The 117,843-nt window shown below is 40.7% G+C and overlaps 1 protein-coding gene and 1 pseudogene across 3 annotated transcripts; both read right to left on the reverse strand.

Annotated features, from left to right (window-relative positions):
* Positions 1-9,437: 9,437 nt before the first annotated feature.
* Rnf130 (ring finger protein 130) lies at positions 9,438-117,419 on the reverse strand. Of its 3 annotated transcripts, XM_051180823.1 has the most exons (9): positions 117,130-117,418; positions 88,061-88,255; positions 70,077-70,327; positions 55,837-55,908; positions 53,772-53,854; positions 39,943-40,039; positions 38,197-38,401; positions 34,807-34,900; positions 28,019-28,216 (listed from the first exon to the last, which is right to left on the reverse strand). In XM_051180823.1, exons 1-9 carry the CDS (start codon positions 117,374-117,376, stop codon positions 28,201-28,203), a joined length of 1,260 nt encoding a protein of 419 aa, XP_051036780.1. In that variant the 5' UTR covers positions 117,377-117,418; the 3' UTR covers positions 28,019-28,200. The 3 variants fall into 3 exon arrangements, with proteins under 3 accessions (XP_051036781.1, XP_051036780.1, XP_051036782.1); XM_051180824.1 differs by lacking the exons at positions 28,019-28,216; positions 34,807-34,900 and adding an exon at positions 9,438-9,989 and having other exon boundaries at positions 117,130-117,419; XM_051180825.1 differs by lacking the exon at positions 34,807-34,900 and having other exon boundaries at positions 117,130-117,419.
* LOC127219358 (60S ribosomal protein L23a-like) lies at positions 18,954-19,322 on the reverse strand (annotated as a pseudogene).
* Positions 117,420-117,843: the final 424 nt, after the last annotated feature.

Genomic DNA, 117,843 nt, shown 5'->3' on the forward strand with positions numbered 1-117,843 from the left:
GCCTCCGCCTGGACAACAGGTGTGAACCATATTTATTTTGGTAAAGGCTGTACGAGGTGTCTCATGTCACCTGGATGTGGCAGGAGGGTGAGAAGGAAGGTAGATCCATTTTGGGAGGGTTTAGCTAGTATTAAACGGGTTTCTTCGAAACAGGGTGTCTAATATTTCTATATTTCAGGCTAACCTCAAACTGTATGTGTAGCTGTGGATAACCACAGCCTCAGTCACTGTCATTGCTATGATTACAGGCATACACCACCAGGCTTGGCTTATGTAGTGCTGGGGATGTAACTTGAGAACTTCATACACGCTTGGCAAGCAGGCTGAACTGCATCCACAGCCCCTTGAATTGGATTCTGTCACTGGCATTCAGGGTCTTGGGTGTGGCAGATGTTAATGGGTGACAGGCAGAATGAATGAAATGTAGCTCGTGACTCTGAGCTTTCAAGATATGGAGACTGGTTTTCCTTAAGACTTTGCAGCACAATACACTCAGGTTTATCCTGACAGAGTACAGAGCGGTCACTCAGACTGGCTGTCCATCATATCACTGCAGGGGGGGGGGAGGGTGCATGGTATCCACGTGTGAAAACATAACGAAATTCATCATCTTGCACATATACTAGATTTGTAGTCTGTCGTATCAATGTGCTCTAAAACAGGAAAGAGGATCTGGGGAAGCATAAACTGATGACACTGTACTCTCTGGAGAATTCTACACTCAAGAATTTGGAAGTAAGCCGGGCATGATGGCAAACACCTTTACCCTGGGACTTGGGAGGCAGAGGCAGGTGACTTTCTGTGAATTTGAGGTAAGCCTGCTCTACACAGCAAGCTCCAGGATATCCAGGGCTGCATAGAGAAACCCTGTCCCAAAAGAATAAAAAACAAGAATAGAAGAGAAATTGGAAGTAGGGGATTGGAGAGATGGCTCAGGAAAAGACAGGAGTCCAGCTACAGGGGATCTGATACTCTCTTCCAGCTGCTGCCAGCAACAGCAACAACAGCAACACACACTTTGAGCACTTTTTGCTTGCACACACACACACACACACACACACTCACAGAGAAATCTGTAACAGATTTAATAATAAAGAAAGTGAAGTATTTGAGGACCAATGAGTGCCTGAGTTTGATCCCAGAACCCACATAGTAGGAGAGAAACAGCTCTTGCAAGTTGTCTCTGACTTTCACATAAACAGATAAATGTAATTTAAAAATAATGTGGAAGTACTTGTTACCACCCTGCAGTGCAGTAAAGGGTTATCTGTCTTTATTTCAGAGATTGTCAAGTTTGAGTATATTTTAGTATACCTAAGACCCAAAAGAATGAAATGTCCATCCACTGATGGATAAACAAATTGTGGCATATCCCTACTATGTAATTTTCAGCCATAAAAAATGTCACTGGCACACTATGACATGGATGGATCTTGGACATGAGGCTGACTGTTGGTACCACCTTTCTCTGCAATCTAACATGCTCCTGGGTGCTACTGCTGACCCAGAGACCAATCTGTAAGGACAGTCCTTTTTTGTTACACAGGGTTTCTCTGTGTAACAGTTCTGGCTGTCCTGGAACTCACTCTGTAGATCAGGCTGGCCTCAAACTCAGAGATCCACCTGCCTCTGCTTCCCAAGTGCTGGGATTAAACACATATACCATTACTGCCTGGCCCAGGATTATTCTTTATAAGGAAAATAATTCTTATTGAGCACTTACTATATGCTAAGAAATACATGAAAAAAGCCTATGTTTTTTCTCTTTATTTTCTGTGATTTTATATTCTACAAAATTTACCTTATTAATAAATATGCAAAATTCAGGTTTTGATAGTTACAAGATTTAGCAGTCAGCAACATTACTTAATTCCAGAACTTTTCATCATTCTGAATGGGAGTCCTGTACTTATGATAGTCAGTTACTTCTCATCTTTGTCTTCCTCAGCCCCTAGTAACCACTAATCTGCTTTTGTCTTTATGATTTTCTTATTCTGGGTATTTAATGTAAATGGAATAATCTGTCCCATTATGTTTGGATTCTTCATTTACCATCACATGTCCAAAATCCATCCATGTTGTAGCATGTCAGTGACATTTTTTATGGCAGGGATATGCCAGATATGCCACGCTTTGTTTATCCATCAGTTGATGGATGTTTCAGTCTTTTGGATCTTAGAATTATTATCATAAGCACTGTGTACATCTTTTAATGCTTTTTACTTCTCTGTGTGTGTGTCTGAGTACATGGCATAATTTGTGTACAGGTGCATGGCCATGCACATATGTGTGTGGATGCCAGCAGAGGGCGCTGGGTCTTTTCCTCTAGTCTCTCTACCTAGTTCTTTGAGGGAGGGGTTTTTCCTCGAATCTAAGGCTTCTGTTTTCCTAGGTAGGCTGGAAGTCAGAAGTCCCATTGTTCCTCTTGCCTCTGACCCCTCAGGCTGGGGGTACAGTGTGCTCAGTGTGCCTGTCTTTTTACACGCGATCTGTAATCCAATCCTCATGAGCAGCAAATGCTCTTACTGTTGAACCATCTCTCCAGCCCCTGTGTACAAGTTTTGGGTGAAAGTGTTTTTAATTCTTTTGGTTAAGATGAAAACCAATAGGGCAATAATATTCAGAGCTATACTCTTCCTTCCTTTCATCGTTCTCTCTCTCTATCCCTTTCTCTCTCTCTCCCTCTCTCTTGAGATAGCATCTTTGTAGCCCTGGCTATCCTGGAACTCCTTATGTAGACTAGGCTGGTCTTGAATTCCCATAGATCCACCTGTCTCTGCTTGCTGAGCACTGGAATGAAAGGTGTGTACCACCACACCCACCCTTGACTTTTTATATTTAAAAAGTTTAGATTTTACCTTTTTTTTTTAAATGTGTATGGGTGTTTTGCTTGTATGCATATCTGTACTCCATGTGTGCACCTAGTATCTTTGGAGGCCAGATGAGGTAGTTGGAATCCCTGAAGCTGGAGTTACAGATGGCTGGAAGCCATACAGGTGCTGGAAACTGAACCCAGTTCTCTGGGAGAGAAGCCTGCACTCTTAACCACTGAGCTGTGTCTCTAGCCCCTGAGCCACCACTGAACTGTTTTCAAAGCAGCTGCAGTATTTGGTGTTCTTACAATGTGTCAGAGTCCATGCACTGTGGTTCTACACCAGTCTAGCCATTTCTAGAGTAAGGTCATTGTTTGGATTTTTATTCCTACCATGTCCTTTAGCCAGTCTGTGTTTTGTGTCACCTGCAACCACTGAGAGTATTCCATGTAACACAAACAGCTTTTTCAATAGGTTTTTATTGAAACGGTTATATTAGCAAATTCCACACATACAAGTGTACACTACTGGCATAGAGGTACATGCCAGACAATTTCACTACTTAGTTATACTTACATCAACCATGTGGACCTAGGGATTGTGCTGCCCATTTCCAGGGGTTGACAGAGCTGATCGTCACAAATTCAGCTCACATTGTACTTTCAGGTGTCTGTTCTTGACAGGGTAACCCCTTACAGTGAGTCCTGAATTAAGCTAAGGAGCAATTTTGCTTCTCGGATGTGTGTTCTTTCTGGCACAAGCTATCTACTGGTGAAAGAAATTCAAGTGTATACTTTCACTCTTATCCTTCAAGGTGCTCCACCTTGCCATCTGCCTTAGGTGTATTCCGAGCTTCCTCATCCCAAGTTACCTGTGCATAGGTTAGAAAAATAGTTTTGTATACCATCCTCTGAGATGTTGTGCATAGTCAGCAGGAACCCAGAATGAGTGGGGCTCTTTGAATAACCCAAATTTGAAAGGGCGACTTCAGTGTTTTCTGCGAGTGTAAAAGCTACTGAGAGTCAAGAACAGCTGTGACACATGTGTCCTAGGATTTAAACTGGCGCCTCTCCTTATACAGGTGCAGCATATGACTATGATACAAGGACTTTCTCCACCCCACACCCACATCACCTTCCAGCTCGGACTCTTTTTTCCTTGGAAGAGGTATGGTCTCTCAAAAGTCCCTCTCACCTCCCATGGTGGGCGGGAGATACCAGATTCTACCCCAAGCACTAGCTAAGACAGCTGTCTTCTAGCCGGGTCAGCAAGCCAGCTGGGGCTGCCAGGAAAGTGGCATGTGTCCTTGTGGCTGCCCCCATGAAGTCTAGGTGTGGAAGAGGGCTATCCCTGCATGGGTGACAGTTGGCAGATGTACCTTGCTTACCTGAAGGGAAAAATGTGGTTTGGGATGTCACATTTAACCCAATCCTCCTACTTTTTTAGAACAAACATTTTGGTTCAATGCCTTTCAGTCATTAGAAAAGTCCTTTAATATCATAATGCAAATACATTAGACTTAATTGTGGATGAAAGGTAACTCCAAAGCAGGTTAGAATTCATGTTATGTGGGGATTAATTTGTAAAAATGTATGTAGCTTAGTACAATGTTAAATGTTGGTAGTGGCTGGAAAGAGGTGTGCAGAATCAGGTGAGGGTCGCTGATGGGAGGGAGGGAGGTCTTGCGGGTGGCCAACCTGTCCCTTCCCCATGCTCTTGACTAGCAAGTGGAGGTGAGGGGACTGGAGAGAAAGGAGTCACACCAGTATCAAATGTTTCAGGGACACTGGCAGGGGAGGGGATGGAGGGTCTACTACAGGGGGAGATGGGCAGCTCGGCAACTCCACCTTTTCTCATGAGGACAATGAGTGCAGCTAATGGCTGTGAGGCCTCCGTCTTCAGCTCCGGCTGTCACCAATGCTGCTGAGAAAGGTCACTCTTTTAGGCTGTGAAGTAGGGTTTGGGCCCCCTCAGTCCTGTCATAAAGAAGCAATAGGAGACAGAGGGATTCTGGGGCAGAGGCTCCTGCTACTCTGGTAGCAATGAATCCTCCTGAAATTCAACACTTGGGTTGCACGAAGTTCAAAGGCTATTCTGCCTTTTGCCATGTTTCTTCTTTCCCAAGTCAGAGTGAAGAAGGTAGAAAAAGACAGGGTAAGCCTAGGAAGGATTTCAGGAGGGCAATCAAGGGATGGGCAGCCTTCACAGGGCCATGTCAAGGCTCTGAGAACCATGTCTGTACTGTAGAAAAGGCACCCTTCTAGCAGCCAAGGCTGACTTTGCTCTCCCTCTACAGTCTCTGTAGGCTGGGGGAGTCACAGCTCTGGAAGATGCAGGCGACTGCTTTTATTCCAGGCCTGCAGGGCCCACCTGGCCTGTCTTCATCAAAGGTCAGTTTCCTGGGATCACTGATAAAGTGGAACCTATCAATCCTGTCAGAGCCCTGAAGGAGTTCCTTGGGTACAAGGTGGCCTCCTGACCACTAACTTCAGACCCTGCCACCCAGGCTCATGAGGCTGGTGTGACTTGTAAATACTGTGATCTGCAGAGGGCCAAGGGCCGGCCAGCCAGTCAGAGGCAAGGGGTCTGCAAGAGCAGCTTCCATCCATCGGCTTTGCTTCTCCTGCTCTTTCTAGACACGCTCAGGCAAACACAGTGCTGTGCTACAGACACAGGCTTCTGAGTCCCCATGCTCCTTCTGGTCCTTTTCTGACATCACAATACTTAGAACCTGCAAGGTATTTTCCCAGTCCTGCAGTGACCTCAACCACATCCAAGCATCTTATGCACTCCCCCCCTTTTCCAGATAGGTTAACTGGGGGCTGTGTCAGAGTTTTGGAATGATGCGCCCTCGGGCCCAAACAAGGCCGAACTCCATGCACTGTTCGCACTGTTTGAAAGCACTGCCCTCATACGGATCTGGGCCGAAAGGCACTTGTTTTAAGCTGTGGGTGTCAGGACAGTTGGCCTATGACAACGATTTCTTATTTTCAACTCCTGTCCCTGGGAGAGGGACCAAGTTTGAGATCAAGTGCACAGACCTCCCATTCTGTACCCTGGAGAACAAGAGCGGGCAGGCCCACCTTTCCTGAATGTGGAAATTATACAATATCATTTTTCTACATTAATGTCTCCGGGAGTTTTCTGTTTGCCATACACACCAGTCAATGTTCCCTAGCCCAGTTTCTCCCTGGCTGACACCATCATCGGAACTGAGAGTCACCTCTGTCAGGGTGAGCACAGTGCTCAGTGCACAGACCTCTGCACAGGGTGCTGGAGGGGCAGATGTGGGGTCTCCCAGGGACTGTGATTGTGTGGAGACACATCAGGGCTGGGCTTTATGGGCTCTTCTGGACCCTACCAACATTTACACAATCACGGAGACTAGAAATCTAGCTTCCAGGGCAGGGCGGGTGGTAGCAGTACATGCCTTTAGTGCCAGCACTTGGGGGTAGAGACTGGTGTATCTATGTGAGTTTGAGGCCAGCCTAGTCTACAGAGCTAGTTCTAAGACAGTCAAGACTACACAAAGAAACCCTGTCTCAGAAAAAAAAAAAAAAAAAAAAAAAAAAGGAGAAAATAAATAAATATGTAAACCTGACTTCCATTTCTATCTCACTATCACCCCCCCCACCCCCACCCCCCCGTTTCCTTACCTGTAGACAGCTCAGTCTGGGGTCCCTTGGTTCTAAGCCAACTGCTAGCATTGTCAGCCCATGCAGGGCCTGCTGCCCCTCCACCCATGCCTGGGGGACTGTCTCCTATGGATTCCCCCTCACTGCTCTCATCTGCACACTGCTGCTGCCAACATGCCAGTTTCCAGGACAGCCAAACGACTCAAGCACGAACTGAGACGCACCCTCGCCCTCCAGGCCTTCACGACTCCTGGTCCGCCTTAACTCCAAGTGCGCCAGTCAGGTACACAATGAGAACTTTAGAAAAACGTCTGTCAGCAGCTTGGGTCTGGTGCCTTTAAACTCAGTACTCAGGAGGCAGAGGCTGGAGGATCTCCGAGTTCAAGTTCAAGGCCATCCTGATCTATAAAGTGAGTTCTAGGATAGCCAGGGCTACACAAAGAAACCCTGTCTCAAAAAACCCAAAAAAGAAAAGACCTAACCTAAAATCAAAAGGGCGGTTGACAAAACTAAGTGCACGGCCCTGCCTCTCCCTTCCAAATGCCACAGTCTTAAATTGGGCAGTTTCCTTTCTTGACGCTGATGAGCAGTGGCCCCTTTGTCAGCAGGACCCTTGATGTGAAATCAGTCTTGTTTGTTGTAGCAGAACATGGTCTCCTACAAAAAAGGTTAACAGCAAAAGCAAGCGTGGATTTCTCCTTAGTTTGGTGTCATTTAGCACATAGTTCAGTGACAGCGTGGAGGTGAGGGTGATAAAACTGGAAGACTTACAAAGCCCATCGGCTGTGCCCGTTACTAAATCCAGTAATCTTTTGCCTGATGCCTCTCTGACCACATCTTGGCATGCATCAGGACAGATGGGAAGCGCAGACTCAGCTTCAGGATGGACTAGTTCAGGGATGTGCCTTATAGATGTTCCCATGAGGGAATGACAAGAGCAGCCAGGAGATGGAGGCTGGCTCAGAACCAAGACTTAGTGGTCTTTGGAAGGACTTTGGAGCTGCTGATGGTAGAGCCTGTTTTCCTAGGAGGGGAGCAAAGGCAGGGCCCTGGACAGTCACACTCATTACTTCCAGAGACCCTCCTGAGACTTCTTCACTCCTGAATATCCAGCCAGTCAGCTCTCCTTCCCAGAGTGGCTCCTCCACAAGGAAGCTGGGTTTCTCAAAGGCTTAGGCCTTTGTATCCGCGCCGCTGCAGTCTAGTCTACTTGCTGCCTGTGGCTGTAGATCCTTCTGGGTGTGTGTTCTGTGGCATATGTTAGTACTGGACCTGGAGACCTGGCTGGTTTCACGGGAGTCCTTTCATCATAGCCGCTGGTAGGAAGCTGTTATCTTCTGTCCTCCCAAAGCAGGGTATCCTCCACAAAGAAGTCAGTTCCCTCCTGATGAGCACAGGGCATTCTGGAGTTGAGTTGAAGGTAGCCCCAGTTTTCAGGAAAACGGGTCAACCTGGTGTCTGGAGCAAATTCCTTCCTAAAAACTGCCTCCTTGGCTGTTCTACAGTGAACATCACATGCCCCAAATTTCCCAGGGATTCAAATTTCATCTCAGTAGATTTTAGAGGACTCAATGAAAAAAATTTTCTCCAAGCATTTCTCCTTTTTTTTTTTTTTTTTTTTAAGAAACTACCTAGAGTGGAATTTAATGATTTAATGTATATGCGTGCCTTATAAGACTGTTGAGACCTGAAGAAAATGACTCATTGGGATCTGAGAAAACAAGGCTAGGCTACAGACAACATTACAGCATCTGCCTCATCTGCCACACCAAACACTTCCATATGATCCTCTGGACCTTGGCAGTCTACTCTCCTGTTGAGAATGCTCTCACTGAGAACCTGCCTTTCAGAACGATAATCTATTGAAACTTTATCAAAAATATTTTTATAGTACAAAGACTATAAAAAAAGAAAGACAAAAGCCCTTGGGAAGCAGCGAATAGTGAAAGCAGTCAAGACCTTAGAGGTTGGCCCTGGTCCAGTTTCAAATTACTCAAGCGCAGTCTGTGGGCTCGCCCTGCCACCATGTTCTTACAGGCTGTCAGCACTAAGGTTCTCTGAGGGTCTGTTCAGGCACAGGGACATGTGAGGGTTCTTGGTGACATGTTATGTGATGCTGTGAAAGGGAAGAAGCCACATGTGTGAAGATGGCACGTATGTGCCTCAAACTTAACGACCCACAGAGCCAATAAAAGTGACAGGGTGGGAATCTTCTCATCTGCCCATGTGACACATGCATGTGTGTACACACACACATACCCTGGACACTGCATCCCTCTGTCCAGGATCTGAACATCTTCACTCTGGCGAGAAGCACCTGACTGTAGCATGAGACCCTGCAGAAAGGAGGTGATTTGCTCATCCTGCCCACACTGTAGAATATGTTTCTCATGTTAACCTGATGTCATTCTGGATGTGTGCGATGGGCACGCATGTCCCCAGTGTCCACCATGCTGGCCACAGCATCCTCTTCTGAAAGTCTGGCTGTCGGCACTCCAGTGTTTCTTCATGTTGATGCTGAGGCTGGCAGGATAGCACTGGATTATACAATCAAGACGGAAAAGGGGTCTACCATTTGGTATTTAATAAGATGTTGGTTTGCATTTCCCAATGAAACATTTAAAACTATTCTGGTGTGGATGACTGTCAGCCTTGTCCATGTGGTCATCGTGCTAGGCTCCTGCTGCCACTTCCCCATATACATCACAGACAGTGGGGACAGAAGCCTTCCATGCCTAGTGTCTATGTAAATACTAGTCATCTTATGTCATGCTCATCACAGATGCTGGAAAACGACAAAGCAGGTGACTGTCTGATCCTGTGAGAGCAGACTCTGGCCCCGTGGCTCTGGAGGACACAGGTGGTCAGAGTCGCAGGGGGGGGGGAAGAAGATGAATCTTCTCTTGAAGGACACTCTATAGGAAGAGGCCCTTTACCAGGAAATACAGTGAGAGACAGGACGAAGTGAAGCAGGTCAAGGAGCCGTGACTCACATTCTGCATTGGTGGGACATTTTATCTGCAGGCTTCCGTGTGTATGTGTGGACCACAAAATGTATTGTACAAAAACCCAGTGTCACCCTGACACAGAACAGCGTGCGACTACTTGGGGACATGGACACATTTGCAACAACCGCATCATTAGCTCCTAGCCCCATCTCTTCTCTGGAAACGGCAAGGCTCATGGGGTGCCCTTGCTTAGTGGTCAGCTCTGGGTGGGTCTTCAGTACCACGAGGCTCACCTGGGCAATAATGCTGTCCTCAAACCTCACCTTGGGGGAGCTCTGCAATTTAACTCTGAACCCCAACTTGCACTCAGAGGTACTGCCATTCTTCCAAAACGGACGATGACAGAAAAATACAAAATAAGAAAGGTGACCATAAATCAAATCTCAAAAGGAGAGACCCCCAACAGCCCATTTTTTAAAAAATTCAGGTTTTGTTCTCATCATACATGTCCAAGGATGGTTCGATTGTGGAGAATTCACTTTCGTATACCAGGCTACGAGGCGACAGGGAGTTCCGGTGAAAGAGGTGCCCACCTGAAGAAGGAACAAGAAAGACATACTTAGTGTGGCCTTTAGCCCGGGTCCCGCAGGACCTTAGAGGAGAATGTTGATCAGCTCTGTAACACTGCATTTCCCCAAGAGTTTCCTTCACTGGGGCCTCAGTGCTGTGGCTGCAAGCTGGGCCTCTCACATGCTGAACGAACCCTGCACCACTGAGCTGCCTCTATGCCTTGTAGGCATGACTGGCTTGTTTTTGTTTTTGTTGTTGTTGGTTTTCTTTGTTTGTTTTGAGACAGGATTTCATGTAGATAAGACTGGCCTTGAACTCACTATGGCTGGAAACGACCTTGAATGTGTGATCCTCCTGACTACATTTTTTTGAGTCCTGGGATTACAAGCATGTATTACACGTTTAGTTCATGAGGCGCAGGGGGAATCAAACCTAGGGCTTTGTACACACCAGGCAAGCTCTCTGCCAACTAAGCCACTTCCTCAGCCCTCTGTAGACATATTTTAAATGTATACAGTTCTGGGGCTAGAGAGATGGTTTAATAGTAAAGAACACTTGCTGCTCTGGCAGAGATTTGGAGTTCAGTTCCTATGACCCATACCAGGACTCATGGCTGTCTGTAACTAATTCTAGGGGATCCGACATCCTTTCTGGCCTCCATGGACATTGCACACATGTCGTAAGTACACATACATATATGCACTCATACACATAAAATAAAAATCAATAAATCCTTTTTAAAAAACCTTCTGATATATGTACATTCTCCTGTTAGGCTCCCAGGAAGGTGTCACTGTAGCTTTTCAGAACAAAAGAAGGATTCCATGACTGATATAAAGGTTTTTTTAAGGACACAATCGTATGAAGAATTATAAATCCTGTCCCTCTCCAAGCCTCTGTCCTAGAATGATCTGCAGGCAGGAGTGCACAGAAATGCTCGGCAGTTGGGAAAACCTGGGAATTGTGGGTGGCAAGTATCAAGGATCCTGATAACACATTTAAAAGTTTGGACTAGAGAGACAATAAAAGCACTTGTTACCAAACTTGATCCCCAGGACCCACATGGTGGAGGCAGAAAACTGATTCCTGAAAGTCTTTTTTTTTTTTTTTTTTTTTTTTTTTTTTTGGTTTTTCGAGCCAGGGTTACTCTGTATTGTTTTTGAATCTGTCCTGGAACTAGCTCTATAGACCAGGCTGGCCTCAAACTCACAGAGCTCCACCTGCCTCTGCCTCCCAAGTGCTGGGATCAAAGGTGTGTGCCACCAATGGCTGGCTTTCTCAGAACTCTTTATGTGTGTTATGGTAAGCATGTGCACAAACACACACACTAAGTCAAATATAATAAAACCATTTTTAAAGTTAAAAGTTTGAATGTGGGGCTCAACAGGTAAATGTGCCCCAGAGCATAAGGACCTGAACTCCATATCTATAATCCCCATAGAAAAGCTGAGTGTAATCCCAGCTCTGGGGAGGCACAGACAAACAGACCCAGAGGCCAGACAGCCTAGATTGAGCTCCAGGTCAAAGGAGAGACCCTGTCTCAAACAAGGCGGATGACAGCTGAGAGACAACACCCACACTGACCTTTGGTCTCCTCACACACACTCTTACACATCTATCCTCATGAATGTGCAACCACCCATACAAATACAAAAGTTTTATTAATATTAAAGCTATACCTTCACATGGTTTGGTTAATTATTACTTAAATCTAAGTAATTTTTTTGGGGGGGCAGTATACCGTTATGTAGCATAGCCATGCTAGCCTGGAACTTTCAATAACCTTTAAAATTTTTAAACGTTAATTTTATTTTACCCATATGAGTGCTTGCCTGAACAATCCCCAGAAACTGGAAGAGTTCAAACAGTTGTGAGGCACCATGTGGATGCTGGGAGCAAAACTGAGATCCTCGGAAAGAGCAGCAAATTCTCTCCAGCCCCTGAACCTCTATTTCCCAAGTGCTGGGGTTCTAGGCCTGGGGTTCCAGCTGCTCTCATGTGGAGCCCTCTCCCCGCCCTGTACCAGGGGTTGAACCTAGAGCTTTATGTGAAGGCTCTACTGCTAGGATTTACCCCAGCCATTCTTCCTTCTTTAGACAGGCCTGGCTAAGTTTCCCAGGGAGGTCTTGAACTTGCACCACTCTGAAGAGCCTTTGCCTCTCCAGCAGCTGAGAGCACAGACTATGCAGCCAGCCGGTACCACATGTTCTGAAGAGTGCAATCTCCAATTTCCCTTTTTCAGAGGGTGCAATTTTAGTGCGATTCTCATGGACTTCATGATTTCAATAACATACTTATTTTTCCTCTTTTAAAAATTTACTTTGTGTGGATGGTGGAAGTGGAGACTGCCCAGGCGGAGGTCGGAGGGCAACTTTCAGGAGTAGAATCATGTGGGTTCCAGGGACTGAAATCCAGGTCATCAGACTTGAAATTGCTAGCTCAAAGGTACCAATTTTGAGCCTCATATTTTTTCAGTTTTAGACTTTATTGAATTTCTACTAGTGAACATTAGGATTTCCCCCCCAATCTCTATTCCTTCCCTTTTCCATAAACATTGTCCCAAGTTGTTGTTATTATTATTATTTTGGTTTTTCAAGACAGGGTTTCTCTGTGTATTGCTCTGGCTGTCCTGGAACTCACAGTGCCTGCCTCTGCCTCCTGAGTGCTGGGATTAAAGGCATGTGCCATCACTACCCTACCCCAAGTAATTATTTTTTTGATAATTTAATACATTCAGGGTTTATACTATTTAACTGTTTGTGCTACTCAAAACCAAGCCATGTTCCTGTTTTCTTTTCTGCATTGTCCTGTTTTGTTGCTGGGACTTTGAGGTAACAGGGAAATAAAGTAAAATGAACATGATTAAAATTTACAACTTCAAGAGTTTTTATAGGAGGCTAGAGGGATGGCTCAGCGATGAAGAGTGTGCAACACAATCATGAGTACCAGAGTTCAAATCCCAGCACCCACGTAACAAGCCAGGCTTTCTATAAACATGTTAGCTCCAGTGCTGAGGGACTGGATGCTCTCATGTGGTCTTTGCATCTGTACAAACATGCACACCAGCACCCATTTGTATATACTCTTTCAAACACAACTAGATAAATCTATAAGAACAGAGGTTTTATGCATATGCCTACTAACCTAGCCAGAGTATAGAACATGAACATGTGCAACACTGTACTCTCAGCTGCTGGAGAGGCAAAGGCTCTTAAGAGTAGTGCAAGTCCAAGGCCTCCCTGGGAAACTTAGCCAGGCCTGTCTAAAGAAGGAAGAATGGCTGGGGTAAATCCTAGCAGTAGAGCCTTCACATAAAGCTCTAGGTTCAACCCCTGGTGCAGGGCGGGGAGAGGGCTCCACATGAGAGCAGCTGGAACCCCAGGCCTAGAACCCCAGCACTTGGGAAACAGAGGTAAGGTGACTAGGGCTGGAGAGATGGCTCAGCAGTTAAGAGAAAATGTCCTAAAATCTTTTGGTATTCTTTTTCTCTCTTATTCCTATCACCATGGAAACAGTTTATCTTGCATCTTTCCAGAATGTTGAGTCATTGAAAGTTGCTATGAACATTTATATACAAGCCATTCAAGAATATGTGACTGCATATCTCTTGGGTTAAGTAACCAGGGGTGGAATGTGTAAGGGGCTCCAGGCTAATTTATGTAAAGTGGCTGTGCTGTTTTACAGCCTTTTGTGAAGTGTGTAAAAACCCCAGTGCCTCTGGGCAATGGTGTCGTCTTTTAAATCTTAGTCCTTTTTGATGCTTTTCTTCTCCCTTCTTTTGTACCTCCATCCCTTCCTTGTAGGCCGAGTCTCACATAGCCCAGATTGGCTTGGTACTTGCTGTGTACCCGAGGAAAACCTCAAACTCCGGATTCTCCTGCTTACATCTCCCAAATGTTGGGATTCCAGGTGTGCACTACCCCACCCAGCTCTTCTCTTAGGTTTTAAGATTCTGTTTTCATTTTATGTGTACGAGTGTTTCGCCTGTATGTATGTGTGCGTGTCATGTATGTGCCTGCTACCCCCAGACATTAGATGAAGTCAGTGGAGTTACAAATGGTCGTGAGCCACCATGTGGGTGCTGGGAACCAAACCTGGGTCCTTCATAAGATCAGTAAATGCTCTTAACTGCTGAGTCATCTTTCTAGCCCTCTCCTTAAAGCTTTAATTTGTCATTTGCTGGTAATTAATGATGCTGGGCATCTTATCAACAACTCTATTTCTTTTTTGGGGGGTAGGAGTTGGGGCTGGAGCCCAGGGTACTGTGCACACTAGACCAGCACTCCACCATGGAGCCACTCCTCAGATCTTCTTCATAAGGTCTCACAATGTAGCCCTGGCTGACCTGGAACTTGTTACATAGACCAGGCTGGCTTCAGACTCATAGAGATCCAAGTGCCTCTGCCTCTGCTGGGATTAAAGGAATGTGCCACCACTGCCCAGGTTTTTTAAAGGCATGAGATCCAAGCTCTTTTTCAAGAATGTTTGAAAATACGTTTTCAAGAGTGGCTTTTCATTTTACTAACATTGATTTTTGAAGGGCAAGCTCCAAATTTTGTTAAAATTCAATTTATTGATTTCTTTCCCTTTCATGTCAGTTTACGGGAATGTTCACCAGTTCCAAGGTTATTGAGATTCTTCTTCTGTGACATCATCTAGAAGTTTAGGGTTTACTTATGAGGTTTGATTGGTAGGCATTAAGGATTGGAGCTCCATTTTATGCACACAGCCATCAGACTGTTGAGATACCTCTGCAGTTAAGAGCATGGTGGCTCATAACCTCCTCAGCTTCAGGAGATCTGGTGCCCTCCTCTGGCCTCTTTGGGCACTACAAGCACAGGGAGCCAAAATAGAAGCAGGATAAATACCCCATACACATAAAATAAATAGAAAAAAGTAGTTATATTGGTAATGGTCAGAAAAAATAAAGGAGTTAGATTCAAGGGTCTCTTTCTGAAGAAAAAGGGGGATACGGCATGAAAATGATGCGATAAAAGGGTGGGTTACTAAGTCTACTTTTAAGCAAACACTAGTCTCAAATAGATTTTTGTATATTGATAAAAATTTAAGATTATTTTTGTTATACTGTATATATGTTTCTATTCTTGTTTAGGGTATTTTACTTATGAAGCTCTTTAACAATGTAATCTAAGTTTATAATTCTTGAAAGTTATGTTCACAGACTATTTAGGATAATAAATGCAGATTGGTACTCACCTGTTAAAATCAAACTTGTGTCATGTTAGGTATATTTTCAAGGTCAAACCAAGATATATTTTAGATAGACGGGGGGGATCTTCAAACACTTCAGAGATCTACAGACTATGGCATTTAAGATATTTTAACAACATAGGGCTTTTTAATGACAATGAGACATCTGTTCCTGGCAGCACCAATTTACTTCAGAAAAGATGATGGGCATCAAATAAACTCCATATGGAGTTTGCTTTCATTGTGGCAAAGCTAGCTAGCTATTTGGCCAAGAAACTGCTCTTGCCTTTCTTGCCTTTCTTGCAAGCTGTCCCAATTGGACAAGAAAGTGACTGCCAAACTTTCATAAGACAAGGTCAGACAGTCCTTCAAAATTCCTGCTTCAAAGTTTGTCAGATATTCTAAGCTTGTAGACTGAAGATGGATGCCCCAACATTGGAGAGGAACCTTGGGTGACAGTCCAGGCAGCCCCAGATGTCTGTCATTTCTATAGTTTTGGAAATTGTTTGTTATATAGTTCCTGATAGTATATCCTTCTGGGGTCTTCGATGGAGTTGAAGACTAGGTAGTTATAGTTACAGTTTTCCTAAGTTATGATAGAAGGTAAATTAGGTAGAGAGCTTTGAACTCATCAAGACAGAATAAATAATGGAGTATTTTTCTCCAAATATGCCAAATGCAAATGGACTGGACATTGTAAATTTAATTCTTATCTCATGATTGTTCTTATTGCTTATAGTTTTATTATGCTAGAGATAAAACCTTTCCTTTTTATTTAGACAAAAAGAGGTAAATGTTGTGGAATAATCTCTTTGTATACTGTGAAGATTTGTCACATGGGTTGGTTTAATAAAAAACTGAATGACCAATAACTAGGCAGAATTTTTAGGGCAGAGAGGATGCTGAAAAGAAGGACAGAGTTGCTAGCCAGACAAAGAGGAAACAGGAAATCAATATGGGCAGAGTAAAGGTAATAAAGGCATGAGGCAGAAGGTAAATTAATAGAAATGGGTCAATTTAAGTTATACGAGCTAGTTATAAACAAGCCTAAGCTATTGGCTGAGCTTCCTTTTTCTTCTCTAAGATTAAAAAAAAAATTATTATGTATACAATGTTCTGTCTGCATGTTTGCCTACAGGCCAGAAGAGGGCACCAGATCTCATTACAGATGGTTGTGAGCCACCACGTGGTTGCTGGGAATTGAACTTAGGACCTCTGGAAGAGCAGCCAGTGCTCTTAACCTTTGAGCCATCTCTCTAGCCCAAGCTTTTCTTTTCTTTCCTTTTTTTTTTTTTTTTTTCTTTTGTTTTTTCAAGACATGGTTTCTCTGTGTGGCAGCTCTGGCTGTCCTGGAACTCACTTTGTAGACCAGGATGGCTTTGAACTCATTGAGATCTGCCTGCCTCTGCCTCCTGAGTGCTGGGATTTAAGATATACACTACCATGTCTGGCTCAGCTGAGCTTTCATAATGAAAACAAACAAAACAAAACAAAACAAAAAAAAAAAAAAAAAAAGAAAGAAAGAAAGAAAGAAAAAAGAAGAAAAACCATCTATAGCTTAAAAACCAGGACAAATTCAAAGATGCTTACTGTCTGTACAAAGTGGTTTCTGAGAGTCAGGTTCCAGATGAAAAATTGGTTGTTTTCTGACTTCTAGTCTTGGGTTCCAGTTCAACCTGTATAGTCTAACAGTACTAAATGGTGTAACATGTTTGTAAGTGGCAAATATAATGCTTTTTGCAGGAAGAACCACCAGAAGTGACTGAGCTAACACATTCTGCTAGGGTCAGCTGACACCTATTAACCTGTTCCCCTCCCTAGCCGGTCAGAACAGGGCTCAGTGGTGGAATGTGAGGACCTGGGTTCCACCCTTGGCACCTAAAAAGCAGAAACTAAGAGTGCCCGAATTCAGCTTGCTAACCTGTACCTGTCAACTGGATTCCTTGAAAAGACACAAACACACACAGGCACACACATGTACACACACAGTACATTTTAGAGACAGGGGTGAGGCTGTTTTTGCCAAGAATGTAGGGTCTTCTTGACCCCTTTCTTGATTTTGTTGCTGTTGTTAGTGGCTACATGATGTTAATGAGAAATGTGCAAATCTTACAAATTTCCACAAAGACAGAACACCCCTGACATCAAAAAACAAAAATGCTACCAGTACCCTGCAAGTCCCTCTAGTGACCCCTCCATCACTAATGCCTCTTTCTTCTCCCTGGAGAAAACCATATCCAGACTTCTTTAAAAGAGGAAACTTTTTCTTTTAGAAGACAGTATTTGCTATGTAGTCCCGACTGGCCTTGAACTCTGAGTGCCGAGATTAGGTTTACCCTACTAGGTCTGAGCAAAGGGTATAACTTTCAGGAATCTTCTCCCAAAACAGTATATTCTGATAGTTTTTAAGTTGTAGTGTGGACCAATTTATCATATCTTGTGGTTGATACTTTTAAATATCTATCTATCTGTCTATCTATCTATCTATCTATCTATCTACCTACCTACCTACCTACCTTCCTACCTACCTATGTACCTATTTATCTATCTATCTATCCATCCACCAATCATCCATTTGGTTTTTCTAGGCAGTGTCTCTTTATTTAGCCTTGGCTGTCCTGGAACTTACTATGTATATGACACTGACCTTGAACTTACCCAAATCTACCTGCCTCTGTCTCCCAAATGCTGGGACTAAAGGCATGGGCCACCAGCTCAGTTTGTGCATTTTAAAAGCCATAATTAACTCTTTGCCAAAACCCAAAGTTTTTGAAGATACTCAATTTTACCTTCCGGAAGCTTCTTTGTTTAGCCTTTCATATTTAGGTTCACGGTTCATTTCATTTAAATTTCAAATATGGTGGGGATTTGGATTCTTTCCCCCCTGTACAGATATCAGCCAACGTGGCACTACCTTGCATAGGCCCTCCTGCTCCCGTGCCACTGTCCCTAGATGCACAGTGCTCAGGAGTTGCACTGGGATTCTCCTGGTCTTTCCTTGCATCAGCACTGCACGATCTCAACTGCTCCTGGTTTATGCAGTCTTTGTAAGTCCTCCTGCTTATCTGCCCCTCCGGATGGTCTTTGCATTCTTGCCCTTTTCATTTCCATACACATTCTAGAATTTAGCAAATTTGTCAAATATGCTGCTCCACACTTGCCTCCTGGAATCTTAGGGAACCTTCAGTGGGTCTGAAGATTAATATGAGGTAGTACTGAGTCTTTTCATTCTCCAACTTATTACTTTCCTTCTGTTGGGTCACCTTGAATGTCTCATTAATACACAACGGCTTTCTGTGTAAAAGTCCTGCATTTTCTCTTAGACATATTCCTTCATATGGTGTCTATTTGATACTCTTGTACACATATCTTTTTGAAAATTTCAATTTTAATTGCTTTTTGTTGGTTATATTATTTTAAAAAGACAGGATCTTGTGGACTGGGTGCAGAACTGCTGGGTCAGATGGCCCTCCTCCCTCAGCCTGGATTGCTGGTTCATGCCATTGGGCCTGGCTTGGTACCGATGTATAACTGATTCTGCTAAATTTGCTTATTCATTTTAAGAGCTAGACTGTAGGCTTCATGGGATTTTCTCAAGTTGTCTGTGAATGGTGGTAGTCTTTTTTTTTTTTTTTTTTTTTTTTTTTTTAACGGTGAAAAAAGTGTATATTTGGAATTAGCCTGCTGGACTCAGTTTAGATGATCCCTATTTTGTTGGCAACATTCAGAGCATCATAATCGGGAGCCAAGTGAACATACTCCTTCTCTCGGAGACGTCAGGCCTTATGAGGGGTGTTGACTTTGGCCACATCAATGTCATAGAGTTTCTTCACAGCCTGTTTGATCTGGTGTCTGTTGGCCTTGACGTCCACAATGAACACAAGTGTGTTGTTGTCTTCTATCTTCTTCATGGCTGAGTCAGTGGTCAGGGGGAATTTGATGATGGCATAGTGGTCAAGCTTGTTTCTCCAGGGCGCGCACTTCCTAGGGTATTTGGGCTGCCTCCCAAGCCAGAAGGTAGGTGACATGTGGATCTGTTTGTGGCTGTGGATGCCTTTCAGCATTGCCTTCTAGGCTTTCAAGGCCTTCACTTTGGCTTCATCTTTGGGAGGGGCAGGAGCTTCCTTCTTTGCTTTCGGTGCCATCTTGGCGAAAAGGCGAATGGTGGTAGTCTTATTTCTTCTTACTCTTTACTTACACCTTTCATCTCTTTTTCTTGCTTTACCAAAATGGCTAATGCTACCAACGGGTAGGGAGAGAGCCACAGCAGGTACATGTACTCAAAGAGTCTGAAGGAGCATGCTGTAAGCACGATTCTTCTAGTCATTTTAAAACACATTACCAGGTTCAGACACTGCTATGAAAGTACTCTGCTCTTTGTCACTAATAGCTCATTTTTTCTCTTTCAAGATCTGGCATGTGTAATAAATGTTGCATTAGTGATTTGCTATGTGCTGTTTACGCATAGGGAGAAGCTGGCTCTGAAGGCAGGGTGGCCACACCCACCCACGTCCAGAATGGGAGGGGTGGGGGCTGCCTTCTGAGAAAGGTAAAGAGAGCAACAGGACAGCCCAAGAGTGAGGATGCCACATCCTAGGGAACAGGATAAATGGTTAGTCTTAGCAAAAACACTGTATTGAACATGTGGGTGGGGGGGGAGGTAAGGAGCAAAGAATTCCTAGGCTGATTCAGCACAAAGCACAAAAGACTCAGTTACTGTATATCCATGATGCAGGAATGCCAGAGAGCTGACTGAAAGTGCCACGGAGGTTGGAGACTCCAGTGGACTGCTTGTTGCTCAGACTTTTCCAGGTAGGTCTGCTGGATGGTGAAGTACCTGATCTAACATCTATGCCCTTCTGATGTTCACTGATTGCTTTTTGACCCCCTGCTTGCTGTGTATTTGACGACTTCATTTGGAACAGAAATCACAGTTTTGTAGGTCATTCTCTATGAAACAGCTTAGAATTTTAGCAATTTCTCCCCTATAACTATTAAGATAAAAAACACAACCTTCCACTTTTTCCCCCATCAATGAATTCAAGCATACTCATCTTCAAAACCAAAGATGGCCAGGTATGTTGGTACATGGTTGTAATCCCAGCACTTGGGAGACAGGGTTGCTGTAGTCAAAGCCAGATGGGATACCAGTAAAATCCTATCTCAAAAGAAACGCGCAGACACACACAGACAGACTAGACACATACACACACACACTGATAAACTCTTAGGTTTTCCTACTTACATGTTGTCAAGATTCTTTCCCCTAATATTTTGTTTAAAACGCCTGAATCTTGGGAGCTGGGATGTCTGCTCTTCCAGAGGACCTCAATTTGACTCCCAGCACCCACATGGGAGGTCCTAACTACCTGGAACTCCAGTTCCAGGGGATCCAATACCTTCTTCTGTCCTCTGGGCACCAGGCATGCAAGTGGTACACAGATGTAAATGTAGGTAACACACACACACACACACACACACACACACACACACACACACACACACACATTAAAAAAACCACTTGCATCTATATTTGCAAAATAAACCTGTTTTCTCTTTGAACTATGGTTAATTTATACTGGTGCTGTGCTGATCACAAAAACACTCGTAAGGTTTCCCTTTTTCTATACTTCCTTAAATGTCACGAAGAATTCTCCAGCGAAATCTTCTAAACCTTAGGATTTTCTTTGAGGAATAATTTTAACTTATGGGTCCAATGGATTACTTGGATGTTGGTGAGTTTAATATCCTAATTCTTATCAATTTTGATATCTGTTCTGAAATGCATTTATCAACATTTGATTTTCAGAATTTATTGACCAATTTCTCATAACTTTTATAATTATGTTTAAGGATTTGTATTTTCTATTAATGTGTTTGTGTTTGTATGAGTGTATGCCATATGCCACATGACTGCAGGTGCCCAAAGAGGCCAAACAGGGTGTCAGATCCCTGGAGCTGGAGTAAGTGGGATGAACATGAAGTGCTGTTAGCTATTGCTACAGCCCCCATCACAACTTAAAATTGTGGCAAAAAGTACTAACAGGTCTGGTGGTGGTGGTGCATACCTTTAATCTCAGCACTTGAGGCAAAGGCAGGCTGATCTCTGTGAGTTCGAGGCCAGCCTGGTCTACAAAGCAAGTTCCAGGACAGCCAAGGCTACATAGACAAACCCTGCTGTCTTGGTCAATAAAAAACATGTCAGTACACATGGAGCACTTTTACACTGTTATGAGTGCAGTCTCTAGGATTGTTTTCAACCTGCAAACCTATTCTCCTGTTTCTTTTAAGTTTTTGATGTGTACATTCTGTAGTGATGTGCTTTTTCATTCCTAGTATTGGGTATTGGTGTCTCCTTGATCAGAACATTAATTTCATGACCATTGTAAACAAATGCCTTTGTGCTTGACTATGCATTTGTCCTCCATTTATTTATAGTCTTTATATTTCATTGAGTTTAGTTTGCTGTTCTTGAGAGAAATGCCTAGAACACTGGCTTCTAGCCTTTCTTGACTCGTGGTCAGGTTTCTAACATAAATAGCTGCATCATACAAGTTTTAAGACATTATTAGTATTTTTAACCATCACTTAAAATTACACATTATTCCTTTTTCTGTTGTCTATTTTTTTTCTGAATTTCCATTTGTAGTAATTTTTTTTATGTATAAAAATGTTTGGTTTTTGATGAGTTCATCTATGTTAGCCAGGATCCTCCTGTCTCAGCTTCCTAAATGCTGGAGTTGCCTGCTGTACTTTGCCCAACTCAGCCTAAGTCATAAATGCTTACACCTTAGAATGTCTAGTGACCTAGTGATAATAGCTTATGGTACAATAAAAATTTAATAATTCATCGGCAGCTTTCCAGGATCTTCAGATGAAGCAGATCCAAGGTTGTTTCCACTTCTTTTGATGAAATTTAAAAAAAAAAATCACAAAGTGAAGGCAGAGTCTTCTGCTCAGTGGTATCCAATAAACGTACTAAATAACTCAAAGACTTAGTAAAGTTCAGTAATTTGTTCAGAAAGGCTAGGGAGTGTATTCAGTTGGCCAGAATGATAACCTAGCATGCATGGGGCCCTGGGTTTGAGTTCTACCACTGGGAGAAAGATGGCAGGAAATTCAGGAGGTCAAGCTCACCCTTAGCTACATATCAAAGTTGAGACCAAAATGGAGTACCTGAGGCTCCAACTCAAACAACAAAAGCAGCTCTAAACGTTTTACTATGGAAGCATACTCTGAAGTTTAACAGTGGCTTACAAATCTAGTGTCCTGGCTCTTGTTTAAAAACCTAGAAAAATTATAATGCTCAAATCTGCTCATTTTAGAAAGGCTCCTGGGGCACTGGTATTGGGCTCCAGGAAGGGGATGCCTACCTGCTAACAGGTTTTATTTCCTTCAATTTTCTCAGCACAATGTCCACCCTAACTACAAGCCCTGCTACCCCCGGTCAAGCTACATGACTAGAGGTGGAAATTTAGTTTGATACTGTGCCTCAGACTTAATGGTCACGACCTGGGTGGAAGCAGCATGACCAGGGGTTCCACAGCTTTCCTCACTAACAGTGGGAGTGGGGAGTGAGCCTTTCTAAGAGTCCAAGTATTGGCTGTAATTCTCCCCGACACAGGGACCTCTTGCTCTTTCCTGGTGCTGAGCACAGCTCGGTCCTCCACACCCACTGTGTGAGCTGGGAGGAAAGGCAGTGGATCCGATGGTCCCAGACATCAAAGACGAGCTGGAACACCTTAGAGGCCCAGGGCCTTTCTTAGGCTGACTATGCCTGGCAAAGCCTCCCCCTTTTCAATACTAGGAAGGTGTAGCAAGTCTTTCTTTGTCTTGCCAGCCAGCTCCCAAATAATGACACAGAAACTTCAATTATGAAGGCTGGGCCTATAGCTTAGGCTCTTATAACTTAAATTAACCCATTTAATCTATGTTCTGTCAAATGGAATTATCTGTCTCTTATCTTGTGCTTCCTGGTTCCTATCCCATGTGCCTAGATTCCTCCTCCTCTTCCTTTCTCTCCCTGGAAATCCTACCTGCCTCACTATTGACCATTCAGCTTTTTATTTACACCAATCCCAGCAATATACCTCCATGCAGGGTACAAATATCCCACGACAGAAAGGCCTTTGTAGGACCAGCTTTCTTTTTATAAAGGGACGAAATGAAGACACTGAGCCACATCATATACCAGGCACCTCCACAGACACCATTTCCCCAGTCTTCCAAGCCCTGTGTACTGCTACAGCAACTTTTACTCACTGGTGAGGAGACTGAGGTTGGAGGAAGTGCAGCAAGTCAGGCAGGGGTTGGGCCAGGACTCATGCTTGTCTGCTACACATTCTGATGCGCAGATTAAATCAACATGAAGTAGACACTGGTTTGCATGTCAGCTTTAGCTTGGGACACAGGTGAAGCACACAGGAGAGACAGCACAGATTCAGTTTACCTTGCTCAAAGCTACACCTGGCTGGACAGGAACCTAATGCCACAGGCTGTCTATCCCTACGTCCAAATGGGAGAGTCCCAGACCAAAGCTGAGCTGAGATGCATTTATACCCACAAGTAAACAGAGTGAAAAAGTGAGTAGATACTAAAAGGTCCTTTTGTTTGTTTGCTTTTGGCTGTTTGTTGCCATTAAATCCTATTCTTAAACTCTTCATAAAGAATTTAGTACAGTATAACCAAACAATTGAAAAGGTTAAAAAGTTAAGGACACTTTGGGATCTTTTCTCTGTATTTAAAACATCTAAATGGAGAACTCTGCTAGCAAAAAGGAAATGAGGCTTGATTTCTCTGGGCTTAATGACTTCAGCTGCCTTTGGCCCAACATAGGACCAGGAGACTCTGCAAAGGCCTCTTTTGACACGTTTACCAACCGAAGCCAGGGAATCTTTGATATAACTTTTTTTTGTTTTTGTTTTTTTGTTTTTTGAGACAGGGTTTCTCTGTGTAGCTCTGGCTGTCCTGGGACTTGCTGGCTGGCCTTGAACATGGAGATCCACCTGCCTCTGCCCTTCAAATTTTGGGATTGAAGACATTCACCACCACCACTGGCAACACAGAGAATTCTTTTCTTTCTTTCTTTCTTTCTTTCTTTCTTTCTTTCTTTCTTTCTTTCTTTCTTTCCTTCCTTCCTTCCTTCCTTCCTTCTTTCTTTCTTTCTTTCCTCTCTTTTTTTTTTGAGACAGGGTTTCTCTACGTAGCTTTGTACACCAGTCTGACCTCAAACTCAGAGATTCACCTGCTTCTGCTTTCTTGAGTGCTGGAATTAAAGGCATGCACCACCACTGCTCGGCGACACAAAGTATTCTTAAGAACGTTTATTTTTTTGGTTAGAAAAACTAAAGCAAAAATGATGAATGTTTTACTCATTACAAAAGTTTCCCCAAGGATTTAGAGCCAGAATAACCGTTCCATCCTAAATATGGTCATTTTCTAAGTTTTAAGATAGTAAGAAATTATTCAAATTTATATATTAACTCTATTCATATTATGTCTACTTAAAAAAAACTTCATTTTGCTAATTCTGTTTTGGGCTCAAAGGAACAAAAACCACATTTTAATGTGGAACACACACACACACACACACTCTCTCTCTCTCTCTCTCTCTGTCTCTCTCTCTCCACTACTTTCTTTGCTACTGAGATCACAATTAGGACATGAAAACCTGATACCAGTCAAATATCAAAGCTACAAATTACCAGGTCCTTACATCAGTTACTGATGACTACTTTGTAGTCTCAACCTTTAAGCTTACTCCTTTTTATCTTCTAGATTTTGCCAAAATTATGCATCCGGATTCAATAGTCCTGATTTTCAAAGAAGCAGTATGTGATGCTACAAACTCAGAATATGTGAGGAGAGAGGAGGTACTTCAAACTAGCAGAGATGGCAACACTGCTGTCTGAGGTCCTCCCTTTCCCAACAACTGCTCTGAAACAGCTAATCACAAACGAGAAATGGGAAAGGTAGAATTAGCTTTGATTTCCATTGGAATGAAATCAGGTGGCAGGGACTATACTATTAATTCACAAAAAAAGCACTCCCAGGAAGAAACCAACTGTACCAGGGAAGATGTCAGCTCAACAAACCCTTCTGTTAGAGAATAAGGTCATCTGGCAGCTGTCAAGAAGGCCCTTTAACCAGTAGGAATGGAATGCGCAAACTGTACGGGTTAAACATTTCTCCAATGACAAAAGAACTCCGAAGTACATGGAGTAAAACCTAACAGGATGGAAGGGAGAAGCTAAGACAACAGCAGCTGAAGACTCAAACCAACCTTTTAAACTGGTAGAACAGACAGAAGAGAAGCAAGCAAAGAGGAGAACTGAACACAACCAACCAGATACTACAGACACCTACAGGGCACTGTGTCTAGTAACAGTGGAATACAGGCCCTCTCAGGTGACACTGAGCAGCCTCTGTGACAGATGTGGTGTGCTATTAAGGAAGCTTTGGAATAGTAAACAGTAAAAATCACAAAAACTCTTCACCTTCTTCAGTCAACCAATGGATCTGGGAGAATTTAAGATGAAGTTGGAAATTTACAACAGATTTGGATAACCTACAAATATGTAGGGTTTAAACAATATAACTGCTAAGTAACCAGTGTCAAAGGAATCACAGAGGAAAGTAGAGATTAGTAAATAAAAACAAATATGGTTAGGCAAAATAGGACTTGGGGGAGATTTCTGGCTACTAGCATCTATATGCTACAAAGAAGCCAAGCATGCACTGGCAATCCCACCTACTCCGAATACTGAGACAGAAGGGTCACTGAGCTCATGAGTTTGGGCCAGCCTGGGAACATATGGAGACATTGTTTCCAGACAAAACAAAACCCCTGAATACTAGAAAGTCCTCAAAGACCAAAATAACTTAAATCTTTCACAGAAAGAAGGAAGAAGGAGGAAGGAGGAAGGAGGAAGGAGGAAGGAGGAAGGAGGAAGGAGGAAGGAGGAAGGAGGAAGAAGAAGAAGAAGAAGAAGAAGAAGAAGAAGAAGAAGAAGAAGAAGAAGAAGAAGAAGAAGAAGAAGAAGCCGCCGCCACTGTCCTGGTGCATGCCTTTAATCCTGGCACTTCAGAGGCAGAGGCAGTACAGAGTGAGATCCAGGACAATGAAGACCATGGCTAGAGGAAGAGAGGGCGAGTGACTGAGTGTGTGAGCACCAGTGAGTATAGGGACACACACCCCTGAGAACACTAGTTAAACTTGAAACTTTCTAGAAAGAATAGCCTGGTCCATATGGGGTCACAGCATCTAAAGAACTACCATCAGTAATTACACACTTCCCAAATACAGAACACACTTGTGAGGCCAGCATTACAACAATACCAAAGCAGAACAAAGATAAAAGAAGAAAACTTTAGAGCAGCATCTCTTATAAAACTGAAGAAACCATCAGCAAAATTCTAGCAAACTGGACCCTTACAGTAAGATTATCCTAGACTATAAGGTTGGTTCAGTATATGGAAAAACAGTGTAACAGTTGGGATTTATAGTAACTGTTGACAGTGTTTGGGAGGATTGTAGTTATGAGGTCATCCTGGGTTGCATAGCCAAATACTGTCTCAAAAAAAAAAAAAAAAGTCAATAACATATGCTATGTTAATATGGGGCAAAATACTGCAAGATCATTGCAACAGACATAGGAAACAACCAATACCCTAAAAAACTGATCAAGTCCTGTGATAAAAATACTCCATAACCTAGGGCTACATTACTTTCTCAACACGATGAAGGGTAAATAATCTAAGAATTCCTATAGGTTACTTAATACACAATGCAGATAAGCTGTAATCTTTCTTCTACTACCAAGATTGTGGAAATCAGTTTATATCCTTTATGTCCAACCACCTGGTAATGTGAAGTCCTACCTAAGGAAGAACAAGCCAGAAAATAGACTGTAAAAGATACATAAAAGACCCCTATGTTCAAATGACATAATCTTGTACATAGAAAATCCTAAAGATTAGTTAAGTTCAGCAAGGTTGCAATAATAGCATACAAAAATAAATCACATTCCTAGAGGAATGAAGTATTGCTACATGATACAACATAGATGACACCCTGAGAGCAAGATATAAAAGACAATGTATTATAAGACTATATTCATATGAAGTGCTCAGAATAGGTACACAGAGAAACATGCAGTAGACTTATAGCTTCTGGGGCTGGCAGGAATGACGTTTTCTTGTGGGTGATAAAATATTCTGGAATTAAGCAACCTGTGATGGCTTCATGGCCTGTGAATACCCACAGAAACACGATTATTTTAGGGATGCTAAGGGGGAAAGACAAGAATTTACCGCTCTGAGAGTTTATAAATACCACCCTTTAAGCATGCAATATGACAAGACAGCTTAACATTTTCTTCAATAAGGCAAAAATATTTCATTACCACATGCTGAAAAGACTCTCAGCTAAGTACATACCAAGTAAAGAAATACCTTGGGTTGGAAGTCCTTACAACTCATTCTCTCACCCCACAAACTTAATTTATTGAGCACTTACTACATGAAAAGCACACTCCCAGACATGGGGATACGATGGGAGCAGCAGCTCAAAGTTCTCAGTGTGGTGCTTAAGTGCTAGTGAAGGGGTATGGACCACAAACAAAGGAAGGAGAAGTTAGCAGCGTGGACAGCATCCTGAAGAAAATAAAACGGAGTAAGTCAGCTGAGCACCGAGGGAGCAGAACCTCACAGGATATCTCTGCTCTGCCCAGGTTAAATACCGGCAGCCACGCTGTCCCTGCTCTCTCATGAAGTCGTGAGCACATTCTATATGTGGTATCAAAATCAGCCTCCGAAACATACATTGGTGAAGGACACTTGCAACACGGTAATTTTATTCTATTATTTATTTATTTTAATACAAAGCTTTGGCATTAGCAATTTTATGAAAAAATAAAATGTACTAAAAATAAACGCTTGTGTGGCATGATTGGTAAATGATGCACAAAAATAGGTTCTTTTTTCCTTCAAGGCAATCAGTCAGAAAGCAGTGTTTTTCATTCTTCAAAACCATTCTACCCTATGGAATAAAAGGGAAAACAGAGATCATTAATTAGTTAAAGGCTGGTTGTCAACATTCTAAAACAACAGAGATGTGATCCTAACTACAGGGTGGGCTGGGGATGTCCCCAGCCCTAGAGTTTGCCTGGGACTAGCAGTTTCTGAGCAGTAGTAATTTCAGAAATGCTTTAATATTCCCAGAATGAATACAGGAGAAGATAGGCTACTGGTGCCTTGTTTTAACACACAGGGGTAGCTGTTGTCCAAGCAGGTTTTGTAGCTGCTGTTTGTATACATGCTGCTCTTTACCACTCTAGACTACCACGCTATTTGAAAGAGCTGAAGAGCACAGACCTCAGGGATGTGCAATGTTCTGTTCCAGGCATCTCTCACATTCTGGATGTAGAGTGTTACCTTAACGTCTCTGTAACAGGTGCTAAAGAGTGCCTACAGTCTTGAAAGGTTTCCTGGTGCCCCCAGGATTCTGCTGTCTTCTTTGCAGCCCCTGGCTCTATAAGACCACTCTAGCTTCCTGGCCCTTTGTACTTGGCTTATTCCCTAAGCAGGGCCTCCCTACCACATGCTGGGTCATTCCCACTACCCTAAATCATGTCATCAGTTTTGATCTTTTCCTCTGTGCTGAGGATTCCTGCTTCAAACCACTTGACCTTTGGCTATCATACAACTCTCCAGTGCCTCTCATTTCCTCCCTACTATGTGATTCCTTCCCTCAATTCTGACTTTTACCTAACTTTCTGCCTCCATTCTCTTCCTTCAAAGAAACAGCTCAGCCACCATGAAAAGCCGCACTATTGTAAGAACAAGGTCTGAATCCTGTGGTCTGCCTGCTCCCAGAACGACTGACTACTTCAGGTGGATGCATCAAACCACACACTCCCGAACCTGCTCTGTGCCCCTCACTTTGTGCCCCTTTCTCTTGTGAGGCTCCTTGGTGCAAAAGCAGCAGCTCTCTCGGGCGTGGCCCAAAGTGCACACCTCCTTTCTGCTTCTTTCCTCACTCCCAAGTCCTGCAGGGAAGGTTAGGTCTCTGAACTCTCATTCTCCTGAGGCTAGTGCCTAGTGAGCATTGAGGCACACATTACAACAATTTTTCTGGAAAAAGATCTGGTGTGAACAAAAAGCACTGTTCATAAGCGCCTCTGCTCATTTCTCACAGTCCCCACTGAAGGTGCCACATCTTCCTTGTAGTACCTCCTCAGAAAAACTGGATATCATGAGATAGAAGGGCTTTTTAGGAACATAGAAACATTAGGTCCTTCTGAGGAAAAGGAAAATGGCCACTGCAGAGACCAAAGGTAACTATTGCTTTGTTTCAGACTGTGGATTCTCGTTACAACTGGAGCCCTCAGTGTTCCGGGGCCGGGGGCAGCCAGGTCAAGCAGTATAGAGAGGTACTGGCCTGCATCCCACCCTCTTTCCTAAGCATTTATCAGGGACCATGCAATCCCTCTGAGCCTCAGGACTCCTCTGTGTCTAAATACTCTACATTGGTTAAAAGAGAATAAACAGGAAAAGAAGGAAGATGACCCATTCCCAGCATACACCTCAGAAAAGAATGTTAAATATTCATGGTAACATAAAAAACGGAGACAGAAGCCAGGCGCTGGTGACGCACGCCTTTGATCCCAGCACTTGGGAGGCAGAGGCAGGAGGATCTCTGTGAGTTGGAGGTCAGCCTGGTCTACACAGCAAGTTCCAGGACAGGCTCCAAAGCAATACAGAGAAACCCTGTCTCAAAAAAACAAAAAAAAAAAAAAAAAAAAAAAAAAAAAAAAAAAAGGCGGATGCTAGTTTGACTAAGAGTATTTGACTGACTGAAAAAGTAAACATGTAGAGTTCTTGATTAGTGTTTCCCAAATTGCTCCTGAAGTTAATTTGGAACTGTACAACGTATATTAACAGGAAAATAAAGTACAGACAGCTTACATCACAGGATGTGGCAAGCAGTAAAGGCCACTTTTGTTTTAGTCATATCTGAGCAAGTGCTAGGTCACAAAGCCAAATAGATCTCACTTCGGGAGATGGGGGAAAAGAAGGCCATGCAAGAGGCAACTAGAAAGCAACCCCAATCCTTGTCACATGGGCTCTGATCCCACCCAGCAGCACTCAAAGGGAGACCTGCCTCTCAGAACCCTAAACTGTACCTCCCGAGTGAATAGCCAGGCAACAGTTGGCAAACTCATTAGCTTACCAGTTATCCATATGGACAACTCTGCCCCATAGAAAGCTGTTTTCTTCCATTAAATCCACCATGCCTCAGGGCTCTAGAACTCTAGTAAGCCTCACACTCTTGCACTGGCTATGCAGTATGAGGCTACTGTGGGCACAGAGGTAGCTCTTCCTTTTTCTAGGAGTCCTTGGGACACCTCTCACCTCCTTTTTCCTCCTTTCTAAGCAAAGACATCTAACGATTCTATTTTCTGACCCTTTAATATCAATACTTTGCTGTCAATGTTCTAAGACAGAAGCCTAACTAGCTGGCTGTGGTGGTGCACTCTACAAAGCAAGAGTTCTGGATAGAATTCAGAAATACTTAGTGCAGAGGAAAACAGAGTCAACAACTGCTTTTATCTGGTTGATAAATGTCTACAACCACACCTGGAAAGCTCACCGGAGCTATCAGGGGGCATGGGACCCATTTACCTGCTGAAGAGTCTAGAAGCCAGGGCTTCTCAGTATTAGGTCCCAGCACAGAAGCATCTTTCTACATACTTGATCACATTAATCTCATCATATGTATTTCCTGCTGCCCAGACCAATGAGAAAACCCTGAGTTGAGTACATATCTGTGACACATAGCTGGGCCCTAAATATATAGTCCAACTTTCTACTCAAAAATCTCTCCTACATCATCTTCTTATATGTACCCCAAATACAAAGAAGAATGAGAATATTTTTCTCACAGTGAGGGAACGATATCCTAAATATAAGTTGGCACATGCTGGGCTTTCATAAGGCTCATCTAAATAACAGCAACGAAGCTCCCTTTGAATGAAGTTCAACAGTCTTGTTGATATAGGTACTGAGAATCACAAGTGTGAGAAAGAAGCTAAAGTCTAAGTACTTTTGCTTTGCATTTCACTTCTTTGACCATCGTCCTGTTTGTATCTGTAGTCTCCAATTTATCCACATTTGTTCGCAGTGTTAAAGCTTTTAAAGCACAATTAGTTACAGAAGAGTACTTAACTAAATAAGTACTCTTTCACTGAACAGAAGGACTCCAAATTACACAGACTTCTGATGTAGTCAATAGCATTGAATCCTTGAAAAACAGTACCTGTAATTAAGGTTGAGTGTTGTGCCCCTGCCTGAGCTGCTGCTCCCTGGTGGTCATCAATGTACTTACAGCAAAGTACATAGGGGGCATGGACCAGCCTGGGTTCTGTAACCTGTCCATACTGCTTGCTCTTGCCTACAGGGTTTTGTGAATGAATAGCACTGCTGAAGGTGTTAGGAAAGAAAACTGCCCTCACAGGTGTATCTGTGCTAGGGTTATTCTCAGTTTCCAGTCACTAAAATAGCACCCTGCAAATGGACAGGTTAACCCAGGATGATTACAATTAGAAAGGACCTCATTTTGGCTATAAATTTATTGGTAGGTAAGGGCAAAATAATTACAGAGATTTAAAAATCCATGAATAAAGAATTTAAAAACCAATAACTTTGTTGTTTTTGTTTTTTGAGACAGTTTTTCAGTGTAACAACCTTGGCTGTCCTGGAATTCTCTTTGTAGACTAGGCTGACCTCAAACTTGCAGAGATAAACCTGCCTCTGCCTCCCGAGTGCTGGGTTTAAAGACATGCACCACCATACCCAGCCTGCTAAAAAACTTTTATCTGGAATAAAATAGTGTAGGAATTTCCACCAACCTTTTAGAGAGACACTGGCATAGAACGACTGATCTTTATCTCCCACAATAAAATGGTCTTAAAAAATAATCAAGTGATTCATGCTTGGAAAAACAACAAAACCCCCAAATCACACAGAAGCTCATAGTGGAGAGGAAAGCATCCTAAAAATATAACCTAAGATACTCACCACTAATATTTTGGTGACTTTCTTTTCATTTACCTTCAGGTGTGTACACACACACATGTGCACATGCACACACACACTCACTCAATTTTCTCTCTAAATGGGATTATGAGTACTGTTCTTTAGGATGGTTTTGAAGGCAAAGAAGTAATAGTCAATGAACAACTGCAAATCAACTATTTACAAAGGCTAATGGGAGAAGGGTTGACTAAGACATGGCTATGAAGACCCATGACTTTGACTCTGAGTAATGCATTCAGGCATGGAACTGAAGCAGTGTGACCCAGGCATTCTCTGAAGTTTCTGAAGAACAGACTGAGCATCTGGGAAGATGCCAAGTGAGTAAGAGGACCATTATGTTGTCTAGTAATTCTATACAAGTGCCCAGAGCATCACTATTTATACTGGTTGTTACTTGTAGTTCAATTTTTAAAAATATTTAATTATATTTACTTATTTTATATGCTGGTGAGTGTGTGTGCATGTGGTGTTTACAGTGGCATGTATGTGGAGGTCAGAGGACAGCTTGTATGAATTATTTTGTTCCACAAGGTAGATTCTGTGACTATACTCGAGTCAGGCTTAGCAGCAAGTACCTTTACCCATTGAACCATCTCACCAGCTCCCTCACTGGTAAAATCTTAAGTACTGGGCTTTGCCGGGCGGTGATGGCACACACCTTTAACCCATGCACTCAGGAGGTAGAGGCAAGTGGGTCTCTGTGAGTTTGAGGCCATCTTGGTGTACAGAGTGAGTTCCAGGACAGCCAGAGCTACAGAGTGAGAACCTGTCTTGAAAACAAAACAAAACAAAACAAAACAAAAACAAAAAACAAAACAAACAAAAAAAAGAACTGGGCTTATTATCTAGCTTGATGGGGATATAGCAAGACTAGTGGCTACAGACCAAACAATGACTTCATTTTGAATGGAAGTGTTTTTGAAATCATGGGCACTCAGAGTTTTTAATTATAATTTATCTATTTCTTTGCCTATGTGCATATGTACATATGTCATGGTGTGTATGTGTGTAGGTCAGAGGACAATTTGTGGAAATTGGATTGAACTCAGGTCATCAGGCTTGGCAGCAAGCATCTTCCCTGCTGAGCCACCCCCCTGGCCCCAGATGGCCCTCTTATTCACAGAACTGAAGCAGAATCTTGGCAGAATTAGTTTGGCTAACATTTATTGAGCACTTATTACGTACTAGGCACTGTGCTAAGTCCATAGCCTTATGATGTGGACTAATTATTACCTGCTTATTTTGATGATTAAAATAATGTTCAGATAATACATTTAAATGCCCAAGTCTCACAACTGGAAAATGGAGGAGTTGGGTGAGAGACAAATCTAGGTGTGACTGACTGTAAATCTGTGTTCTGATGGAAAACTGCATCTACCAGGTTCCATAGAAGTAGCTAGCTTCTGACTAACCTAATGGATAGGTAAAGACTATTCATATAAAGGGTGAAGAATGCCAATGTACCACAGTAGCCTCTCAATATGTACAGAGTCATGGATGCCAAAAGATATTTCCTGCAAGTATTTGTCAACAGATCAGGTGAGAGATAATATGTCAGGAGAAGTAAAAGTTCTGGGTTTACACAGCTGAACAATATTAATTATTCAAGGATATTGTTTACTGCTGGCAATTTAAAACGCTAGGCCATACTCCAATCTGGAGAGCACATGATGTGCACCAGTAGCAATGTAGGCTCAAATTTGGGCACTGGCCCAGGTTGTGTCTATCTAAGTAGTATGAATACTCAGGTAAAAAAAGGAACTAAATAGCAAATAACATTTAAAACAAAAGAAAACAAAACCCTTCCATTATCATATTACTGTGTAATGCTACTTCTAGAAAATCATTACATCACAAGGACCAAGATGTCTACCCTACAGTAGCCCTCATAGTGACACAGCTTCTGCCGGCATTCCTAGCTCTGTGCGTTCCTTGTGGCAGGGCCGTCTCACTATTAAGAAGCCTAACTGGTATGTATTCTTCCTTATGGGAACTGACTTGCCTTTCTATAACCTATACTGGCCTCTTTCTGCCCTTAGAGATTTTATTCTATCATCTCTACCTCCCAACAGTCTTCTGAGAGTAGTAGATTTCCTTCCCACTTCCTTTCTGTCCTTGACCATAGCAAAGAAAGGTCTTAAGTGTTTTCCCAAAGTTGACTATAGCTCCTGGTACATTCCTATGAGCACACAGAGTGGGGCTATTCCTGTCAATGGTCAGGTCATGGGCATTCTTCAAATACTGACTGTTCTGGTGTCCTGGCGTCTGCATGGTGCTGTGGATCCAGCTTGTATGTACTAAAGAGAGCCTCCAGAGCTTTGCTCATGTATGCTGGTCTTACTGAACAAAATAAACTCCCATTCTGTGTGACTAAAAGTAGATGGCTCATGAAAGAAATTATCTTGCTAACTATGATCCCATTGGGATCAGCATGAAACAGGTGGGAAGCAAAGTCTTACCACCTTCGTGAAAATTACATGTTTTCTTGGGATCATCTGGCACATGCAATCCAAAAAACAATTTGTTACTTACTCATTAGCATTCAAGCTAGCTGTGGCTCTGATGATCATGTAGCAGAGTGTGAGAGCACTGAGGAGGCCAAAACTGGCAATAATAAACCATTCTTCTGTTGACAAAGGAAAGGGAGGAAATCACTCTGGGGAGAAGATTTAAGTCAAATCGATGTCAACACTTCCCTCAAATGCAACGAAGCAGACGTCAACGAAGGTGTAAGCCAAGGCTGGCTCAAGGAAGTCAAGCAGGAGGAAGTTTGCCAGAAAGCTACTAACTAGAGAAGGTTAGTGGAAGTACTGGGAAAAGCTGCAAGGAGAAAGGAAAGCATGGCTCAACCGTTTCTTTTAGTTTAGATCCAGAAGTACACGAGGAGTGTGACCACCAAAAGGCACAGGAAAATTATGTAGGAAAACTGTACATGGACATAGCTATTACTGTGAACTTAAATGAGTGCAGAACAACCATGTTTATAATCATTTTCAAATTTCCTTTTTGCTATTTCTGCATGATTCTACTACTCAATCTTAGATAAGGTGTAGGAACATGGAGTGAGGTTCTCAAGTCTTGTGGGTGTGCTCAGCAGAAAGCTGCCCCTCCAAGTCACTCATGTTTGCATTTTCTCTTATCTATCAGTTTACTTAGAGTATCCATGCTAAAAAGGCACATCATAATTGTGCCAATAAAATAGGTTCACGACTCCTGCTGCGAAGTAAAACTGGTCCTTCTGTCTTTGTAGAAAAGTAGGAGGGTCCATGACTGACAAGGTATACAGAAGTCAAAATCAAAGTCATGCATACACGAGGTTAGAGGGAAACTAAACTGGGGCCCGAGAACCAATCTGACTTGCTCCGAAGTCATAACTATATAATGCCAAGTGTAATCTAAATTGGAATAGTTTGATAAAGTAATTCTATAAAATTTCTCTACATCTGTAAGAAGGCATGGCAAATGTTTGCATGCAAAACTGTTCCTAACAGGAACTTTTTTTCATTTTAATATTTTTAAAAAAAGATTTTTATTTATTTATTATGTATACAGTGTTCTGGCTACATGAATATCTGCATTCCAGAAGAGGGCACTAAATCTCATTACAGATGGTTGTGAGCCACCATGTGGTTGCCAGGGATTGAACTCAGGACCTCTGGAAGAGCAGCCAGTGCTCTTAACCTCTGAGGCATCTCTCCAGCCCTCCCATATTAACATTTTTTTAAAGTTAGTGAACAAAATATATCTTTCATGACTTTTATATGTAACATAGTTATTTCTTTTAAAAAGTTTTATTTTTAATTATGTCTATGTATGTACAAGTACATGTGTATGCATATGTGAGCACATGTGCCCATGTAGGCCAGAAGGTTGGGACCCCCAGAGTTGTAGTGAGGTGCCCCATGTGGGTGCTGGGATTTGAACTTGGGTCCTCAGAAAGAGTAGCAAGTGCTCCCAGACTATTTCTTAGTCTGGGTTTCACGAATCCTAAAACTTTGTAAACTGTGTGTGAACAGGCTTTTTTTTTCTAGAAAAGGCTAAAAGAACTTGCTCTCTGGGTTCCCAGGATGCTGAGCTTGTTCTATGAGCTAAATCTTCACTGTTATGTTTTGTTTATATGATTAAAATGTTTAGTGAACTCTTCATATAACACTGCAGCTGCTGCTAAATCTTGGATCACAGATTTCCTCCTCATTAGATTTAAGCTTGTCACTGAAGAGTCCATGTGGAATGCACTGTTGCACCCTATGCATGTTTTTAGCTGGGATGTTTAAAATTCAAGAGATGAATCATTACCAACAGCAAAGAGAGTAACATTCATTTTTTTCCTTTTCTTTTTAGCAATAGATGAGGCTGGTCTTGAACTCCTAATTTTTTTGCTTCTACCTCCTAAATGCTAGGAATGCTGGGATTATAGGCACGTGCCACTGTGTCCTCGCACTGAGTTGCCACCAAGCCCACCTTCTCAAAACCCTTTGATCACAGACTAGCATTTAGAAACTCCAGTCACATCTATATTGCTGAATTATGAACACATGTACCTACTTGTGTCTTTGTATGTGAGGAATACCATCACAGCAGCACCTGGCAGATCCAAGGGTACTCAGCAGCAATCTTCTGAGGCTGAGCCACCCTTATGACCGCCCACACAGTGGGTGCTGTACTTGCTTATGGTAACACAGAGATTTGTAAGGAAATGAGGTACTTAGGGTCTAGAAAATCACGTGAATTTTCTTTAATAGATGGCATGTGTAAATTCTGATAAATATTTTATTTGGTATATGAATTATTTTTATCATCAAAAGATTTTATTATCAAGATTTTGTAGACATTTTCACATAAAAATGACAAGATGTGTGCTTAATGTAGTAGGTGCTCAATAAATGCCTGATCAATGAAGGACTTATAAAAACACAATTTTAAATCACCTCTAATTTCCTTTCATACTGCTAGACCAAGTTTTGAAACTCTAGACCATAGAACCTAAATGCCAAAGTTGGAACACCATGAAATACTGCTAAGACAAGCATTGGGAAATGTGCCACACTATATAGCCACACTATATCAAAGAATAGTTTTACTTATGACGGAATGAAAGTTCTTGGCCTTCAGACAAATGGCAACCTCTGGATGGTTCAAAACCATGCATTTCCATAAAACAGACCACAGAAGCCTTAACATGTGAAGAGCAAGCTATTCCATAAACTGCTTCCCCCATGTTTGTTACTGGCTCCCAGAGGTAAGTGGAGCCTCATCAACTTTAGGCTTGAAGTCCTGGGTAAGCAGCAGCATAATTAGAAAAGGCAGCACCAGGGTGGCGACGAGAAATGGGTGAGAGGTTGTTAGATGGAAACTGCACGTAAAGAATGAAAACAGAAAAGAATTTGCTTGTTACAGGATGAATGCCTTGCCTACAACACCCATACACACACCACCAACCCACTCACACTGTATACAGACGGGCACTGCTCTCACAACAGTACATTTTTGCTTATTAACAATTCAATAATCAAGACATTTCATAACCAGCCCAGGATATTTTTTAGGTTCAAATTCTACATTAGTTTTTCACTAGGTTGTTTATAGTCTGGGAGATCATGAGCAGCAATGCTCAGCATACAACATACCAGCACAGCTGCCTGCTAGTCCACATTGTACTCCAGTGTTTCCCTTTAAAATGTCTATTTGCAATGCAATAATTTCAAAACAAGGTTTATTGAACAGCCATTAAGACAAACCTTTAAATAACCACAAAATCACCAGCATGCACATTCCTTGTTATAAAGTGGATAAATGTATACATTATCTTTTCCTTTATGAAACTGCTGGGCCATACGGCCTCAACTTTCTCCTTGACAGTCACTTCATGCCCAACACAAGCAGCAATGCTGTCTGGTGCCTGGGCAAAGGGTCCCCACTTACTTGTAACTGCAATGTTGATTTCACCCGTTCGAGGAGTGAGCTCCCCATCTTGAGGAAGAGGTGATATGCCTGAAGTTCGCAGTGGCTCAAGGCCAAGGGAACTGTCACTGCCAAGGTCACCGAGGGCTGATCTTCGGTTAACTGCTTGGGTTCTGGTGAGCCTTTCCATATCAAATGCTACATTATCAGTACATGGTAGATTTGGCTGCAAAATATTTCCAGATTAAAAATCATTATAAGAACAAGTTTATAAAATCTTCAATGTTTAACACCCACTCCAAGAACATCTCCATTCTTTTCCACATTACTCTCATATTCCTGCCCATCTATATTTCCTACTGTCATTTAAGAAGTTTTCTTCAAAGAGTCAGCTGATTCTCTCCCAAAAATGGTACAAAGGAAAACCAAAATCCACAGTTCAAAACTATCCACTGTGGCTTGGCAAATAAATGATAACCATTTTTAGTCTCAGTCACAGGCAGAGGGAGACTAATATCATTTATAAAGCTGGAACTTTCAGATTAAAAATTTACTTTATTATCTTAATGTTAAATGCTATTATTAAAGGGCAGCAGCTAACAAAATACCTTGTTTATACTGTAACTTCTCTGAAATTCTCCATTTACTTGGTGTCTTGTTAATAAAACAAAATGACTACCTTTAAAAACAGAGCACACAAGCAAGAGCAAATCAAAGCTCAGGCTGCTTCAAAGCCTAAGCCTCCAGTTACAGCCAGAGGCCCACCCAGAAGAGTAAGAAGCAGCTCCTTCTGTCTGTAGAAGACAGCATATGAAAACAGAGCTCAGAAAAATGGCTGACAAAAGGGCCAAAACCCAGAACCTACTGCTTCTAGGGCAAAATAATTATGTTTAAGCCCCCAAAGTTCTACTAAAAACAAAATTAAAAGCACTGTGTAAGAGATGATGCTTACAGTAACATCACATCTAACAAATCATGATAGCGATCATTTATTCCAGAAGGCTCCATCAAAAATGGACAGAGGACAAGTTACTATTCCCACATTCTGGCCATGTGAGATAGTCTCTGTCAAACTAGTCTTACACAGAGGACAACTTGGCCACCAGAGGACAGTTTGCAATGGTGACTTAATTATTTTCTTTCTATTAAAAGTATATTCTGGATATATACTTTTGCTGACATTTTAATTGTGAGCCTTAACCTTTTACGCTGAGCTATCTCTTCAACTCTATATACCTTTCTTAAGCAAGGAATGCAGAAAGTCTTCAATATTTTCATTTTATTGCACTGGCACCTGACACCCTTAGTGCAGCATACTTGGCTAACATAGCTGTCAAGTTGCTCAAAGTTCTCTAGGGGCTTTTTAGTTACCATCTTCTTTCACTGCTTGCAAGTTACCAACACTCAAAGATATGAAAGGCAAGCTTAAGAGGGCAGAATATGACATCATTTCATATTATACCAAATATAAGAAAATTACTATTAGACCACAGTTTTCTATACCCTATTTCTTTTGTGTCCCCTCAATCAGAAGCACACTCTTCAAAGTAGACTAGTATAATAATTTACATTCTCTTCTCTTGTTCCCCGAGGTAGTCTAGAACTTAGAAGTCATCTGGAAGAAAGGCACTGTTAAAACAAGATCTACATGGCAAAGAAAGCTAGACCATCCTAAAGAGATTTGGTCATGGTTTCTATTATGCCAACTGTATTACATTGCAAGTGGATATGATATTACACGAAAGTAGTGACAAACAGGGAACATACCACAATTCCTAGGGCTTTCAAAATATTAAGTTTGCACATAGGACAGGTACAGTGTTCACTAAGCCAGGGATCCACACATGATTTGTGGAAAACATGCCTAGAAAACAACAGAGAATTATGTCATAAATTTCACTGAAGAACTCCTAGGTCAAAATGGGAAGAATTAGAATTTTAATTTTTTTCCTGTTTTAATGGATCTTCAATGTCCAAGAGATAAGTAGTGGGACATATAAAAACATAACCTACAGAGATTCTCCTGTACCTAATCTCATGTGGTAACAACACTTGTATATTGAGAGTGATGCTTGGATTTGTTTTTGTGCTATGCTGCATATCCAACGCAGGGGCCTGCTGTGCTGCCCAGGAGGGTCCCAAGGTCACAAGTGACAGAAGAGTAGGTGGGACTATGGTGTGCCCAACTTGCCTGTGAATTCCAAAAAAGACTTGAAGAAATCTAGAAAAACGTGTTAAGAATAAAGATAACCAGGCTTTATAAACAAGCTATATTTTAGAAGAATAGCTAATGTGAAAAAATGGAACTTCATACAGATATTAAGTCACAGTTAAATTAGAGTTCTCTGGACAAGTGTTAGTTTTATGGAACTCAACCTAGGTTGAATCTTGGTAAAAGTCACAGGGCATTTAGAACTGTGTTAAGGTGGTGAACTGTTATCTAAGAGTGAGATCATCAGTTGGTGGTTCTCAGCTGAAGTGTTTTAGGGCTGAGGATGGGGGACAATGACATCTCTCCTACTCATGGGAACAGAAAGTCACATCCTCCTAATGGAGTCAGCCACTATGGAAGGGTCTGTATTCTTGGAACAGAACTTGTTTCCATAGGGAGTCTGGAGAGAAGACTTCGAAGGATAGGCAAAGGTCTTGCCCAAGCTCTGGCACCCTGACACAGGAACTTGAAGAAGCTACAACCCAGCATGGGGGTCCTGGAGAGCTGGACTGACACAAGGGGGCATCAACAGTTTTGGAAGAAATGTTGCAATTTGAGTTTGGGATAAAAGACAATTGGAGAGATACCAAATTGTGTCATCACATATCTTTAAAACCTTGCTTAATTTATAATTTAATGTACTGATTACTATTTGAAAATGCAGTTTTGATGTAAAGTCTAAAAAAACTTTTTACTGGGATGACAATTTCATTCAGTAACATACTATACCACAGTTTCCACCTGATGGTATATAGGCTTTATAACCCTTTTCTTTGAAGATCAGAATCAAGATCTTGAAGTCTTGCTTTATCAGCCTAGTCTAAAACTTTCAGATAGGGCATTTGTACTCCTGAGTGCCTTTCTTTAGGGGCTTTATAGGCTGGAAAGCTATCGATCCATAGGGAGACTTACATTTATAGAATACAAGGTGATAAGTCTGTATCTTACTACTTATATGGACATAAGTGAGTGCTCCAGAGAAGGACAAGGGGCTTCTGAGGACTCAGCCTTTACTGAGGGTCATCTGCAGCTACTGTTCAGCAGTGTTCAACTGTGCCAAGGTGGGCTGCAATACAACACAGAACAGAAACAAAGCTGCTGTTGCTGCTTCTTTTAAAAAACATTATTATTTGTGGGTTTGCACACACATGCTCACAATGTGGTAGTAAGAGGAAAACCTTAAGGAGTCAGTTCTCTGCTACAACCATGTGAATTCCAGGGATCAAACTCAGGGCATCAGGCTATCACTCCAGCCCAGAATAATACTTCCTAACCTCTGTGTGCATGCAAAGGTCCCTTCAGATCTCATCTAAATCGTAGTATCTAAACTACAATTACCTAATCTGCATACACAAGGGAGTAGTTGATGGATGTCTGAGGGCTGAGCTACTGCCAGGACAGAGTGGGACAGTTGAGAAGGTGTTCTAACAACAAGATAATGGATTTGGCTGGCTGTCCAAGTAGAAGAGGTCATGTGATCTCTGAAAGGACTGCTTTGATTCAGGAGTGAGAGGTATGACAGTGTGGTAACTGAATCTTAACCAGCAGATGGTAGAAACCCTGGTATAAGAAAGCAGCAGCTGTCTTTGGATAAAGACTTGGCTCTGTCCTGTCTTGGGCAGTGTTTTTGCTTTTCCTATTACTGGTTATAAGAAGAAAATGGCATATCTCCCTTACTTAGTTTATTTTTTCCTTTTTTATTTATTTATTATTATTATTTTTTGGGTGACATGGTCTCATGTATTTCCAGATTAGCCTTAAACTTGAGGATGATCTTCAATTTCTGATCTTACTCTCACCTCCCAAATGATGGGATGACCATAACCATTTTCACAAGTTGTGAAGTTTTAAGGGATTACAACTTGTCTGTTCCTTTGACCTTAAATGAGCCATAAGTGGATTTTTCTAATATTGGGATTCTTAAATTCTTATAGATTGGTAATTTCCACCTGCCTGGTCTCTGACCCCCACCGCCGGTCCTCTACTGGAGTCCGGGCTCCTCCCAGAGATCCACCTATTTCTGCGGGACCACTCTTGAGTTCCTGCCCACAAGATCCTTGACCCCCTCCCCCCCATCCAGAGCCTCTGCTAAAGAGGCCTCAGCTGGAGAGGGCCAGGTCCCAGTGAGATCCACCTATCAGTGCAGAAACATCCTGAGTATCAGCCCAACCTTTGTCCTCTATCACCAGGCCTTGGCTAGAGGTGAGTATGGAACCAATTTGGGTGGCCTCTTCCCTACACCCTCCCCAGGGGAACTCTCTGGGTTGGACCTGGATCCCCCTGCTCCTGTGTCCTGTCCCCATCGAGAGCATTCTTGGAGCTCTGATACAACCCCACCCACCCCCACCGAGAGCCTGCCCTCCCCCTCTCCTGTGCCCTGCCCTGCCTACTATCCCACCACTCTGGTTGAGCACTGGGACAGAGGGTGGAGCCAACAGTCCAGACAACTTCGGGGGAACTTCTGGAAGCGGCTCTGAACATAGGAGACCTTCCTATCCACACGGGACCACCGGTAATTTCTGACCCTCCACCGCCGGTCCTCTACTGGAGTCGCAGGCCCCTCTTAGAGATCCGCCTATCTCTGCGGGGCCACTCAGAGTTCCTGCCAACAGGGCCTCTGCTAAAGAAGCCTCAGCTAGAGAGTACCAGGCCCAGGCTAGATCTGCTTATAGATACAAGAACATCCTGAGTCCCAGCCTTCGGGATTTTTGACCCCCATCGCCAGTCTTCTGCTGGAGCCTGATCGCTGACCCCCATCCCTGGGCCCCTGACTGTGTAGAGACCTTCTAGAGAGCTTGGACCATCTAGAGCTACAGACATCGAACCACTGACCCACCTAAGCCCACTGGGGAAGTACCATAGAGAGAGGGGGAGACCCCACCAACACCTACTGGAAGAAGCTATGGGAAGACGGCAATACAAGAAAACACCTAACAACAGAAAGACAAGCATGACACCACCAGAATCTAGGGAATCTACACCAACTAGAACAGAACACAACAACAAAGCAGAGGAAGCAGAAGGGAACGACTTAAAAATTATCGTGATAAAAATGATAGAGGCCCTCAAAGAAGATGTCAGAAAATCCCTTAAAGAAATGGAAGAAAAAAACAAACAAAAAAGTGGAAGAAATGAACAAATTTCTTAAGGAAAGTAAAGAAAGTACAGAAAGCCAAGAAAAAACAAGTAAGCAGGTGAAGGAAACGGTTCAAGACTTGAAAACTGAAATAGAGAAAATAAAGGCAACACAAACCGAAGGAATGCTGGAAATAGAAAAACTGGGCAAAAGATCGGGAACTACAGACGCAAGTATAACCAACAGAATTCAAGAGATGGAAGAGAGAATCTCAGGCGCGGAAGATAAACTAGAGGAAATAGATTCATCGACCAAAGAAAATAATAAATCCAACAAATCCTTAACACAAAACATCCAGAATATGTGGGACACCGTGAAAAGGCCAAACCAATAATAGGCATAGAGGAAGGTGAGGAAGCCCAGCTCAAAGGTGCCGAAAACATATTCAACAAAATCATCGAGGAAAACTTTCCAAATCTGAAGAAGGACATGCCCATGAAAGTACAAGAAGCATACTGAACACCAAATAGGCTGGACCAAAGAAAAAAGACCCCTCAACATATAATAATCAAAATCCTAACATACAGAATAAAGAAAGAATATTAAGAGCAGCAAAGGAAAAAGGACAGGTAACATATAAAGGCAGACCTATCAAAATTACACCAGACTTCTCCATGGAAACCCTCAAGGCAAGAAGGTCCTGGATAGATGTTCTACAAGTACTACGAGACCACTGATGCCTGCCCAGGCTACTATTCCCAGCAAAACTCTCAATCACTATAGATGGGAAAACAAGATTTTCCCAATACGTATCTACAAATCCAGCCCTACAGAAAGTATTGGAAGGAAAACTCCAGCCCAAGGAAATTAACTATGCCCACAAAGATGTAGGCAACAGATAATCTAACTATACCAGAAACCAAGGGTAAAGCAGGACAAATAAATTCACAATACCACTGCCAACAACAAATCTAAAACAAACAAGCATCAACAATCAATGGTCCTTACTCACCCTCAACATTAATGGTCTTAACTCACCTATAAAAAGTCACAGGCTAACAGAATGGATACGAAGATAGAATCCTTCCCTCTGTTGCATACAAGAAACACATCTAAGTTTCAAAGATAGACATTACCTCAGGGTAAAGGGTTGGGAAAAGATCTTCCAATCAAATGGAACCAAGAAGCAAGCAGGTGTGGCTATCCTAATATCTAACAAGTTAGACTTCAAACCAAAATTAATCAAAAGAGATGAAGACAGTCATTTCATATTCATCGCAGGAGAAATCCATCAACACAACGTCTCAGTTCTGAACATCTATGCCCCAAATACAAAGGCACCCACATTTGTAAAAGAAATGCTACTAAAACTCAAACCTCACATAAAACCTCACACACTTATAGTGGGAGACTTCAACACACCACTCTCACTACTAGACAGGACCACCAATCAGAAACTCAACAAAGAAACAAAAAAACTAACAGAAGTTATGCCTCAACTGGATTTAACAGACATCTATAGAACATTCCATCCAAACACAAAAGAATATACCTTCTTCTCTGTTCCACATGAAACCTCTAAAATCGACCACATACTAGGTGGCATAACAAACTCAACAGATACAAGAGAATTGGAATAGTCCCCTGTATCTTATCAGACCACCATGCTTTAAAGTTGGAATTCAACAACAACACAAATTGCAGAAAACCCACAAACTCATGGAAACTGGACAATGTGCAATTGCACCACACCTGGGTCAAAGAAGAAATAAAGAAAGAAATTAAGGACTTTCTAAAATTCAATGAGAATGAGGACACAACATACCCGAACTTATGGGACACCTTGAAAGCAGTGTTACGAGGGAAGTTCATTGCTCTAAGTGCCCATATGAAGAAAACAGAGGATAGTCACATAAGAGAATTAACAGCACAACTGAAAGCCTTAGAACAAAAAGAAGCAAACTCACCCCGGAGGAGTAGATGCCAGGAAATAATCAACTTGAGGGCTGAAACCAGGAAAACAATACAAAAAAAAAAAAAAAAAAAAAAAAAAAAAAAATCAATGCAACAAAGAGTTGGTTTTTTGAGAAAATCAACAAGATAGACAAACCTTTATACAAACTAACAAAAAAGCAGAGAGAGAACATGCAAATTAACAAAATCAGAAACAAAAAGGGGAACATAACAACGGACACAAAGGAAATCCAGACAATTTTTAGGTCATACTTTGAAAACCTGTATTCCACAAAAATTGAAAATTCAAAGGAAATGGACAAATTTCTGGATAACTATCACTTACCAAAATTAAATCAAGAACAGACAAACAATTTAAATAGACTATAACCTGCAATGAAATAGAAGCAGTCATCGAAAACCTTCCAACCAAAAAAAAAAAAGCCCAGGGCCAGATGGCTTCAGTGCAGAATTCTACCAGACATTCAAGGAAGAACTAATACCAATACTCCTCAAATTGTTCCACAAGATAGAAACAGAAGGTTCATTGCCAAACTCTTTTTACGAGGCCACAATAACCTTGGTACCCAAGCCTCACAAAGACACAACTAAGAAAGAAAACTACACACCAATATCCCTGATGAACATCGATGCAAAAATACTCAATAAAATACTGGCAAACCGAATTCAAGAATACATCAGAGAAATCATCCACCATGACCAAGTAGGCTCCATCCCTGGATTGCAGGGATGGTTTAACATATGAAAATCTATCAACATGATCCACCATATAAACAAACTGAAAAAGAAAAAACCATATGATCATCTCCCTAGATGCTGAAAAAGCCTTCGACAAAATTCAACACCCTTTCATGATAAAGGTCTTGGAGAGGTCAGGGATAACAGGAACATACCTAAACATAATAAGAGCAATATACAGCAAACCAACAGCCAACATCAAACTGAATGGAGAGAAACTTAAGCCAATTCCTCTAAAATCAGGAACAAGACAAGGCTGCCCTCTCTCTCCATATCTCTTCAAAACAGTCCTTGAAGTTCTAGCTAAAGCTATAAGACAACAAAAGGAGATCAAGGGCATCCAAATTGGAAAGGAAGAAGTCAAACTGTCTCTATTTGCAGATGATATGATAGTTTATATAAGCGACCCAATAAACTCTACCAGGGAACTCCTACAGCTGATAAACACCTTCAGCAAACTAGCAGGATACAAGATAAACTCAAAAAAAAAATCAGTAGCCCTACTTTATTCAGAAGACAAAGAGGCTGAGAAAGAAATCAGAGAACCATCACCCTTTACAATAGCCACAAACAACATAAAGTATCTTGGGGTAACACTTACCCAACAAGTGAAAGACCTATATAATAAGAACTTTGTGGCTCTAAAGAAAGAAATTAAAGAAGATACCAGAAAATGGAAAGATCTCCCATGCTCTTGGATAGGCAGGATAAACATAGTAAAAATGGCAATCTTGCCAAAAGCAATCTACAGATTCAATGCAATCCCCATTAAAATTCCACCACAATTCTTCACTGACCTTGAAAGGATAATAATCAACTTTATATGGAAAAACAAAAGACCCAGGATAGCCAAAACAACACTGTACAATAAAAGAACTTCAGGAGGCATCACCATCCCTGACTTTAAGCTCTACTACAGAGCTACAGTTCTGAAAACAGCCTGGTATTGGCACAAAAATAGACAGGTAGACCAATGGAATCGAATTGAAAATCCTGATATTAACCCACACACCTATGAACACCTGATTTTCGACAAAACAGCTAAAAGAATACAATGGGGCGAGGACAGCATCTTCAACAAATGGTGCTGGCACAATTGGAAGATGGTGTGTAGAAGACTGCAGATAGACCCATGTCTGTCGCCATGCATACAACTCAAGTCCAAATGGATCAAAGACCTCAACATCAATCCAGCCACACTGAACCTCTTAGAAGAGAAAGTAGGAGGTACCCTTGAACAAATTGGTATAGGAGACCGCTTCCTGAACATAACTCCAGGAGCACAGACACTGAGAGCAACAATTAATAAATGGGACCTCTTCAAACTTAGAAGCTTCTGTAAGGCAAAGGATACAGTGGACAAGACCAAATGGCAGCCCACAGACTGGGAAAAGATTTTCACCAATCCTATATCCGACAAAGGGCTGACTTCCAAAATATACAAAGAACTCCAGAAACTAGTCAACAAAACACCAAATAATCCTATTAAAAAAATGGGGTACAGAACTGAAGAAAGAATTCTCAATAGAGGAAATCAAAAAGGCTGAAAGACACTTAAGAAAGTGCTCAACATCCTTAGCTATCAGGGAAATGCAAATCAAAACAACTTTGAGATACCATCTTACTCCTGTCAGAATGGCTAAAATTAGAAACACCAATGACAACTTATGCTGGAGAGGATGCGGAGAAAGGGGAACACTCCTCCACTGCTGGTGGGAGTGCAAACTCATACAGCCATTTTGGAGATCAGTATGGCGGTTCCTCAGGAAAATGGGAATTAGTTTACCACAGGACCCGACAATCCCCCTCTTAGGTATATACCTAAATGATCCACATCCATGCAACAAAGACATCTGCTCAACTATGTTCATAGCAGCATTATTTGTAATAGCAAGAACCTGGAAGCAACCTAGATGCCCCTCAACTGAAGAATGGACAAAGAAGATGTGGCACATCTACACAATGGAATACTCCTCTGCAGAAAAAAAAATAATGGAATCTTGAAATTCGTAGGCAAGTGGATGGCACTTGAAGAAACCATCCTGAATGGGGTAACCTAGTCACAAAAAAGAGGAACATGGTATATACTCGCTCATATATGGATTTTAGTCCTAGAGCAAAGGATCACCAGGCTATAATTCACACCACCAGAGGAACTAGAATACAAGGTGTATTCTAAGAGATTCATATAATGTCCCTCACAGAAGGGGGAAGGGACAAGTCCCCCAGAGCACAGGGGAAGTGGGGGGGGGCAGTGAATGGAGAGAGAAGTAGGAGAAAACGAGGGGGAGGAGAGGAAAGCACGTGCGACAAGGAAGGTTGAGTCAGGGTAGGAATAGAAGACAGGAGAGAGAGAGAGAGAGAGGGAGAGAGAGAGAACATAAAAGAGGGAGCCATTATTGGTTTGAAGAGAAAGCTGAACCTAAAGAAAGGTCTAGAGACCTACAAGACTGCCGCCAACTAACAATTTGAGCAACCGTGGAAAGGCTACCATAAATGCCCTTCCTGGATAGTGAGATCAACAACTAACTTATCCATGGAGCCCTCATCTAATACCTGTTGGAAACAGAAGCAAACACCCATACCTAAACACTGAGTCGAACTAGAATCTAGAAGCAGAAAGAAAGGACAAGACCGGGTTGCAGAAACACATAGAGACAGCTGACCTCAATAAGGAGGAGCTAACGGGCCCCCAGACTGATAGCTGGGAATCCAGCACGGGACTGACTCAGGCCCCCCTGAATATGGGTCTCAGCCAGAAGGACTGAGCAGTCTAAGGGACCTCAGACAGTGGAACCAGGATGTATCCCTGGTGCACAAAAGGACCTTGCAGATATATCACCCATGGAGGGATAACTGCCTTAACCTAGAGACAGGAAAGAAGTCCTAGTCCTTACTTCAAATGACCTGACAGATCTACATGACCCCACCTGGATGGCATTGCCCTACATGTGGAATTGGGGTTGGGGGGGTGGGAGGGGAGTATGGTCAGGGTGCATGTGAGGGGGCAGAGAGGGTAAGAGGGAGGGAGACAGGGAGGGAGGGAGGAAAGGAAAGGGAACCGGGATTGACATGTAAAATAATAAATTAAATTAAAAAAATTCTTATAGATTTGTTGATCTAGAAGAAAAACTGTCCCATCCCATTACTGTGTTCCCCTTTGTGTGATTATAGAAGACAATAAAGACTAACTGGCTAGCTCTAGACAAACAAAAATATCTCTTATTTAACTCAAAACCTGAAAGAAATATTTCTTCTCTTTAAAAACAAATGTTCTTTTTAGCTATCACCTGCACCCCAGACAACTACTCCAACCCTCCTTCCAAGACCCAGAGCCAATCTTTTCCGATCTCCACCAATCCAGCCTCTATGCATCTGACCCCAGACCTGCTGTCTTGATAAAACTATGCCCTTGTTCTCTGCATCCAGCAGCCTTGAACAACCCTGCACTCTCCTACCTGGTCACCCTCTTGAACAAATTCTTGGGCTTGCTGCTGTCCCTTCCTCACCTATTTTCTCCACTTCTTCATGATCACTTCCTCAGCTTAGTGTTCTCCATACTCACCATGTCCTTCATCTTGTTTCTGAGCAAAGCTTTGCTACTAAGCATCTGGATCCTTGGCCACCACTATTCCTGACTCTCAGCTGTCTGCTCTGATGGGAAAGTGGGGAAGACAGGCTTGATCACCTCATGAGGCTGACTGAAGCACATAAAACTGTACCTAGAATATTCTGAGAAGCACTAAGGATTGAGAAATGAAACGTCTGCTAAACAGGCAAAGTGGTTTTAATATTCACACAACATCCCAATAAATGGCAAGAACACTTTTGAAACAAGCCTTAGGCACTAGCACATTCATCATGGTGCCATCTCACCGGAGGGTGAATTGCAGGGGGCAAGATCATGAATAGCAGTTCCCCTCACTGTCTTGAAAAACTCTTGTAATAAAAATACACACAGCAACAGAGAGGGGCTAAGTGGTGGACTGGGATGTGCAGAGAACAGTGGGCCAACATATCAGAGCTTCCACCACATCCTTTACTTCTGTAAGAAATGCTGTGAGATACACACTGGGAAACACATAGACTATGTAAGAAACAAAGCCTGCAACACTGAAATGCAGTGCTGCCTCCTTCCTATTCCACAGGGGCCAGAAATAGAGAGGCCAGAAAGCAGTGGGGCTGGGGGTGGGAGGGGACAGCGGAGGGGGAGGCATCTACACTGGAGGTGAGTTGTTTTCACAACTCTGCAGCCTCTAGGTGCCCTGTTAAGGACCTGGCAAACATGAAAGGATCCAGGATTATTAAAGGTCAGAGACAAGAACTCCTTCCCCAGCCAGGCCTGGCAGATGCTGTTTAAGCTGATCTCTCTCTGAGGTGGGGGTGACTGCAGCAACTCCCCAGCCAGCCAGCAGCCAGCTTCCTGACCTGTTTTAGCTCTGGCTGGCATCTTCATGCTGCAGCACTCTTCTCAGTATTTTTACTTACTAAAATCTTGTGGCTAACCTTTAAATAAGGCGACTGTTTCTCAGTTTTGGAGCCATGATGGCTAACATCCAAAAGGTGATCAACTGTAATCAACTGACACAGCAGGAGGTCCCCAAAGCAATGTCAACTGCCATCTGTCCACAATGAATTAGTGTGATAGAGGACAAAAAGAAAAGGACCTGTGACAAAGCAATTCACAAGAGGTTTGATATACATATATATATAGAACGGTCTGGTTCAGAATAGGCTTGTTAAAAATGAAGGACAGACAGACATAGACATCTGGCTATCTTCTGACTGAGGAGAGACAGCAAATAACGAGTCTACCAAAAGCTGCAGGGTAGTATGAGTAAAGGACAGTTTTAAAACAAACTGGAGCCTCAAAGGCTTGAGTATGATTAAATGCTGATGAGCAAAGACAGACAGAACAAAGCCAAGGGAACAGACAGACAATAGATCAAGGTCTCATAGAAAGGAAAAGAGCTGGCAGGCAAAGACCCGGGTAGAAATAGCATCAGACCAGTGCTGAGCTATCTCCTCCATGCTAGGAGGTGCCAAGGAGGGTGTAGAGGCAGACATGCTGGGGACCTGGTGATAGAAAGCTCAGGGAAATGCAATAACTATTCTCTCTATGAAGTCGATGGTCAAGTTCACTTGGCTGAGAATGAGAACAATGGGGTAAAGGCAGTGTTTAAGGAGATACTGCTGTGATGAACAGGGAGGGCCAACCAGGACAGGAGGAAGGTTCTGCTTAGCACTTGGTATCTAGCCAGGGGTGGAACTCTGTCTGTCTAGTATGTTCAAAGACCAGGTGGAAGACAGTGAAGGGCAAAAGTACCAAGCCATAAGAGATGGAGAAATCCAGGGAAGGCTCAGGCTCAAAGAACATACAGATGAAAGAAAGGAGGGGTGTTCCAGGTAGAAAGACACGGAACAGAAACACTACAGTACTAGAGAGTCACTGGCTGGAAATAAGACTGAGAAACCCTGTATAGGTCAAGGTTGTCACAAAAGGTTGCTCAATGGGAAAGGTTATTTTTTACTGCACCCGCCCGAGGATGATAGCGTTGTTAAGGTGAGGGGACAACATGTTCTGAGAAGGCTAAACACTGTAATCTAGAGAAAGGGTCAACTTACCGAGACTGAAGAGAGAGTGACTTTGAAGCCACAGGGAGAACTGACACAGCCAGTGCAGCACACCTCGCATAAAGTAAGATAATGGCAAGACAGTGAGGGGCAAGACTGCAACTGGAGCGCAGAGACATTCCCCGAAGCACGGCAACATCTGTACGCTGTAAAAGCAGCGCACAAACACCAAGGCCAAGAAGCAACTGTCTTATTTCAGCTGCATTGACCTCAGTGGAGAGTGTGACTCTGCGGTATCAAAATCACTCAGACTTAAAAAAAAAAATCACTCATTGATCTGACAGTTGGTTGAGAAAGCTCTGAGTTAAATTGGAGAGTGAGAGATTAAGAGATGGGAGGGAGAGAGGGGGGGGAGGGAGGGAGAAAAAGGGAGAGAGAGTGGGAGCGTGCTCAGAATGAACTTGGAAAAGTCAAAACTTTAGGGATGGCAAGAATGAGAGCAAGCAACCCAGAGTCCTCTATTTTAGGATCAGACTCCCTTGAGGAAGACACTTTCATTTTAATAACAGTGAATGACTTTCCCCCGTCTGCTTTAGGTACCAGCTGGGTCTAGGGTTCCTGGACAGGTATAGGAAGACAAGAAATTTAGTTCTCAGCTTCTTCCTGGTGAAAGCAGGCACTTGCTGGCTCGGCTTTCTGATGCACCTCACCAACCCTTCTCCCGACTTGCTTCGTAAATGTACTTCCTTCAGCCTCACTCACATGTTTGGATTTTAAATAACTGGAAGAAGGGCTTCTTACATTGAGTTTGGTAAGATTTTCCTTTATGTAACACAGACTTGGAATGATTGCCTCAGAATCTTGAATTTCTATTTCTGTATACAGCATTCTTCTGGAAATCCAGGATTAAAAATCGAGAACAAAACAAAATAAAACAAAAACAAAAAAATGGTTCTCGTGAGGTTATGACAAAAGCAGCAAGTGTAGCTGGCCTGTCCCTTGCTTCTGCATGGACTCCCACTATGTATGCTGCTATCACAATCACCAGAGGGCCCACTGGATGTTACACAGAGAGCTTCCAAGACTGCAAAACAACCCCCTTCTTCAGTAGCCATGTCAGGTACTGCCACCAAATGAAAAACTAGCCGGTATGTATAATAAGACAAAATGCTCCTTGGCAGGATCAGAGGAGACAGAAATGTAACCTGCAAGGGAGTGTACTGTCTCAGAGCAGCTACAAAGCAAACAGCAGTCCCCCATTCTGCATAATTCAGGTGTTTAGCACAGTGGAATCCAGAGCCAGGTAGACGAGGTGGAGGACCATGGGAGGGCTTTGTAATGAACTCTAATTTGAGATGGAAAGAAACAAAAAGTATTTTGTTCTGTCTTTTTTGTCTGTACTAGGAATCAAACCCCTAACCTGGGACATGTTAGACAAGTTTTCTACCTAACCCAGGAGGATCATTGAATACAAACTCTTAAGTTTATAATGTGCCTGGATGTTGTCATGTGTTTGTTTGTTTTTGGTTTTTTGAGACAGGGTTTCTCTGTGGTTGAGGCTGTCCTGGAACTAGCTCTTGTAGACCAGGTTGGTCTCAAACTCACAGAGATCCGCCTGCCTCTGCCTCCCAAGTGCTGGGATTAAAGGTGTGTGCCACCACTGTTGGGCTGTTTGTTTTAAACAGGGTTTCTCTGTATATCCCTGGGTGTCCTGGAATTTGGTTTGTAGACCAAGTTGGCCTTGAACTAAGAGATCCACCTGCCTATCTCTGCCTCTCAAGTGCTGGATGAAAGGTGTGGGACACCATGCCTAGTTTGTCATGTGTTTCTTACAGACATATGCAAACAATTCTTGGGAGGGACATTGGTCAGAGTTGCCCATGATCTCCCATCAGCATTCGGGTCTTGACCTGTCAGGAGAGCTATAGTCAGGTGTCTTTGAGGAGCAAGTAGATACCTACTCCAGAAGGGAGACATACAGACATCAATACCATTCCTTTCAAAGAAAGAAATCTGACATACTTGCAAGGGAGAATCCGAACAACATCATTCTGCTTATAGCTCTCTATGCAGACTGCACAGTGATCAAAGTCTGGGTCTGTTTCCTGAAACAAAAAGCACAGGAGCTGAGCGTGAGCACACAAGAGTTACAACTCAGCTAGGAACAATGCTAAGGTAAGCAGATGGCTACAAAGGGAAAGGAACTAAAAGTAGTAACTTTTCATTTGATTAAGTAGGGTGACCCAAATTACATATCAACCAACCATACAATCTATACTAATTCTATTTATAATATGCCTTAGAATAAGCCAGAACTCTATTTTTTTCTCACAATTCACAGCAGATCACCTTGGATTATCATGTGTCTACCCCAATCCCTCTATTACTACCTAGGCTCAATAGGTTTCATTGTTACAATCTAAAATATTAAGATCCTTATCAAGAGGCTCATGCAGCCAATCAATTCCTAAAACACAGCTACATATGATGGGGAGTACCTAGTAGACTCCTATGTTATAATAGTCCTAACTCAAGTATGGAAATTGCACTCTGATCAGACTTGGGTAGTTTCCTGTTGCACCCGTCCCGCCAGCGGGAAGAACGACAACAACAGGATTCTTCTCAAGCACACTTTATTGGGAGCTCCAAGCTGAAAGAGAGAAAGACTGAAAAAGAGAAGGAGAAGGACCCCGACCCTACGGAGCGCCAAGCTTATATACTCATGATGATGTGGACATGCAGCGTCATCTGATTGGCTTAGGTCTCATCGGACGATTGTGCATCACCCAATCGGGATAGGTGAGCAGCCATCTTAGGATAATGTCACAATGTTCATGGGCAGACGATTAGGCATGCGCAGACAATTAGGATACAAGAACAATAAACAAGCTGACGTGGCAAAGCCTGACGAAGCCAACGTGGCCAGCGTGGCTTCCCACAGTTTCCAGTTTAACTCAATATTGAGTATTTATCAAGAATCAGGAAAAAACAACCAGTTATTTGGTCACCAGGTTAATAGACTTCCTTCACCCTCTAGGTTCCCCTAGCGTTGTCTTAAAGTATGCCAATAGCCTAAGCCATTGCCACATGGTTGGCAGGTGCAAGGGATACAAAAAAGTGTGCTAGCTTTCATAATTATAGGAAAGGTTATTTAGTACTGAGGAGGTAGGTAGAAGAAGATAAAGAGGTTGTACGGAATCCAGGGATTTTCTAATTAATAGCAGTTGGCCAAGCCAAAAAAAGCATGTGTACCAGGAACTGGTCTAGGGTTAAGTGCAGCTGTCTTGATGCAAGCTTGCTTTCTGCAAGTGCCCTTTCCTTAGTGTGCAGTGACACCCAGTGTGAACGTCCGTACCCCTGCAGCTGTGCCGAGGGCAACCAGCTCCAGCATTCACAGGCACAGGAGTAAAAATGTTGAAGGAAAGAATGTGGCAAGACAGAAAATAGTCACACAAAATCCTCCTTTCAGAGCTCTCCGATAAAATACTGGCACTGGGTGTGGGGTGCTAGATTGTCTTGTGTTTTTTTTTCTTTGTTTGTTTTTGCTTTTGTTTTGTTTTTCCCCTTTGAGATTTCTTTTTTTTTTTTAAAAAAAATAATTCAAACTTGGAAAGTTTGAATATGCTGAATAAAGAAACTAATACTAAAATGCCATTTGGCACTTGAGCTCTGACTAGGGAATTGTGAAGAAAGGTTTCAGCTCTGCTATTTGTTGCCATCTCTTTTACTTGGTCCCCTTTAGGTCCAACTGTTATGAAGCCCTTGTTAACTGAAATTCCCTAGAAATGAAGGTCTTCAGGCAGGTCTTAACTGAGAAGAAACAAAACCCAAAACAGATGCAGCAGTCCTAAGAAACAGAAGAAAATGTACTTCTCTTGGCTATTCTATGTGCAAATTGTCTCAGAACTCCTGGAAGATGTGTGCTTACCTGTCACAGAAGAAAACTACAGAGAACAAGCAGTGTTAACTGTGAGTAGTCACTGACGCTGCTAACAGCAAGAGTACCTGAAGTTCAGGAAAGCTGAAGACTAGCTGAAGGCAAAGCATGAACGAGATTTCAAAGAAGAAAGTAATTTCATTACTGTACCTTATCACCCTTTTTCACTGTTCTAGTTGTCAATTTACTGATGGCTTTCTTGGCTGCATCTCCAAGACGACGCTAAGAAAACAAAAAATAAAAAGACATTAAATGGAAGATTTATGAATAATGGTCCTCATTTTAGTACCTGATGCTGAAGTGAGCATATGATCTTTATTTTAAATAATTAAAGATATGATGTCTCTATTATCCTAGACTACTTCTGTCATATAAGTGGATTCTGGAAAAGCAATACATATTTTAAACACTGGCAGCTATACCATAGATTCTTCTTTCTAGCTGAATAAAAAGTGTATTTGGAGAGAACAATACTTGTTCATCCCCTTCGGTTTGATTCTGTGTGATGCCACCCGTGCTGCCCCATCCCCTAGCACTGCCACTCTTGCCCTATGAGCTTTCCCAGTGTGCTCTGCCAATAAGCACTGCTGGGGATATAAACTGTCTTAGTGAAAGAAACCAAAAAAGTCCCACTAAATTCTCATGATAGCACTGAGAATAGACACAGTGACATATCTACCCCTGGTTCAGCTCTCATTATTCTCTGTGATCTTAGAGAAGGGTGTTTGCTTGTCTAGGATTAACTCAGGTAATTTCTAAAATTTTACTTATCCAACATCGCCAGTCACAAACAGCAATGCTGGACATCAACAACACAATGATGACATGACAGTGAACCTGTATCCCAGCCTTAAGGAGACTTCTGAACTTAGGGGATTTCTAAAGGAATACATTTTATGTGGTGATGAGTGATGGGTTAGGAATAGGGAAGAAGAAGGTGCTGAGGAAGTGATGCCAGAGCTAACTCTTGGGAAACTAAGCAAGGAGGACCTAGGAAGGAGTTAAGGACAGGATGGGATTCTGTACAAAAGAATCAGAATGTTTTGTGAGTCTGAGCTCACACTGGATAACAGACACAAACTGAGACTGTCTCAGACAGCCATTCTAAATACAATTAGATTTTAAACTGAGCAGAGGGCTGAAGGAGTAGGGAGGGAAAAAAAAAAAAAAAAAAAAAAAAAAAAAAAAACCAAGGGAGACCTCACATTGTATTGTTAGGATTTAAAAGAAAAACAGGAGGACATTAGGAGAAAATTAAAAATCAAAATAAAATAATTTACTGAATATCTTTGTATATAACACCCAGCTTTAACTATCAATATTTTGCTTGTAATTTCATTTAACAACCCCCCCCCTGTATTGTAAGGATATCAACTTGTCACATCATCTAATCTTCATTTTTCCATCTCTGACAGGGGCTTTTGTTTGATGGTACTGCTGGTAGCTGGTTTGTATGAACCAGAATATAAAGTCTAAATGTTATTTACTTGCTATGTTTTTCAAGTCTCTTTAGCCTGAGTCCCATCTATCATACTTGAAAACAAACAAAAAACCAGCTTGTAGAGATATAATGGGCTTAAACTGCTCATTTAAGGGGTACATGTTATATTCATTTAAAAACACGTTGAAAGTCCATGGCTAGAGCTCACAGTTTATTTTCATGCACTGCTTTAGAGACGTTAGTCCAATTCTGATGGACTGTTTTGTGCTTCATTCAGTTCAAATGTTTTATTTTTTCTTGTTTGACTTCCTAAGACCATGGGTTAATATTCACATATTTAGGGGTTCTTGAGATTTTTCTGCTACTGATTTATTTAATTTCAAGTGGTCAGTGGACATATTATATCCTGTGTAAACTTGACTCCTTGGTTCTATGGCCTAGAATGTATGTCAAAAGAATGTGTTTTGCTCTTGTTGAATGAAGTTCTCTATCAATGTTCACCTGGCTCCATCAGCTGGCTATATAAGTCTCTTCTACACTAGCTGCTCTCAGGCTGTGTATGCTTCAGTGACTGAGATGGCAGGCCAGCAGTTCTTGCCTCCGTTTATAAAGCTTTGTTACTAGGCATTTAAGATTGTGATGTCTTCTTGTTTAAATGATTGCTTTATTAAGAAATAACTTAAATTCCCAGAGACAGCTGTGCTCTGAAATTTACTCTGGCATTAATGTAACCACTTAAAAGTTTATTTTAATTTGTGTTACTAAGGTATGGCTTGTTTCAGTCTTTTTTTTTTTTTTTTAACCTATTTTAACACTTATTTATACAAGCATCATCCTCCTGAAATACTTCCTTAGTCCCATGCATTTTTATATTATATTATATATTGGTACATATAATATATACACTGTACATACATAAACACATATTTGGTTTTACAAGACAGAGTTTCTCTCTGTAACAGCCCTTGCTGTCCTGGAACTTGCTCTGTAGACCAGGCTGACCTCAAATTCACAGAGTTCTGTCTGCATCTCCTCCCGTGCTGGGATTAAAGGCATGCACCACAACCACCTGTCTGAGCAGTTTTGGAAGCAGCACATAGATGGGTCTTGCTTTTTTGTGAAATCCATTATCTTAATCTCTGCTTTTGAATGACATGTTTGCACCAAGTATTCCAGATTCCAGGATTATTAGATCTTTTATCTGTAAATTGTTTCACCTGGAACTTGCTTCCTACTCCACGTGTCCATGTCACCTCCTCTGTTGGGTACAATTAGAAGTGTTAAATTTTTTTACATTAATTAATTTATGTATGTATACACAAACTTCTGTGAAGGTAGGAGAACAGTGTGAAAGAGTCAGATCTACTTTTGATATGTGGGTTCTGAGACTGAACTCAGGTCATCAGGCTTGTATAGCAGTTCTTTATGAGCTGAGCCATTTTGATAAATTCGATTATGTAACTCTTTGTCTTATTATTTTAGTGGCTGCTTTAGGGTTAATGCATACATCTTTAACCACAGTTATGCCACTACATAAAAATATATATAGTTCTCTGTCTCTCTGCAACCTGTTTTGAAACAAGGTCTCACTCTATGTTCTAGGCTGGCTGATTTAAAACTTATAAGTACATCAACCTGGCCTAAATTTATCATTTGGCTTCAGCCTCCTGGTTCCTGAGATCCTGGGTGTGATCCACCATGCTGCTAGTACCCCATTATTTCTTCCTCTTGTCTTTTGTGTTATTTTTGCCATCCCTTACACTTATACAAATTTTATAAACTCAGTAATACACTATAACCATATTTCGGATTTTTTTTTCTTTTTTGAGACAAGATTTCTGTGTATAGCCTTGGCTGTCCTGTGAACCAGGCTGGCCTTGAACTCACAAAGATCTACCTGCCTCTAACTCCCAAGTGCTAGGATTAAAGGTGTGTACCACCACTGCTGCCCATTTCAGATTTTTTTAAGAATTAAAAATTATGGTTATCATGTATGTAGCATTAAATTTACCACTTTAATCCCTTTTAAGTATGTGGCTCAGTGAATTAAGTGTATTTGTGGCAGTATATCCAAATTCACTCATACAGCTCTTGATAATTAGTATTATGATTTTGATATTCTAGGTAGCTTAGCTCTTGATACTTAGTATTATGATTTTGATATTCTAGGTAGCTTATAGAAGAGGAATCACAGTTTTGAGTAGTATTTTCCAAGGTTCACTGCTGTGGTAGCATGCCTCAGAATTCCCTTCCTTTCTGAAGGTAAATGATATTCTACTGTATGTATATACAAATTTTCTTGGCAAAGGCTATTGCTACATACCCCATGCTGGTATCACATTTGACAACCTCTGCCTAAGCTTAGCAGGTGCATACACCATCATGCCTGGTTCATATCACATTTTATTCAACTATTCATGTACAGATAAACTCTGGAGCTGCCTCTACTTTTTGACTAATGTGAATTATGCTGCTATAAATATATTAAATTCCTGCTAATGCCTATCATTTTTAGATATTATCATCTGTGTTTCCATAGTGGAAACATCAATTTATTTATCTATTGGCAATGTACCACAGTTACATTCCTTGTATCCACACCAGTAGTTGTCATTTTCTGTTTTTAAAACACACGCGCATGCACACACACACACACACACACACACACACACACACACACACACACACACACTTTAAGCATCCTGATAGGCTTTCATTAGTATCTCCCTAATAAAAATGTTTTAGATATAAAACTTTAAATTCATTAAGATTAGATAGATAGTAAAAGTATTTTCTCAAAATATGCCAAATAAAAATGGACTAGACATTATGAATACAATTTTTACTTAATAATTACTCTTACTGAATATAGTTTCATTTGTTAAAGTTAGTATCTTTCCTTTTAATTTAGACAATACCTGATAATTGTTCTTACTGTATATAGTTCTCCTGTGTTAGAGTTAAGACCTTTCCTTTTTATTTAGATATAAAGGGGAAAATGTTACAAAATAATCTTTTTGTACAATGAGAAGATGTGTCACTCTGATTGTTTTACTAAAAAGCTGAATGACCAATAGCTATGCAGGATTTCCAGTTACAAATGATGCTGGGAAGGAGAAGGGTGGAGATGCCAGGGAATGTTGAGCAAGCAGAATGGGCAATACGGAGATGAGGTAATAAAGTTACAAGACAGAAATTAAATTAATAGAAATGGGTTAATTTAAGTTATAATAGCTAGTTAGAAAAAGCCCAAGCCATCAGCTGAGCTTTCATAGTTAACAATAAGTCTCTAAGTCATTATTTGGGAGCTGATGGTCTTGACCCCCCCAAAAAAAAATCCACCTACAAGCAGATTTCATGAGCCCCCACTAGCTGAGGAGGTACTGACAAGCTGATGACTTCTGGGGGAGGAGAGTCAGGGATGTGGTCCCTGGCAGGTCAAGCATGCCCTGATGGATGGCTCTATATCTATCACAAACTGGATTACAGGGTTATTTAAAGAGACAGGATGTTGGAAGTTGGTGGGTGGATCTGGGAGGAATTAGGTGAATATGTTCAGAATAAATTGCATGAAATTTCCAAAGAATGAATAAATGAATGAATAAAAATACTACATTAACAGAGTCTCTGAAAATAACCTTTCATTGCAATTGTGCCACCATCTCAAATAGTTGTTTACATTTATTTTTACTTTTAATTTTTACTTATTAATTTGTGTTTCCCAGGTTGACCTGGTTTCAAACTTAAGACACAAAGCAACCCTCCTGCCTCTCTCCTGAGTAGTTGGACTACAAATAGCTGGAATCCCATTTATTCTAGCAATTAAAACATTATGTAAAACATGTGATTCTAAAACCATAAAATGAAGTACAGGAAGCTTAACTTTGAGCTTCCTTTATCCCATTTCCTTTCCTCCCCAAATAATATTGTTGCTTTATTCTTATATTGTTTCATTTTGAAAATAAACATATATATATGTGTGTATATATATGTGTGTGTGTGTGTGTTAAGTAGATACATATGTGTTATATATCCATATATATATATGAATGCAATTTCATAACCCTCCTCTACTTACAAGTGCATATCTTGCTTCACAGAAGCACAGAGAGACTGTCAGCACTCCCTTCACATGTATAGCTGTAGATGAATCCAAGCACTCAGTATGGGCTGTGTAGAGCACTACTTTAGCAACCAGGTGTCTACTGGTGAACATTTGATCATTTCAAGTCTTGCTATCATAAACAACATTAAAAGAAACAGACTAGTACAGCTACCATTAGTTGTTGCTGTTGTTTTTTTTTTTTCCAAGACAGGGTTTCTTTATGTAGTCCTGGCTGTCCTGAAACTTGCTCTGTAGACCAGGCTGGCTTGGAATTCATATCTGCCTGCCTTTGTCTCCCAAGTGTGATTAAAGGTGTGAGCTACCAACACCTGGTAATGCTACCATTTTTATCATCTGTAAATTTATCATCAGGTTAGACTACTAGTCTGATGAGAGGTTAAGACAAAGGATAATCACTTATATAATTGTATTAGGTATTATAAATTGCCTCCTTACAAGAACTATTATCATCCTGTACGAGTACCTGTTTTCTCTACAACCTTGTCAAGAAAGCACACCATGACATTTTAGATTTCTTTGGCAAATGGAGCAATAAGAAATGTTATTTCAATATGGTCTTATCATATATCTAACCTATGAAGGAGGCTGAGTATCATTTTAAGGATTATATACATTTCATTTTAGCACTTTATTCATTTTACTTATTTATCACTTATGTAACTTATGTATGGTACATTTACGTGTGCAGATGTGGCTGTATATGTATGTATGTATGTATGTGTGGAGGTCAGAGGATGAATGACAATAGGAACCTTTCCTCTTGCTCTCCACCTTGAGACAACGTTCCTCTCTGGACCTGGGCCTCACCATTTTGGGTAGGCTTGCTGGCTACTGTGCACTTGGGATCTGCCTATCTCTGACCATGTTTGGGTTACCAGGATACAGGAGCTCACACCTGGCTTTCAAGTAGGTGCTAAGCTCCAGTCCTCTTGCTTGTACAGCAAAAACTCTTTAACTGCTGAGCCACTTCTGTACTTGAATGCAAAATATCAAAAGTTATTTAAATTTGTAGGACACAATTTAAAGCAACCCATACTATTTAATTTCTTAAAACATTTATTTATTTGTTGTGTGAGTATATGTGGGTGTGTATACATATGCATGCACTCATTCATCATGGCATATGTGTGGAAGTCAGAGGACAACTTTTGGAAATCTGTCCTCTCCTCGACCAAGGCAACTCAGGCTGTCAGGTTTGGTGGCAAGTGACTACCCACTGACCAGCCTGAAACAACTCACACTATGTAATATAACAGGGATTCATGTAGGATCACTGTGTTTTGAGGAAAGCTTACTCTGACAAACTATCAGGGTTTCCAGTCATTAGATCTTACCCATAGGTGTAGAATTAGGGTTGTATCAGCACATAGTCAGGTCTTCTCTTTGAAACATTGGTGAAATCCAGGGACTATGAATCTAATTTGCTCTTTATTCAATTCAAACTATCCTTTCTGCATCTTTTATTCACTATTTCTTGTGTCTGATTTTTTTTTTTCCTAGAAACTCTCTCCCCATGCCCTGATTGCTCCCCAACCTTTATACATCTGCTTTACTAACTTTCTGCCTTTGCTCTTCATTTTTTCCTTTAAGGCTTCTCCTACCAGGAAAAAGGTTTCTTTTCTTTTTCTTCGTTTTTTAAGAGAGGGTCTCATGCAGATCAGGCTGGCCTTAAACTCCTGATCTTCCTGCCTCTGTCTCCAGAATACAGTCAATACCATCCTTAGCAGGGAAAAATTCAGCATTATTGTACCTTTAGAAAACTTTGGTTGATCCTTTACTTCTTAGAGAACAAAGCCCAAACTCCTCAGCCTGTGATTCAACTCCATTGTAGTTAATTTATCCATTTAACTGGTTGACAGGCCCTGTTTCCCTTCTCTCCATTCCTAATGTTCCAGTATTCAACTGTTCTTTTTTTCTATGGAATTTATTCACTTGCCTGAAATTTCCCTTCAGATTGTCTGATGAAGCCTTTTTTCATTCTTTGAAATGAAATTCAGCTTGAACGTTACTACCTGCTCTGTGAAGAGTCTATGATTCACCAAGAGCCATATCACTGCTTCCAAACAGGAATTCTACCCCACAGCACCTGGGTGGCACCTGTCTGTGTCTTCTCAGGAGATCAGAGGCTCATTCTCTGTTTGCACCATGCCAGGCAGGCTCTTTGCTAAATCATAAGGATTTACAATCAATGTCTTCAAAATACCCCCATCTTAAAAGCAGAAAAATTTAAATCTTAAGCTCTTGCATAGCATTTAGAAGGTACAAAGTCTCTCCATGGAAAGTATTATTAGTTATTTACATAAACTGATCATTAGAAGGAGTCAGGAAAAAGGTATCTAAGTATTTGCAGTATCTAAAACAACAAAATAATAACTATTTAGCTCAAATTATATCCTTTCCCAGTTCTTCAGAAATTGTTAATCCTCAAAGAAACATGAAAAACAAAATTCATTCTACCTTCTTAAAATGCTAAAATATGTCTTTTTTTTTAACCATAGAATCTTTCACTGGAGAAAAATCTTTACAATATATACATTATTTCCATCTACCCCACTTTAGAAATTGGTAAAACCTGTCATTTCAAAGATTAACAGTGTTAAGTGCAAAGCATTATTAGCTTTCCCGATGCAGGGAAATTCAGTATGTATGTACGTACATATGTATGTATGTTTGTTTTTTTCACAACAGGGTTTCCCTATGCAGCCAGTGCATTCCTGAAACTAGATTTGTAGATCATGCTTGCTTCAGACTCAAAGAGCCTCTGCCTCTTGAGTGCTGGAATTAAACATGTGCCACCACATACATCTAGCTTAATTCAGTATATTTCTATATCAGGCATGCAATGCATTCTTGATTTGATACTCATCTAAGGTAAAATCAGGCAACAAAAGGTTATTTCAGTAGCCATGAAGCATTTACAAAACCAAGAATACTCTCTCTCTCTCTCTCTCTCTCTCTCTCTGTGTGTGTGTGTGTGTGTGTGTGTGTGTGTGTGTACACAGATGGTGTTAAATCATGGTGCTTAATATATACAGAAGGACATGTGTGTTCTGCCATTGGGGACATATACTAGAGATGTCAGATCAGTACATTCAGCCTGTTCCTGTGAGCAGCCAGGCTTGGGAGATCCACCCTACCACTGAGAGCAAGTGGTGCCAGATTGGAAGGAAGAATAAAATTTTCTTTTTGGCATTTGACTAAAATAGAGGAGACAATGCTTTGGAGGCTTTCTGACAGGAGTCCCTCTTTTCTAGGTGTTTTGGTTAGGACAATCAGGCTGATCCTGTATGCAGTTGTGACCTGAAGATTTATTTTTGCTATACACACACACAGCACACAGACACAAACACACAGACACACAGACAGACAGACACACACATAGACAGACACACACACGTATATATTAAATCAAGTATTATTAAAGTATTTAAAAGTTTAGATACTTTACGTGCATTTTTAAAGAAAATTTCCCAAGAAGGTATTTTAAACTTTGGAGGCTGTTTGCTTGTGGGAAAAAATTATTATCTGGCTTATTCTTCAACATTAAAATAACAATTTTATTTTATTGCTTTAGGAATCAAATTTGACTGCTTTAGGATTAAAGATTGCTGTTTAATCTTGACAACTTAAGTGGATTAAGAGATGTCTAGAAAATTAGTACCACACACTGCTGGGTGCCTATGATGGATGCAGCTCTACAAAGGATGAGGTTATTAAGGCTTTGACCTAATCGGTTGTTTAATCAGTCCACTGATGGAACAGAATCTGAACAGATCATTTGGAGATAGTGAGACTGGAGAAGGCAGGGCCTAATTGAGGAAGCAGGCCACTAGGAGTTGAAGGGTATCTTTTTCCCTTTTCTCAAACTCACTATGTAGACAAAAATAACATTGAATATTTGCTTCTTTAATCTCTAAACATGTATACCACTACACCTGACTTGAAGGGTAACTTGCCCATGCCCTGTCTCTCCTCTTTGCTTCCTGATTGCTACCATGTGAGTAGCTTTCCCTTGCCATGCCCTTCTTCCATGTTTCCTCTTTGTCACAGGCCCAGAGACAATGGAACCTGGTGGCATGGACTTAAACCTCTGAAGCTGTGAGCCAAAAATCTGTCATCCCTTGTTTGTATCAGTTATTCTGTCACAATGACTAAAGGTCTAATACAAAGGTACAATATTAATCAAGGAATTGTTCTTAAAAATTTACATCTCTCAAAAAATCTTCATGAACCCTTTCAATATAAAAGTACCAGACATCTACCATTTGGTATAAAATAACTATCACTGAATGATTCAAAGGTCTAAGTTGGGCTGGTGAGTTAGTGGATAAAGGTGCTTGTTGTACAAGCCTGATGATGAGTTCAATCCCTAGAACCCATGGTGGAGGAGAGAACCAACTCCTGACAGTTGTCTTCTGACCTCCACATGCATGTAGGGTGTGTGTGTGTGTGTGTGTGTGTGCATACATACAATAAATAGGTCTATATTTACATATTGTTTTGGTATCCACACAATATTTAAGTATTTTGACAGTTTTTCAGCAGTAAACTCAAAGGTGAACCATTTCATTTTCAAATGACATGTGGAATGAGCTGCAGTATAACTACTACCCTATGTTGGTCAAGTTATTTACAGTGTGTGGCCATCCTAAGCAGCATGTTCTGTAGAAACAACAGTATCAAGACAGAATTTTGTGAGGAAAATCTGTTTTCCATTCAACTCAGTTTTTTTCTTGCTAATAGTTCAGGCTTCTTCTTTTTTAAAAATAGTCTAAGGTTCCAATCGGTTGAGATGCTGCCACCTTCACATTAAACTTTAATAAGCTAAGCTTTTTAAGCCACATAAAAATTTCATCAAGCATTTCTCAACCTTAGGGAAAACGGAAGGAGGAAAAAAAGGTCAGAACATCACTTTCCACTAGAGTGTCATCTGGAGAGGGATGCTTTGAAAGGAGCCTCAACAAATGCTAGGAAACAAGCGCCCTTTGTGGATGGTGCCAGATGGCAAGTTTTTACTCCTTCATCACATACAGGCCCACTGAGGGTGCTAATTAATGCATGATCATCAAATACCAGACTCCTAGGACAACCGTGAGTGTCTCAAAGGCCTTTGGATGTGTCCCATTCAGCTCTAAGATTTCCATTGGTTTTCTGATTAAAATGTTTCTAGAAGAACTCCTGATTATCCTACTTTTGGTGTGTCCCATATGGCATTTAATAATATTTATTTATTATTCATATGGTATTTAATAATAGTAAGCCCAAATCTTCAATCTCTCTCTCTCTCTCTTTTTTCTTTTTCTTTTTTTTTTTTTTTCTTTTTTTTTTTTTTAAGCCAGCACTGATTCTCATTCCAGGGAAAGAGAAAGGGCTGTCTAGCACCTTGGCCTTGAATGGACACTAGGTACTCAGCTCTCCTGTCTTCCTTACTGCCCACCTCACTGACTCCCAACAATGTGCAGCAAAAATAAATCTTCAGCTCAGAACTGCCTACAGATCAGCCTGATTGTCCTAACCAAAACACCTGGAAAAAAGTGACTCCTGTCAGAAAGCCTCCAAAGCATTGTCTCCTCTATTTTAGTCGAATGCCAAAAAGAAAACTTTATTCTTCCTTCCAATCTGGCACCACTTGCTCTCAGTGGTAGGGTGGATCTCCCAAGCCTGGCTGCTCACAGGAACAGGCTGAGTGTACTGATCTGACATCTCTAGTATATGTCCCCAATGGCAGAACACATGTGTTCTTCTGTATATATTAAGCACCATGACTAACCACACCTGGGGTCATAAGCCAGTCTAAGAATGAGAAAAGAACTGAAAACAGTTTTTCTCTGATCATAACCCAAGCTAACAGTCATCATTACCACTACTTCACAGCAGACTCTAAACAACTGGAAACGAAGCACTTCTTAATACACTGGTTAAAGAAGAAGTGTCAAATGAAAAAAAATATACAAGGCTGGGTGTGTTGGTGTACAGCTGCCATCCTGGCACTTGGGGGCCGGAGGCAGGAAAATATAGAACTGAATGAAAGCACATGTCAAAATCTGTGAGGCAGAGCTTTAGCTTTACCACTTCTGAGAAATTTATAGCACAAATTACTTGCATTAGAAGAGAAACAGCTTGAGACAAATGAACTGTAGACTTGACTCTAAAATGTAATACATACTTTAAACATTTAGAAACAAGAAAAAAATCTGTGAGACAAAGAGCTTTTTACAATTGATACCAAAAGTACAATTTCAAGCAAACATATACAAATTAAACTTTTTATCAAATTTAGAAAATCCCACAACAATTTGTTTTGCAAGACTGTTAAAGTTGTTGAATAGACAAACTGTAGACTAGGAAGAAAGCATCTGCAAAGCACATATCTGATAAAGCAATACCATGTTTATATATACAGAGTCTAAAAACTAAACAGCAAAGTGCTGGAGAGATGGCTCAGTGGTTAAGAGCACTGGCTGTTCTTCCAGAAAACTTGAGTTTGATTCCTAGCACCCATACAGTGGCTCACAACTGCCTGTAACTCCAGCCCCAAAGAATCTGACATCTTTTCTGGACTCCTGGGGCACTGTATGCATGTGGTGAACAGACATGCATCTTAGCAAACTTATAAAATATAAAGAAATAAAATCTCAAAGAATTAAAAGAAGAATCCTCAACAGTAAAAGACAAACAATCTGGGAAGAAGGTGGGCAAGAGACTTAAGTGGATGTTTCACTGAAGTACTTGAAAAGATGATCAGGGTGGTGAGATGGCTGTCAGCATAGTGCCTGCTTTGCAAGCATAAGAACCTACATCTGCACGTCAGCATCCACAACCCTGGGTGCAGGGGACATCCACAACCCCAGGATACTCAATTCTTACCTCGGGCTTTCACAAATGTGTACATGTGCTTACATAGAACAATCATACATGCACATATGTAGGATGCTCAATTATGACCACTGGAGAATATACATTATAATAACAAAAGAAATGTTACTATAGCAAATTTTGTCAGGACATGGAGGAACTGGACTAGGCACACACTGCCATCAGGAATGTAAATGATGAAGTAAATTTGGAAAAGGCCATTAAAAAAAGAAACCTAAGCTATAAGCTATTCAGCAGGCAGTAGTGGCACACTCCTTTAACTCTAGCACTTGGAAGGCAGAGGCAGGCTGATTTCTGTGAGTTCGAGGCCAGCCTGGTCTACAGAGTAAATTTCAGGATAGCCGGAGAAATCCTATCTTGAAAAACCAACAAGAAGGAAAAAAACCCTAAATATTTACTTACATTGTGTCCAGAAGTTATATTTTTCTTCCAGGGAAATGAAAACTCATGGTCAGACAAAAATGTGTACACGAATATTCACAGATGTTTTATTAATCCCCCAAACTGAAAATAACTCAGCAATCCTTCAATGAGTGGGTGGCTAAGTAAATTATAGTGCATCCACACCATGGAATACTATTCACCAATAAAATAAGAGTTACCAATGTACACAGCTTGTAAGGACGTCAAGGGAAATATGCTGAATGAAGATGAAGAAGCCTAGCTCTCCAAGCAAACTATATACAACATTCTTTTTTGGTTTTGTTTTTATTTTTCAAGACAGGGTTTCTTTGAATAGCTCTGGCTGTTCTGGAACTAGCTCTTTGTAGATCAGGCTGGCATCGAACTTATAGAGATCTGCCTGCCTCTGCCTCTCAAGTGTACACACCACTACCTCCTGGCTCTACAACATTCTTGGAATGACTTGAAATGACAACACCAGAGATGGGGAACAGGTTAGTAGTGGTGAAGGATTAGGGGAATCTTTGGTTATGAGACAACAGATGAATGACTTTTTCCTTAAAGCTTGACTGTGGTAAGCTCATCAGTCAGCATGTGATGGAATCAAAAGAGGCACACAAGCACGTGCAGGAGCACAAACCAAACAGGACTGCTTTGAAGGCATCAGTGCCCTCAGTAACAGCAGTGGACCTGTGTATTACTACAGTTAGACAAGATGCCATGACTGCTTCTGATAAATCAGAGCAAGGTTACCCTAACACTTAAAAAAAAAAAAAAAAAAAAAAAAAAAAAAAAGAGCTGGCAATGTTGACAAAATGCAGACAACCTGGATGGAACCATGATGTCACACTGACAAGTACAAAACACTGGACCTGTGTTTCCTGAGATGCCAGTGTCAGGAAATAGAATAAAAAGATAGCACAACTGAAGGTAACCCACACCCTGGGATGTTCTTTGCAATCAAGGACACATCTGAACAGTGCTGGAGCATCTGAGAGAGCCTATAGGCTCTCTTGGTAGAAGAAATGTATCAAGCAGGGTGGTGGCACATGCCTTTAATCCCAGCACTGGCTACAGAGTGACTTAACAAAGTGCCAAATGGCAAGAGATCCCAGCAGGTGGATCTCTGTGAGTTCAAGGCTAACCTGGTCTACAGAGAGAGTTCTAGGACAGGCTTTAATGCTACACAGAGAAATCCTATGTGTGTGTGTGGGGGGGCAAGAAATGTATATTAAAAAAAAGCTCATTTATTGACTTTGATAACCACACTGTAGTTATATGAAACAATGCTTTCTTTCTTTCCTTTCTTCTTTACTTTTAAAACTGAAATTAAGTTTAGCTCAGACTGGCCTGGAACTCATGGTGTAGCTCAGCTGGCCTCAATCTCTAATTACAGGGATTAGAGGTGTGCACCACTGCCCCTGACATGTTTTTATTTTGTTGTTGTTGGTTTTGTTTTTAAATATATTATATAAAAAAGTATTTAAGCTGCATGACCACAGGATTCTCACGGATTATGGCTGGTTAGAGTACTGGTTAGCTCACCTGGTTCCTGTCGCGAGCATTTGTGTACCTGATCTTCTGAATGAAGTAGAATATGAGCCACGCTGAAGAAATAATCATCAAAACAATAAAGGATATTGACACGAAGACTAGAGAGCCACGGCTGAAGTTCTTTGGCGGCATTCGAGTTCCAACAGCTATTGTCATTTGTACAGAGATGTTTTTCTCCAGATAACTCAAAATATCCTTACCCCTCAATTCTGTTATCATGACAGCAATAATATCTCCCGTGCCTGTAATGTAAAACAAATACATAGACTCAAGAGACATCTGAAATTCATAGAGACATCAAATAAATATACATATATGTTCCCTAGAGAAATTATCACAATCTCTGCTAATGAGAAAGGTCTGCAGATTCCACTGGTTAGCTGACATGAGGCTGCAGCTGTGCACACTGACAGAAGTGGAAACATATGCAGTACTGCAGAAAACAGGTAAGGCATGTAACAACTGTAGTCCTAACAATGCATGAACAGCCTTGCAGCTGCATTGAGAAACATTATGAAGCCAGCCATCTGTGACTTAATCAGGGTGGGTCTACAGTATAAATCCTTTTCTACAGTAAAGGATCTTGAGAAAAGTGCTGTCACTTTTGGTATAAATAAGTGGCTCTTGCACTAATCATTCTAATATGCTTTGCTGAGCAATGACTGTGTGTAAAACTAGTACAGGGAACAGAGAGAAGCATATGCCTTAGGACACATGCCTGGCTACAGAGTGACTTAACAAAGTGCCAAATGGCAATATCATTTACTGGAGTAAAGCTCCTTCCAGAGCCCTTCTGGATCTGAAACTCACGATTTTCCCTACCCAATTTGGAGACAGCAGCTCATGTTCCCCAGGCTGGCCTCAAATTTGAATATTCTGTCTCAGTCCCCCACCATGTTTAACCATGCTCAGTGCACTCAAATCCTCTAAGCAGGCCCAAGTTTCAAACTTCTGGACTAGTATCCAGAATGGAACCCAAAGCCTTCAGCTTCTAATAACCATTCAGAGGCCTGTCCACAGATACAAATTATATAAGTTAATCACAAGGATGGTGCAGTTGTTTTTCTAAGTCCTTTGCCTACACGGTTTCCAGGGGCAGTAATAAGTCAAAACAATCAGCTACTCTCCAAGTACAGCATGGATCACTATTCCCCTTGTCCTCTAATTGGGAACAGCTTTCCACTTTATTTTAAGGAGGCAGGGAAGCTTCTCTACCACAATCAACTGTCAGCAACTGTCCTTTTCCAAGGGAAACTTAAGTGTGGCAACATGGAATTTTATAATCTATCTTTTCTGAAGAACCTAGAGAAAGATTGGAGGCTAGATCTTCCATTTTATTTTGGGAAAGAGAAAATTATAACCACTTATATGAATATGAAGAAGGGTTGTGCATCCCAATATAAAATACCCCCTAAAAACAAGCAAGCAGAATACCCCAAAACTTGACCATTTGAAGGCTCCTTCAATGAATATTAAAAAAACATTTATTTGGTTTTATATGTTTTGTTATGTTTAGCAGTTGAAATGACATGTAACAGAAACTCAGTAACAGTTTTAGGAAAAATGTAGCCCAATGAAATATATATTCATGTAGTACTGTATTCAAAACTGTTTTAGCCATTTTATCAGAATAGCAGTTTATAAGTTTTTTTTGGCTTAAAAAATCTATTAAAAAAACTGCAAAATTAAAGTTAGCGTTATCAAGTTAATACCTGCCTCTGGTCAGTAAGTTAAAAAGAAATCATAAAATAATGCTAAACCAGTTTAAATTTTCACTTAGAAACTTTAAGTTTGTGCTTTTACAATGTTGATCAACAGGCATAATCTGTGGTGTAGGATACCAGGTATGGCTATAAAGTAACTGAGACGGATCCCACAAATAACATATGACAATCAGTCTCATTGCTTTATAATCACACCAAGTACAATTGGTTTTAGAAATCAGTTCTGAGGTTCCCTCTTGAAGACTCAAGCTGGAAAAGTAGTGGGGACAGCTGCACAGGTAGCCAAAGGAACCAATCCAACAATTTCCTTAACAGAACACTAAATGGATGAGTCAACTAATCTCAACAGAAGAGCTGTTTGGGAAAGAAACATTTAATTAGTTCAATACCAGTCAATATTCACTGAGCATAGATCATGATCAAGGTTTTTTTTTTTTTTTTTTTTTTTTTTTTTTACTTATTTTAATTTTTACTTTCCTTCTTAAAGGATAAGGAAATTACCTGATCTTAACTGACATGAAAAGTACATCTATTCTCAGAAGGGCAAGAGAGAATGAATCTTGGTATAGCCTTATCCTAGCACAAGGAAGAGACTGGGAAGTGCTGGCAAAGGAGACTGAAAACGAGCAAATAAAAAAGTCACAGCAGTACATCCAAATACGAGTGAAGGCAGTGATCTGTTACAGACACTGATAAAGTGCATTGCAGACCCTTTCTCCCCAACACCTACAGCTGGGCTGGGCTCCAAGAACCTAACTTAAGATGGTTTAGACACTCATTTGGGGATGGAGGCTAAAGAGATGATACAATGGTTAAGAGCACTGGCTGCTCTTGCATAGGATGGGGCTTAGTTTCCAACACCCACATGGCAGCTTGTAACCACTGTAGTTCCAATACTAAGGGGAACTGACACTCTCTTCTGGCCTTTCAGAGCTCTTGAATATAAGGTGCAGGCAAACACACATATTTGAAAAAAAGGGTAAATAAACCTTAAAAATAAAACAATAAAAGATCTTGAGAGTATTGGCCCAGATTCAGGGGGGGTTATGACAGAAAAAAAAATGTAATACTCAGGAAAAACTCAGAATTAGAATGGCAGTGATTTGTAGGAGAGGATTCATTAGACTAGAATGATAAAAATATTTAGTTCATCCCCATACCTATGTTCTGCAACACCAAGACATGGCTTTGGAATTCTATGCATTTCAACAACCAGGCAGCTATGTTTTACTTTTCTATTGCTATGACAGAACACCATGATGAAGGTAACTCACAGAAGAAAGGAATTATCTGGCTTATAGTCCAGAGGGAAGAGTCGATCATAGCAGGGAAGCATCAGAGTAAACAGCAGGCATGGCAGCAGGAACTGGATGCCAAGAGCTCACATCTTCTTTTTAAAAACTTGTTAATTTTAATTTCAATTATGTGTTTATTTTGTGGGCTTGTGCATGTAAGTTGGAGCTGCCTGAGGAGAAGAGGAAGGGCCTGATGTGGATACTTGGAACTGAATTGAACAGAATGTGCTCTGAACTGAGTCATCTCTCCAGCCTTACATCTTGAACTGTAAGCAGAAAGCTGAAAGAGCAACAGTAAATGTTGGGAGTCTTTAAACTCCCAAAGCTGGCCTCCACATATACTTCCTCCAACAAAGCCACACCTCTGAAACATCCCCAAATGGCAGTACTCCATGGGGACCAAGTGTTTAAATATATGTACCTATGGAGGATTTTCTTATTCAAACCACCACAGATAGTATTAATTTCATAGGGATGACAATGAATTGAAGACTATTTTGATCCTTGCTTTTAGTTACTTAAAATTTTCTCCATTTTATTTTTTTAATTAAATATTTATTACTTAATTGTATGTTTATGTATATGTTTGTATATCTGTACCATGTTTATGCTGGTACCTGTGGAGGCCAGAAGAGGGTCTTGGATTCCCTGGAGCCAGTTACAGGCGATTGTGAGCTGTCCAATGTGAGTTCTGGAAATTGAACTCAGGCCCTTTGGAAGAGCAGCAAGCACTCTTCTGGGCTATCTCTCCAGCCCTCAAATTTATCCTTTTTAGTACCTTAGTGTGGCTACTTAAATTAGCAATTCTTTTCTTCTCCTTTTTACTCTAAGTTTCTTTTCTTTTTTTCTTCATTATTTTTTATTCTATATGCATTGATATTTTGATTGCTTGTATGTCTGTATGAAGATGTCTGGAATTGGAGCTATTCACAGTTGTGAGCTGCCATGTGGGTGCTGAGACTTGAACTCTGGTCTTCTGGAAGAGCAGCCTGTGCTCTTAACTGCTGAGCCAGCTCTCCAGCCCTAGTATTCTGAGAATTTTCAAATGGAACAGTTTCAACACTATGGGAACATTTACACACACTCTGTTTAGTTTTGCAAACAGGAAACACTTTCGCCTTTCTGCATGTATTTCTTTTTGCTGGACCAATTGAGAGCATATTACAACTAACAGGACATTTCAATCTTTAATAATTCAGCAATATCTACTAAGAATAAGGTTATTTTAGATGCTCACAATTTATTAATTCTACTAAAACTTATGTCAAATATTTTGATTCAGCCTTATTCAACCAGGGGCTATGAACACTGTCCCTGGCTATCTTGTCCCACAGTTTTCGTTGATCTAAAATAGTTTCTTAGTCATTTTTACTTCACTGTTTATGGAACTGACTTGAAAATATATAATTTTATTTATTCATTGAGTGTGTGTGTGTGTGTGTGTGTGTGTGTGTGTGTGTGTGTGTGTGTGTGCATGATACATTTGGAATGAGAGGAAAATTTGCAGGAGCTAGTTCTCTCCTTCCACCAAGTAGACCCCAAGGGACAAAATTTAGGTTGCTTGGTGGAAAGTGTCTTTGGGTCTAGCCAGTGCTGTTTTTGTTTTTCAAGACAAGGCTTTATATAGTCCAGGCTGGCCTCAAAACTTGCTACAGCTAAAGACCACCTCATGGCTAATATTCCTGCTTCCACCTCAAACAATGGGACTACAGATGTGAACCACCAAACTGCCTAGGTGCTGCTCTTGCTGAAGAGTCTAAGGCAGATATTTTGAAAATGCCTTTTTTTTTTTGGGCTCATCTGACCAGTTCCTGATGGATGCTCTCTTATTGTTGGTAAGAGTGATGAGGTAATCCTTCCTTCCTTTCCTCCCTCTCTCTCCAGGGAATCACTTCAGGAAGCATATGATGGTTTTACTTTTATTACTGATGGCAAACTTTATGACTTGAATTACTAGTACCTGTCAGATTTTATTATAAATAAATGTATTTCTATTAATTAATAAGCAATCTGTAGAGTAATACTTTCGGATCATGTGAAGAGCCAGAGTCTCAAAAAAGCTTTTACTCAATGCTCTCAGCATTCACTGATGAAGTAATTACTATAATGACATCTACCAAACTGTTATTTTCTAATCTCCAAAAGTGATTCTGTCATCAGAGCCATTTACAATATTTCATCTTCCCCACTGCCATGAAAATATATAATGAAGCTGGGCCTGGTGTTGTGCACTTCTAATTACAGCTCCTCAGGAGCTGAGGCAAGAGGCTAGCAAATTCAAGGGAAGCTTGGTTAACTCAATAAGACATTGTCTCAAGATAAATAAAAATAAGGAGGGTTAAGGTGTGGCTCAGTTGGTACAGTGCTTGCCTAGCATGTGCAAAGGTTCAATTCCCCAGCACCACAAGATCATGCATGATGTTTCATGTTTGTAACCCCACTACTCAGCAGATAGAAGGGTCAGAAATCCAAGATCATCCTTAGCTACACAGCAATTATGAGGCCAGCCTGGATACACAAAAGCAATAATAAAATAGCTAAACGAAGCTGGGTATGGTGGATCGTGTTTATAGTGTCAGCATTGGGGAAGCTGAGGCAGGAGGATTACACTGAGTTCCAGGATCGCCTGGCCACAGAGTAAGATCTTGTCTAAAACAACAATAAACAGTAAGTAAATTTAAAGGGGCTGGAACTTGGCTCAGTGGCAGCAGAAAGTGTAGCATGTGTAATACTCTAGGTTCAATTTCCAGGATCATAAAAGCTACCACCACTAATGGCCACAGAGCTGCTGGGCCATCTGTCCTGAAAAACAGAGCACCTGATTACCAGACAGTCTAGACTGCACTGAGAAAAAAGGCTTATGCCTACAATAAAATCAACTTTGGGGGGACAAATTAGGAACCTTAGAACTACCTTTTGGGCTCTAGAATCAGAAGTTCTAAGATTCAAATCTGAGCAAGCTGTATAACCCTTCTGAATATCAGCTTCTCTTTTCAATTAGGAACTAACTGCAAATTTCATATTAGATGGTAATAAATGCTCTAAGATAATGAGTTATCTGTTGTTATTCTGAGAAAGTAAAAGGAGGAACTCAAAATCCTATTACAGAGTGTAGGACTCCATTTCCTCTTCAGCTGTCCCCTACTAGCTCAGGAGGCGCTCAGCTATCTGCAAAACAACACTACCCTCCTGATGTCAAGAAGATTCAGGCTTCAGCTCAGTGAGTCCATCTCCCAGTAGGGAAAGAACAGAGATTCCTTTCTTTACCTTGTCTTATAGTAAGTCTCTTGACTAGCCCAGTGCAGCTGGGATGCTGACAAAAGACCCAGGAAAGGGGGGGCGCTATCGGAGGTCTCAGGGTCTCAGACTACAAATGGAGAAAGGCAGCCCAGCTTTTCTGCTGCAAGCTTACCTGCTGTCTAGAAAATATCTCTGTATAAGATCCTGCTTAAAACAGGCCAACAATTGAATCTGTTAAGTTCAAATCACCATGCAAAGCTCTAAGGAGTTTGAAAATTCACAGACAGACAATTTCAGGAACCTTCCTTTTTATAGACGCTCAAGGGCATGCACTCTGATAATAAGCACTTTCAACGGCACCATCCTAATGAGATAGTTACTGGCAATGGCACTACAGTTGTCCCTGCAGAGCCCAGTGACCTTCTACATGTTAATCAGATCAGAGTACCACAGGCTAAGTGAGAGACTTAAATCACCTCAGAGTTCTAGAACAGCTACTGAAATGACAGGCATGTGTGAGTAACTTGGGGGTTTTCTACAGCACTCTGTTCATCTGTCCAGGGGCAGCCAAGTCCCACACTGTGTCCACCTGTGAACAGAACCAGTCTGTTCACAAATGGCTCCACTGGCTTTAGTCCTTAAGTTTTTCCTTTTTCATGTTTGGCAGGCATCTTAGTTAAACTTCCATTGCTCTATCACCATGACCAATGTGACTTAGACCTGCGGACGTTGGGACACATGGGCTGGTTCCTAAATCAACTGCTGTGACTACTGCTGCAATAACATGCTGACTTGGATTCCCTAGATACATTTACAGGAGTGGTACAAATGAATCACATAGTACTTCTATTTTTAGTTTTTGAGGAACCTCCATGCTGATTTCCATAGTGGCTGGGCCAATTTGCACCTCCAATGGTGTTACATAAAGGTTCCTTGCCATCCTACCCCACCCCAGCAGCCTCACCAGCACTTGTCTCTAAAGGAGATGGGATAGAATTTCAATGTAGTTTTCATATAAATTTTCCAACTCACTAATTTTTAAAAAAATCCCAAACTTTCAGAAAAGTAGGAAGTACCTATTTATTGAAAACCTAGAACCTTTGAAGGTGAGTTGCTAGCCTGATGCCTCATTATCCCAGATATATAGTATGCATTTTTTTATTCGTGCACATACACGATGGGGAGACAGAGGTGGGGAGGAGAGGGATAATGAAACAACCCCTCCAAATTAAAAATGATTCTGAATGGATACATCATACCTTTCAGAATCCCTTTCATCTCTCCCCAATCTCCCCAATAAGATCCTTTTTTTTTTTTTTAAATAGCATTGGGGATGAAAGTTGTCCGGAGCACTTAGCCATCGGGTTTTTTTCATTTACTGTCAGTTTCAAACAGTCACTCAGTCTTTCTTTGATGTTGATGACCTTGAGAGCTCACAGCTCAGTTATTCTGTAGAAGATGTTTGCTCACAGCTAGGTCCAGTTCATGCACCATTGGCAGGACCAACATAGGCGCCATGGCATATGCTTTTCACTGCCAGATGGTGCAGGTTTGATCCATCCATTACCAGTGTTTACTCTGATCATCTGTGAAAGCAATGCCCTCCAGACATCTGCACCATGAAGCCTCTTTTTTCCCCTGTGTCATCAGAAAATATTCTGTAAGGAAGCACTTTGAGACCAGGCAAATCCTCCATTCATCATCAAATTTCCATTTTCTTTTGTATGAATATGTATATTAAAATAGTTACTATCATTGTCCATTTTGACATTCAAATTCCAAGTATGCTCATTAGGAGAGACTGTTTACAGTTTTTCTATCTTATTCTTTTCTAGTAGTATTTTAAGTTTCTTGCTAAGATAAAATGCTAAAAGTGAATATAATGCTTCTAATATTAAGAGTGATGTAAAACTACCACCTCTTTATATTGGATAATGTCCACAAGGACATAGTCAGGCATATTCTTAGTAACCTGGCACACACTTGCCAATAATAATGAATTTAAGGGTCTCAGAATTTCTTCACTTGAATTCTTCTTTAAGCCAGGTTATTTCCACAAACCTTTGTTACTGATTTTTAATAACCCAACCTGCATGTCAACTTAATAAATACCTTATTATTTGTTATCTGTGTTCCAAGATTCTGTCTCCTTAGTGTTGTGTCCTTTTCAAGTGAAACTCTTACATTTGTGCTTTGTTATAACTTTCTTATATAATACTTCAAAAAAGGTTTAGCACACAATCAGGCATTCCAAGCAGAGATGATTTAAGCTGGAGGAGAGTAGCCTGCACATTAACTTCCACACCAATCACCAGAACTCTATATATCTCTCTTAATGTCTTTAGACTGTAACTATGAAAAGGATTTCTATTTTGTGTGTAGATATATGTGTTCCTGAGGATAAGTACATTTGTGCATATGTGTGTGGAGGCCAAAAGCTGACACTGGTTGTCTTCCTCTAATAATCTACATTTAAAAATCTTGACATTTTTATTTATTATAATTTGGGGGTCATCCACATGTCACTGCACACATGTGGGGGTTTGAGGACAACTCTGGAGTCGGTTCTCTCTGTTTCCCTACCTTTACGTGGGTTCTGAGGATCGGATTTAGGTTGTGTCAGGTTCACCTTGTGCAGCAAGTGCTTTCTTTACCTGTGGAGCGTCTCATTGGGCCTCTACTTTTATTTTTTGAGTAGGGTCTCTGGCTGAATCTGGGGCTCGCAGATCTGGTTAGGCTGACTGGCCAATTAGCTCCAGGGATGTGCCTGCCTCCATACCCCTAGTGCATGCATCATAGCACCTGGCTGTTTTCCATGGGTGCTGGGGATCTAAACTCAGGTCCTGCTGCTTGCACAATAGGCACTGTATTTACTGAGCCATATCCTCACCTCCAAGAAATCTATTTCTAAACTAGAATTCCAGACCTATGGAGATTCTAAATATTATTTTATCTTCTTCCTCTTCTGTGGCCAGTGGGAAAAGATAAGCACAAGACAGACAAAGTAAATCAATGATGGGTTCCAACAAGAAAAGTAGAGCAGGTCGTGCTCAAACATACACGAGGTAGAAGGGTTTCTCCATTCACTTACAATATGTAAAATCCAGGAAAAGTTAAAAACCCATGGGAAAGTTTTTAAATGGATTCATTACATTTTTTTGAAGCTATTATTATTTTTTTTAAACTACTGCTTCAGGGGAAAGATAGCTCAGCAGTTAAAAGCTGCTTTTCCAGAGAATCGGAGTTCAACTCTTAGCGCTTACTCTGTGTGATTCTTGACCACTGGGACTCCAGCTTCAGGGTGTCTGGCCCTCGGGCCTCCATGAGCATCAGCACAGGTGTGGCATATACTTACAGACACACACATGCAAATAAAAACAGACTTTAAAGAACCCTATTGTTTCACTCTATCAGTTTTAGACTATTTATTTATTTATTTATTTATTTATTGTGGGGGTGGTGTGGAGAAGTTGAGAAAGGTAGCCCTGCTGTCCTGGAACACACTATGTAAACCAGCTTGGCTTTGAACTCAGAGATTCACCTACCTCTGCCTCTTCAGTGATGATATTAAAAGTGTACACCACCACACATGGCACAGTTACATTTTTTATGTTTAAAAAATATATGCACTGCATAGAAAATACAGGAGCAATATAGGAAATACAGCAAAACTGAACACACAATTTAAACTTTGCCTGCCATGCAGCACAATTAACGCTGCAGCCCTAATCTTTTCTGAGATAATTAAATCCATATTCAGTAAATAAACAAACCCAACCACCCAGCAAAAAAACCCTTAAAGGATAAAACAGCAACAAGACTATATTATCATTCATTCATGGCAAGTGGTTCAAATTATTGATATGTAAAGGTATTTTTTGCAGTGTTTTTTTGGTTGTTTTAAAATAATTTTGTAAGGTATGTTTTTATATTTAAAGTCAGTTTTCTGTATTTTATGAAGTATATTTTCTATTAATTGGTAAGTATAGAGCTAAGTGAGTTCCTTCAGAACTCACAGAAAAAAGGATAAGAATCTTCTGTTCAGGAGTCAGAGAATGTAAGATTAATAATGCAGACTGACTTGGAGATTAAAAAGCAACACCATTATTTTGTTAAGAATGTCCACACATTCCTAAATAAATACAGTCTAGTGGAGGCCTCAACTAGACAAAGGTCTGGTTAGTTTTCATTCAGACTACTAAAAAGCAACAGTAAAATCTATAAAAATTTAAAACCAGTAAATTCAGGCTTAGTTTTCAGACAAATGTACTTTATTTCTACTGCCCAAGAGTCTGTAATTCCCTTACACCTTTGCACACATCCGCTGGCTGCACAACAAAGAACTCATTCTGCTAACTGGAGCTAACAAGTAAAAACCACATATTGAACGTCTTTCCTGTCACTGATATCAGAGACTCTACATCGGGAAGATGTCCTTCAGCCACTAGATGAAGGGCATTCATGAGGTGAGAACACATCAGCTCTGGAAGCAAAGCCAAGGCAAGAAAACGAAGTACTTTACTTAAAATACAGAATTTTAAGCAATATGGGAAGAAAGCTTAATATCAAAACCAAACAGCTCAATGGAATCAAAGCAACACATTTACTCTGTTCACAGCACACTACTGACAATACAGAGGACAGGAAGGAAAGACACAAAGACTCAACTTAGAGACTTAAGATCTTTTCCACACTGCCAATCAAGTAAGGGAACTATAACAGGAAATGGACAGTTCTGTCAGGTACAAAGAAGGTCTCTGAAGATGACAGGGGCCTTGTACTGTAAACTCACCAAGGGCAAGCACCTGTTTCTTTGTTCTTCACTGTCAGTTCATGTCAGTTTATCTTCAAATGCACAGCAATGAAAACCATTGATCCAACATTTCTTTACTAAAGTGAAGGGCTGACAGAGATGATGTAAGAGCAAAAGCAGGCTCAACATGGACCTCTGCATCCATCCCTTAAGAATCTGAGTTACAGGTCTAGGGGAAGGAGGGGGCCTTGGCATTGGTATGTTTATGACAGCTGCACCAGAAGTAATTCTGACACAAGGTCCTTGAACAAGTGCTGCCATACAGGATGAAAGTGGTGTCTGGGGAGGGCTAGAGCCTAAGACCATGTTATTGAGACAGAGAGCAAGGAGTTGCTACTATATATATAAAGGAGAGTTACAGAATAGGAGTTAGAAGAGGATCATAAAAAAAGTATAGCCTTTGTCAAGGAATGCCTCCTTGAAAGGATGGGATCCAGAGGGCTTCAGATGATTCATAAAAATTCGTTCTCTTTAACAGTATTTCTCAGAGGTTAATAAGCTTTCTTCTGGTATAGATCACAAGGCTGAAATACTTAACTGTTCTATAACCAAATTTCAAGTGATATCAGTCAGGTCTTCTCACTGGGCTCTCATACTTCTCTACTTTTCCTCATGGCATTTATTCACGCTGGTTAACTGTGGTTTTGTTTTTTTTGCATCCCCCCGCCCCCATACAGGGTTTCTCTGTAGCTTTGGAGGCTGTTCTGAAACTTATTCTGTAGATCAGGCTGGCCTGGAATTCACAGAGATCCATCTGCCTCTGCTTCCCCAGTGCTGGGATCAAAGGCATGTGCCACCACTGCCTGGCTTGCAAGATGTCTTATAGGATCTGTCTTGCTGCTCAAGTCCTATCCAATGCTGCTTTCAAGATTTTTCAAGGACTCAATTATTAGATGTTAGGGAAGAGGCTAGACACCCTATGTGGGGATGCTCAGCTACCTTGCTGCTACAGATGGGAGGTTTCACACCCTTGGAAAACCTAGTACCATGCTGGGACAACACAGAATTCAATAAATGCCATCAACCTCACCGACTCAAGAGAACAGCACCTCCCTTCTTTCAAAATTCTCATGTACTGTTATTGAATAAAAGCTGTTGCTTTTGGCATATTTTGCCTGTAAATTTCATCTGCTATTACCTTGACCATCCCTCCATACTCAGTTACATTGGTTATTTCATACCATACTCCCATCCACCACTCCCAACCTTAGCCCAGATTTAAATCATTTTTGCTTTGCTTTTTTTCCATACAGATCCTTTACTCATGAAGCACCCTCTGACTATTTTTTCCTCAAACATTTGGATTTCTTCGCAAAAGTAATTTTCTCAAGGGAACCCTCAGATCTTTTCAACTTAACGCCTTCTTGCAATCATAATTCAATGTTTATTTTCTATGCATGACCAAAGTCCATGAAAAGAGGTGTCATGTGTGCCAAGTTTATGCTTACAAATCTAATAAGACCACAAAAAACAAACAAACATAAAAAGAGACCCAATATTATAAAGAATTCAAATCCCTCTACTTTTAGCTAATTCAGCCTAAGTTTCTATTTACCCCCGGACTTCCTTCACAACAGTCACTGTCTGGACTAATGTGGTTCCTCTAATGAGAGTACTTTTCTCTCTGGTCTAATCTTAAATATTTAGGGCCCAGAAGAATGACAGCTTCTCAACAATCAAGTCTTCTAATGAATCCCTTATATCTGAGAGTCAGGAGCCTTTATGCCCAGAAGCTCCCTCATTTCATGCATGTTTGTCTCTCCAACGGTGAACATGCTCCTTACCAATACACTCTGGACCCTACAGTGTATTTCACAGAATGTTCACCATATAGCAAATATAACTTCATATCATTAATTTTGTGCTAAATAGAGCTAAAAACAATTAGCTTGTATAGAAAAACATGTCAAAAAATAAAGACAAATATGCTTTGAAACAAAACAAATGCCAGCCTTAAACTTAAAGGAGTAAATATATATCAATAATTGTCACACTCACTCTGATGGGCAGATAAAGCAGACAGATACTTTTCAGGTGTTTTACAAATGAGGATATATTTTAAAGAGTTACTTGTTCAAACACACAAGCCTTGTAATTACAACTGAACATAAGATTCAAACTCCAATATTGTAATTGTTAAATTCTTTTTCACAATTTTAAAGATGAAACCTACTTTTGTTTCTACAAATAGAGCAACAAATTTGGAGTCTGTGATAAACTTAGAAACTGTGTGTGTGCCTATCAGTGTACAGGAGTGCGAGCATGTAGGATGTGGCACAAATGTAGAGATTAGAGCACAAGCTTGGATGCTACCCCCTACTCTTCCATCTTGTTCAAGACAGGGCCTCTCTTGTCCACTGCTGCCCACACCAGCTATCTATCTGGCCCATGGGCTTCTGGTGATTCTATCTCTGCCTGCCATTTCCTGGTAGAGGCATTACAAATGTGTTACTGTGCCCAGCTTTTATGTGGGTTCTGGGGATCTGGACTCCAGTTATCAGGCTTACTAGGCAAGCAATCTTCCTAACCCTGTTTGACAAACTCTTAGACATGATTTGGAGACTAGAACAAAACAGAAGAGGCTGGGACAGAAGCGGAACAAAAATCACTGTCGTGTATTTGTGATGGTAGTGCGGTAATTTGAAAGAAAATGGCCCCCGAAGGGAGTGGCACCATTATGAGGTGTGGCTATGTTGATGGCCTTGTTGGAGGGTGTGTCACTCTGGGGACCAGCTTTGAGGCTTCCTTTACTCAGGGTACCACATAGTGTGACTGTCAGTTGACTTCCTCCTGCCTTTTGGTCAAGTTATAGCCAGCACCATGTTGGTCTGCATGCTGCCTGGCTCCCCATCATGATGAAAATGGACTGAACATCTGAAACTGTAAGCAAGCCACCTCAATCAAATTAGCTGGTGGTGCATGCCTTTAATTCCAGCACTCGGGAGGCAGAGGCAGGTGATCTCCAAGAGTTTGAGACCAGCCTGGTCTACAAGAGCTAGTTCCAGGACAGTCTCCAAAGCTACAGAGAAACCCTGTCTCAAAAAAAAAAAAAAAAAAAAAAAAAAAAAAAAAAAAGTTTTCTTTATAAGAGTTGCAGTGGTCATAGTGTCTTTTCACAGCAATAAAAACCCTAAGAAAAGCATTAAGTATGTAACAAGCAGCATACCAACTGAACAGGCTGAGAGGAAGAATTGATTTGGTTTGTGAAAACAGGAAACAATTCACAACAGCCTAGGAGTTCAAACAAAACAGTGCAAAACTCTCCTATCAAGCAATAAACAATCTAGAAGTCGGGCATTGGTGGTGCACACCTTTAATCCCAGCACTTGGGAGACAGAGACCTGCCTAGTCTACCGAGCTAGGAGCTAGTACCCTGTCTCGAAAACTAAAACAAAAAAATAAAAAAACAAAAAACAACCTAAGGCCTTTTCCATGCAAAGATGAGCCTTCTTGGCAGATAATTACCACATTCCCAAATAAAATAGGTTATCATTGTCAAATCTTTGAAGTAGAATTATATTGCAGAAATCTTTTTGATCAATTTATCCCTACTGCTTTTTATTAAGACTATATTCATGCTTTTTCTCTAAATAATTATGTAACTTTTATTCAAATAAAACACCGTAATGGTGTTTTGACCATTCTGACCAAGCAGATTTTGGATCTGTCATTAATCTTTCAGTTTAACTCTCAGAGACACCTGACATATCTTTACTAATCAGGAGGCAAAGCACTTCTCTGTTTTATACCTGTCCACTTTTAAATATAGGTTTTACCCTTACAGGCTTTTAATTTCTACTCTGAACACTTAAAATGGGAATAAAAGTAACAACAGGCTATCTTATGAACACTTGACGATGTATCAAAGAAAGATTATTTGAGGATATATAATCTTATTTTCAGGTGGATCTTTGTGAGTTTGAGGCCAGCCTAGTCTACAGAGCAAGTTCCAGGGCAGCCAGGGTGGTTATATAGAGAAACTGTCTCAAAACAAACAAACAAACAAAACAAAACAAAACTCAAAACAAAAAACCAATTCTTATTTTGCCAAATATAGAAAAATAAAGCAGACTAAGTATTCCTGTGACTTTATTCTCCTTTAATGAGTTTGCTTTGTCTCATGTTCCCTCAATATTAGAATAAAACGACAAGTTCTCAGCAGAAATTTATCTTATGCTATTTTTGATCTTTAGTCTGCATTAATAATTAGTTTTAATGAAACATAATTTACATGCCATAGGTTATATATATTTTTTTTAAGATTAAAAAATGTATGTGTCTCTATATGGGTACAGGTATATACAGAAGCTACAGGGCACCATGTCCCCTGGATCTGGAGTTGCAGGTGGTGAGTGCAGTTAGCCACTGAGCCTTATCTCTTCATCCCAGACTGACATGTTGAAGTGTACAACTCAGTAAGTTTATAGCAATGTACAATTACCACCACAATCCAAGTTCAGGAAACTCCTGTCATGCCCAGAAAGTCCCCCCACATTCAATGAATAGTTATCCTTCACACCCATTGACCCTGCTTTTCTTCTCCCTAAATCTGATTTTCCTAGGTATTTTATGTAGGCTGGTGCCAGGCAATAGTTGGCTTTCATGTCTGGCTTCCTCTATTTAACATACTGCTTCTAAGGTTTAGCCATTTGTCAGTGGGGTTTTGAGACAAGGCCTCACTTTGTAGCCCAGGCTAGCCTAAAACTCAATATATAGTCAAGTCTGGCCCCTAGTCCACAGCAATCTTCCTGTAGTTCAGTTAATTCCACTTAGTTGATAAATTGCATTTCACTGTATGGACATAAATTGTTTTATTTACTTAACTCATGAGCTGATGGGTATCCTGGTTGTTTCTACTTTGGTTATTTGAAATACTCTACTAGGACAGTTAAATGTATGCTTTTGTGACACTTCCCCCTCTTGTTTGCTTTCCTTTTTCAGTTTCTCTTGTGTTGGCTGCTAAGACTGCTGGCTCACATGGTAAATCTGTGCTTGACTTTAGAGAAACTGCTGAACTGTTTTCCAAGCTGGCTCCACATTCCCAAAAGCAGTTACATTTACTCCAATGGGTGTGGAATAGTATCTTATTGTTTAGATTGTAGTTTTTCTAATAATAACTGAAATGTCTAACCACTAAACTCTTTCTCTATTGTAACATTAGGTTTATCTTATTATTGATATATAAAGTTTCTCTAAATGGGACTACACAATATGTTTCTAGACACAATGCAATGCTATTTGCCATTACTCTTATGTACACATCTATTATTTGCTTTATAGAAGTTGCAGTTCCTTGGGAATTCACCCCATATTCTACTTCTAAACCTCTTTATTTTTGTTACTATAACTGATGATAAAGAATTATGTGGTCAAACAAGTCCAGCAAATGGTTTTATCAAAGAGTTATTCCCTCTAAGACATCTCAGAGACCTCAATATAACAATGAACATGAAGGCCCTCCAAGCATTTCCCAAAACTTTGCTTTACATTTTTTTCTTCACTGGGCCCTCAACAGCATCTCAGAATAAATGGATGTTGTGAGAAGTGCAGATGAGAACTCTGCATTATCTGACAAACTTCCTGCTCTTCATGTGGGTGGGGGTGTAGTGCATGCATGTGACTATGCAAGTACATATATGCAGGGCGTCTGGAATCTTCCTCTACTGTCCTTTTACTGATTGTAGTCAGAGTTTCTTTCTGTACAAGAAGTCTGTACAAGAAGTTTTAGCTAGGCTGGTTGATCATCTAGCTCTTGGGATCCACCTGTTCAGGACCCACCCTGTGGAAGGCAAGAATCTACTCCTTTAGTTGTTCTCGTTCTCTCTCTCTCTCCTCTCTCTCTCTCTCTCTCTCTCTCTCTCTCTCTCTCTCTCTCACACACACACACACACACACACACACACACAAATAAATGTAAAAACAAACAAAACTTGGGGTATTTTCTTTAAAAAAGGCAATTTCTTAAGTAAGATATTATAATCTTCATGAATGTAAAGCTAAATTAAATCCCAGAAGCTCAGAGCCAGGCTCATGAAACTGAATAGACATTAGTAAACTTGGGTCTAACCCTCTTTTGCAGTCTCTACTGGCTTTAGTCTTTGGCTCTGTAAGACTGGGGAAGAACCTACATCATACATGACTATAAGGACTGCCCCAAACATCTATTTGCTTTTAATTATTTTTATTTATTTGTATGTATGTGCATACACTCTGGGTGTGTATGTGTGTCTCCAGAAGATAAAAGGGCATCAGATCTCTTGGAGCTGGAGTTACAGACAGTTGTGAGCCACCTGACACAGATGCTTATAAACAAACTTAGGTTCTCTGCAAGAGTAGCAACTGTTCTTAAGAACCCACAGCAAATGGTGGGCACATACACACGCACATACACACACACACACACACACACACACACACACACACACACAGAGTAAATGCTCAGTAAATCACAACTATTGTTATACAAACAATTACTCTAAGTACTTCACACAAGAAATGAAGAAATGGTATTTTACTGCTGTATGCACTCATTACTAATGCAGCTTCAACACTTAGTCTAATGACATAGAAAGAACCCCTCCTGGACAGGTAACTGTTGAGCGTGCACAGCAGTATAGAGAAGGACTCCATACTAAGCACAGGATAACAAGTCCTCACACAAAGAGCAGAAGAACAAAACTACCATGAGATCAATCCCAGCCAGCCATTATACAGATTTTTTTTTTGTCATTATCATTATTAAAGAAAAACAACTGGGGGGGGGGGGGAGAGACATGTATCTCTACAAGTGCAATACTAAAAGTTAATATAATCATGGTTATGGTTTCACCAAAGGTATAAGAATGCACAAAGCAATAATTTAAAAAAAGAAAGACAAAATCTAAAGCCCTTTTTCCTGTTTACCTGGATGAGTCATGGTGACTGGCTCCTCTTTAGATTTATTATTGTAGATGACTACAGCAACCGCATTGTGGAAAGCAGCCCGTGATATTTTCTCTTTAAAGGTGCAATTTCCTCTTTGCAGCAAGGCAATCCACTGTTTGATATTAGGAGGGACAAAGAACCGTGTTTGAGGATCACAGCCCAGATGATCAGCAACTAGATAACAAAAAGAAAAGCGCATTAAAGATGAAGTCGGTAAGTCTTTATCAAAGTGTCCTGCTGTTCTCCAAATACTATGCAGATCCTCAGCTCACTGCAGCAAGACTGTATGTATTCCACAAAGGAGAGCACAATGAATCTAATCAATGCCTGTAGGACACAGAGAGAGGCTCCATTAAAATGCTACTTGCATTACAAAGGAAAACAATGGAAACTTTTTTGTTTTTGTTTTTGTGTTTTACTTTACATATAAAACAGAAATGGCCAGTAAAAAATGTAAAAACCAGGGTACATAGACTGAGAGAAGAAAAGACAAACAAAGAAACCTCGGGACAGTTCTTGCCCTCTTCCAGTCCATTCATTTGCACTTACTAGCATCTAAACACGTCTGCTGCTGCCACTACCACCACCAGGCAGAAACAAGAATTTTGCTTGGGCTAAGTGAGGAGGCCAAAGTAATCTTTAATTCAGCTACCAAGTGATCATGCTGAAATGCAAGCACGGCAAACAAAATTTAAATTTGGGCCTTTATTTACTAGTGAAAATAATATGAAGAAAAACAAAATCACTCCTCTACTTTATATTTATTGGGAAAGTAAGTCTACAAATCTGCATTTCAATATATACATAGGATACAGGGAGACAGCAGACTATCCTTTAGTCCTACAAATTACATAGCCATAGTTCTAGACTTTTAGAGAGACTTTGTTCCAAATGCTTACAAACACATTTGATTTGGTCAAACTAAGTTCTTCAATCTTTGATCCCACAAGATAATTTCCACAAATCCACTAAGAAGCCCCTACTTCTCCTGCCCATTTAGAACAAATCAAAAATGAGAGAAAAGGAGAAAAGGAGAAAGAAGCTACCAAAGGCGGGGCTGCAGACCATCAGCCAGCAAGCAGGGGCAGAGAGAATGGGGTACAGAGGGTAGAGGCCTCCTGCTTGCTGTAGTTCATCAATATTAGTCCTGTGTGTACTATAGACAAAAGAAGATCACACAAAGGGTAACCTCATAGGCAAACAAATCATAACTAAGTAGTGAATGTTAGTAATAAAGGATAATTATAATTTATAAAGAAAGAACACTACTAGGAAAATGTTTTCCATAAGCATGCTACAAAGCAAAAGAAAGCATATGCTTGTATGTGATATGAAAAGTCACACCTAACGTTCCCACTTAAATTTTGTTCATTAATTTTTCTTATAAAGGAAGGAGGGAGGGAGAGGGGTGACACATAAGAACATTTTCTATGAAAGAACTTTAGGTACATAGTAAGGTAGGAGGTAAATGCTTCTACAATGTGTCATGATAGGTACCTGCTATCTGCCTACAACTTCTGCTCCTTAATACATTACTCTTTCATTAATGAGACAAAGGGTAGTGTGTGTGTGTGGAAAGGGAGGATAACACAATAAGTACAAATTGCTGGGGATGCAGTTCATTTGAGTAACACATATAAAGACCTGGCTTCTACTCTCAGCATCAGAGAAAACTTAAATTGGGAAGAAGGAGAAAAAAAAAAAAAAAAAAAAAAAAAAAGCCTATCAAACAATTTTCCTCAACTACTGAGAGATATAATCATCAAATTATGGAACTTTAAAATTCTGAAGCAGATTGTTTAGCTCCAGCAGATAATTCTGCTGTTTTAAAATACAAACATCAAAGAGATGATGATAACCCCTTAAGTCTTAGGAAACTGCCCAACACCATATCCAAACGGGGCAACCAAAACAGATTTTAAGTGTTTCATCTGTTATTTTTCAAAGTGGACTGCTATATAAGCCCTAGCAGGAAATGCAGATCAGAGAATGCCCAAAAGGATCTGCAAATTTGTCTTATATGAAGCTTCCATTTTCTGTGTCATTCTTTCTCTGGCTTCACATACTTATACAATGCAACCAAGAGGAAACTATGTAATTATGGAACCAGCACTAAAGGGGTACAAAGTCTAAACCAACTACTTACTAGCTGAGCAACTGTGATGGATTTCTTAACCTCTCTGATTTTAAATTTCTACTTAATACAAAACTGGACTTGGGCTGGAGAGATGGCTCAGAGGTTAAGAGCTCTGGCTGCTCTTCTTAGAGGTCCTGAGTTCAATTCCCAACAACCACATGGTGGCTCACAATCATCAATAATGAGATATGGTGCCCTCTTCTGGCCTGCAGGCATACATGCAGACAGAACACTGTATACATAAAAAACAAAACAAAAAACAAACAAACAAAACTGGACTTATTACTGGTGGTGATAGGGGATTGTACCCAGGACCTCACTTAGACTATGCAAACATTCTACCACTGAGCTACACCCTGAGCCTGATACACTGTCATCTCAGAGTCACATGTGAAAAAGATAGTAATTTCTTTAGAGTGCCTTAAAAAAAAAAAAAAAAAGACTTTTGTTTCATTGGTGTCCCTCCTGTCTTGCCCTAGCAATTCAGTTTGGTTCCCTGGGGACATTAGAAGCCAGTGTTATGTGAAATCCCACTGTGGTTCTGCAATAGGCCATGTTCCATGTTTCTTGGCTCCTAAGTACTGGCTGTCCTTCTGACAGTTCAGTCTACTGAGAACATCTCTAGTGTTTTCAGGCTGCAAAGGGACGGTAAGGATGTACCAAGAAAAATGCATCAAACCTACTGAAGAGACCTTTAAATTCTATAGGAATTCCTACCCTCTAAGAATAGATTCTAGAACAACTGCCGGACCCAAGCGAATTCCAACAACAGACTATATATATATATATATATATATATATATATATATATATATATATATGCAAAAGAATATTCCTACTTCACAAAATTCACTCAAATGCAAAAGGTGCCAAAAGCAAAACATCAGTAAGAATGCAATGTGTAACACTAAGGATGAGACATGTGGACTCCTGTTCTAGGAAGTAGTGTTTATTATTCAGAAGAAGATGAGGCTTTCACAACCACTTAATACTGTAGTGTATGTATTCTATCTCAATATTCCTTCTAATTACAAAAAATAAATGAACAATGAAATAGTACCAATAGTTCTGAAACAGCTGCCCATTGTGATTAAGTGGTATTACTACAAATTTAATGTCATTTATTTGTATCTGAACAATTTATTTTGTGAAAACATATTGAAGCATGGAAGATCTAGGCAACTATGGACTATTAAAACATGTCATTAGCAATTCTGTTCAAACTTAGAACCACTTTATTGCATATTCCTCAAATTTCTTAAGATGGTGTTGCCTCTGACTTCTTTGCATTCATTACTTATAGAGCTAAGGAAACTAACAAATCATAATGAAAATCTGAAATTATAGATCATATAAAATATTACACTATATAAGAACTTCAGGCTTGACGATAGCGCAGCAGTGAAGAGATTGCCCAGTTTATGCAAGGCCCTGGGGTAAATCCTCAGCACCACCAAAAGATAGTAACAAAACCAAACCCCCCATATTTTGTTTCCTATATAGACTTTGCTGCTGAATAAAACAGTAATGAGGCTTTCATTTACTTCTTGATAGGCATCAAACAAGCCCAGGATTCTCACCTCAATGAATTGTTTATGCATTTGTACAGGTGCATATGCAAGTATATATACATATACATGTGGAAGCCAGAGGACAACCTCAGGTGTTACCCTCAGGAATGTCTTTCATCTTTAAAACAGGATCTCTGGCTGGACTCACCAATTAGGCTACATTAGCTGGCCAGTAAGTTCCAAGGATCTTCCTGACTTACGAGGTCACAAACATACCCCACCTTGCCTGACAATTTTTAAGTGGGTTCTGGAAAGCCAACTCAGGTCCTATTGTTTGAAAGGCAAGGGCCTTACCAAGCACCTTTGGAGCCTAATAAACATTTTTAAACTTGTGTACTTAGAAGCAAACCAAGTATCAAAGAAAAATAAAATGGGCTAAACATTGTTCTTAGAATTCACAGAACCTATAAGCTCACTGAGGTGGTTATGACTGACACAGTATCAACACAATATGAGAAAACACCAGAAAGCAGAGTGTTTAGAATAGCAGGAAAGGGAAAGAACATATGGTAAAGGGTCAGTGAAAGCTAAACAGAACCCTTGAAAAGTTGTCCAAGCAGAAAGGATGGGGCACGGAAATGACTAAAACACAGGACAGGGCTGGGGATTGAGCTCAGGTGAAGAATGGTTGCCTAGTATGCATTAGGCCTTGGGGTGATCCCTAGTAGAGAAACAACACACACAGTGAACCTTAAATCCACCACACACACAGAAGCACACATGCACTTCACTCCAGGGCGCAACACACACACACACACACACGCACGCACACGCACACGCACACACACACACACGTACACGCACACGGGTGTGGGGTGGATCTTGAACTTGTGTGAGACCAGGAAAGATGAATATGCAGCAGACACTGTAACACAAATTTAAGACGACAGAGTTCTAGAAAGACTTTATTTAGAATGAGAGAAGGAAAAAGTTCCAGTATGAAGAAAATGTAAATATTTAGGGATTTTATTTTATTTATATTATTTGTGGTGCTGGAGATCCACCCCAGGCATGCCAGGCCAAGTGTTTTACTACTGACCTATACTTCCAGCCCTTGAAATGTAAATATTTAAAAGTCTGTGGGCCATTGAGATAGCTCAGGTGGTAAAGGTACCTTCTGCCAAGCTGATGACTTGAGTTCGATCCCCAGAATCTACACAGTAAAAGGAGAACATCAACTTCTACAAGCTGTTCTGACTTCCACATGCACACCATGACACACACTAGTTTATAGATTAAAAAAAATAAGATGAATAAATTATTAAGTAAATGTAAAAAAGGTTATTTACAAAAACTAGTGGGTAAAATATATTCTCCCATTCTAATAGTCTGAAATATAACAGATTTTCATCTCTTAAAAATCAAATTCCTCACATATGGAACAGTCACCCTGTTGTATGTGGGTTAATGGTTTACTCCTTAGCCCTAAGAACCACCAATTTGCTGTAAACCTCTTGGGGAGAGGGTGCAGAAGCAAGAACACAGCATTTCTGCTAGTGTAGGGAAGACAGGTTATAATCTGCTCTGGGCTCACAGGGCCTCTTGCTCTCAGCGCTTATGTGTCTTATTACTACCTCTTACTGGAATGTCCACCCTACCACACTCTCTGAACTTTAGAGTTCTGCTTGAATGTCTTCTCTATCATGGTTTCCTTCCTCAAGGGACTGAGTACGTTATATTTTTCAAGTTGCCATGGTACCCTAGAATCGCACCCCTCTTGGCATTCATTGTACTGTACCAGTAACTGGCTATTTATTTCTGACTCTTTCCTTTCAGAAGGTGTGATCCAGTATCTCCTCCAGTATGTCTGGCACATAGAAAGCACTTAATATATCTGATATAGGGAGAGCTAGGGATATAGCTTAGTGTTAGAGCATCTGTCTAGTAAACTGTAATGCCCTAGTTTCACTTCTTAGTCCATAAAAATAACAAAAAAATTTTGATGTAAGAAGAGTGATCAAGTGAAATTAAGCCAAAAAAAAAAAAATAAATAAAAAGAAAAAGAGAGACTAGGTTTGTTTCAACTATCTTTTCTTCAACATATGTGTTGCATGATGTGCATGTGTGTTGATATATGTGTAGGTGCACACAAATGAGTGTATGTGAAAGCCTGAGGCTGACATCCAGAATCTCCTTGGATTGTTCTCCCCCTTTATACTAAAGCACAATCTCTTGCTGAGTCTGGAACTCACTGTTTGGGCTAGTCTAACTTGCCAGCTTGCTCCAGGGATCCCACCTCTGCCACACCCACCCAGCTTTCCACTGGGTTCTGGGGATCCTAACTGTAGTATTCATGTGTGTGCAGCAAGCATTTCACCTGTGAAGCCATTTCCTTAGTCTCATGCCAATGATTCTTGTTTGATGACTCATGTTTTATCAGTAGATTTCTATAACCAAGTAAAATTAAACTTGCCTGAGTTGAAGGCTTCCATTGGCAGATGTGTTCTGATTATTTTCCTTTTCCTATCTTGAAAGATTATAATCTCTTTAGTCTACAAATTTCCTAGTTCTACCTTGTCTTTGTGTGTTGCAAAAATCTAGCCTTATGATGCAAAGAAAAAACAAAATTCTCTATTTTTATTCCTAATTTTAACTTTTTCTTTTAGTGTCCAGCTACTGGACTTGTATGTAGCTTCCATCCTTTTATCTACTTCTACAGATGGGACCTATTCTTATATTTCTATTCTTCCACTGAGCCAAGATCTATTACTTGCTTTTACTGAGTGTTAAATGTTATTTTTTTCTTTTTTCTGTTCATTTCAATTCCTCTTAACCTTGTATATAGGATCATGCACTGCTTAATGACAGGGACACATTCTGAGAATTGTATGGTTAGGAGATAATCCTTGCAGCATGGATATTATAGGGTATGCTAAGACAAGCGAAGGATGCAATGGCATCACTAAGTTATATAATCTTATGGGGCCACTCAGGTATACACACCTATTATTAAGGAATTGTCCCTATGTGGTATGTAAGTTTGTTCCATTCCTTTAATGCCTGTTTTCCTGGTAGGGTTTGATACCATAACAGAGTAACAAGAGCCCACTCTATTCATTTTGCAGGAACTTCCTATCAATGATCATTCCTGCTTTTGCTTTTCCTCTGCTTAAACCTGCTGGTCTCTTCTATTTCAAATAGTAAAACGAGGATCTTATAACTACCCTTTACTTCTGCCCTTTCAGGAGGGATCGGTACCCACCATGCTGGTGTCCATTTGCCTCATCAATATTTCACTTTTAGCCTTTCTGCCTCCTGCCCACTGGAACTGTTGACCTACACACTTGGCCATCTCACTGAATACTCTTTGTCCTCCAAACTGACTCCAAGGCAGTGCTTCCCAACACTTGGAGTTGCTGAATGTCCCTTTCATAGGGATTGCTTGAAACCACTGGAAAACACAGTTGTTTACATTATGGTTCACAATAGCAGCAAAATTAGAGTTATGAAGTAGCAATGGAAATAATTTTATGGTTAGGGTCACCACAACATGAGGAACTATATTAAAGGGTCACAGCATTAGAAGGTTGAGAACCTCTGTTCTAAGCAATGGCATCCCAGCTGCAATCTCCTCAAAACTATAGATCTTCACAGTTCCCTGGGCTATGCTGTCTTTATTTCTTCTTCTTCCACCTGACCCCTGGTGGTGACTTCTGAGACTCTGCCCCCTAAAACTTAGGTCTAGAGCAGTGGTTCTCAACCTTCTAATGCTGTGACCCTTTAATATAATTCCTCATGTTGTGGTGACCCTAACCATAAAATTATTTTCTTTGTTATTTCATACTGTAATTTTCTATTGTTATAAATCACAGTACAAATATCTGTATTTTCCAATGGTCTTAGGTGACCCCTATGAAAGGGTCATTGACCCCCAAAGGGGTCTCAACCCACAGGTTGCTTTCTCTCTGTCTGAGATCTCCTCAGGAAAATAATTCCTCATAGTTTTAGCCTCTTACTAGTATACCAGAACAGTTTGAAGTTAACTCTTCAAGTTGTCTTCCAGAGTCTGCTTATTTAAGCAAACAAAACACAACACCAGAAATCACACTGAACACAGACCTCTCTATATGTTAGGAAAGTGATCTATCTACTCTGAGCTAAACCATGAATCTCTAGAAATTCTACTTAATCCAGCCATCTGCTTCTAGGCAGCCATGAACTTTAATGTGACATCTATTTATACATTAGCCCTAGAGATATGAGAGTATGAGAGAATGGGAGAAGAGAGATGACCATAGAGTAAGCCACACAGAAGTATGGAACCTAAGTAACATATTTGAGAGAAGTATCTCACTGAACCAGGGAAAAAAGGATTCAGACTGAAGGTAGGCTGAAGACAAAGGCAGGTAAGTAGGTAAGTACACAGGAGGTAGGAGGCAGGAGGCAGGAGAAAGATAAAAAGAATGCTATTACCAGGGGAAAGTAGACCTTTCTGTTTTTTTTTTTTTATAAGCCTGCTACTGAATGCACAGGGCTCACTCACATTGGGAAGGACTGTTTACTAATTTGTGAGTTCAGATGTTCACATCATTCAAAAAACACTCCCACAGAAATGCTTGTAACAATACAAGAGCAGTATTTCAGCACCCCTGCACCCAGGAAGTGGACATGTATATACCATCTACATCAAGTCCTTCTCACATCTCACCTTCATCCGTAGTCTCCACCCCTCAGAAATTCTTCTAAGGAGCATATTAACAGTAAACTTACATATGAAAACATTTTTCTATTCTCAATCTTGAATGAGTATTAGTTTAAATGTTAAATACAATTAAACAAAAATCAAAGCTCCCTCCAATTATCCTCTACTTTTATTTTTTAACAAAGACAATATGTGTTTAAACATTATTCTACTTATTTTTTTACTTTTAAATATTTTTCTAATTGGCAATTTTTATTTCTTTGGTTATATTCTAAAGAACATATCAAAAGTTATTTCCTTTTTATACAGAATTTTTAAGGAGACAAAAAAATACCTTTTATATACCTACAGTGCTGGATGTATGGGACAGCACTGCAAGAACAGTCGTGCATAGCTCAACTGTCAGCAAGTTGAGCTGTCAATAGCTATCCATTATCGTTTGTCTTCTATACTTAGTTACTATACATCTCAAATGGATTTTGATTATTTTTCACATCCTCAGAACTCAAATATATTTGTTGGATGTTCTCCATGACATAATAAAAAGCATCTTAAAAGCAATTTTAAATGATGGCTAATAGAAATCACTTTACATGAAAAGTCATGTTCAAAAATAATTTCTATTACAACTGATGTAACAAACATCTCATTTGAGAGAGATGCTATAAATCAAAGTAAGTGAAAATATGTAGCTCAGTTCTCAGACAAAAGTGGTACCAGAGTACAACGGGAGTGTTAAGTATTTAAACCACTTCACTGCCTATCCACAAAAGGATTTCAGTATTGAGTTTGACGACTCCTGCAGACCCTTTCTTCACTTGGCTCCTATCCATCATGCTTTCCTCTTGCCTCTGACTATTCCTTCTCATTTTCCAAGGTTAGGTTCTGTCCACTGCCACTTTTCTTAGCAAGCTGCACACATCCACTATTATGGCTTTTTACTGTCACCTACATGGCAATAATGTCTAAGTCTAAATCTCTCTTGAAATTTAGCATTTAACATTCAACCTTCTGCTACTCATGTTTGTACTTCTACTCATGTGATCTTGTGGTGCTAAATTCCTAGCCAACAGCATCATCTACTTAAACACAAGAGATTGGACTCCCTGTTAAAAACCAGGACGTGACTATATAGAGACTCAGCTCAGTCAACAGAGTCTTCTGATTTTGCCTGACACAAGACCAACCAAAGTTAATGACTGACTCAATACAGCTAATGCACACAGGAATCTAGGACACTACTAAGAATTCAGAGCAAAGCTGGACAGTGACACACATTAGTTAGTAATCACTGCACTAGGGAGGCTGAGAGGTTGTCAAGTTTCAGTCAGCCTTGGGCTATATGGCAAGGCCCTGTCTCAACAATTACAACAGATTCAGAGGAAACTAAATGCAGTGGTGTAAACCTATAGTCCTAGACTCTCTGAGGCAGGAGGATCACTTGAACCCAAGGAGTCAAAGCTAGCTTGGACAAGACCCTATCACAAAAATCCAGAACAGTGTCTGAGACATTAACTTTTGGGCAGAAATGTAGAGGACATGGGTACACTTTTGTTTTAGAATCATGTCTTTATTCTAGTACCATCAGTTCCAGTACATGATGGGACACAAAGACTAGCCCAATCTGGTCCAAGGATGTGAAGTACAGGAGACAGGCAAGGAATTGTGTAGTTGATACTAACAGGGCAGAAGACACATGTCGAGGCATTTAAGATGAGTTGTTGAGACAGGCAGTAGGGAAGAGGACAGAGAAGGAGAACAGCCATTAACTCAGCCACTATAAGAGAAAACTGTGTGAATGGCTAGAAGAAATCACACAAGAAAAGGTGGTTTCAACTTTTCTTGTGTGATTTCTTCCCAATTCCTACATTGTTTTATATCACAAAGAATTTTTCCATCTCCAGCACACCACCCTCCTCCTAGTCATCCCTGCACCTCAGTTGAAGACTATTCTTTCCCCAGAACTGCATTGGTAACTTTGTCAAAAGTCAAATGGCCAAACCTAAGAGCTGATGTCTGGATTTGAGTTCTATCCCACTGATCTAAGCATCTGATCACACATCACTGCTGTAACAAGTTTTAGCATCAGGAAGTATGTATCATCGTGTGTGTGTGTGTGTGTGTGTGTGTGTGTGTGTGTGTGTGTGTGTGTGTGTGTAAGCCAAGAAGTGGATGTTGGGTGTCTTCCTCAATCACTCTCCACAGTATGTTTTGAGATAGGGTCTCTTGAAGAATCTGGAGCTCACTGATTTCACTAGGTTGACTGGCCAATGAGCTCCAGCTATCTGCTTGTGTGTTTATATGCCCAGCCTCTATGAGGGTCCTGGGAACCTTGTGCGCAGATGCTACTGAATCTCCCCAATCCCTAACTTTTTGTTCTTTTTCAAACTGTGTTTTTTTGTTTGTTTGTTTTGTTTTAACAATTTTGAGTGCCCTGTGTTTTCATGTGGATTTTAGGATCAATTTATCAATCTCTCTAAAACAAACAAACACAAAAAGGCAAGAAAAACAAAAAGCAAATTGGTAATTTTTATAGGGTTGTATAGGTCAATTAAGAAAGTACTGCCATCTTAAGAATACTGGGGCTGGAGAGATGGCTCAATGGTTAAGAGCACTCACTGGCTGCTCTTCCAGGAGACCTGGGTACAGTTCGTAACACCTACATGGCAGCTCACAACTGCCTGTAACTCTAGTTCCAGAGAATTCAACAATCTCACAGACACATGAATGCAGGCAAAACACCACATAAAGTAGAAAGAAAGAAAGAAAGAAAGAAAGAAAGAAAGAAAGAAAGAAAGAAAGGAAAAAGGAAAGAAAGAAAGAATACTGTTTATACCAGGCATGGTGGTGTACACCTTTAATCCCCTGAGAGGCAGAGGCAGGTGGATTTCTGTGAGTTTCAAGCCAGCTTGGTCTACATCCAGGATAGTCAGGGCTACCCAGAAAAACAACACTGAAACATAAATAGAATACTATCTCTGAATCTATAAATGTTAAAAAAACATCTGTTTACTTAGATCTCCTTTCTTACAAAAATGGTTTGTAGGCTAGACTCTGTGAGTTTGAGGCCAGCCTAGTCTACAGAGTGAGTTCCAAGACAGCCAGGGCTATTACACAGAGAAACCCTGTCTCAAAAACCCCAAAACCCAAAAGTCAAAAACAAAAACAATAAACAAAAATGGTTTGTAGTTTTCACTACCAATACTGTTTTCCAAATGGTATTTTAAAAGTTTTATTGTCTAATTCATTTTGGTATACAGAAGTACAACTGACTTTTCAGTTCTTGTTTTTGATACATTGACTTTATGGCTATTACTTAATTTGTAAAAGTTACTATGGTGGTAATTGATAATAAGAAACTGTTACTGACACTTAATTTCATATCAACACTAGTTGCTTTTCTGCATTTACAACTCAGATGATTCCAAATACATGTGAGGGTCCCTGAATAAAATGTATTACAGTGTTGCAAAACAGCATGTGTTGGGGCCAGTGAGATGGCTCAGTGGTTAAGAGTAATGGCTGCTATTTTTTTCTTTTTTTCCTCGAGACAGGGTGTCTCTGTGTAGCTTTGTAGACCAGGCTGGTCTTGAACTCACAGAGATCTACCTGCCTCTACCTGCCTCTGCCTCCCGAGTGCTGGGATTAAAGGCGCGTTATCACCACTGCCCAGACTGCAGTGGCTGCTCTTACAGAGTACCCTAGCAACTACATGGCAGCTCACAACCATTCGTAACTGCAGTCCCAGGAAACCTGATACTCTCTTGGACCTCTGGGCACTGCGTGAACATGGTGGCACAGACGTGCATGCAGGCAAAACATGCACACACATAAAATAAAAATAAAGGACTAAAAAATTTTAACAATGGCATGTGCTACTTAAACAGTATATACATATACAGATATATAAAATTTTAAACTAAAATGTCTTTTACTAAACTAACAAATGCTCTTAAAAAGCCCTGCAAAGAAACACACACACACACACACACACACACACACACACACACACACACCCAAAAAAACTGGTAGAACTAATACTTTCAACTCCTGAATCTGCTGTCTTTAGTTACCATAAAGGATTAAAAAAAAATTCAAATTGGAAATCCAAAAAACTAGACATCAACATGAAACTATTAGAAATATAGATTTATTCCAGCTGTCAATAATCATTAATCTAGGTACTGGGTCTTAAAATGCCAGCTTATGTCAAAGAAAATTAAGTACATAATACTTCTAAGGGAAATGCATACACTGGAGACACACACATATATAGACTCAAACGGACTAGGCAGGAAGAAACAATGGACATGGGAAGCAGATAAGAACTACAGTCTAAGAGATGAGTGACAGTGGTAATGAATATATAAATCAACAAATTTTAGAGGTTAAATTTAGAGCTTTGGATCACCATGCCAAACAGTGATATAAGGTTGGGGATCTAAAGAGGAAGAGTTTCTGGCAAAACACAACTGGATTGTGAAGATATTAATGATAAAACAACAACACTAGATGGTGTGGGTACAAAGTTTTAAAGGAAAGAAGATGAACTGTCTCAGACAAACACTGGGAATAACAGGGCCATGCTTAGTATGGTTGGTTCAGAGATAACACCCCTTAGGGCAGTACTTGAAACTACAGGACTCTGAAGGATCTCAGCGAATGTCTGTCCAACTCTGGTCTCCTGCCCATCTTTCTCCTCTTAAGCAATTTAGAGAAACCAGAATTCCATAATTATTCTTCCCTTAGGTAATCACAGAAACTATTATCCCTCTCTACTAAAGCAAGTGTAAACCCTAACAAGGTCACTCTATCACTTCTCCCTTAAGAACTCTCATTCATGGAAGGATCCTGCCTAGAAGGAAGAAATGCTACAGAGAGACCACTAAGAATCTGAAGAGGCAGACCCTGCTAATACAATTACTCTTTTTTTTCTTAAACCTAGTTTTATTTTTCTGTGTGTACACACAGTGTGGGTATGCTTGCCTGTTTACTCCTGTGGATGTCTTCCTTTACTACTCTTCACAGTATGTTTTTGAGGCATTTTGGGTGGCCAGTGAGTCCCCAGGATCCACTGATATCTGCCCTGTGGTGATATCCACGAAAAACCTGACAAAAGCTTAAAAAGGGATTCTAAACACAAATGAACAGAGGCAAGCATGGCTTTTTGGTAGCAGCATTTTCTCAGGTGGGCTCTGTTTGTTAGAGGCAAGCAGAAGCTCTTTTAAAGAGAGGCTTCCTGACTCAGCATCAGTGGCAAAAAGCACATGGTTCTTTTAAGAGGCCCTGCTACCAATCAATTAAATGGTGTTTATGAGTAAATGGTGGCATGCTTCTTGGTAGTGTCATGAACCTAGAAACTCTGACACAAAGCCTAGACTCTCAGAAAGCCAAAGAATAGGGTGGGGAAGCTGCTGCTTTAATCTTAGCCATGCTTTTTTTTTTTTTTTTTTTTTTTTTTTTTTTTTTAGCAGATTAAAGACTTATGTAGTCAGAAAAAGATAAGAGATATACAGTAAAGACTGATTCAGATGAAGAAAAAACCTCTAAATGGCTTAGAGTATGTTGGCTTGGGAGAGAAAAACAAAAGGATAAAGAAAATCCTTAACAAAAGAAATAGAGTAGCTGGGAATGGTGGCATACATCTTTAAATCCAGTACTCTGGGAGTAGAGGTAGGCAGATCTCTGGTCTACAGAATGAGTTCAAGGACAGCTAAAGTTACAGAGAGAAACTATGTCTCAATAAATAAATAAGTAAATACATAAATAAAAGAAATAGAGTAAAAAAATAAAAGGCCCCATGAAGATGAAAAATACACAGGGAGTCTGTATACTTTATGTATTGTGTTGTTTTTGAATTATTTGATTGCCAAGGAAGGAGCAACAGCTGCTAAAAGACATTTGATGATAAGTGCTATCAGATTAATCCAACCTATATATTTTGAAAATGCCTTGACTTCAAGATTTAAGGCAAAAGACATGTTATTTTGGAAAAGGGGTTCTGCTTTTGTTTCCACAGAAGATGAAAAGCTTTGAATTCCTTCCAGACTAATAAGGTTTGATCAAGCCAAGACTCCCTGAAGTATTGGCCCAGGTGATCCAACATCCAAAATAGCTGAGATGACGCAGCCCCACAGAATACTACGGCCAGAATTTGGCCATGGTGCTGGATTTTCTCAGGATCCACTTAGGATTGACAGTGCCCCCAAACAGCAGGAAGTAGTTTGGAGAGAACTATACCCACATTCCCAAATATTGTTTATAAATGTTTACTTTCATTTAAATGGGGTTGGTTATAAATGGTTAATGATCACAATATTTCTAAAGAAAAAAGGGAATATGATATAGAAATGAATACTTTGCATTAGTATGGATTTAGGTTTGTTGATACAAATTTAAGGTCAATTTTGTTATATATTTCCACTCTTGTTTAAGTATTGTGTTTATACAGCTCATTAAAAATGTAATGTACAATTAAATATAGATTATAGTCACCTATAGGAGCCAAAACTTATAGTCATGTTAGTTTTCTAGATATAGGGATATATTTAAGATGGATAGATATTCTTCAAACCTTTCAAAGATCTATAGAATATGGCATTTAAAGTGGTTTATTCAGGTTTTTCATGGCAATGAGACACAACTGCTCCTGGCAACACCAATTATGTCAGAGAGGAAGATGGACAACGAAGTTTGCCTTCAATGTGGCAAAACTGACTTTTGGGCAAAGAACTGCCCTAGCCTCAACCGCTGACAGTAAGTATGTTGTCCAAACTGGACATGCAGGACCCACAAGAAAGTGACTGCTGAACTTGCCAAAACAAGGTGAAACAATCCTTCGGGGTTTCTGCTTCATATAAGAATCTGCCAGACATTCAGCAAGACACAGAGAAAAATGACTGACAAACTGTCAATACAGGCGGGACAGTTTCAAATTTCCTGCTTTGCTGAGAAGTCTGCCAGACACTCTAGGCCTGTAGGCTGAAGATGAATGCCCCAATGTTACAGAGGAACTTTGGGTGACTGTCCAGACAGTGAGATGTCTCTGTCAATTCTAGAGTTTATATATTATTCTTCTGAGATCTTTGATAGAGTTCAAGACAGATAGTTATGGTTTGCCTTAATTATGATAAAAGATAAGTTACATATAAAATTTTAGAATCACAAAGATAGATAATAGAATATTTTCTTTAAACTTTGCCAAATGTTAATGAACTAAATATTAACTATAGTTCTTGCTTGATTACTGTTTTGATACACACACACACACACAATTTTACTATATTAGACAGAAAAGAGGAGATGATAGGGGATGTCCTTCTGTATGCTGTGAATATGTTTCTCTTATTGGTTTAATAAAATGCTGATTGGCCAGTACCTAGGCAGGAAGTCAGTTAGTATAGGCAGGGCTACCAGACAAGGAGAATGCTAGGAAGAGGAAGACACCATGTGGCTGCCAAAGGAGAAACATGTTGGAGCATTACACATAAGCCACAGCCTAGTGGCAATACATAGTTTAATAGAAATGGGTTAATAATTAAGAGAGAGAGCTAATCAATAAGAAGCTTGAGCCATCACAAAAGTTTATAATTAATATAAGCCTCTGTGTGTTCATTTGGAACTAAACAGCTGCAGGACCAATGGGACAGAAACTATGTCTGTACTGCCCTTCCAATGCTTCATAAGTGCTAGGGACACAAACTCAGGCCCTCATATTCATACAGCAGTCACTTTACCCACTGAGCCATCTCTCCAGCTCCAGTGGTTAATCTTCGTTGTCAACTTAAAGGAACTGAGTGATGCTTAGGACATCCGTAAAGCAGTGTTTTGGCTATGTTGTTAAGAACATTTCCAGAGACTGGTGGGGACAGGGAGCTGGAACAAGGAGGAGACAGATATTTTTAGTTTCATGGAATTTGGGTTTACAAGACTAAAAGAGTTCTAGAAATTGAGTTCATACAGCATCAATATATTTAACACTAGTGAAGTGTTATCCCCTCAAATTATTAAAATGCTAAATATATATTTATACTGTCACAATTAAAATTTTATTAATTTTATATGATCAAAATACATCAAATACACCTATGAAAGTGTCATAAGGAAACCAATTGATTTTGTATACTGTGCTCATAAAGATGTCTGATAAACAAACAAGGCGGCATCACCTGCTGTCAAGCTCACCCTATCACTCTTTTTTACATTTGTGATGCTGGGACCTGAAGTTGGAGCCATATGCTGGCCAGAAGTGAAGCTGCTGACTAGTCTGTTCTCTCAGTTATGAACTTGCACTCAGAATGATGCTTTCACTAAGACTACCACATATGCTAAGGACACTACAATAAAAATATTTTTCCACAAAAACATCTTCCCAATATCTCTCGTCACTTTTAGAAAGTTCCAACCCCAACAGATGAAGGGACACTGCCTCTCTCTTCTGCCCTTCTGTAACCATTCTCCCCTTATTCTCCAAATTCACTGACTATTTTGAACCTTTTGGTCTTCATGCCCCCCCCCAAAAAAAGGGAAGTGATCTCTTCCTCTCTGTCCTCCTCTTTAGTATCTGCTTGTGCACATACTTCTGCCTCAGCTTCAATACAATTTCTTTAGGGAAGTGATGCAGTATCACAATGTTTTAGAATGCTCATTTTCTCCACTATAGAGTACATATTATACTTACCTTATGTTTCCCAGCAACAGCACACAGGCACAGTATATACTTAAATACTTGACAAATGAATACTTATAGCCACTGCCACCCCTGAATGTAGGATTTCTAGTTTCATGAATTAGTCTGGTGATAACATAGAAACAAGAAACTTCATTACTGGTAAGACCTTTGAGGAATCACCAAAAAGAACAATAAGAAACTAACTATCATGAATAGCACTCCAACACTTACAAATAACAACGAAGAAATGTGCAAACAAAGGACCAGTTAGAATACTGCTAACCATTAGCAAAACTAAAAAAAGGTCATAAGGAAATAATATGTAGATACTGTGAAAGAGAAAACAGTAATTGTAGGCTGTTCAGTGCTGATGTATAGGTACAGAAGACAGAATAATGACTCCCCAAAGATTACATATCTTATCCCTAGAACTTGTGACAATGTTCTTTATAAGGCTAGGAGGAATAAGGTTATAGATCAAAAAGGGTAGTAATCAGCTGACCTTATGAGAAAGAGACCATCTGGAACTATCCAAGTGAGATCCATGTAATCACAAAATTATTTAAGTGTGGGGAAAAGGCAGGTCAGAATGTATGGGAGATTTGAAGATGTAGGGAAAGGGAGGGTTGTGTGCTAAGAAATGCAAGGCAACCCCTGCATGCTAGAAAAGGAAGAATCTTCCTTAGGGCCTCTAGATGCAGTGCAAACTTGCAGACGCCTTGATTCCAGTCCAGTGATACTCAATGTAAACTAGAGGGCTGTTTTTGTTTATTTTTGAGGCACGTCTTACTACCTAGTCCAGGTTGCTTTCCAACTCAGGATCAGCCTCAGCCTCACAACTGGTGGGATTATAGATGTGTATCACCATGCCAAACCTAACTCTAGATCCATGAACCATGTAAGGCTTCAAGATATAATCCAACCTCCCATGCCTTCTCACACATTCTATGTACATCTATATATAAAATACACTTCCTGTAGGAAGGGTCACAGCATGATCTATAAGCCCGAAACACTGGATTAAGATGTAGAAAATATGTTCATGACATTGAATAGCGATACAAGTCTACTAGAAAGAGCAAAGAATAGTGACAAATCAAGATTTAAAAATTGCTTTTTATAGGCTGAATGAACAGGCCGAATGAAGCAAAGATAAAAAATCATGTAGTTTAGAATGAGACTCTATGAAAAAAGACCTCAGGTTTAACCAAGAATAATCTGAGAATGAGTCAGTGATTCAGATCACCAAAATTATCTGCAGAACTTTAGGTATTATCCAGAGATAGAAAGAGATGCACTTCTACACTCACAAAACCAAACCCTACAAGACTGTTCAATTTTGGAGTTTTCCCATGGCTAATTATAAAAATTACCACAAACTTGTTGAGTTAAAACAACAGAAGTTTGTTGTATCATAATTCTGGAAGCCACGAGTCTAAGATCAAAGTATTGGCAGGATTGATTCCTTCTGTAGGTTGGAGTGAAACCCTGTCAGGCCTCTTTTCCAGTTTCTGCTCCTGCTGGCAATCCTTGGTACTCACAGGATGTGAACAACTCTGATTAGTTCCTCTCTCTGGCCCTCTTTTTACATGCCCCTCTCTATATACCCGTTACTCACTAGTCACTAGAATTTTGGCTCATGTTAATTAGTAAAATATAATCTTAATCCTTTTTTTGTTCTCATCTATGTGTTTTTTTATTTTATATAACGAAGTCCAATTAAATGAAAACAAACATTTATACACAATATTTGGGAATTTGGGCGTTGTTCTTTCCAAACTACTTCCTGCTGGTAAGGGGCGCTGTCATGGGGGATTCGAAGAAGATTCAGAAATCCTGGCTGTAGTCTGTAAGGCTGCTTTGTCCAGCTGTTTTGAATGTAGGATCACCTTGTACTCTGTTTCAGGTGGTTTGGCGTGATCAAACCACATTAGTCTGGAAGGAATCCACATCTTTTCAATATAATCTTAATCCTTAAATAATGACATATGCAAAGATTCTATTTCCAAATAAGGTCACACTGAGGTTCTAGGTGGATATGGCACTCCCTTCAGCCTCTTTTATAAGGGCACTAGCCCCATTCATGAGGGTTCCAACTTCATTATCTAATCATCTCCAAAGGATACCAACTCTAAATATTGTCACTCTGGGGAACCAAGGTTCAGCTCAATAATTCTGGGAGAATACCAACATTCAGACCACAGTAACACACAAGACCCCCTGGGTGGAGTGGATGCACTTTGAGACTAAGAGGCTACATTTCTAAGAACAGTCAAAAGAAACAAGAATATGAAGTCCAAAGGTTAGAGGACTTGAGTCATAAGGAAATTCTCAACTACCTACAAACATTTAAACCAACTTTTCTTGGGGATGAAAAATACTTTGTAACACTAAGTTGTCCAAGGATGAGGGTGGTAGATCACTGTCACTGCCTTTGTTTAAGCATATGTTGGTAAGATGCAGCCTTGATGAGAGGGATAGGTTTGTAGATCATCAATAAGTTAAATGCAGAGTCTATGACGATCTCCCATGTCTGTCTCTATAATGTCAAGTATATAGAACTATAAAGCTCCACCAAGAACACAAACTCTCTTTCCCTCTTCCCTCCCTCACCCCCTCTGTGTGCGTGTGCGTGCGTGTGTGCAAAGGGGTATGGGTGGATGAAACACCAGCCATAAGTTACACACTGTACACAAAATTTACAAGTCCCCCAAACCAAAGAGGTACTGAATAGTTTTAGCAAGTAAATTGCTAATACTAAGATGAATGAATGACATAAGTTCAGTCTCCCATTCTAGGGATGAGAAGCCACTGAAGGAATTTAAGCAAGGAGTGACATGGTTGTATAAAATTTTAAGAAAATTCTGGATACTACAAAAGGCTGTTAGTAGTTAAGGAAAAAAAAAAAAAAAACCAGAGACCAAGAAAAAAAGGTGTGGGGGTGGGGATGACAACTACCTCTATCAGAGGCTCTGAAAAAGATAATAAACTGTGAGGAACAGATAATAGGTGGAGTTTCAGAGAAATAAGTAAGTATGACTCCCAATTCTGTCTAAATAATTCGAAGAGTGGACAGTGATTATGTTTACTGGGTAGGGAATACTAGACAGCAATGGTAATAGACTGGGAGATGAAAACAGAACAAAAACTCCACTTGGGACCAAACATTTGGAAAGACTTTAGGATAGTTAAGTAAAAATAGCAAGAAGAATTAAACATATAAATCTAGAATCTACAACTCAGCTGAGGCCAAGTCAAACCATACAAGAAGAGGATTCAGAGAGTTTAATTAGTGTCACTGGAAATCAAATCTAGAGTCTTATGTGTCCTAGACAAATGTTCTACACCCAGGGCTACATTTCTAACCTTATTTTTTGGAACAAGGTATATTGCTCAGGGTACTCTTGAACTTCAGTTCTCTTGCATTAGCTGACATTAATCACACATGTGTGTTACATGCCTTTCTTTTAAAAAAAACGTATTTCTGGATAGTAAGTGCCATTGAGTTTTGCTTAGAGTTTATGATCTCAAACCTCAGGTGAATTAGTATAAGTTTTCTTGCCACCACATCCCACTCCCCATGCTAGCAATCAGCTGCCTTGGCAATAGAAGACTTGGAAATGGAAAAAAAGAAAAAGAAAAAGGAAGGAAGGAAGGAAGGAAGGAAGGAAGGAAGGAAGGAAGGAAGTTTATGCCTTATCCATGATTGTGGTTTTTGCCAAGGTTATCTAGAATAGAGAAAAAGGGGATGGATACATAGGAAGAATAAGAATCAAGTTAGAAGTCAAGAAGAGGCAGAAACTCATTCCATCCAGGAGACAGTTCAATGAACACCAAGTCTGAACCACAACAGAGTGGTAAGGAAGGTACCTTTGAAAGAATAAGACCCGCCAAACAACTTGGTGACTACAACAGTAAATTATTTTATGTCCATGAACCTAGATCTGTCTAGTAAAAAAAAGGCAACTGCATCTCCTGAACTCAAAGATCAAACAGACCCTGAGAAATAGCATGGTCTCTACCATGCCACTAGAGACAGAATCTCAGGCATTGGGAAAATAGGGAACTTATTCAAAGGAGGAAAAACAAAATAGGAAGCAGATTCATTTGCTGAGAGCAGAGGGGAAAGGGTGGGATTTTACATTAAGAAAAGGCAAATTTACTCAACAGTTCATTAACAAGTATACCTACCCCTCACCCCTCTGGTCCCCAGAGACAACCAACTTCTGTTTTTAGTTCTTCTGGGGGCCAACCTTTACAGTTCTAAAAAGTCAGCAGCCATTATTTCTTGGTTTGTCAACTTTACACAGCACCTGTGGATTCAATTCACTTATTTCTCTAAATCTGTTTTGATTTTATTATTTTTTTTTGTTTTCCTGTGTGGTTAACCCTTTCTAGTGTCTGCAACCCCATGAGATGATACCCTGGCTCCCTCGGAGCTATGTAACATGCTTTTCTCTCCTTCATTTCTTCAGCTTTGTCCTACTTGCACGTCCTTAGGTCACAAACACTGACTTTTGGCTCTGAAACTGTATTAACCCCCATGCTTAATCTTCAGAGTATTTCTACACAGTGAAAAACAAACATAAGTAAGATAAATGTTACCATCACCCTATAAATACATAGAAAAGTTGAGTCCTTGTCTTTGGATCTCATTTCCCTTTCCAGGACTCAAAAATCTTATCCTAGATTTAGCTTGCTTTACATCTGGACCAGTCTTAGCTGTTCTTAAAGTAGTTATTTTACTAAAGAAAAGCAGACTCAACATAGCTCATGCTAACCAAACCTTGAAGTCATCTTGCTCTTACTGAAGGTGCAGAATAAACTTAAAGGATGGGGGTAAAATTCAGTAGTAGAGTACTTGTCTAACATGAGCATGGTACTGGGCTCAAGGCCAAACACTGCAAAATAACCAAATTTCCAGATATTTTTTCCTTAGTCATCCCTTTCAGGCAGTAAGTACCTCCCTTTTGTCCTCATGAACACTCACCCTCATCTTTTCTAAAAGATTAGTTGTATCGTGTGGGGGTGACATGTCACAGTATTTGTGTAGAGGTGAAAGGGCAGCTGTTTGAAGCTGGTTCTCACCAACTACTTTTATTTGGGTTCTAAGGCTCAAACTCTGGTTGTCAGGTTTGTATAGAAAGTGCTTTCATCACTCAGCCATCTAGATCACCAGCCTACTCCTTCCCTTTTCAATGAAAACTAATAATTTGTGTTTGTTTCTAGAGCTCATACTCAGGGTATAGCACACACATTTCATTGAGCTCTACTCATGGACATGCAACAATTTATTTTAATCCAGAGAAATGTCATTGATGATCTAATCAATACAAAACCCTTTTTATTTTTCATATTACTTTGAGTCCTTGTCCACTGTAAATGAACTTAACTCAGTCATAGGTCAAACACTTTGTATTTATTTTTGTAGCACACAGAGAACTTTAGTGATGTTCTCTTTATGGCTGTGTAACATTCCACTGAGTGGATATATCATAATTTATTAAACTCACTTGGGAAGCAATACAAAGAGGTGGTTAGAATATGGACACTGCCGTCAGGCAGGCCTACCTCAAGCCCCAGCCCTGCCCAATTTCCAAGGCCACAGTGTTCTACATCACTCTCTTTAATTCACCTAACACTAATTGCTCAGTACCACTCCTCTATGTTGTAAATACCATAGGCATTGCATACACAACAGTGGACACAAGAGACCAGATCCCTGCCCTCAGAAACAAAGGAAATAGACACATAATTTCAGTTGTGTTAAGTGCTATAAAGAAAACAGGCACCAAATGAAAGACTGAAGGGCCTTGAATTCCCCAGGCACTGAGAGGATAAGAGTACCTGCGCTCTTAGGAAGATTAAACACAATCAGTGTGAAACATCAGCACCACTTGTGGAACACCGCACATACCTAGTATGTGTTATTTACATTATTGCCTGGGATAAACTGAGGGCACCAACATAACCCCACCCACAAGTCGGTATAAATCTTAGGCATTTTCAAGGGTAGTGTTCTACTAGCCTTGATTTTGATTTAGGATGTTTTTAACCGCCATTCTCTCTGTTGTGTTCATGTTTCCTTTTCCAGTCTTAAACATACTGAGTATACTTCTAAATACTGGTTTAACATTCCCATCTGCAATCTTGTCATCTGGTTATATATCCTATTTTTCTGCTTCTTCATAGACCTGAAGATTCTGGACTGGATGTCAGTTTTAGATTTTATGGTTTTTGGATATACATTTTATGGCATTTCTTTAAATATCACCCTGCCATTTTGGAACAAACTACATGTCTCAATCAGTCAGATTCTTTTTAGGTTTGCTTTTAAGCTTCAATGGGGAGAGGGTCCCAGAACAATTTTGCTCTTAGGAGTAATCTGGCCTCACTATGACCTGCTCTTGCTCACCAGAAGGGTTTTCTACTCTGATGAGTGAGAACCTCACGGACTCCTGGAACTATCTTAACTGCTCCTCACTGGCAGTTCTTCTATGAAGCCAAGCTGGTTTTGAACTCTTAATCTTGTTACAGCCCCCTGAGTATGGGCTTACTACACACACAACACACACACACCTACCTTTTCTGTTCTACTCCTCTAAAAATATTTTAAAATAAATTTAAATTATATGCAGAGTATGTGCACATGACTACAGTTGCCCATGAAAGCCAGAGGAAACCAGAGGAACTGCAGTCACAGGCAGCTGTGAGTAGCCCAATATGGGCTCTGGGAACCAAACTCAGGTCTTTTGCAAGAAATACACTCTCTTATTAACCACTTTCACATCCCTCTTGTCCCATCTCCTCTATTTTAAATAAAACTTAACTACTCCCAACTACCTACAAGTGATTTCTGATTGTCAAAATTCAAATTTATCTAGAAAGATCTGGTGTATTAAAATTTTGAATTGATTAATTAAAAAACACAAAGCAAACAATAACAATGTTTAATGACTTGTTGCTGTACATACAGTCATCCAATATGAATGGTTTAAAAAGAACAATATTCCATGAGCAGTGGTGGCACATGCCTTTGATCCCAGCACTTGGGAGGCAGAGGTAAGCCTATCTCTATGAGTTCAAGGCTAGCCTGCTCTACAGAGCGAGTTCTAGGACAGGCTCCAAGTTCCAAAGCTACACAGAGAAACCCTGTCTCGAAAAACAAACAAAAAGAAGAATAATCTTTAGCTAGGATATAGCTCAATGATAATATGCTTGGCTAGCATAGTTGATGCTATGAGTTTAGCCACTAGTATTACCAAAAGAAAATTGAATTTTATTCTCTTTCAAGAGTATATCCTATAAGGTTTCTTAAAAGATTTGTCTTATTTTTTCAGTCACATCTTACTCCAGGTGAGGAGAGAGGATCTTAGAAGACATTAGTCTATTCTAATCTCTCTCTCTCTCTCTCTTTTTTTTTTTTTTTTTTTTTTTTTTGTTGTTGTTGTTGGTTTTTCCAGACAGGGTTTCTCTGTGGCTTTGGAGGCTGTCCTGGAACTCGCTCTGTAGACCAGGCTAACCTCGAACTCACAGAGATAGGCTTACCTCTGCCTCCCGAGTGCTGGGATTAAAGGCTTGTGCCACCACTGCCCTGCTGACATTAGTCTATTCTTACCAGTGAGGAATTTCTTTTATAATATTCAAAATGAAGTTCTGCAGTTTGTTTGTCTCTTAACTTGTAATCAAAATTAACCATAAACTAAAAGTGTATATGGCCTCTATGAAGTATGATGGAACCTCCCTACATCCAGATGCAACCTAGTATTGGCCTGGGCAAAGTCAGAATTAACCAGCTGTGTCATGTGACATGGGATGGCCATGACATCTGACATGTCATATCATGGCTAAAACTTTTCTCCAAGAACAACCCTCAAAGAAGGCAATGCTTCTAACTAAATACATTTATATAACTAAATACATTTATTTTTAACAAAAAGTTAAAAATTTTGTTTTAACTTCACCTTATTATCCTATACATTGAGACCTTAGGAATCCTGATCGTGTCACCCAACATATCAGTTAAATTTCTTGTTTTTAATTATTAGCATAGCAACCAAAGGCTTTCACCATGTAAGAAAGAGCAGAAGGAAAAAGAGGCAGCAGGTAAAGAAACACAAGTCAGACACTTTGCTCTAACAGAAACAGAAATAAGAAGGTAGCATGTTGAGAGCCTGGTAAAGAGGGTGGGTGGTTCTAGATTTTTTTTTCTAACATTTATATGCTAATAGAAACCATCCAAAGTGAAGGGGAAAATATACCATGTAAAAATACTATCTACACTGTAACACTGAATACAAATATAACCCCTCCCCTCAATGTTCTTCTTACCCAGCAATCTAATTATTTCAGCAGTGTTTTCAAAGCCTTCAGCTCTTCTGAGTTCTCTTTCTCAATGTTAGAGTACCTGCTCCTAGGATCATACATACTTTTTCTGGAACTATTGTGACATCTCTGTCTGGTGGCCTTCCTCTGCTATTATCAACCGTAATGCTACATGATCTCTGTCACCTTCTGTTTTTATGTCAGTCTCCTTCACTGCTCATGAAAATTCCTAAATCCAACTCCAGATTTGTTAAAGGAAGCACTAGGGTTCCAACAGGACCACACTTTAAACATAAAAACCTAAGACAAACCCTTTAAAAACTGCGTTGCAATTCTATAATCAGCAAGGTATCAGTAAGCCTTATTACTTGGCAAAGCTGTTCTCTAAGCTTTTAACACCCCATCCTGAAATTTTCTGTACAAGGCATAAAGTGGCCAATGCCAAACTCTTGGCTGCCAGCAATCTGCATACATACTAATTACATCACCACCACCACAGGGCTTTCTCCTTCCCCAACCCCCCACTCTGGGCTCAAACAAAAAGCCAGTGTGCATGCACATAAAGCACATTTGCAATGTCTATGCCACACACTAGCTAGGTCTGCTCTGCAAAGGGATTAGTGTGCCTAATTCAAAGCTGACCATTGCAGCAAGCAACAAAAAGCAACTATGTTTTGTTCATAAATGTTATAACACACTCCTTCAAAACTCCATTTCTAAAAATGAATACTTTATCGGGTTACATGTAAATGTTAGCCCAGAATAAAGAGCATCTCCACTCACTGATACATTTTGTTTAATAAAAAATATTTGTTTCAAAGTATACTTGTTCAGGAAGTATTTTACAAATTATAATGGTAACATTTTACAAAATGTACTTTTAAAATAGCAAAGCTTCTAAGGAAAAACAAGGCCAATTAATAATTTATAAAGCTAGGACAAATAAAACTCAGTAATTCATACATGCCCAAGTGTGCAACTCATATTGTCTGAAAAGAGCACCGCAAAATAACAAGGCTTTCTAATTTCACAAATCAAGCTACAGATACAGAACTGGCCATTATAGTAAGCATTAGAAAAACTGTAAAGCTCTTTGATCTTTTTTAAAAGGTATTATTGTTTTTGTTTTGGGGAAACAGGGTCTCTCACCATAGCCCAGGCTGTCCTGGGACACACTATGGAGCATCAATCCTTGGGCAATTCTACTGCTGGGATAAAAGTTGTTCATATACCACCACACCTAGTTTTAAATGGTTTTCTTAAGCATGAATAATTTTACCAGTCTTATACCACAGTCTTCTTTTTTAAATACATTATTGAGTTTCTAGTGCACAAGCAGAATATCACCTTGGAGTCCGTATAAACCCTCAGATGTAGAAACAACTTATAGGTAGACTACCTGGAAAAAGAGCTTCTCTGAATGGTAGTTTCATAAAGATGCCTTTAACAGCTTTACTCCAGGCTACTGCCCTCCTTTTTCACCAGGGTTTTTAATGGTGCTCGGCAAAGTGGGTTTCAATCAGCACTTGCTAGACTGAAAGACCACATGCGTGAAGACCATTTGTCCAAAGTTTGACTGAAGCCACCTACAGGGTCCCACCATCATTACCCTGAGAAACCCTGGAATAATTCTCATATAGTCAGGGCTGGAGAGATGGCTCAGCAGTTAAGAACAGTTGTTGGTTTTGTAGAGGACAAGGGCTTGGTTGCCAGCACTCTCAGGATGGCTCTTTACTTCAGTTCCAGGGGATCCAACACTCTCTTCTGGTCTCTGAGGACACTACTCACACACTGTCACAAATATACAGGCAAAATAATTAAAAAAAAAAAAAAGATACAACAATGACATCTCTCTCCACAGGAGAGGTGAATACATTATTATCAGTCTACTTTTTTTGGGGGTAAGAAATGAAGCCACTAGGCAGGATTATGTTGTCATGTATTACGAAGTGTTATGTGCGGCACAGGTCTAATATGTAGCCTTCACCATCACAATTTTATTTTCCCAGTAACAGGATAAGATGACTGTCTTTCAGTTCCTACCACCTTTCAGTTGAAGCCCCTAAGCACTCTCGGCTTAATCTGGAGGTGACAGACAAGCAACAGATAGTAGTAGCACAAGAAATGCTTTGGAGTCCAGCACCTGAAGTGAGGGCAGTGGTCTTGGGGTGCTTGGGGGAACCAAGCCCCACGTGCAAACCACAGATTTCGAAACACTATGAAGTTCTTGCTGCAGAGGAGCTTGCCTCTCTCTTCCTCTTCCTCCCTTCCGCATGACCCTCATGGTTCTTTTCCCCACCAGAAAAGACTATAGCATTGTTATTGCCACAGTTTGGCAACATTACATGTCCCAACCACAGTGACTGGCACAGAGCAGGCAGCAAATATTTATTGAATGGAGCAAGGACAAAAACTGTTTTTACGGTCATGGAGGGGGACCCTAAGTGCTGCTTCTAACCTAGTGGAATAAGAAATACACCATAAGCATTTGGTCACTGGTGTAAAGTGAACATTTAAAAGCCCAGTTTACAAAAAAGACAGGTAGCAATAAAACCTTATGTGACCCCCCCAACCCCAGGCAGTATGCGAAAAACAAAACAGAACAGCACACAAAACACAAAAAAAATTTTCCTGCTTATTATGTGTTATACAAATACAGAGCTGGGAGGCCATATTTTAATATTTTAGACTATAAAAGCAAACAGCATTACCCTAAAGAATGCCAAGATTAGGTCATCTGAACACGAATAGCATTTGGTTTTTAAATCCTCTCAACATTCTAAAGATAAGAATGTAGAGAAGACTAGGAGACATTTCCCCAAAGTTCTGCCTGCCAAAGCCCCCAAATACCACACTCCACGGAGAAATGTGGCCTTTAAACACTACCAGTAATCAACAGATACAAGTTTTACATCAAATCATTCCCTATACACAGATCGAATACCACAGGTCGGCGTAGGGGGGTGGGCAGGGGGACGACGACGACACGGGGACTGGGAGGGGACTTGTGAAGCTACATCAAATGGCTTCAAAGATGATTCCTGACCATTTTACCACTTTCCCTCTGGGTGGGCACCGGTGACCGAAGGCTTGGCTACTAGTTCAGCTACTCTCGAGTTCTTTATAATGTGAAAATCCCCAGCGTCTCCTGACAGCAAAACTACTGGGGCCAGAGAAAGCCAAAAGCAACAGGGACCCCTACCCCTCAGACACTAAAGAAAAAAAAAAAAAAACCGGCACGTTTTGACGTTCGGGGCGCGGGGTGGGGAGAGGAGACGGGGGGGGGGGGGCTCTCATCCCTCGAAATTCGCTGCAGTGATAAATCCGTGGGATTTCAAGCACAAACCTGCAGATTCCAAAATACAGGTTAAGCATCTCGTCCACCATGAAGTAGTTCTGCGCCCCTGCACCACCTCCTTTGTCTCAACTGTCCCTGCAAACTCGCATTCCAATGCCCTCCAGTAAACAAGCTACCTAAATGAAAAAGAGGAGGACGTTCTAAGTCTTTTTCTTATTATATTTTAGCGGGGAGAAGCAGCAGGCTTCCTGGAGCCTCTTTCCCCAGCGGGGAGCAGGCCAGGCTCCACAGCGCGGGGACCTCGATTCGCTAAGCTGGCGGCCGAACCGCGCGCAGACACCGGGCCACGCCGCCCCCGCGCCCTCCGCCCCCCGCCCGGCCTCAGGCTCCGGCCCCAGCCTCACCTCCGTGGATGGGCAGCGGTGCCAGCACCTGGCCGCGGACCTCGGCCTTGGGTGAGTCCAGCCCGTAGCGCCCGCGGTCGATGCGGAACGTGAGCGGGGTGCCGCGGCCGGGCTCCTGCACCGTCACGTTGATGAGCGCCGTGTAGTACTCCTGGCTCGCGTTGTCCGCCCGCGTCGGCCACAGGCTGCAGGTCAGCAGTGCCAGCGCCGCGAGCCGGGCCGGGCCCGCCCGCGCTGCGCCGCTCATCGTCCCTCCGGCCGCCGCCGCCGCCGCTCGCGGACCGGGCTCCGGGGCCGGCGCTGAGAGGCGGGGCGGGCGCGGCCTGGGCTGCGGCGGGAGCGCGCGCGCGCCTCGCGACGGCCCGGGCACGAGCACGGCCCTCCACAGCGCCGCGGCCCCGCCGCTCGCCACCCTCACGTCCGCGGCCCGCGCGCGAGCACGCGCCCGTGGGTCCCTCAGGGGAAAACGGCGTGTCAGGCCGCGTGCTGCCTCTCCAGAGCAGCCCGAACGCCGAGGAACCAGGCCTGTGGACAGGGCGCCCGAGGGGACTCGGGGAGGATGGGAAGGAGTGGTCCCGACTGCCCCAGGGTAGCGATGCCGCCTCAGGCGCGTGCCCGCTGCCGCCCCGCCCCCCCTCCAGCCGAGCGGCAACGCGCAAGCCACAAGCGCAAACCCGACCACCGCGCATGCGCGCTAGGCCTTGCCTACTCCCG

The sequence above is a fragment of the Phodopus roborovskii genome, unplaced genomic scaffold, assembly GCF_943737965.1.
Source record: "Phodopus roborovskii unplaced genomic scaffold, PHOROB, whole genome shotgun sequence".
In the NCBI taxonomy this organism is placed as follows: Eukaryota; Metazoa; Chordata; class Mammalia; order Rodentia; family Cricetidae; genus Phodopus; species Phodopus roborovskii.

What these genes read in the sequence shown, in the direction of transcription:
- Rnf130 (XM_051180824.1), bottom strand. Translation starts at nt 117,376, where the DNA reads ATGAGCGGCGCAGCGCGGGCGGGCCCGGCCCGGCTCGCGGCGCTGGCA. An exon ending in AGTCACCATGACTCATCCAG is followed by an intron (nt 70,328 to 88,060) that starts GTAAACAGGAAA and finishes TTTACATTACAG; the next exon opens with GCACGGGAGATATTATTGCT. An exon ending in TGAAAGCCCTAGGAATTGTG is followed by an intron (nt 38,402 to 39,942) that starts GTATGTTCCCTG and finishes AATATTTTGCAG; the next exon opens with CCAAATCTACCATGTACTGA.